At 42.8% G+C, this 144,179-nt stretch overlaps 1 protein-coding gene and 1 pseudogene across 1 annotated transcript; both read left to right on the top strand.

The window, feature by feature from the left end:
* Positions 1-24,529: 24,529 nt before the first annotated feature.
* Positions 24,530-25,608, top strand: LOC147448271 (uncharacterized; annotated as a pseudogene).
* A 3,145-nt stretch (positions 25,609-28,753) lies between these two features.
* LOC147448270 (heat shock 70 kDa protein 14-like) lies at positions 28,754-112,541 on the top strand. Its single transcript, XM_086524123.1, has 10 exons — positions 28,754-29,097; positions 29,203-30,377; positions 30,455-30,691; positions 30,912-31,007; positions 31,084-31,272; positions 31,340-31,537; positions 73,402-73,548; positions 73,664-73,813; positions 73,896-74,026; positions 112,087-112,541. The coding sequence occupies exons 2-10, from the start codon at positions 29,208-29,210 to the stop codon at positions 112,277-112,279; spliced, it is 2,511 nt and encodes an 836-aa protein (XP_086380249.1). The 5' UTR covers positions 28,754-29,097; positions 29,203-29,207; the 3' UTR covers positions 112,280-112,541.
* The last annotated feature ends 31,638 nt before the right edge of the window (positions 112,542-144,179 follow it).

The raw sequence follows: 144,179 nt of genomic DNA, 5'->3' as shown, positions 1-144,179 counted from the left end.
TTGGAGTATAATAAGTAGAGTTTCCGCTATATCCTGTGAGCTTTAAATAGATAATAAAAATGGTAGTAGTAGATTGGGAATTCTCGAGAAGAGAAGAGAATAGAGATATAGAAGTGAATTGATTCAACAAATTTACATTACCGGATTGTGCCTAGGAGTTTTTGATCACTCAAGGCCTTGTAGAAGTTTCACCAACGAGTAGCCACAACAGCAGCAGCAGAGTCTCCCTATCTCCAATGTGTGTTCAAGTGTGTGTAAAACTAAGTGGGAATACCCTTTATATAGAGTTTGGAGGTTCCTTGTTTCCCAAATCAGTCACATACCTCCCCTACTCACCCCCTCTTGCTAAAAGCATGTGTAGAGTCACAAGCTCCCACTTAGTCATTAGAGGTGTCCCACTTTACCCTTTTGGGTGATACACCTCATGTATTTACCCATGCTTATAGTCAACCATACCATAAGAGATGGGTCCATGGCTATGGGTCGTTTATGGGCATCCATGGACATACATTCACATGCACATGCATATACATACATACCTTAGACTTTAGGAATTAATTTATTAACACTAGGATGAAATTGAATTGTCTAGAGTGAGCTTAGCTTATCAGATTAATTCTGAAATTTGCTATTAAAAGACAAGATTGAGGATGACAAGATAAGGTGTCAGATGCACACACTTACTATATTCAGTAGTTTTCGAAACAAGTAGTTATTTTTATGGAAATTTAGGACGGGTGGATTTGGACGAGACGGTCACGTCTAGGTGGGTGCAAGCACCTCAAAACTTACTATATTTGGACAAAGGTGACAAAAAAGTAAGATTTTAATTTTTGAAAAGCTTACATCAATATATTCATCATTAGTACATCAAAGGTGGAAAATTTACCAAAAATAGAAAGTTTCTATTTATGACCAAAATGGCATGATATTAATCGTTTATATGGGAATCCCCTTTGCAAGGGTGCCAGAGACCTTACAATATAGATGGTAGAGAAGATGAGTATGCCATTGAAGCTTGATCTTGGTTGGATTTGCATTCCATAGCCAAGAGGTGTTGGTGTAGGCTCTCTGCTTCTCAAGCTTGGAGAAGGAGATGAAGTTCTTGCTCAACACTGAGAGAATGTGTGAGAGAGTGTGTGAGAATGAGCAAAAAGTAGGTATCTTCATTGCCTAGGTCGACCCTCTCTCTCTTTACTCTAGCTTGATCCCTATTGGCCCTTGCCAAGCTTGGCCAATCACAAGTTATGGTCTTTTCAAGCAATACGGATAGCATTTGGGCAAGTGTCCTTCTTTCCCCCTTTGAGAGAGAGAGAGCTTAATTAATTAATTACATGCATCTAAAATCTCACTGGACCTCCCAAAAGGCCATCCATTAGGATTCAGGCACACCATGAGGGCAGCCTGGATAGGTGCTTGACATTTGTCCTTTATGCCTCTAGAGCCTTGGCTTGCCTTGAGTGTGTGTGCCTACCTTCAGGGCTCGCCCCCTCCTTTGTAGGGATGATCTTTGACTTGCACACCACAAGCACCTTGGTTATCAAGCATGACAAGCACCTCAAGAACCTTGGTCATCAAGCACGACAAGCACCTTAGTCATCAAGCACCTCGAGCACCTTAGTCAGCTCAAGCACGACAAGCACCTCAAACACAAGGCTTGCCTAAGGTCTAAAGTACCCAAAGGTCCTAGTTATAAGTACTTTTAACACTAACCTTTGGAGTTCTTTAATGAAGCTAACCCTAAGGTCCTTTAAGATCCATTATCTGCTCATTGCTCTTTGGTAGACCATCTCCTTTTTGGACCCTTAATGAGATGTAGACTTCTCCCCTTTTGGTCCCGTGCTGAGATAGGTCTAAAAGCACATATCTATATTCTAACTCTGTTCCCATTCATTTTCCCACATTAAATGATCGTTTCAATATGAGAAAATCTTTTGGGATAGGTAGATATTAGATTTTATGACATTACCTCTCTCTTGAAACCATAGTCATCCTCGACTGTGTGGTAGAGAAGATAAAGCCTTAGTCATTAGTCTAAATTTGTTAGCGGGTAGAGGATCCCTTTTTACACTACGACTGGTCCATTTGGTGCTTGGGAGACTTAGCTGCAGCAAGCATGTTTTCTCTTTAGTCCATATCATATTCCCAAAGTAGAGTGATAAATTCTACTTGGTCTTTGGGAAATATCATCATCACAAACATGATTCTAAGCATGAATACTACTTAAATTTGTGCACAATAAAACAAGAACTAGTCTTATAAGACAAAAACATTGTTCATTTAAAAAGCATTTACATTTGCTTATTCTAGTGTAGCATTGTAAGCATTGACAAGGTTCATACTATCCTTAAGCTGTGTTCCTTGCATCCATCTAGCATCTTCAAAAGGATAATTTTTGAACTTAATAAGATATCGTCGGATAATCTTACCATATCTTAGTACCTTGTCTTCATGTCGAAGGATAGATTTGGGTTGGAACACCTCTTCTTGATCTTTGATCTTGAGCGGGTCCTCAGTTATTGGTTCTCTTGGTGGATCTCCTTTGTAAGGCTTAAGTTTACTCACATGAAAAGCATTGTGTATGAACCAATTATTGGGAAACTTTAGTTGATAAGCCATCTCATTGATTGCTTTTAAGATTTGAAAAGGACCATAGTATCTTTTTGATAGCTTAACATAATGCTTTTGGTGGCCCGTAGGATTTTTGCCTATATTTTTTCCTCAATTGAGCCTTGGGAAACGTTAGTAGGACCCAATCTTTTCGTTGAAAGTTAAGGCCCTTGTGTGCTTGTTAGTAGCAGCTTTTTGCCTTTGTTGTGAGATGGATATAGACTCCTTAATATTTTGAAAAGATTCTTGTAGGTCTCGGCTATACTCATCAGCAGCGAAGACTTCCCATGTACCTTAAGTAGCAAGGGACTTTTAGGTCTTCCCTCAATGATCTCGAAAGGTGCCTTCTCTGTAGTAGTATGGACAGTGTTATTGTACGCATACTCTACAAGGGATAGGTACTTCTCCCATTGTGAGCGTTGATCTACTTTCGTAACATAGGTCTTGAGTAGATCTAAAATCATAAGGTTAGCTATTTTACTTTGGCCATCCGTCTGTGGGTGATAGGCCGAGGAGAAATTTAGCCTTATACCTAAATTCTCAAAGAGACCCTTCTAGAAATTACTGATCATTTGAGGATCTCTATCTGACACTATTGATGTTGGCAAGCCATGGTACTTGAAAATCTGAGATACCTTAATAGTCTTTTTGACAGGTATAAAATGTGATTGTTTGTTAAACCTGTGGACTATTGTCTATATTCCCATCTTCCCATGGATAGACTTGGGTAATCCAAAGATAAAATCCATGGATATACTCTCCCATGGGGAATTGTCAATGACTAGAGTAATCCAGGTTGATTCCCTCTATCATACTTTGTCTTTTGGCATACCATGCATTTTGAAACATAATCTTGTATGTCTACTTTCATGGTAGGCCAATAGAAATATGTTTCCACTCCTTGAAGAGTAGATTGAATTCCTCTATGCCCCGCATGGGAAGGAACATGGGATTCATACATTAATTCCTCACAAAGGGAGCTAGTAACACATAGCCTATTGCCATGGAGAAGATAACCATCTTGCAAGGTGAACGGTTCTTCTTTATTCCCTAAGGCAAGGGCTAAAATTATATCCTTGAAATCGGGATCAATAGCATACTCATCTATCATAGAATATAGGTCATTGTGAGTTGCTATAGACACTGCATTTACTCTTGGCCGTCGTGATAATGCATCAGCCACTTCATTGTGCTTGCTAGCAATATGAGCAATATGAAAATTAAATCGCGAAATAAAAATCTCCCACCTTATTTGTTTGTCGAAAAGCTTGGTTTGCATCATGAAGTACTTAAGACTTTGGTGATCTATTCGTAGGTTCAATGGAGTCCCCAAAAGATAATGGTTCCATGTGCGAAGGGGATGTAGAATACCTAGTAGCTCCTTTTTGTATATGCCCAACACTCGCTCATCGGAGTTGAGTCTTTGACTCTTGTATGCTATGGCATGCCCTTCTTGAAGCAAGACTACTCTAAGGAAATCTCCACAAGCATCACATTGGACCTCAAATGGTTTTGAGAGATCTAGTAAAGTAAGAACAGGCTGAGAGGTAAGCTTTTCTTTGAGCTTGTCAAAAGCATTTTGTCTTTTGTAGTCCATGTACTTAACATTCTTCTTCGTCGAGTCATGTAATGGTCCTGCTATTTGCGAGAATTTTTCTACTACGAAGCGTTTATAGTATGTACACATACCAACAAAGCTTTGTAGCTCAAGTAGATTCCTTGGGCTAGGGCATCCTTTTAATACCTCTAGCTTTGTTGGATCAATATGGATACCATCTTGAGAGATAATGTGACCTAAGTATTGAATCTCTTGAAGGGAAAATTCACTCTTCTTTTGATTTATGAACAATTTATTTTCCATCAAAGCTTGAAAGATTACCTGGAGATGTTGCTTATGCTCCTTGAGAGAATTGGATTAGATGATCATATCATCAAAGAATGATGGATCTACTCTAGTGGTGCTGGGTTAGAAATTTTTATTTGCATTTCACTAGGAAGTGCACTACAAACTAGGAGTGTAATCATCTTTGTAACAACTAGATAGTCACACTTTTGTTGCTTACATATAGAATTTTGATAAGTAGCGTTCTTCCTGCAGTATAAGTGAAATGTTATTTTAAAAAAGTACCCAAAAAACTTATCAACATGAAGCATAGCTAACATGACTATAAGAAGAAAATTTTTGCCGCCTTCGTAGGCCCTTCAACAGTCTAAAGACAACATTAGTGTGTATTATCCTTTCATGTGCTGCATCAAGCTTGAAAGTAGAATTCATACAGGCCCTGTGCAATCCTCAAACCCACCTACATAACTAACAACTTCACCAAGCCTACAACAAAGATCTTCGGCATCTCTCTTGGCCACATGAGAGAGAGAGAGAGAGAGAGAGTAAGCTTGCTTTTAAGAAATGTTTTCATATTCTGACACCATTAAAAAAAAAAGGGGTATGACCCTTAAGCCATTCTTCTCTCGTGCATCCTTTGCACATTGGAAATCATTACTTTTGCAATGGCTGGCATGAGAGTAGGAAGCTATGAGAATACACACATCTGGAAGCCCTATGATATCATACAGAAGCAAAAAATATAATGTTGTGTTAGGTGCTTGTGCTGGCATGTATACAAAATGTGGTGTGCAACAAGCTTCTATTCATAAAATGGTCTCTTCGAATACAAGATATGGATAAGCAAGGCAGGTGAGTAGGCTTCGGGCTTATACAAATGAACATGAAGGGAGGGCATCTCTCGCTAAATGCAATCAACTATGCTTATGTCTTGCAATATTCAAGAAGTTGACAAGTTCATAGAGAATGTGGTAGACAATGGACCATAGGAAAAAAGTTTTTACTTCACATTTGGCAATACAGAACAATATCATGCAAGCTTGTTATATATTAGCATTGTTATATATTAGCATTGTTATATATTAGCAAGGGAGATGAATGCAAGACTTACCATGAAATTCTTAGGAATATCACTGTCATAAAATCTAATATCTAACCAACCCAAATGATTTTCTCATATTAAATTGATTATTTAATGTGGGAGAATAAACAGGAACAAGGGTTAGAATATAGACATGTGCTTATGGATCTGTCTCAACACGGGGCCAAGGTTAAAGGGTTCCAGATGAGAGATGGTCTTACAGAGCAATGCTACCCAATGGAGCTTAAATCCCTTAGGGTTAGCTTCATTAAAGACCTCCAAAGGTTAGTGTTAAAAGTCCTTAGACCTTAGGCAAGCTAGGGTTGTGCTTGAGGTGGGAACCCAGCCCAAGCTTGAGGTGCTTGTCATGCTTGCTGACTAAGGTGCTTGAGGTGCTTCATGACTAAGGTGCTAGAGGGGATAAAGTGTTCCAAAAAGTCAAGCTTGAGCCTACAAAGGAGGGGGCGAGCCCCAAGAGTGGGGGGGGTGTTGACTAACTTCTTCTTCACCCAAGGGATACCCCTTGCTCAAAGAGGCAAATAGGGACACATGTTAAGCCCCTAGCTAGGTTGAGCGAATTTTCCCTTCAAGAGATTCAACACTTAGGTCATATTATCTATCAAGATGGTATCCGTATGGATCCATCAAAGTTGGAGGTAATAAAAGCGTGGTCTAATCCGAGGAATCTACATGAGCTAAGAATCTTTACTGGTATGTGTTCATACTATAGACGCTTCATAGCCAAATTCTCTCAAATAGCGGGACCATAGCATGACTTAAGAGAGAAGAATGTTAAGTACTCATGGACTGCTAAGGAGCCAAATGCTTTTGACAAGCTCAAAGAGAAGCTTACCTCCCAACCAATCCTTATGCTTCCAGATCTCTCAAAGCCATTTGAGGTCCAATGTGATGCTTGTGGTGATTGCCTTGGAGTAGTTTAGCTTCAAGAAGGGCATGCCATACATATGCGATCCAAAGGCTCAATGTCGATGAACGAGCCTTGGGCATATACGAAAGAGACTTCCAAAAGAAGACTCTCTCTGGTGAGAGAAGAGGACAAATCCCATAAAGAAAGAAGTGAATCTCCAAGTGTTTCGAAAGATATGGCTCCACAAAGACGATGGTCTCGACAATCCCCAACTCCTTCCAAGAGGAAAAGATCGTCATATAGTCCTTCTCCTTGTCATTCTGAAAAAGAAGAGAGGAATCAAAAGAAGAAAACGGAGAAAAAGAGGTCGCCCTCTTCTCCATCATCGTCTTCCTCCTCTTTTTGACGAAAACAGTGGTTTTTCTCCTAGAGAGTACAAGAGCAGAGGACATCGCAAATCCTATGCTACTTGGAAAAGTTTCTACAAGCTTAAGAAGTTCAAGGGGGAGGAAAGAGCATCTCGTTTCTCACCTATGATGGCACCTTTGGTGCTATGGACAAAGTTTTGGCCTTATCCAACAATTTGATTGATTTCTGGAGGGTCTTCAATAATTGGTTTACTTGGTGGCTCTCCTTTGTAGTGCTTAAGTAGGCTTACATGAAAAGCATTGTGTATGAGCTAATGGTTGGGCAGCTTGAGTTGATAAGCCATTTCATTGATTGGCTTTAAGATTTGAAAAGGACCATAGTATCTTTTTGCTAGTTTAGCATAATACTTTTGATGGCCCCCGTAGGATTTTTGCTCGTCGTTTGCCTCAATCGAGCCTTGGGAAACTTAAGTAAGACCCAATCATTTTCTTTGAACGTTAAGGCCCTTTTGTGCTTGTCAGCAATAGCTTTTTACCTTTGTTGAGAGATGGATATAGCCTCCTTAATCTTTTGAAAATATTCTTGTAGTTCACGGCTATACTCATCGCCATCGAAGATCTTCCCATATACTTTAAGTAGCAAGGGACTTTTAGGTCTTTCCTCTATGATTTCAAAAGGTGCTTTTCCCGTAGAAGTATGGACAATAGTATTGTATGCATACTCTACAAGGGGTAAGTACTTCTCCCATTGTGAGCATCGATCTACTTTTGTAACATAAGTCTTTGAGTATCGTAAGATTGGCTATCTCACTTTGGCCATCCGTTTGCGATAGGCCGAAGAGAAATTCAATCTTGTACCTAGATTTTTAAAGAGAAATTACTGGTCATTCTAAGATCTTTATTTGACACGATGGATGTTGGCGATCCATGGTGTTTGAGAATCTAAGATATGAAGAGAGTTGCCATTTGGTGTGCCTTAATAGTCGTTTTGACAAGAATAAAGTGTGCTTGCTTGCTAAACCTGTCGACTTTTGTCCATATTCTCGTATTCCCATGGATAGACTTGGGTAATCCAAAGATAAAATCCATGGATATACTCTCCCATGGTGAATTAGGGATTGGCAATGGCTGGAGCAATCCAAGTTGTTTACCTCTATCATAATTAGTCTTTTGGCATACCACACATTTTGAAACATACTCTTGTATGTCCACTTTCATGGTAGGCCAATAGAAGTACATCTCTACTCCTCAAAGAGTAGGTTGAATGTCTCTATGCCCCGCATAGGGAGGAGCATGGGATTCGTACATGACTTTCTCATGAAGGGAGTGGGTAACACATAGCCTATTGCCATGGATAAGATAACCATCCTGCAAGGTGAATGGTTCTTATTTCTTCCCCCGTGCAAGGGATGACATTATGTCTTTAAAGTCAGGGTCACTAGCATACTCATCTATCATAGAAGATAGATCATTGTGAGTTGCTATAGACACCGCATTAACTCTTGGTTGTTGTGAAAGTGCATCGGCCACTTGATTGTGCTTACTAGCAATGTGAGCAAAATGAAAATAAAATTATGAAATAAAAATTTCCCACCTTATTTGTTTGTCGGAAAGCTTGGTTCGTGAAGTACTTGAAACTTTGGTGGTCTGTTTGCAAAATAAATGGAGTCCCCAATAGATAGTGCTTCCATGTGTCTAGGGCATGTAGAACAACTAAAAGATCAAGGCTTCCTAAACTCTCTCTTCTTGGGGAGTTTGGAGAATCCCATGAGTGTAAAGTTGTTGGTTAACTTTGGCTTGGAAGGCGGGATTGCCCATAGCTTGTTGCAACCTAGTAACAAGATAGTTCACAAACATGGGGGCATCATTAGTAGCACCTTTACGTGCAAAATCAAAATTGTCAATACTCATTCTACTCTCTTTATTATTGTCATCCATGCTAACTAAATTTATATATATGCTACTTTGTGCTTTGGCGACTTCAAAACTTTAGTTGCTACTCTTCTTAACTTTTAAAAATTAGGTCTCAAATAGCCACGCCCATGGTTTAGAGACTGTTGATTGCAAAGAGAAGTGGAGAGGGTCTAGCAGTGCTACATTGATTATGGTTCCTATTGAGCTTGCTAGTAGCTCAATAATGGTTAAGCCAAAGCCAAGCCCCGAAAGACTCCATTATTAAGTTTATAGTTCCCAACGGTGTACCTCGAACTTAGTTCATTCCAACTGGGATAATAAATCCCTCTCCCAAGTGACCCTCTTGTGATGAACATGTCCAACCTTTCATGAACAGCTTAAGGACCTCTCTTGTTAAGCAAGAAAAGAGAAACCAATAGCTCTAATACCAATGTAATGGAATATGCTTAATAACATTGATCATAGCGGAATAAAAGTAACAATAGTGGCCATTTCCTTAAGAGGATTTTCAATGAACATAGGGAAAGCACTTGAATGAAGGTAGCAAATAAACAATATACCTAGTTAGCTTGGCATGAACAATACTTGCAAAAGAGAGAGAGAATTAGAGAAATTGACAACAATTGAGGACCGGATTTACTTGGAGCCACTCCCCCCCTCAAAAAGGCTTTTGTATTTGTTTGAGGACAAACCAAACGGATGCCCACCTGGCCGGACACATAGCCGGACACCACATTTGTACTCTATTAGTTTTCCGAGCTAGTGTAGTAATACTCTGTGTAAATCCTAATTCCAGAGTAGCAGTCAATTCCCTGAGTTGTAATTCTCTCATGACAATTGTAAAGGTCCGTGTGAGCCGACCACTGGCCATTTAGAAATCCCTAGGTATAAAGGTTAATGACCTTAATGTGAAGAGGGGCTTATCTTTAGAAGAAGAAGGGAGCTCCAAAAACGTACGCTCAAGCTACGAGTTGCTCCAAACTTGTAATCATCGCAGCTAATGATTTGGTAATTCATTTTTGATTCAAAAACTTGCATTGTGTTCCTCTCTCTTTGCTCTTTAATTCAAGTGTAAGCATTTTCAGTTTTGTTGTGGTTCGCGACTACGCGTCTGTGAGCTGTAATTGTAAATTTGAGTGCTTAAATCATTGTTTATAGCCATTTTGACCATAGGAGAGTGTTCCTAGACCATAGGGCGACCTTTCTGGTATGTTATGTTGTAGTTTTCAGGACCTTTTTCATGATAATTCGTGATTTTGGTACTTTGTCGGATTGCGACCAGACTTGCTAGGATAGTGTCCCTAGGTGTCCTAGACCTCCTCCTAAAGTTTCGTTGCATTTCGAGTCCGTTCGAGTGCCAAAATGGCGTGATGACCTAGAGCTGTGAGAAAGAACATAGGCAGATTTCCCTAATCATTGAGTGTTGGTTTGCTTGTAGAGTTATTGTGTTTGCTTGTTAAGGTTCACTTCTTGAGATTGACGATCTCATAGAGTCTCCGTGCCCCATCCGAGTCACTTTCCCTGAGTATTGACATTATGTTAGTGCCAGAAAGCTATGTTGCAGATGTCCGTCACACGGCGATCCGCTAACATTGGTGCCGCTGTCGGGGATATGATCCTTAGATGGTGAGTGACCTAGTGTGTATTTAGAGCGTTCTTTTTCTAAGATTTGTCTCTCCATTCCATTTACACTTTAGCAATGAAGCAGCTAGACACGAGGTTTAATGCTTGATAGAGTCTAGAAGTCGAGGACTTGCTATATCTATTCTTGAGAAGTAAAGAGGGTTGTGAGTGAGATAGTCAAAAGCATTTTATTCTCCAATTTTCTCTATGCTTTCAGAGTGATGTTCCGTTAGCAGTTTCGACTTTATTTTGTACCATTCTATTTGTTTTTGTTTCATGTTTCATTCGTACTTAGGAGTAGGGTAAGCAGAAACTACCACCATCAAATTTGGGCTAAAAGATCAAGGAAAAAAGAGTGAAAACCATATTTTGGCAAAATTGACCATAACTTTGAAATTATGAAAATTTGATGGTAGAGACCTTAAAAGTGATCCAAATTCAAAAATTTATGGATCAAGGGCATTAGTAGACTCTCAAGAAGCAATCTAGAAAGTTTGACCAGAATTTGTAGAGGAACATGGCTCGCGATCCATGTACCCCAAAAAACCAAATTTGCAAAAAAGTGACCAATTACAGTGTACATCATTGGGAAACTGCTCCGATCAAGTTTTCTTGAAAGAAAAAATCAAAAATCACATCAGAATTGACTGTTACGGCAAAAACAGCAAACCAAGCATTTCAAACACAAAATTGGGCAAATCTTGAGATTTTGGGAACCAAATTCAAAAAGGGGTGAGATTTGGCTTCTACAAGGCATAGAGAACTTGCATAACAAAATTCATGAAAAAATGATGTCAAACATGGATCGCGATCCATGTACTTTTTGACATTTGGGAATGATATTTGACGAGTGCATCCCTGATATCATTTGGAACAACTTTGCCAAAAGGGGCCATGTCAAAAAATTGAAAAAAGTTGGTCAAAATAGCCAAATACAAAAACTAGTCAAAAATCGCAGGACAGACAAAAAAACTCACTTTTGACTAGGAAAAATTTGTCCAAATTTAAAAAGATTTGGGGAAGAGTATCACCATAACATGAACTTCAAGCTGACCAAGTTTCATGTCAAAATGTGGTCAAACATGGATCGCGATCCATGTACCTCATTAAATTTTTTTGGCTGAGATTTGGGCAGTAGGCAGCTGAGATATAGACAAACATTTTCCCAAAAGAACCAAATGCAAAAAAGTTACAAAAAGTGGTCAAAAGAGCAAAAAACAGCTCATTGTCAAAACTGTCGCAACTGACTGTAGAAGTAAGTTTTGGTTGAGTAAAACTGATTCAAATTCAAAAAGATTTGGGGAGCAAGCTACAAACATCATAAGCTATCAGCACACCAAAAATTCAGATCCAAAAGTGAAGGAACATGGATCGCAATCCATGTACCTCTGAGAATTTTTTGGAAAAAAACTTTTCAAGCATGTAGCAGAGACCATTGTGAACAAAAGTCCCCAAATAATTTTTGTCAAAAAAGTCCAAAAAAGTCATCAAAAGAGTCAAAAACTGTTCAAATAGGAAAACCCTAAAACAGACCTGTGAATTGACTTTTTCCTGGCCTAAACAAGTCCAAATCACACAAAAACCACATAGCCAGCATCAGGAGACCAAGGGGAAGTTGTGTGCCAAGTTTCAGTACCTTCTGACACATAGGTACACGAATCGCGATCCATGTTCTTTTATCACAGACTGATACAATATTTGCACCATAGCTAGAGCACATCACAAGGAGTTTAGTGGTCTTTCAAAAGTGAATTTCAATACCAAAAACCATACCAAAAGCCCAGAACTGCCAAGTACTCTATGTAAGTGCCAGAACTGACCTTACTTCCAATCCAGAGGTCAATTTTCAAAAAAATTGATACCATAGGACCTCCTAATCATGTTGAATATGATGGTACTAAGAAAAGTTAATTTGGGCTCCAAACATGGATTGCTATCCATGTACCCTAGTGACAGCTTAACCTGAAAATTTCCAGGTCAGTATTGCCTACACAAGGAAACATATCCCCAAGTCCAGTTTTGGAAAAAATTGAGCAAATTTGGGTCAAAAGGGAGAAAAACAGATGACTGACAGAAAACTGCAATACATACCTAGTGATGGCCATTTGACCTATGAAACCAAGTCTAAATCCAAAAAGATTTGAGATTTAGCTTGTGGACATAGTCAGGAACAAGCTGCCAAGAGATCAAGTCCAAATGTGGCTGGAGCATGGATCGCGATCCATGTACCTCAACCTCAGAATTTGCTGAAAATTGGTATATCGCTTGCATATGACCTTTTCTACACACAGTCAAAATCTGGGAAAATTTGGAGAAAAAAAATTGACAGGGAACATGGATCGCGATCCATGTACCTCTCAGCATAGTGGGGGTATCTTACTTGGTGATCTTATAGACATACTTGAGTACATCCGAATTCTCAAGTTTGAGCTAAAAATACCTTCTAGAGACCAAGAAACAAGCCAAAGTTTCTGTTTTCAGGTCCTGAGATTGTTTTGAGTGTTGTTTCAAGTACAGTTCACTAAAAGTGCTCTAACTTTTGATAGACAACTCCAAATTGAGTCAGGTATAGCTAGGAAGAAAGCTTGTGGGCAATAGCAAACTTTTAGGGTACCCCAAGACCAGTTTCCAGAGACCAAAAAGTCAAAAATTCCTAACTTTTGAGAGACCTCATCAAGGGCAAAAGGGGATAGGTTGCACTAAGCCAAAGTGGGATTGTCAAGGACTATCTTGAGACTTTTGAGTGAGCCTTAACCATGACAAATCATCCACCACCAGGGTTCTCTACTCCACTCGAAGACATGAAAAACGCAAGAAACGTTGCAATGCCTTTTACAGAGGGATTGAGAGAATACATAGAGGAGGGGCATACCTCTGATCAACAAACCGAACGTGAGATTTATCAAAGCCAATGAATCCATGAGAGTGACTACACTCATGAGGGCTTGTATAGATTCACAAACGGGGATCCATATATCTTTTACAAGTTTGTAGAACCCAATGTTAGGGAGTTGACCACCCATAAGAACCTCTATGCATTCGCGTATACATATGCCAATGGAGTGCAAGTTTTGATGGTAGATAAGTATGGAAGAGAGTACAAAATTGTCAATCCAATTGACCTAGACAGATACACATACAAGGGTACTCCGATCTCTACTTACTTCCAGCCAAATACGATGCTAGATTACACATCAGAGAGGATTCCACCAGGATTTTCTCCAAGACGAGAGGAGAGCATGAGAGACGTTTTTTCAAGAGACCACGAATTGGTTAGATTGGTGACCGAACCCCAACGATTAAGACCATATCAAGTGTCTCAATGTGTCAAAACAAATTACAATGGGACATGGGACCCATATGCTCATGTCTCACTCTTCAAACAAGTTTTGAGAGCTAAACAGATTGCAGATTTTCATACTCAGTATGAGGGATTTGGGTTGACATTAGAAGGAACAGCCTTGAGTTGGTTCCAACCATTGAATAGAGATGATTTCCCAACATAGCACAACTCTTACAAGAATTTGTAGAGGAGTTCTCGAAAAGGGGGATCAAACACAACACATTGTCCCAAATCTACACTTTCAAACAAAAAGCGGCTGAAAGAGTGAAGGAAGCTTTGCTTCGCTTCAAGCAATACATAGACAGATGTCCTGTGAGAGAGCTATCGCAAGATGAGAGGTTATCAGTTCTCTTTATAGAGGGCTTGAAGAATGAAACTCTAAAAAAGGACCTACATTTGAAAGGATGCACAACGTTTGAGCAAGTCACTAGAGAAGCTCTATATCTAGTTGACAATTGCAAGGCCTACGGAGAGGTGAGTGAAGATATAGACAACGCGACTAGTAGTACCTCATCTCCGAAGAGCGAACAACAACAAAGACAGATGTTCAAACTCCTTGGGAACCAATCATTAACCAAGTGTTCGAGGGGGTGATTAGAAGAATAAACCAAGGCTACCAACAAAACCTAGATGTACGACAGCCTCAATTGAGGATATGTAATACTTGTGGAGGGGATCATCCCACTCCATGGTGTAGCACTCAACCAAAGCCACAACATGTGCTAGGGCAACAACCGCATCTTTTGAACGATGGGAGAGTAGTATTTAACTACACTCAACCAACGTATGTTCCACAACCCATGAGAAATCAATACTCCATGGATATAAATACTCTCATGTTCATATCCAATCATCAGGAGTATGGTTCAAAGAACATCCTCACAAGGCAAGAACAACCATCGGCTGGATCACCAGCTATGAAACAAGAAGGTCCATGCTACGAGTGTGGAGGTGATCATTGGGCACGAAGTTGTCCAAACAAGGGTCCACAAATAGAAATATTTGTGTTCTGTGACGGTTGTGGTATAGACCATCTACGCCAACACTGTGCTAAAAATCCAGACTACAAAGGAAAAGCAACAATGAATGTTGTAAGCGTGATGCCTTCTTCAAGCGGATCCGAGGTAGAACCCACCATTCCTTTAAACATGATGACTCGAGCTCGAGCTCAAGAAGCTTCCAAAAACAAACCAGCTGAAAAAGCCACATTGCCTGTTCAAACAGAATTTGAGAACAAATCGGTGAGAACCTTCGAAAGAAGATCATGGAAAGGCAGGCGAGACAAAATGAAATTGAAGAGGCTGAAGGAGAAAGCGGCTTTGGAAACTAAACTGAATCAAACAAGAGAGCAGCTTAGACAAGAGCAAGAAAGGAACAACAACGCAAAGGGACCTAAAGAGTCAAATACTAACTCGGGAGGTTTAGTCTTGGTCGACAAAGTCTTTGAACCTTTGGATGCGACCTTGAAAGCTTATGATGCTAGGTTAAAGAACAACCAAACCCAAGAGGATAGATGGCTGACGTATCCTCATCCGGGGTATGAAAAAGAGAGGTTGCAAATGTGCAAGGAGCTCTTCCAAAAGGCCCAAGCTCTTATGGAACCAGTTCCAGATGCTCCCAAAATGGAGGTGCTAATCAATGAAAAAGTTCAGGAAATGGAAAGTCGTGGTATTGTAAACAAAGAGGAAGAGCCAGCAGTTGAGGCACCTTTAGATACAAGGGAAGTAGCCAATACCACAGATGGGGTGGGCTCAAGCAGTGATGCCTATTCCGGAGGTAGAAGAACCGTGGCCACAATCCTTGTGGGAATCAATCAGAAACCAAAAAGATGGTAGTGCTACTTTACAGTCAACACCTGTCCTTGAGATAAACATGGGTCACGAATTCTTCCCAAGGGATATACGATCTCTATACGGGATGTTGGGTCTGTCGCATCTAAAGAGAGTAAACCACGCTCTCTAAAGACTTTGCCATCTTTCATAGGAGAACTCGAAACAAAATCGCATGTTAAAATGGTACCTTCTCAGTGGAAAGCCACACCAAAAATGATGGATACCAAGAGCTTGCATGAATTGACGTCTCAAACACTTGGAAAAGATGGGGTTGAAAATCCCTTCACATGAACAACTTGCATATGAAAACATGGATGACACCTTGCCTAAGAAACCACAGACAAAGCCAGTACCAGTAAATAAGGTGGGTGACTACTTTGAAGGAGAAGAAGGAAACACCACCTTACCACTTGAGTACAAAGGCATAAAGACGGTTGCTATATTAGATAGTGGGGCAATAATTTCCATTGCAACCAAAGAGATATGGAAAAAATGGGGAAAGCCTGCTCTTAGGAAAACTCGAATGAAACTGCAATTAGCGGATGGATACACGGAGAAACCGATTGGAATATTAGAACAAATCATTGTATCCTCGTGTGGCATAGAGTATGAGCACACCTTTGCCATAATGAATTTTGACAGGAGCAGCAACTTTGACATCATATTGGGCAGACCATTCATGCGTCAGCTCAAAATGGTACAAGACTGGGGCTATGACTATATCTACTTGAGACACAAGGATGTCACTACGAAGATCAATGTCACGAATCATAGTTATAGAGATGTAGTATGAACCCCGGGGGAGGACTTAAACTCCACAACTGATTTGGAAAGCAAAGCGCATATTTGGACGTACGGAGCTCCTGAGAGTGGAAGTCTTAGAACGCAAGATTTCATCCTAAAGCGTTCAATACAAGATGAGGCATATGTACCAGAACCATTTCCAGAGGAGTTATTTGAACCCTTTGGATGGGATCAAATACTGGCGACTCTTGATGTTTGCATGAATGAGGTGACCCTGACTAAATCTTGCGATGAAGATGGATATGATATAAGTCCCTTATTTACAATAAAGGTGTTAAAGGAAGCTAACGAAGTTTGTGAGTGTGAAAGCATAAAAGTTAAAACACATAGCTACGTCATGGACCATGATGCCAAAGTGCAAATGAAGGAAGTAGAGCAACCACAAGAATATGTCATCATTGACAAACCTGAAGAATCGGCAAAAGCTGTTTCAAAGAAGCCGACTCCAAAAAAAGTGCAAATGAAAGTAGATGAACAAGGAAAGCTTCCAAGTTCAACGGCAAATCTTCAACAAACGCAAGATCAAAAGAAGAACAGGGATAAGGACGAAGATCGATTGTCTCCTACCATGATCAAATTCAGCATAAGCGGGGAAACAAGACTCAAAATCGCATGTTCAGTTGTGATAGATCAAAAAGCAACAAAGAATCTAATGACATATGGAACTTGGATCATGAGGGGAAAGCCGCCAATCACAGAGCTAGAGGAGATCGTGTACACATGTTCAAAAGTGCCGATTCCTAGCTTTGGCATGGCAGAAGCTGTACTCAAGTTGAGTACCGGGGAGTATAAAGATACTTTCCACATAATCGACTCCCATCATATCAAAGAGAGTCTGATCCTAACAGAAAGCTAGAGGAACATCTTCTTTTGACAGCAATCAAAAGCTTCAACAACGACAACGGTAAGACTCCATGAAGCTTCTCAAATCCATGCGAAGCTTCTCAAATCCATGCGGAGAAGAAATCACCAACCATTACATAAAAAGGTAAAGCAAAGGTAAACACTGAAGTATATCAACCTCGCAAGACAACTTTACCTTCAACGAGCCTCCATAAAAACTCCCACGAAGCCTCTACATCAAGACCCAAACCATCAACAATGCAATGGAAACCAAAGCAAAAAGTCTACCAACCAAAGTTTTCATCACAAAAAAGCATCAAAAAGAAGCCAAAGAAGGTCAACCAAGTGTTGGTATCCAAAGAGCACATCAAAGTCAAAGACCCAGTTTGGATACATGAAGCACAAGTTCAACCACAACAACAAAAGGTGACAGGGTGGGTAGCATCAAATGAATCAATCACTGCTCAGGGCTACTTCCAAGGAAACGCTAATGTTTGGGAAAAAAAGCCTAAAGTAATAGCCTGGACCTACCCACCTCAACCAACATGTTCTACATAGAACAAGATGCGCTATAAACGCAAGACAAACAACTCAAATAGGAGAAAGAAAAACTACAAAAGGCAGAAGAAAAGACCTTCCAAGCAAAAAATGCGAGAAGTTTGGGTTCTAAAGTTAGACTTCAACAAAGCTACCCAACACAAACAAATGAATCAGTGGATGATTCCAGTAAAGCTACTCGAAGCATAAGGATTTTATGGAGGTAACACTCAAATATGGTTACCAAAATTTGCAGCTCAATCTGGAACAACCAAGGCAAACCAGGAAACACAAGCTTCCATCCAAAGGTAAGCAATGATAACCAACAGCCAACAGAAGCCAAATGAAACCAAGGCTCAAGTCCAAAATCAAGGCTTCTACAAAGGAAATCATCAGATCTGGCTACGGAAGCCTAGTGAACATCAAGTCATCGAGCAAAAGGAGAAAATGCCAAAGATGGTCACACACAGACCAAAAACAAGATGGGTTCCAAAATCGCTGGCAAAAACTCAATCACAGAGAGCCCACACATCTTGACAACCACTTCTCATGGAAGATAAAGCAAAAGCTTCATCAGTCTCTACAACAACTGAAGAACTTGTTTCACAAAGTAGTGACAACATACGAGAAGCAAGTCAAGAGGAGCCAAAGTATGCCAACCTACTCGACAAAATGGTGGCATCCAAAGACCAACACAATGGAAGAGGCCTAAATTTCCAGAACTTTTGGAAGTGGGTTTTTGGCCTTGAACAGGTAAGCCCAAGTCGCCAATAAAAATACATGGCATAAAAGTCAGAGTCGGGCAGCTAAGCCACTAAATGAGCGAGGTGTTAGTCCCAAAGCTTCATGTAATATTCTATGTGGTCTAAGCGTCTTAGTTATTCTAGGTACTGCTCAAACTGGAAGAGTTTAGTATAATTACGTTGTGTTGCTCATGTTGGTATAGGTGAGCATAAGAGTCGAAGTCATTGTAGTATAGTGGTAAGTGAAGGAGGAAGTCCAAAAGACACTCACGCACTCAACACAGTGAGAGAAGCTTCTGCATTGAAAACCCTTCTTGGAAACGTGGAAGCTATTGAAATGTCCTTTGATGTCATATGTGCTACATCTGTTCCTTGAAGCACCCATCAACTCCATCTCTTACACTGCATGTTTTTGTTTGAAAATTTTCATATGCATATAGAGTGTCCCATAATTGGCACTTGCATTAGGCACTCTTCCTTTGTTTCTCCCAAGCACTCACCTTGCATGACAGGTACTTCAAGTCCAAATGCTCAACTCCAATAAGAACGTATACCAAAGGCACTTTTTTCCCACCGGGTTTTTTCCCTTTGGTCATTCAGGTTTTAAGACCTTAATCTAGAAACCCTCATCATCAACTTCTTGTATATATTTCTTCTACATCAACAATAAGGAAGTAGCTACCCAAATCAATCGACAACGACTTGGATCAAACACACCAGGTCTCCATATGCTTATCAAGAGCATCTTTTATCTTCAAGGATGACAACAAAGCTTTATCAAACAATGACAAGTCAAAGAATGGCCTACAACGACGAGCAATGAAAAATTCAGCAAGCGAGCTATCCACAGCAACCATACGTAGCTCACACAACGCTTCAACATTGGCTACCTATTGTGGAAAACTCAAATTACAGTGGACCTTGAAAGAAATTCCATCATAAAGTCCACGCAACAAAGAGGATCAATTCTACAAGCTCAGACACATCAACTTCCATCTCTACGGCGACTCAAATTGGCAACGAAGCAACGAATGCGCAACAAGAAGAAAAGTGGCCGCAACAATCAAGCTCAAATCACGAATCAACAACACAACAAATATGAATCACTCAAGGAAGGGGGGAGCGTCATTTACGACAAAGAACTTCCCAAGTTGAAGTCCAACCTTGAAGACAAAGCTGAAGACAACCCTATGACAAGACTGCACAAGGCCGTGTCGAGGGACGACACGAATTAGGAAGGGGAGAATGTTTGAAAACAAACCGAACGGATGCCCACTTGGCCGGACACGTAGCCGGACACCACATTTGTACTTTATTAGTTTTCCGAGCCAGTGCAATAATACTCTATGTAAATCCTAATTCCAAAGTAGCAGTCAATTCCCCGAGTTGTAATTATGTCATGATAATTGTGAAGGTCCGTGTGAGCCGGCACCCACTGGCCATTTTAAAATCCTTAGGTATAAAGGTCAATGACCTTAATGTGAAGAGGGGCTTATCTTTAGAAGAAGAAGGGAGCTCAAAAAACGTACGCTCAAGCTACGAGTTGCTCCAAACTTGTAATCATCGCAACTAATGATTTGGTAATCCGTTTTTGATTCAGAAACTTGCATTGTGTTCCTCTCTCTTTTGCTCTTAAATTCAAGTGTAAGCATTGTCAGTTTTTTGTGGTTTGCGACTACGCGTCTGTGAGCTGTAATTGCAAATTTGAGTGCTTAAATCATAGTCGTTTTACCATAAGAGAGTATTCCTAGACCATAGGGGGACCTTTTTGGTATGTTCTGTTGCAGTTTTTAGGACCTTTTTCATGATGGATCGTGATTTTGGTACCTTGTCGGATTGCGACCAGACTTGTTAGGATAGTGCCCTTAGGTGTCCTAGACTTCCTCCTAAAGTTTTGTTGCATTTCGAGTTCGTTCGAGTGCCGAAATAGCGTGATGACGTGGAGCTGTGAGAAAGGACATAAGCAGATTTCCCTGATCATTGAGTGTTGGTTTGCTTGTAGAGTTGTTGTGTTTGCTTGTTAAGGTTCACTTCTTGAGATTGATGATCTCATAGAGTCTCCGTGCCCCATCCGAGTCACTTTCCCTGAGTATTGACATTATGTTAGTGCCAGAAAGCTATGCTGCAGACGTCTGTCGCGGCGCAAATGTTAGCGGGTCGCCACGATAGACGTCTGCAGCATAGCTTTCTGGCACTAACATAATGTCAATACTCAAGGAAAGTGACTCGGATGGGGCACGGAGACTCTATGAGATCGTCAATCTCAAGAAGTGAACCTTAACAAGCAAACACAAAAACTCTACAAGCAAACCAACACTTAATGATCAGGGAAATTTGCCTATGTCCTTTCTCACAGCTCTAGGTCATCACGCCATTTCGGCACTCAAACGGACTCGAAATGCAACAAAACTTTAGGAGGAAGTCTAGGACACCTAAGGGCACTATCCTAGCAAGTCTGGTCGCAATCCGACAAGGTACCAAAATCACGATCCATCATGAAAACTGCAACAGAACATACCAGAAAGGTCGCCCTATGGTCTAGGAACACTCTCCTATGGTCAAAATGGATATAAACAATGATTTAAGCACTCAAATTTACAATTACAGCTCACAGACGCGTTGTCGCGAATCACAACAAAACTGACAATGCTTACACTTGAATTAAAGAGCAAAGAGAGAGGAACACAATGCAAGTTTTTTAATCAAAAATGGATTACTAAATCATTAGCTGCGATGATTATAAGTTTGGAGCAGCTTGTAGCTTGAGCGTATGTTTTTTAAGCTCCCTTCTTCTTCTAAAGATAAGCCCCTCTTCACATTAAGGTCATTGACCTTTATACCTAGGGATTTCTAAATGGCCAGTGGGGCCGGCTCACACGGACCTTTACAATTGTCATGACAGAATTACAACTCAGGGAATTGACTGCTTCTCTGGAATTAGGATTTACACAGAGTATTACTACACTAGCTTCGAAAACTAATAGAGTACAAATGTGGTGTCCGGCTAGGTGGGCGTTCGTTCGGTTTGTCCTCAAACAATATTATAGATTCTTTCTTGAAGAGAGACTTGGTACAATACATACTTTGTGTTCCTTGAGACCTTGTTGATGCCATGAATATGATAAGCTTCATGCACCAATATTATGCCCGTAATTAACTTGCAAAAGCATTAACTTATCCCCGGCCTCATTCCCAAGACCTCAAACGCCTTCAAAGGTGGAGAGAGCTAGAAGGGAGTGAGGGAAGGGAAGAGGAAGAAGAAGTAGCATACGAGAAAGAAGTACTTTCCTTACCATAGATTACTCTCGGAGCTTAGCTTAGCAAAGTAATATAGAAGATAAAGAAGATGAGCATGCCATTGAAGCTTGACTCTTGGTTGGATTTGCATTCCATAGTCAATAGGTGTTGGTGTACGCTCTCTACTTCTCAAGCTTGGAGAAGGAGAAGTTCTTGCTTAACACAATGAGAGAATGTGTGTGAGAATGAGCAAAAAGGAGGTCTCTTCCTTGCCTAGGTCGACCCCTCTCTCTCTTTACTCTAGCTTGATCCCTATTGGCCCTTGCCAAGCTTTGCCAGTCACAAGTTATGGTCACTTCAAGCAATAAGGGCAGCATTTGGACAAGTGTCCTTCTTTCCCCCTTTGAGAGAGAGAGAGGGAGAGCTTAATTAATTACATGCATCTAAAATCTCATTGGACCTCCCTAAAGGCCATCCAATAGGATTCAGGCACACCATGAGGGCAACATGGGTAGGTGCTTGCCATATGCCCTTTATGCCTCTTGAGCCTTGGCTTGCCTTGAGAGTGTGTGTGTTCTCTCTCATGCCCCTACCTTTAGGGCTCGCCCCCTCCTTTGTAGGGATGATCTTCAACTTGCACATCACAAGCACCTTGGTCATCAAACATGACAAGCAACTCGAGCACCTTCGTCATGAAGCATGACAAGAACCTCAAGCACCTTAGTCAGCTTAAGCACGACAAGCACCTCAAGCACATGCCTAGCTTGCCTAAGGTTTAAAGTACCTAAAGGTCCTAAGTATAAAGACTTTTAACACTAACCTTTGGAGGTCTTTAATGAAAGCTAACCCTAAGGTCTTTTAAGCTCCATTATCTGCTTATTGCTCTTTGGTAGAACATCTTCTTTTTGCACCCTTAATGAGATGTTGACTTCTCCCCTTTTGGTCCCGTGCTGAGATAGGTCTAAAAGCACATATCTATAATCTAACTCTTGTTCCCATTCATTTTCCCACATTAAATGATCACTTCAATATGAGAAAATCATTTGGGCTAGGTAGATATTAGATTTTATGACATATAATTTTACATATTAGCAAGTTGATGTAATAACTTCATCAGGACGAGAACATAGGCTCTGAAGCAAGCCCCACTTCCATGTGATAACTAGGTGAAGATAACATAGGCATGTTAAGACATATTAGCTTTCAAAAAGTCTCCATTAACTTACAGCTCTTCCGTTTAAAATTTCAAAAACTCTACATCTAAGAGTTGTGTCCCAGCATTGGAAGTGCCAAGTTGTGGTCTTGCTACATCTCATTCTTGTAGCAAATGTTGAACACAAACATGTGTTACATGCCTACTGAAAGGCATTTTACCTTAAAGAAATCATGATCGTTGTTGCATAAGGGGAAAGGATGGACATCATTAAAAAATGACTACATTACGTAAGCATGGATGATGACATCAAGCGGTTTTCCCTTAATGTTATGGTCTATGTTTTGTGTCATTTTCTCATGTCATGATGAAAAGTTTAGACACCTTCTTGCTTGATAGGTACTTTCATTTGTGCATTTTGATATCACTTGCTTTAACCTACTTTAAACATATGTTTTGTTCAATAGTAAATATTTGATGTCAAGATTTATATATGTTTGATAGAGACATATGTTTTTGCTACCTCTAATAACAATCTAACATTCCTAGTGTGGCCGGCGGCCTTCGACCGCCTCTCCCTCTTTCTGCATGCTGTCTCGCTGAGAGCGCAGGGTTGCAAGGCGACAATGCACACTGCCAGAACCAACCGGGGAAGGAGCTCTCGCCATGTGTCAAGGGGCAGGGGGGAGATCAGGGCTCGGGAAAAGATAGGTTCGCTTTATCCAAAGCCTGTTGAAAAATGGCCGGCTCAAGTTTGGGCAAGAAGGTTCTTAGGCCGGCTCATGGAACTTTTAGTTATAATATTAGATTTTTAGTGTGATTATATCCCTCTCAAATTTAGAGTTAGCCTGTTCATATGCGTGTGAAAAGGTTCCAAAGCCGGGTCCACAAAAAATGTTTCTCGAGCCCTGGGGGAGATCCCTCCCCCTTTATAATAGTACAGATAGATATAGATAAACAAACAATCCTATGACAAGACCAACCAAACATGACTAGTTGTCCCCTTGAGAGAAATTTTTTGAGAGTTATAGTTTTTTCTTTGTAATTTAATTATTCATTTAGCAGGTCTTTGTGAGTTCCTTTTACGTTGTTGGTAAATGCATTTTTTACTTCGTTAGCATGGGAGCCAATTTCACGTCCCTGGCACCTCAGTAAACCACGTGGCGATACTTTTTAACGAGAACTATTAAAAAAGCGTGTAGCAAAATAGTTCTCGTTAAGCTTCAAGTTAAGCTCGGAAAACTCTTGCTCTACCAAATGATTGGTGGGCAGAGGCTGCTTGTGGGTGAGTAAAGCGCTACTCGTACAATGTCTGGCGGGAAAATGGTGCACATACCAAAGCTTTCGCATTGACTAATTTGCAGTCGTTGCCCGGACACTGAAGTGTGCAGGAACAATGAGAGAGAAGTTGCGAGAAGAGATTTCATCCTCTCCACCCGACCATGCACTTTCGGACCAGGGCTTTGTTTAGGCGCCCTACAGGGCCACAGGCTCGTCCTTGAGTCGCTTGTTCGAATCCTGTAGTGACATTTAGTGTTTCTTTTGAACAGCAATATCGTGGGATCATTAAAGAGCTCATCATCAACTCGAGCGGGAGCGCCTCCTGACTATTTGTGACACTCCCTTGTCTGGTGGGATCGACGTTCTATAATCTTTGAATGATGTGGGCCGTCCATTTATTCCCAGCAAACGCTTTGCATATAGAATGCCAGTCCTCTGTGTGTGCATCGATGGTGTACTCCAGCAATGCCGACGACGACGAATTCTATTGCGATAAGTGTGGATGAAGCTTTGTGTCGGAGAAGGCGCTACAGGCTCACCTCACGCACTCATCGCGCCACGGCCAGTACTGCAATAAGTGCGAATGACGCTTTGTATCCGAGCAGGCGTTGCAGGCACATCCCACGCACTCATTGCACCACCACTATATTGGCGACGAGAACTTCAGCTGCGCTAAGTGCAAACGAAGCTTTGTATCCAAGCAGGTGCTGCAGGCTCACCTCACGCACTCATCGCGCCACAAGTACGCCTTCTACTGCGGTAAGTGCGAACGAAGCTTTGTGTGCGAGCAGTCTCTGCGGGCTCATCTCACGAACTTATCACACCACCACTACTGTGCTGACTGCGAGCGTGATTTTACCAACAACAACGACTTGCGCCATCACCGTGCTTCCAAACGGCACTGGGCCCCTATATCTCCTGCCCTCACTGTAAAGCTCGCTTTGTCTCTGCCCTCACCAAGCACGTACGCTCTTATTCAATTGTACTCTTCATGCGTTATTCTTTACAAGCTCGCAATCTCATAAGACATCTCTCAACTAGTTTCGGGCTGAAATGGGTAGCTGTTACAACATAAGCAACCAATAGATGTTGCACCTTGCTCGACAGCTTGAGGTAGACTATGGTGTCCCCAAGCTCTTGACAACACACCACAAATAGCTGGATCGCAAGACTGGTAAAGATTTTGTTCCTTGTGCATTGCTTTACTGTCTGAGTTTGATATCTCGTTTGCATGATCCGCAGGGATGATGCTAATGACTCTTGCGATAAATCAACGGTTTATGCTACTGAAGCTTCTTATAACGGCAACTGCTATGTGTGCCCAATTTGTGACAGAGGTTTTGAAAGACTAATGAACCTAAATCAGCATCTTAACTCCAATACTCATGAGCTGCAACAAATTTATAAGTCTGTAATTGGAAACACTCTCTTGTGCTCACAAATTCTTGTTCTTATTCCGATCCTCACTATGGCTGGCATGGATATGCTTGTAGTACATATTTGGGCTATGATTACTTCGTTAGCGTAGGAGCCAATTTCAAATCCCTGGCCTCTCAGTAACCCACATGGTAGAGCTTTAAAATGCCTGTCTCCTTTATTTATTATCACGCGACTTTTTAAATTGCAGTGACTCTCAGCGCAAATTTATATAGCAATTGTTGCGATTCTCCATGCACTCGCAGATTCAAACAACGATTGCGATAATCAATAGCAGTTTCACCTCAGCTCTCCACTCCTATGAGCAGATGTTAAGTGATGGCGTCTTTGCTGATGCCGTTACTTACTCTTTGCATCTTGAAGGCCTGCACCATCACCCAAAATCTTGACATCGACACACAAATTCATGATGAGATTTTCAGCCCCTAGGGCTATTGAGAGGAGTTATTGTGCTTGGCAGTTTTTTGGTCGCATGCCAAATGTAGTGCGGTTGAGAAAGCACAAAAACTGCTTGAGGAGCTTCCTGCTTGAAATTTTGCCTCTTGGAATGTAGTGATTTCAGGATGCTCTAGATTGTTCTCAGCAGACGCAATCACCTGCGGATGCATCTTGAAGGCATGTGGCTCTACGCACAATGAGAGCAGGGCTAGAAAGATTCCGTGCTTGGCACTACCTTGGTCGATATGTATGCCCAATGTGGCGCACTTGAGAAAGCACAAAAACTACTTGAGGAGCTTCTTGTTTGAAATGTCGCCTCTTGGAATGCATTGAATGTGGGATGTGCATCACAAGAGCAGAGCCATAAAGCTCTAGGCTATTTTCAGTGAATGCAAATGCTTGGAATGCATTGGTCGTGGGATACACACTACAGAAGCAGGGCTAGAAAGCTCTAGTCTATTTTCAACTTCCTGTCCGGAATGTCACCTCTTGAAATGCACTTATTGCGGGATGTGCGCAACAAGAGCAGCGTCAAAAATCTCTAGGCTGTTTTCAGCGGATGCAAAAGCAAGTGTATCTTTCAAAATACAGTCACCTATACTTTTGTCTTGAATGCTACGCCATCTTAAAGGCATGTGGCTCTACGCAAGTGCTCGAGGAGATTCCTATCTGGAGTGTGGACTCTTGGAATGCACTAATTGCAAGATTTGTCCCATGTGGGCAGGGGCAAAAAGCTCTAGTTTTTTTTCAGCAGATGCAAAGTGAGGGCCTCTCTACAGATGTAATCACCTATGCATGCATCTTGAAGGCATGTGGCTCTAAGCAAGATGCTGACATGGGCACAAAAATTCACAATTGTATTGTTAGTCAAAGGCTGTTGAGAAAAGATGTCGTGCTTGGCACTGTCTTGGTCGATAAGTATGCAAAGCGAGGGTCTCTCTCCATATGCAATTACCTTTGCACGTACCTTGAAGGCATGTGGCTCTACACAAGATGCTCATATGGGCACAAAAACTCAGAAGTAAATTGTGAGTCAGAGGCTATTGAAGAAAGATGTCGTGCTTGGCAGTATTGTCTTGGTCGATATGTATGTCAAATGTGGTACGCTTGAGAAAGCACAAAATGTGTTTGAGGAGCTTCCTATCTGGAATGTCATCTCTTGGAATGCACTGATTCGAGATGTGCGCAACAAGAGCAGGGCCAGAAAGCCCTAGATTGTTTCTAGCGGATGCAAAGCAAGAATCCACGTGGCATCGACCATCCAACAGTAAGTGCTTGCTCGCTTTTTTTTATGGCCTTCATTAGTCGACTTGTCAAGACATGCAGCTATTCCTGCTCTAAACTACAGTTTCGGCCCTCTGACGTCTTTCTCATCGCAAATAGAGAAATCGTCAGAAATACAACCTTTCAATGAAAACAGGAGATCAGCTTCCTTTGTTCTTTCTTGGTACCTTCACAGAAAAACCACAAGATGGGTAGTCACTTCGAATCGATGCAGGATGTTGGCAAGGAAGCTCGTCAAGGTTGTTCTAACGGAAGGCCTTTCTCCAATGCAATCATCTATGGAAGCAAGCACCTATCCTAGCATCTTGAAAGACTTTGTAATATGCTGACATGGGTGAGAGAATTTATGATGAGATTGCTAGTCAGTCACAAGCTATTTAGAAACAGGTTGTTCTTAGTAGGGATTTTCTTTATATGTACGGCAAATGTGGTGCCCTTACAACGTCCATAGAAAGGCAAGAAATCCACTAACAACTCTAGGTAAGAAGCAATACTCATGAAACACATCAAGCAGACTCACAAAAGCTCGAGAAGTTCTCATGTCCGAACTGTCATCACTATTACAGATAAGCCCAACGTGGCTGTTTCAACGAAGTACTTTGTTGTTCTCATGGGATAGCGAAGGCCTCTTTCCAATTTTCCCAATGCAATCACTTACGCTTGCACATTGAAGGTGTGTAGTCTTATGAAAGACGTTGACATGGGTGAGAGAATTAATGATGAGATTACTAGTCATAAGCTGTTGCAAAAAATTATCGTGCTTCCTGTGATCTGGAGTGTGGACGTATGATTTGTCCCACAGGGGCAGGGCCAGAAAGCTCTAATTTGTTTTCAACAAATGCGAAGCGAGGACCTCTCTCCAGATGCAATCACCTATGCACGCATCTTGAAGGCATGTGGCTCTACGCAAGATGCCCAATGTCATTGATGCAAGGAAGTGCATCAATGAGAGACATTCAACTCCGCGGTAGGCATTATCATTTTTTTATTTTTGACACTAAGAATGCAATTAATGAATGCACTGAAAATTGCACGCTGTCGTGGAAATGGCACGTTCTCTCGTATTATAAAAATTGGGGAGGACTGTGCAAACTCCTCCATGTAAGGAAACTTGCATGTTTTATTTTTGTTATTGAAACATGAAAATGAAACAACAAACAATTAATAACATTGACATCTTGTATGATCACGAACAATGAGCTTGACAAAATTCTAACTCTCCTTGTGGTTTTTTGCGAGGTACCCCTTTCAAGCACTACGATCGATATCCCATTATCTCTCTCCATGCTTCTTTTTCTCTCAAAAAAAAAAATCAAACACCCTTTGATGAACTCTCTCTCTCTCTCTCTCTCTCCTCTTCATTTTGAAGTCTCTCCTCCCATTTAATAAATATCTTAGACATAAATTAATAACATAAAATTCAAGATTTTTTTTTTCATTTGAGAAGTGTTAAAATGGCATATATAGTTTCCAATATTTTGCTTAATGTTAATTCGATACGAACGCAGATAACGAAGCACTCTAGTTTTTTCGAAGAGTTTTAAATTAAAAGAGAGCGCATTTCTTTCTTGAGCAGGAGGTGAACACGTCGTTTTTAGTGTATGTACTTGTGCCGTGCGATGAGCCAACTGCTCGAAAACCCACAACCCTAGAGCTGTCGGTGGAGTGCAGAGGCATCCACTCTCCCGCTTTTTACGCCGGAGGAGGTCCTGATCGCAGTCTTTGACCCTTTTCCCGGAGATCGCCATCGCCTTGGACTCCGTTGTCAGGAGATCGCCATCGCCTTCGGGCTGGAGGGAAGCGACAGGTCTCTACTGAGCTCTGTCTTTGGGTGTAGGATTCTTGGCTTCCCATTCAGGTATCTGTCTCTGCATCGGCACTGACACACTCTTTCCATGTCTTCTCTTTAGTCCTGCATCACCGCATCAAAGCTCACCTTTGCTCTCTTCTCACGTTATAACAGCAATCATGAGCGTGGTTGGGCTTGATGTTGGCAATGACAATTGCATTGTGGCTGTGGCTCGGCAACGTGGCATCGATGTGGTTCTCAACGACGAGTCCAAGCGGGAGACTCCTGCCCTTGTCGCCTTTAATGAGAAACAGCGCTTCATTGGGACAGCAGCATCGGCATCGATCACCATGAATCCCAAGAACACAATTGCCCAGATCAAGCGACTGATCGGCCGCCACTTCCAGGATCCTGATGTGCAGCAAGATATGAGTCTTCTCCCCTTTCATGTTACGGAGGCACCAGAAGGTCACCCCCTTGTTCACGTTCAGTACCTTGGTGAAAACAGATGCTTTACCCCTACTCAAGTTCTTGGCATGATTCTTTCCAATTTGAAGAGCATTGCTGAGAAGAACTTGCAAACTCACGTTTCGGATTGTGTAATTGGCATACCGATCTTCTTTAGCGAGATCCAGCGACGGGCTGTTTTGAATGCTGCTGCTGTTGCTGGCCTCCATCCTCTTAGACTGATGCATGAAACCACAGCGACTGCCCTTGCATATGGTATTTACAAGACAGACTTGCCAGAAAATGATCCAATCAATGTAGTATTTGTGGATGTAGGGCATGCATCCATGCAGGTTTGTGTAGTTGCCTTCAAGAAGGGTCAGTTGAAGGTTTTGGCGCATGCTTTTGACAGGTCACTGGGGGGCAGAGATTTCGATGAGATCCTCTTTGAGTATTTTTGTGGGAAATTCAAGGAAGATTATAGAATGGATGTGAAGTCCAATCACAGGGCATGTCAGCGTCTCCGAGCAGCTTGTGAGAAGCTTAAAAAGGTGCTAAGTGCTAACCCGGAGGCTCCACTAAACATTGAGTGTTTGATGGATGAAAAGGATGTGAGAGGCCATATGAAACGGGAGGATCTTGAGAAGCTTGCACAACCTATTTTTGACCGGGTAATGCAGCTCTGTCAGAGAGCTTTGTCTGAGGCTAACATTCTGACCGACAAGATTTATTCCGTTGAGGTGGTTGGGTCTGGCTCGCGGGTTCCTGCAATTCTCAAAATTCTCACAGCTGTGTTCAAAAAAGAACCGAGCAGGACTATGAATGCTAGTGAATGCATTGCTCGTGGCTGTACATTGCAATGTGCCATGTTGAGCCCAACTTTTAGGGTCCGAGAATTTGAGGTAGCCATAGCTACTATTTGGTATTGGTACCGTGCTATTTTGTTTGTACTTTTTAACACCTGTTTTGGTTCACACAGGTCCAAGATGCTTTTCCATTCTCTATCTCATTAGCATGGAAGGGTTCTGCACCAGAGTCAGAGGAGGGAGCAACTACAGAAACTCAATCTTCTAGTGTGGTCTTTCCAAAAGGCAATTCTGTTCCCAGTACAAAGATGCTGACTTTTTATAGAGCAAACACCTTCACGATAGATGTTCTCTATACAGATATGCATGATCTACCTCCGGGAACTTCTCAGAAACTAAACACTTTTACGGTATGCACCTTTGGTATTGTTCTTGGACAACGATAGGCCGCTTCATCTCACATGATGAACTTTGTCAAATAACTCAGGCTACTAATCGAGTCACGTGTAAGATCGTGGCTAGAACTAGTCTTGTCTGAAAGTTTGCCATTGTGTATGGAAGAAGCTGCAATTCTGTGTTGTCTTTTGCTATATTATTGGTTGCTCATTTAAACAACTGAATATCATGCAGATTGGCCCATTCCAGCCCTCTACTGCAGAAAAAGCGAAGATCAAAGTTAAAATTCGTTTAAACCTACATGGGATTGTGTCAGTGGAATTGGCAACTGTGAGTTTGTTATACATGCTACTACTTTTAAGCTGGCTTGGTCTCCAGGGCTAACAAACTTGCATGTGATACTCAGATGATTGAAGAGGAGGAAACAGATGTTCCAGTCACTGCATCGAAAGATGTTGAATCTGCAATGGAGACTGATAAAGGACCTATTGCTGATGGGATGGGTGATGGTGGTGATGTAAATACATCTGTTGAGGCTAATAATGAGCCTTCTACTGAACAGAAGTCAACCGAAATGGATGTCGATCCGCCGAAGGTTTGCATGACGAGATTTTGGTGGTTTGTACTCTTGATTAGTTTATTAACGTTGTGCATCCTTGCAGAAGGATGCTGCAAAGAAGAAGAAGAGCAAGAGAAAAGACATTCCTGTAAGCGAGAATGTTGTGGGAGGAATCTCGCAAGGTGACTTGCAAAAGGCAATCGAGAAAGAGTATGAAATGGCTTTGCAGGACCGGGTTATGGAAGAAACAAAAGATAAGAAGAATGCTGTAGAGGCGTATGTGTATGATATGAGAAACAAGGTATCATGAATGGTACTTTATCTGTCTTTAATATGTGGTCCTTGTATTCAAACAAAAAGTGCAAGTCTCAAGGTGTGCTAAGTAAATTGGTGCTGCTCATGTAGGGGCTGCCTTTCTTGTGATTCCCTTGTTAACTTTTAAATGAATAGTGCATTAATTAATATACTCAAACAGCCTTGTTGCATTTTCCTCTCTGACTAAAACTTATTATACTTTTTGGAACTCAATCTTTATGGCTTAAACCAGCAGCTCTATGGGCTGAAGTCAGCGCTCTCTTTTCAAAATTAAATCCTTATGGCTTAAATTAATAGCTATATGGGCTAAGTTACCTTGCTTGCTAATATCAGCGAAAATTTGCTTTTGCTTACTTATTTCAGCCTTAACTTCATACACACCGAGGATAGTCTTACCCTTATGGCATGAGTTATATTGAACATACACTTCTACAGCCTCTTTGTTCTTCGACCTTCAGTTCTTTTTTTTGCCATGATACCTACTGCAAGGTATCAAGGTGGTATGTTTCCAGACATCGACAAGGGCAGCGTCAACAACAGCAAGTGGAGGCAAGTGTGACTTAGTCCTCTAAATAGGACTCGAGTGTTATTTGTGAGCATTCTTATGTCATCCCCACCCTTTACGCTTGGACTTTAGACCCTAGGCAGCTCTACCAACGCAATTGTTGTCCCTTGAAGATCTGATTTACACCACATGACACTATAGTGGACACAAGCAGTACTCACAAATAAAAACTAGGATATGTGTAATCAGTTCTGGCAAGGGATCGGACGGAATACACAGAGATAACTGCGATCTACACAACTTGGTAACACTTATCACTTCAAAAACAACTTGAATAACTATAAGAGAGTCCACGCGAGAGACGAAGTGGCCCTAGAGGCTCTGGCCCCAAACTCTGGTGCCCCTTTCGGCATTTCGTTAAATTGCTTCAACAAGATACAACTCAAAGTGGCTTTGAAGTTTGCTCTGCTTCTCCACGCGGTAGAATGCCAAAGAGAGCCCACACCTCTAATTTAAAGGCCCTTGGCCTACCAAAGCAGTTACATGAAAAGCATAGCTTCTAAAAGGTTCAAGTCCAAAAGCATGCATCCATAGGGTTGTCCATACAACCCTACCACGTCGTCAGCATCTTCCGTGATTCATGAAAGTGTTCGTACAACGTTGCCACATCATTAATTTTCTACGCAAGGCGTAGTGAGGCCCCTTGGCCAAGGTCTTGTAAGTTGTTGGGGTTAGGACTTTTAATCCTAATCCATTTAATTTTTAGGCCACTCGGCCGATGTTCTATAAGTGATAAATCTGCTATTTTCTTCTTTTTTTGCTAGGGTTTAGGCCTAGGTTGAGTCTGCAAAACTCAATCAAGTTCGAAGGTCACTCAGATGTTTCCAGTGCGCCACAGATGGTTACCAATGCGATTTCAAATTTGGCATGGACCATATTTATAGGGGGAGAGTCTGTGACTGGTCAAACAAACGCAGTGATCATATGCGACCATGACCTCAATGCAAAAACCCTAACCCTGAAATCCGTCACATACCGCCTTCTAAAATCGAAGTAACAGTCCTTGATTGCAGGATAAAGTAGAAAACGAAAGGACTAAAAGAATGTGCATACTTTTAATATTTAGACAATTGAGATTGTTGCTAAATTGACTATTTTCTTATTTTTCTTTGAGTAATTTCTATTTAATGAAATTAGGATATTTTGGGGTGACCCTCCCCCTACCTGTGGGTCCATGTAACTTTTTTTCTTACTATCGTTACTTCAAAGTTTTACCTTCTTTAAAAAAAAGAAATTAGGATATTTAAATGTGTGCACTTAAATTGTTAAGTTAGGAACTGTAGATCTACAAGAACTAATAAAGAGCCATCAAGAAGGGACATCTCTGATGATTCATATGATGGGTGACATTAAGCATCGCAAGAGAGTTGTTTTGTAAGTTCGGTGCGAGAGACCGGGAAATGGATATTCCTGATGCGTCACTGGATGGGCGACGAGAGTTTTGGATAGGGAATATTTTGTCAGTATAGGAGGAAATCCGAACTAGGTAAGAATTATGTGTAAAGAAGGAAATCTATGTCTGCATCGCATCTGTGCATGAGGTTGCATCCAAGGATGCTTGGGGAGTGCTGTGTAAGCATTAGGTTTCAGCTCACAAGTTTCTACCGAGTTTTTGAATAGGTCCACACTTACTAAGTGGACAACCACTTATTGAGAAAAAGCAAAATACAAAGGAGGTGCCCCCTTGCTAGCCAAAAACAGTTCAGCGATCTCTCTCCTCTCTCTAGAACTGGTCGTCAATGTTTTCTTTCTCCTCTTCCTGTTTTAGCCGCCCCTTTCACTTGCTATTGTTGAGAGAAAAGCAGCAGCAATATTGCCATTCTTGCCACCTCCCAGGGCCTATAAAAGCAGTAGGTCTCCTCCCACTCGCAGGAGTTGAGCCAATGCTACAACAAGAAGACTTTGTCATGACGGAACCGCAAGTGATCGCGACGAGTTGGCATACGGAGGCTGCTTTTCCGTGCTAGGAGCGACATGTATTGGTTATGCATAAGATCTACGGTTCTTTGCCATTGTGTTTGTGCTTTTTTGTAGGTACTCCATCATGGAAGGAGCAAAGAGGCTTCGACCTACGCTCGGGGATTTCGGAAATGTAGTTCGGGACGGTTTGCAAAGCTTCAATTCTCGAAGTACAATCTGGAAGGAATTTAAGTTGAGAGCTAGTCTCTCAGGCTCCCTCACGAGAAGAAAACGACTGAGATCTAGAACGGAGGAGTTTACTCCGGTTCTCCTTATAATAAAGATTCTCTTTAGGGGGGGGGGGGGGACCAGCCTATGCCCCTAATATTGTGTCTCTCCCTCTGTCAAGTTCTATTTATTTTCAGCTTATTAATTGTACGTGTGGGCTTGCGTTTGTGACAGTGGTATTAGAGCTCGGTCGCCTCTCGTCAAGGTTGTTTCCACACGTATGTATAGATCGATTCCGTACCGTACAGATTTTTTATATGGATCCGAACCGTATGGATCGATCGACGGTGCTTTAAAAAAAAAAAGGCCTAATTGGGCGTGGTCGAGGGTTTCGCTTTATATAGGCGAGCGATTTTTGGGCGATTACATTTAGATGTTTGAACACCTGCACTAGAGACTAGTTACTGTAGAGAAATAGCAGGTTGCAGAAATCCTTGCGCATGTAAATTCTCTCTCCTCTGAGTTCCTCCTGCAGTCTCTCTCTCTCTCTCTCTCTCACGTGTTTGTCTTGCTGCTTGCAACAGAATCATCATGCCTAAGCCATGCAACCCGTACTGGAAGGAGCATACCAATGTCATCCGCACGGCTGTGTAACGCACAACATGGTTTTTCTCATCAAGTAGCCTTCCCGAATGGAGTATCCTGCTAATGTCTCCCCATCCCGTATCCGTGTGAAAATATCTGCAAAATCTATATCTGTGGCATACTGGTCGACCATATCCTCGAAGCTCCTATGATGTATCGCGGAAATAGCGAGAACCAATGGCTTCTGAGACAAAGCATCTGCCACCACATTCTTCTGTCCCTGCGCATGGACAATCTGGAAGTGAAACTGTGACAAGATGTTGGCCCACCGCATCTGCTTTTCCGAAAGCTGCTTCTGTGACAAGAAGTAGCTCAAACTCTAATGGTCTGTAAAGATAGTAAAATCCGCTCCGAGTAGGTAATGCCGCCACTGAGTAAGAGCATGGATAACCGCCAAAAGTCTCTCATATATCTGTGCTATCATCTCTGGCCTAGAGAAGGATTGGCTCTTGTAAGCAATGACATGGCCTTCTTGCATCAAGACGCACCCAGACTACGACCACAAGCATCACAATATACTTCAAATGACTTCTGTAAGTTCGGCAAACTCAAAACTGGTCCCGTAGTCAATTTCTCTTTCAATGTCTGAAAGGCAGTCACCTCTGTGGATCCCCACGAGAAAGGGACTCCTTTCTGTGTCAAGATATACAAAGGGGAAGCAACCTCTGCAAACTTTCGTATGAAACGCCTGTAGTACGAACATAGTCCGAGAAGCTTCTAACTTCATGGACATTCTTCAAATTGGGCCAATCACGGATAGTCTCTATCTTGGTCCATTTGCACTCTTGCTCCATAGACTGTGTGTCCACTTGCACTCCTGCTGCATAGACAATGTGTCCCAAAAAGTGTATCTTTGGTAGGAAAAATTCACTTTTCTTTGCATTAATCACTAACTTGTGATCTCGTAATGTCTGAAAGACCTGAAGCAGATGATCTCTATTGGAGAAAACAATGATGAAACCAGCCTGTTCAATCCAAAAAGGGCGGTAGACTTTAAACCTAAACCTTATTTTCTTTCACCCATTTAATTTGTCATCCACTTTACCTGTACTTTCAAGACACAACAAAGGGGAGGGGGATACAGGTTGCTAGATTGCACCTGTATGAGTAGACCGACACCAGATTGGCCCCTAACTTAGGCGCCCCTTTCGGTATTTCTTTATTGTTCAAAAGAGGGAATAAACGTTGTGGTTCCGTACAAGCTGTCCCGCTCTAACTTGGCTGAATTTCAATTGTTCCGGCCCGATTTCGGCAGCATAACTATACTAGGACCCTTCACAATCAGTATTCCCACGCATTGACTGACTTTCCCGACGCAGACGGGGGCACTTTGCAAAACCTGGCGAGAATCTGCAGCACGCTGAATTCTCTGTTTTCAGCCCCGAAAATGCGCCAGATCACCTGTACAACGGTCCCCTCGCGTCCCCAAACCTCTTGGGGGTATTAGGGACCGTTTAGGGCCAAAACCCTAAACCTGCAAAAATACACAGCAGGCTGTAATTTACTGTTTCGGGCTCCGTTTCGCGTGCCGGTCGCATCCGTAGCAAGTCCTCGAGCTCCCGCACCTGTAGGGCTACTTGCCCTTTTAAATCGGACGAGATTTCTGGCGTGAAACCTCTCCAAATTCACCTGTACCTGCGGGGGATTAGCCGCTAGCTAATCCAATACCTGTGCAAGAGGCGCTTGCCTCGGCAATCGTGCATGAACCCACACAACTGTACGTTGGTCAAATGAAAAGCCCACTAGAGGGGCATAACATACTGCCATAGGGGAGAGAGAGGGCAGTGCGTAGCGTGCAAGGCATCACTCTTGGCATCGCACTGTACATAGGAGGGAAAGCAAGCACTCCATAGCTCTTAACCTGTGACAAAATCTGAAAATGAGCCTCTCCCAGCTTAAAATTCAGCGCCACCTTCTCTTGCATGAGGAAAGTGCACCAGAATGTGCCACTTGGCGCATTTACAAGCATTTTCCCGTTTCGGGGTTGCCGCCTAAAGATCTCCAAACCGGTCGCCCAGTTGACTTCACGGCAGAGTAAGAAAATGTTCTCCTTGTCATTCCGGAGGTAATGACGCAAACACATTTTCAGGTCCCAAAATAGCAGTTCCCTAAATTTTAGGAGATGCTGCCATTGTATCTTTCTAGGTCATCCGACCCTCTTTGTACACTACAGCCACACCTAGAACTGAAATGTACCCTCTGTAGCGAAGGATTCCACTTTGGCTAGTCAATGACCCCACTTTGGCTAACCATAGTCCTTGTCCAACCTTAGTGCTCTCTTGCCCTCAGGCCTGGACTCCCTCTGGACAGTTCCACACTAGCTATGCAATGCAGGGCAGTTAGATTTCCCGAGGGGTGTTTCCAAAAAGTGAAAGTAAATAAATAATAAGAAAGAAATCAACAAAAAGGATAGATAGTAGTCACATGTTGGTGACATACCCCCCTCTTGAAATCTCAAACGTCCTCGTTTGCATCTATGTCGTACATGCTCACAGTCAACACTGATGTATTCAACACATGTCGACACATGTACGACACATACATGCTCATTGTCAACCCTGGTGTATTCAACACCTTGTTGCACATGTATTGCCTGCGTGTGAACCCTGCAAATCGAAGGCTTCAAGGTAAAGTGATAACACAGTTGGTGACTCTGCAAGTTCACCTTCTTCCATCCACTTAGCATCCATTGGTGGATAGTTTCTGAACTTTACCAAGTAACGCCTAGCAACCTTGCCTTTCACTTTCCTTTCTTTGTGTGCCAAAATCTGTTCGGGGACCAAGATCTCGTCAAGTTCCTCGACTTCCGGCTGATCTTCAGCTGGCATATCCTCTGGCACATCACCCACATAGGGTCTGAGGAGACTCACATGAAACGCATTGTGAATCTTCCAACTGTCAGGCAATTTCAGCCTATATGCAACATCACTGATTATGTCGCACACTTGAAAAGGCCCATAGTAACGCATGCTGAGCTTTGGAAACAGTCTTTCCTTGCCCTTCATCTTCTTTAACCTTGCCTTTTCAAAGCGTAAAAGCACCCAATCACCAAGTGAATATACCACTTCAGGACGGTAACAATCAGCTGCTTTCTTTTGCTTTGCCCGAGTCTTTTCTAAGGCCACTTTGACCTTCTTGTACATTTCATCCATGTCCTGAACATACTTATTTGCTTTAAATATCTTGTCCTTTGTATGCAGTATGGGAGGAACTTTCTTGCCACCTTCAACTATCTCAAAAGGTGCCTTGCCAGTTGATGAATGCACTATATTATTGTATGGATACTCCACGAATGGCAAATATTGCTCCCACTTTCCTTTATGCTTTGACACATAGCACTTCAGCAGATCTAGGACAATAGAATTTGCCTCTTCTGACTGCCCGTCTGTTTGAGGATGAAATGACGAAGAGAATTTGAGCGTTGTGCCCATATTCTCAAACAAGCCTCTCCAGAACAAACTTGTCATGCGCGGATCACGGTCGCTACCAATCAACTGTGGCATGCCATGATACTTGAAAATATTGCTCATAAACAAGCGTGCCATCTGATCTGGCTTTATCTTCTTCCTGACAGGAATAAAATGAGCCTGTTTGCTGAATCTGCAAATAATGGTCCAAATACCATCATTTCGTGTCTGCGTTCTGGGAAGATCAAAGATAAAATCCATAGCAATACTTTCCCATGGTTTGTCTGGAATAGGTAGTGGTTGCAATAGCCCTGGTGCCTTTTGCTGTCAAACTTGACCTTCTGGCAAATTAGGCATTCTCGCACAAAGGCATCCACATCCCTTCTCAATGTAGGCCAATAGAAGAATGTCTCAACCGCTTTAATTGTAGCATCGATACCACGATGCCCTGCATATGGTGGGACATGACTCTCTTCCATAACTTTGCGTCGCAATGGCTTTGTGACACAATCTGCCATGCATCATCATGAACCCATCTTTGAGAAGATAGTGTTCATGACGTTGTCCATCCATTAGCTGCTCGAAGACCCTTGCAAAATCTTCATCATTTGCATACTGTTCTCTCATATCATCAAGGTCATGATGATAAGGAATCGACACAGCTGAAATTTGTGGCTTCCTTGACAAGGCATCAGCCACAACGTTCTTCTTGCCTTCCACATGCACAATCTGAAAATGGAACATGGACAAGATATTTGCCCATCGCATATGCTTCTCAGATAACTTTGTCTGTGTCAAGAAGTATCGCAAGGTCTGATGGTCCGTTTGGATAACGAAATCTGCACCTAGCAGGTATTGTTTCCAACTTAAGAGCGCATGAATCACAGCCAGTAACTCTTTCTCATAGACCTGCATGGTCATCTCTGGCCCTTGCAAAATTCTGCTCTCATAGGCTACTACCTTGCAATCTTGCATTAGCACTGCACCAATGCTACTACCACAGACGTCACACTGGACCACAAATGACTTCCTAAGATCTAGCAACACAATGATTGGATCTGAAATCATCTTTTCCTTTAAGAGATTAAAAGCTGAAATCTCTTTCTGTGTCCATCTAAAGGTGACTGCCTTCTTTTGAAGAGCATGTAAAGGTGAAGCAATCTCAACGAAATTTCGGATAAACCTTCTGTAATAGGAGCATAGTCCCAAGAAACTTCGGACATCGTGCACCGTCTTCAAATGTGGCCATGACTTGATCGCTTCAACTATTGCAGGATCCATTCTGACACCATCCTTTGAGACAATGTGTCCCAGAAAGTGGATCTCTTCAAAAAAAAAATCACTTTTCTTTGCATTGATGAGCAACCTATGACTGCGTAGCTCTTCGAACACAATGGCCAAGTGATGCCTATGCTTCTCTTCATTCTTTGAGTAGACTATCATGTCATCAAAGAATGTACCAACAAACTGCTGGTGTGGACGGAAAATTCTGTCCATCATCCTATTGAACGTAGCAAGAGCATTTGTGAGACCAAAGGGCATCACTAAAAATTCGTAAAGGCAAAACGTCGTTCTAAAAGCAGTCTTGTGTACATCCTTTGATCTAATGCGGATCTGATGGTACCCACTCTTTAGATCTATCCTGCTAAACACTAGGTATAGGGAACCTATTCTTGATGGTATTCTTGTTCAGTGCACGGTAGTCAATGCACATTCGCCATGAGCCATCCTTTTTTTGCACCAACAACACTGGAGAACAGAATGGAGATGAACTGAGTTGAATCAGCCCCTTTTCTAACAGCTCCTATACTTGGCCCATTATCTCTTTCTGCTGAGCCGCACTAACCCTGTATGGAGGCTTATTTGGTGGGCTAGTGCCTGGCACCAAATCTATCGCATGGTCCTCGGGTCTCTCTGGCGGTAAATGAGACGGTAATGAATCGGAAAACAGTCACTATACGGTTGTAAAAACATTGACCTTTCTTTATCTAGCACAGATAAATTTGATTCATCACAATCTGACACTTCACGTGCAAAAACCAAGTACGCAGAAAGATGCTTTTTCATTACAGAAGTAATAGCAGAAGCTGATACAGTGGGAGTCTAAGCTTTACATCTAGAATGTGAGTCTTTCCCCTGCTCTGTACAGTGATCTTTTTGTTGTAGGTATCCATGATTCCCTGTACACGAAATAACCAAGGAATACCTAACAACACATCACATCCGTCCAGTGGCATGATGTAAAATTCTTCAGCATCTACATAGGACTAGATATGTAGACGCAACTTTCCAATGATGGGTGTCACAGTCTCTGTATGGCCAGGACATGCCAAACGTGCCTTTGCTGTATACCCCATTTCTTCAGGTCTGATTCCCAACTTTGAAGCCAATTCTGGGGAAATGAAGTTGGCTTTGGCACCTGGATCAAAGAAGATAAGCACTGTTTGATCCCTGACCTTTTCCTATGCTCTGCAAAGCTCACTTGCATCTGAATTTGGCTTGTCGCCCACCATATCTGGCACTAGACCAGCCATGGGCTTCTTTCCTTTCCTGTCCTCCTTGTCTTTAGAATCAGCTGGCCTTTTCTTTGTAGGACAGTTGTAAGCAATATGGCCAGGCTGCTCACAGATAAAGCATTTGTTCTCTCACCTCAGGACCTTCTTTTGCTCTTCTGACTTGCGAGGAAAACGTCTTTTCCATTTCTTCGCTGGTCCCTTTTCTGATTCAGCCGTAGCTTTGTCTTTCCCTGCTTTGGCTGGCTCCTGAGTCACTTTAGGAACCTCCTTGGGAACATACTTCTTCGCTGAATTTTTCTTGGCTGATCCTTCCTTGACGCCAGTATTGAATTCACAATCTTCTCCCTTGAGCAAACCATTGCCAGTGTTTGCTACCTCGATGAGCTGCGTCAAAGTAGTGACTTTGGTCTTCGTGCAGTACTTTCTCAATCCTTTGGGTAGGCCACAACAATATTTTTCAATCTGTTCTGTCAATGGCACAAACCTATAGGAAGTTACTGGAAGTAGAGCTTTCCAAAACTTCCGATTGTAGTCATCCAGATTCTTGCAAGTGGCAGCATTAAGCTGGTGCCATTCTGTCATGACATCTGCTTCAAAGTCATCAGATAACCATGCTACTGCAAAAATCTGCTTGAAGTAAATCCATGTGGACGGAGCTTGCCCTTGAAGCAATAAAGTTGTCCACCATTGTCCCGCATTCCCTGTCAAGAAAGTGGCTGCCTTGCGGACCTTTGAAGCCTCTGTAAAGTTTCCCCCTGCATACGCCTTGTCAAACTGCTAGAGGAATGAGAGAGCCTTCTTCTTGTCATCAAACCCTGTAAAGGTCGTGAAAGTCACACCTTTGCCACCTTTGTACGGAGTTGGCCTCTCCAGCGGCGTTAAATTGTCATATGGAAGTGACTGAAACATGGGAACACTGTTAGGGTTCATTTGTGTTCCCTGACTGCAATTAAGTTGACCTGGAAATGCCATATTTGGCTGCTGATTTGTAATTCCAGCCATACCAAAATTTGCCTGTGGCATCCCAAATTGGCCCTGAGTGCTTTGAAACCCTGGTAGCATGCCTGTGACACCATACATGGGGTTAGGCATCATCGTTTGAGTACCCCTGAACATTGTTCCTGGCGTGTAAAACTGATTTCCAGGTGCATGACCAGCCATGCTTTGGAATACCGATCCACCTCCAAAATAGCCAGGGTATACTGAAGGTGGTGGGAAGACTTGTTGCATAGTCTATAGGTTGCTTCCCTGCCCATTAGAACCAGCTATAGGCTGCTGAAAGGTGGCGGGTTGAACTGGTACAACTTGAAAGACTGGCATTTGAGCCACCTGTTCTTGCACCTTAGGCACATGTTGTAGAGACTGCATGTTCTCCGTCAAGTGTACAGGTGTTTCCATTGACTCTGCAGTATGAATCACCTGTGCTTGAGCCTTAACAGGCTTTTGAATATGATCCAGTGACCCAACTTGCTGAGACGGAACAGGAGGTTGCAGAAAGGCTAAAACCTTTGGCTTTTGCATTACTTGTGTGAACATAGCCACAACAGTAGCCAACTGGGTCCTGAATATATCATCATCCGTCTGTGGTGGTCTCGAAGACTCACCCACTTCATGCGTCTGTTGATCTCGCGAAGAGGAAACCTCTTCAGTCACATCATATGGTCTGTCAGCCATAATTGCAATTCTCTGGGTCTGGTCTATGATCCCCTGTGTCTTCAAGCCCAAACTAACCAAGGCTCACTTCCATGGGAAAAAGTGATTTAATCCCGTCGATGGAACCATGAAACCGGCCTGTTCAATCCAAAAAGGGCGGTAGACTTTAAACCTAAACCTTATTTGCTTTCACCCATTTAATTTGTCGTCCACTTTACCTGTACTTTCAAGACACAACAAAGGGGGGAGGGATACAGGTTGCTAGATTGCACCTGTATGAGTAGACCGACACCAGATTGGCCCCTAACTTAGGCGCCCCTTTCGGTATTTCTTTATTGTTCAAAAGAGGGAATAAACGTTGTGGTTCTGCCCCGCACAAACTTGGCTGAATTTCAACTGTTCCGGCCCGATTTCTGCAGCATAATTGTACTAGGACCCTTCACAGTCAGTATTCCCACGCATTGACTGACTTTCCCGACGCATACGGGCACTTTGCAAAACCTGGCGAGAATCTGCAGCACGCTGAATTCTCTGTTTTCAGCCCTGAAAATGCGCCAGATCACCTGTACAACGGTCCCCTCGCGTCCCCGAACCTCCTGGGGGTATTAGGGACCGTTTAGGGCCAAAACCCTAAACCTGCAAAAATACACAGCGGGCTGTAATTTACTGTTTCGGGCTCCGTTTCACGTGCCGGTCGCATCCGTAGCAAGTCCTCGAGCTCCCGCACCTATAGGGCTACTTGCCCTTTTAAATCACACGAGATTTCTGGCGTGAAACCTCTCCAAATTCACCTGTACCTGCGGGGGATTAGCCGCTAGCTAATCCAGTACCTGTGCAAGAGGCTCTTGCCTCGGCAATCGCGCATGAACCCACACAACTATACATTGGTCAAATGAAAAGCCCACTAGAGGGGCATAACATACTGCCATATGGGAGAGAGGGGGCAATGCGTAGCGTGCAAGGCATCACTCCTGGCACCGCACTGTACATAGGAGGGAAAGCAAGCACTCCATAGCTCTTAACCTGTGACAAAATCTGAAAATGAGCCTCTCCCAGCTTAAAATTCAGCGCCACCTTCTCTTGCATGAGGAAAGTGCACCAGAATGTGCCACTTGGCGCATTTACAAGCATTTTCCCGTTTCGGGATTGCCGCCTAAAAATCTCCCAACCGGTCACCCAGTTGACTTCACAGCAGAGTTAGAAAATGTTCTCCTTGTCATTCCGGAGGTAATGACGCAAACACATTTTCAGGTCCCACAATAGCAGTTCCCTAAATTTTAGGAGATGCTGCCATTGTATCTTTCTAGGTCATCCGACCCTCTTTGTACACTACAGCCACACCCAGAACTGAAATGTAGCCTCTGTAGCAAAGGATTCTACTTTGGCTAGTCAATGACCCCACTTTGGCTAACCATAGTCCTTGTCCAACCTTAGTGCTCTCTTGCCCTCAGGCCTGGACTCCCTCTGGACAGTTCCACACTAGCTATGCAATGCAGGGCAGTTAGATTTCCCGAGGGGTGTTTCCAAAAAGTGAAAGTAAATAAATAATAAGAAAGAAATCAACAAAAAGGATAGATAGTAGTCACACTTTGTGAATGTCGTCGAAGAAAGTGCCAACAAATAGCCTGTACTGTTGAAAAATCTTGTCCATCGTCCGGTTAAATGTCGCGGGAGCATTGGTTAAGCGAAAAGGCATCACCAAAAACTCAAGTAGTCCGAAAGGCCGTCTCGTAGACGTCTCCCAGCGCGATTCGGATCTGATGATATCCACTCTTCAAGTGAATCCTTCTAAAGCACGAGGATCCCTGTAACCTGTCGAGTATATCATCGATCCTAGGAATCGGAAATCTGTTCTTGATGGTGATTTTGTTGAGAGCTCTATAATCGATGCACATCCTCCAAGATCCGTCTTTCTTCAAAATCAACAACACTAGAGAGCAATACGGTGAAGTACTAGGCTGGACAAGACCCTTTTCCAAGAGGTCTTTCACTTGGTTCATAATCTCTTCATGCAGTGCTCGGCTCACACGGTAAGGTGGCCGGTTCGGTGGTGTGCTTCCAGGTATCAGATCAATGGTATGATCTTCAGGACGAGCAGGTGGTAACTCTCCTGGTAGGCCCTCTGAGAAGCAATCGGCATGAGAGTGGAGAAAATCTTGGCGTTCTTTATCAAGTATAGACATATTTGTCCTATCCTTATCGCTCAATTCTTTCATAAAGATCGAGTAAACAAACAGACTGGATTTCATTAATTTTGAAATGGCCGAAGCCGATACGATAGGGACATACTCGCTCTTTAGTTTAATATCAAGTACAATCGTTTTGTCCTTTTCTGTAGTCAAAGTCGCTTTTCTCGCCCGATAATCGACCACGGCGTTGTTCTTGTGGTACCAGGAAATCCCTAAGAGAACACACAACCCTCCAAAGGCATTATGAAGAAGTCCTCGTGCCCCAAATATCCCTGACAATGCAACCGAAGTTTGCCAATGACAGGTGTAATGGCTACTTCCCTGCCGGGTGCCGCTAGAACTGCCTCTGCAAGTGGTCCCATCCGATCGGGAGTAATCTCGAGCCGCGCCGCCAATTCCGGTGAAATGAAGTTGGCCTTGGCTCCTCTATCAAAGAAGATCAGGGCCTCTTGATCTTTCACTTTGCCCCAAGCTCGACAAAGTTCTGTACTCTCGTTCATGGTGTCGGGATCGGTATCCACACAATCTGGAACTAGTCCTGTTTTCATCTTGCCTTTTCGTCCACGTTCCTCAGCTGCTCTCGAACTCTCGAGCCTGTCGTCGTCCTTATCATTCTGTTCTTTCTGTGCCTTTCTAGGGCACTTCGCAGAGATGTGTCCATGTTCCCCGCATCCAAAGCACTTCCTCTCCTTTATGAATCGAGCTCGCTTCGAAAAGTAAGCTTGGGTCATGCCCTTTTTCTCTGGGTTGCTCTTTTTCTTTCTACTTTCAGTCACAGAAATCTATTCCATAGTTACAGGGGACGGGGGGGACGGGCCCTAGGGCCGGGGACGCTATGGGACGGTTGGAATTTTGGCCGGCCGGACGGGTTGCAGGCTGCCGAACCGTGGACGGTTAGAACGGATCGGGGACGGCCTTTTTCAGGCGGGCAAAAAAAATTCAGTTTTTGAAAAAACTGACCGTTTTAAACGGCCAGTTTGCAACCAACGATTACATTTTGGGGGGGGGGGGGGGGGGGGGGGTTTGGCACTTGGGAGGCTATAAAAGCCCCCTTGGGCCTCTTATTCCCTCAAGCTCTCCTCTCTACTCAAGGCTCAAGCTCCATGACTACGCGTCGTGGCCCGTACGCTCTACGGTCTACCTTCTAGAGGCTTATAAGCCTTCTCCACTCTAGTGACTCTACACTCTACCCTTGAGTCTCCACTCTCTCCCTCTTCTACCCACTTTGAAGCTCTCCTCTCCCTCTTCTACCCACTTTGAAGCTCTCCTCTACTCTCTCTCCACACAAGCTCTCCTCTAACTCCACTAACACTTAAGCTCTACTCTCTCGAGAGTCTCCACCATCATGTCATCTCAAGCCAACTCCACTTCTCAAGCCGGTTCTTCTCGAAGGAGGCTTGCCGTGCAAACGTGGTCGTGGTGGGATGAAGTCGACTTTAGCACGCGTGGCAAAGGTGGCGGTGCAAGACCATGGACATGCAAGCTATGCCCATACAAGAGAATGGGTGGTTCAAACAAAGTACGAGCCCATCTTCTTCATGAATTCGGTCACGAGGTGAAGTTTTGCCCTCGAGTAACTCCCGAGAAGAGGTTGGATCTTCTTGAGAAGCTCACGGTGTATGAGGTCGCGGAAGTGGCCAAGAGGGGCCGTTTTGTTGCCGTTGATCCCTCTGCCACGGCGACACCGCGAGAGCAAAGGGAAGCCAACCTTGACGACATCTCTCGAGGCTTCAAGAGCCATGCATCTACACCGTCCTCTTCCGTTCCGCATCGCCAAAGCACCGTCAACGAAAATTGGAACCCTAAATTGAAGGAAGAGGTGGATAGGTCGGTTGCCCGATTCTTCTTCCACGACCACATTGCCTTCCATGCTTCGCGGTGAGTTTTCCTTGGCATATGCACATTGCAATCTTCCATTTTGTATTCATAATGGGTTCTAACACAACATGCTCTATTTTGTGTGGACAGGTCTCCATACTTTCGAACCATGGTTATAAAAATAGGGGAATATGGCTCCTCTTATGTGCCACCTTTGTCGGAGAGGCTTCGCACCACCCTCCTTGACAAAGAGAAGCTTGCCGTGGAGCCAACGGCCCAAGCAACAAAGGATTTGTGGGAGACCAATGGCGTCTCTCTCTTTGTAGATGGATGGAGCGACACCCGCAAGCGGTCCATCCACGGGGTGGTGGCCTACTCTCGGGGGGAGATGTACTTTCTGGAGTCACATGATGCATCGATAGTGGCAAGGCTGCGGAGATGCTTGCTGCGGAGTGGACAAGCATCATAGAGATCACCGGCCCGGAGAATGTTCTTTGTATGGTTGCAGATGGAGAGGCGTCAAATAGGGCATCCGGGGCTATCATTGAGGGCATGTATCCCAGCATCCATGTCACTTTTTGCATGGCGCATTGTCTCAATAACCTCCTCAAGGACATAGGGAACTTGTCATGGATTTCACCCACCATTGGTGACGCCTCTCGAATTGTCTCCTTTGTGCTCAACCATCAAAAAGTGCGCCATGAATTCTCAAAGAGGAGCCACTTGTCCTTGCTCAAATATTCAGAGACAAGATTTGCATTCAATTGGCTTATGCTAGGCTGCTTGACTACATGTGGCGGAGCCTTAAGGGGCCTCTTTCTCAGTGATGAGTTCTAGGCCATGCCGGAGTCTACATCAACAGAGGATTGAAATGCCGAGAATGGGCCGACGACGCCGCTTGGTGGGAGGAGGTGAAGACTCTTGATGCCATGGTCAAGCCTATTCTACACCTACTTCGAGTTGTGGATGGCTTGCAGCCATGCATTGGCAAAGTTTATGAAGCCATGGATCGGATGATAGAGGCACTTGAGAAGCTTGTGCCTGACCTTGTTCAATATGCGGTGATTCATGGCTTGTGTGAGTAGAGGTGGAATGGATACTACTCTCCACTTCATGCAACAGCTTATGTGCTTGACCCTGAGTTTCAGGGAAGGCGTCAAGAGACCGACAAGGAGGTGAGCAAAGGATGGCGGCTTGCATTGGAGCGCCTTGAGCCTAGCAGTGACACTAGGCGCAAGATTAGAGACGAGCTACTCAACTACAGGCAAAAGAAGGGCTCCTATGGATGTGTAGATGCACAGCTTGATCGCAACAAGATTGGCTTGGTTTTGTGGTGGGAGGACTATGAAGGAGATGGCCCACATTTGCAGCGCTTGGCTGTTCGTGTCCTTAGCCAAGCATGTACCACTAGTTGCTTGGAGCAACTATGGAATGTGTACAACCACATTGCCTCTAAGAAGAGGAACTACCTTGGAGTCGAGAGAGCCAATGATTCGGTGTTTGTGAGCGCTAACTTGCGCATGCTTGCCAAGAGCGTCACACACAAGGCAGATCCCTTCACTGAGTGGGAGATGGCACAAGAGAATCCATCTATGGCCGATACACTTTTGGAGGAGCTAGAGGAGGACTTCGAGCCTCAATGCGAGCCTCCCGAGCTCTCATATGTCGCTGCCGACCTCGACTACGACGACGATATGGAGATTCAGCAGGCGAGCACTTCTTGAGTTTGATGATCATTGATCACTCGACTCTCGAGTCTAGACTCTTGAGTCTACGACTCTACCTACTACATAGCTCTTTGTACTTTTTGTTATCCTTGAGGCCTCAGGCTTGTCCTAAGTCCTTTAGGCTTTTTGACTCTTGAGCCCTTGTGGCATGCACTTCTCATTTTGTATCCATCAATCATCGATGTTTTATTAGCACATTTCCGCCTATATGACTCGTGTTCTTTGGTCTATTTAGTATAAATTTGTGGTCAAAGTGATGCTCTATGTGTGTGGCATGTGTGTAGGTCAAAAAATGCCAAAAAAACTCTCCTTTTTTTTTGCCGTTCCGAACCCCGTCCCCGTTTCCTGACTTTTGCTGTCTAGTCCCCGTTCCTGACCCCGTTCCTGACCTCGCTTTGCATGACTCATCAACTCATGAATAGAAGCTGACTTTTGCTCCAAGCTTTGATCTAGACCTAAGGTGAAGCGCTCAATCTGTTCTCTGAACGAGATCTTCTTGAATGAAGAGGCGGGTAGAAAAGAGCTTCAGAATCTTTCACAGTAAGCATTGATTGTGTCTTTCTTGGTCATCCGAAGATGGTTCCAAGCAGCTCGTATATCTGGTTCATATTCTTGCGTCAACCAAGAAGAAATAAAAAGCTTCTTAAATTTCAGTCATTTAACTGGCGCAGTCTTGTTTAAAAGAAGCGTGGACCACCAAGTACGAGCATTCCCCTTAAAAGTAAGAGGCAGCTCTCCGAATCTTGGAGTGCTCTAAATAGTGTCCTCCCGCGAAAGCGATGTCAAACTGCTGTATAAAAGACAAATCCTTCGAAGCATCTGAGTATCCTGAAAAAGTATCAAACTTGATTGGTGGCCACCTTCCTGAAACTCTCGACTTTCTTGCTTTTATCTTCGAGAAAGTCATACTGGTTGGCTTTGTAAAAATTCTTCTTGTTCGCATAAAAGTTTCCGTCATCGGAATCTGAGCTGTCTGTAGACGAGTCCTCAGTTGAACTGTCAGTCTCTAGGCGAGATTTAGCCTGCTTTGCCTTTTTCTTGCCCTTTCCGAAGCTTTGTTTCTTGCTTCGCTTTTTACCTTTTCTATCTTCTTCGCTCGAATCTGAAGAGCTAGAGGAACTGTCAGAAGAAGAAGAAGAAGAACTGGGTACTCCTTCAAATCGAACATGCTTCTTCCGTTTCTTTGCCTTGTCAAATGTCGACGGACGATTCAAATATCTCGGGAAGTCAGTGCCTTTCTTTTGCTTTTTGCCGTGCTTTTTGGCTTTCTTTTGCGCGTCAAAAAGCTGAGCAATCCGTGCATCAACCACCTCTTGTAATTCCTTCTCTGACTGTTTTTGATCAGAAGGTTTCTTGAGAGCGTGTTTTAGGGGTGGTGTAGTGGTTTTCTGCCACTGCGCATGCACTTCCTGAAAAGAAGTCTCGCTCATATATTTGCCAATTTCGGATCCTTCGCAAAATTCAGCATCATCTTTGTTGCATCGCCGATCAATTGACGACGCTTCATCTCTCTTTGCTCCGCTTGAGTAGGCCGAGGTGGGCCATACTCTCTATCGGAATCCTCGTTGTGATCCCTGCCCGCATCTCCAGATGCACAGGGAGTCGACTGATCCTTGCGTGAAGCCGTGGGTGCCGCGGAAAAAAAAATTGGGGATCGGATTTCCCGTAGAAGAGAAATCGGCCGTGCTCTGATACCACTGTAACAGACTTGGACACTCCAAGTCAACATCTTTACTTTTTGGGAGGCTTCTGCCTTAGCGCGGCTCTGTGGTGAGGATCTGGTGATTCTTCTTCTCGATTTTGAGAAGGCCTATGAGACAGAGTTGACTGGGACTTTCTGGAGAGCACTCTACGCAGGATGGGCTTCTTGGATACTTGGATCAGAGGGGTGTCAGCTTTGTACAGACGGGCACACAGTCAGGTACTCTTGCCAGGAGGTAGAGGTGATTGTTTCATGCTCACACATTCGGTCAGACAGGGCTGCCCTCTTGCCCCCTTCCTCTTTCTATTTTATGCTGAGGTGATGAGCAGGTAAGAATCAATCGCGACAGCACCAAATAACCACTTCAAAACAATTCACAGATCACAATAGATTTTCACTGGCCCGACGGAGTTCCGTGCCTAGAGATATTGGCCCCAAAGACTGGTGCCCCTTTTGGTATTTCTTTATGTATTATATCAATGTCAAAGTACAAGAGCGGTTAGGGTTTCACTCTTAGACTCTGCGTCCAGATGCTTTGAGAAGTGAGGCCCTCACCGTGAATAAAAAGATTACAAGGGATGTCCAAAAGCAGAGCCCCAAAAGCTCAGAGTCAAAAGCAGTTTCTCTCTCTCTCTCTCTCTCTCAATGAGAGTAAAATAATAAAGCAAATCAACCCTTTCTCTCTCTCCAATTTCTTGCGTAGCCAAAAGCAGGCAGAATGCGTTGCTAGGAGCTGTTTTTTTTCCAGCTTGTGTGATTTCCGGAATCCAGACATTGTTGCCACGTGGCAATAGCGCCAACTTTTAGGGTTTTTCAGCCACTTAGGGTTTCAGCCAGCAGTTAGGGTTATGGTTTCCAAAAATTAAGGTTTTTGCAAAATTAGGGTTTTGGCAAGAATTAGGGTTAGCAGGGTTTTAGGGTTTTTGGGAGAAATTAGGGTTTCTGCTATCGGTAGCCACGTCATCACTTTGTGAGACAGGACAAGCTTGTGCTACAGTCTAGCGTCAGTCATAGTTTAGTTTAGGACCTAGCTTGGCACTTTGTGAGCCTCTAGTAGAAAAAGTTACTGGAACGGTCGGAAAACCCCCCCTCCTCCGAAAAGCGGAACGCGAACGGGGGCCAGAACGGTAAGCTTAAAATATGCTTAAATTAGGTTGGATTTGACCTATATGTTAGGAGAGAGCCATACACACCCATTAGTGCCAAGTAGAATCCTATTTAGGCATGCTTTGCAATGATTCTTTAGTCTTAAGGCTTACACGCGATTGCGCATTACACACAACACATGAATTGGGATCATCCTTTACAAAAGCATCTTGATTCTTCATAGAAAGAACATCAACTCAAAGTTGAATAGAGTCCAGACTCCACACAAAAGCTTGGAGCAAAAAGATGATAGATTATAAAGATGGCTTACAAGGCCAGCCTGCCAGCCAAGGCACTACAAAAAGAATGTAGAGGCTAGAGACTAGAGCGCTAAATAACAACTGTAAGAGTCACTAAGTGACATGTCAAGACTCAAATGACTCATGTGGTAGTGCAATACAAAAGGGGGCAAAGCTGACTGCCACAAAGGAAACAAATATCAAAATCCAATCAGCAATGAGTCATGACTTATGCGTGATGTTCACCTCTGGGTAGGGGCAGAAGAGCATCCCACCTCCCAATCTGTAGTGGAGTTGTGGCCTTCATGAATATCATCCCAATCCTCTTGCATAGGCTTATCCTCATGCGTATATCCTCCTGCCTCTCCAAGCACCTCTGTCTCTGCCTCCATCTCCCACTGTAGAAAATGATCTGTCACTTTGGATGCCGACCTGCAAAGCATTCCCAACTGACAAAACAAGGTCATTGCTTTCTCCACTTCAAGTCGGTTTCTCTTTCTAGATGCAATGTGGCTATATACACTCCATAATTGCTCCAAGCAAGAGGAGCTAACCGCTTGGTTGAGAATGTGGATGGCAAGTCGCTGAAGATTGGGACCATTTGAACCATGTTCTTGCCACCACAAGATGGATGAAATCTTGGTGCGATCAATTTGGGCATCGGCTATCCCAAATGATCCTCGCATATCCCTGTAAAATGCAAGCCGATCCTTGATTTTGCGTTGCATGTCACGATCAGGGTGAAGCTTCTTTAAGATGGTGTTCCAATGTGTGTTCACCTCCGAATCATGCTCCTGCTCTGCACCCGCACCTTGGAACTCTGGGTCCAACACAAAAGCTGCACTATGAAGAGGTGAACTATAGGCATTCCACTTGCTACTGTAAAGGTCTTCGATATCTTCGTGCCTATCTGGGTCTTTCTCAAGATCTGCAAGTGCCTCGACCATGCGATCCATTGCTTCATGGACCTTGCCAATGCAAGGTTGCATACCATCCATCACTCTAAGCAAGTGGATCACTAGTTTCACCATTTTATCAATAGTCTTCAGACTTCCAGAACTCAGGATTCTCTACCTTCCTTGTATAAATGATCCCTGCGGCGACTGTACTTGCATGGGAAGTCTCAGCAAACTCTATACTGATGAAGAGCTGCCGCATTGCACTTTGACACTCTACAAAGCTGCTCACCATTAGATAGTTGTAGGCGAAGCGGGTCTCACAATACTTTAGAAGCACTTTGCCACCCCGATCGCTTCAAGAACTCGGATTGAAGTATGTTGTGGTTGTTGATGAAAGCACCACCTTGGACGTGGATGCAATGAGAGGCTCTATCCAAGGTGGTTTGCTGAAATCCTTCAAGAGGTTGCTAAGGCAATGTGCCATGCAAAAAGACATCGTGATGTTAGGATAAGCACCTCCCAAAATAGCTCCGGCTGCCCTGTTTGATGCCTCCCCATCAGTGACTAGACCTATCACAAGGTCCGACCCAATGGTCTCTACGATGGAGGCCCACTCACCTGCAAGGACATCTGTTAATTTTCTCGTCTCCGTGGCGTCATGGGAGTGGGCAAAATACATGTCCCCTTTGGAATAGGCAACAATGCCATGGATGGACCTCCTCCTAGTGTCGCTCCATCCCATCCGCAATGAGGGTCACGCCATACTTCGTCCATCGCCTCTTCATGTTGAGGGTTGCCATCTCCACAACGGCCTTCTCTCTATTGAGTAGAGTAGTGCGGAGTGCCTCGGAAGAGGGTCCATACTCTCCAATCCTCATGCACATGGTCTTAACGTACTCCGACCTACACAATGCACACAAGAGGGATTAGGATTTACTATTTAGATGAGAATCGAGATGATTGATTGTGAGAAAATGATAGTAAGTCTTACCGAGCCTTTATGAAGGGGATGTGATCATGATAGAAAAAGCGGGCAACACTTGCATCCACATCCTTCTTCCTTTTTGGATCCCAAGTGGTATGTAGAGTGCGTTGGTGAGATTTGGGATTAGAGACCGGAGTAGTATTAGGCATTGAAAATGCTGATTGAAATGATGTCGCCGCCGTCTCCGTCGTTGCCGCATTGCTATCACTACCAACCGATGAAGAAGGTGTAGAAGAGGGAAAAACCAAGTCGTTGGGATCGATTGCGGGACACTTCGGCCTTGCCACATCTTTCTCTTCTTTGTTGGCTTTGATGGCGGCATCCTTGGCTTCAAATGCCTTCAACAATTGCTCGTTGACCGCCTTGCATATTGCTACTTGTTGTCCCTCTAGCTTAAGGAGGTAAGCAGGGACTTTGGTTGTGCCTGATTGCTGTTCAAAGCCACATAGTTTGCACTTCCATACACGTGCACCACCGGTCAAAAAATACTAACTGTCGTTTCGGATAGTCTTGGCGTGCAAGTCATAGTTGCATACCCTCGCATGCCCAAGCAAGTCATAGTTGCATACCCTCTCTTGCACAGTACAATCATTTCTGCATTTAGGTATGTGAGCGCGTGAACAGCCTCTTATAAGTCATTAAATTAATAAGTGACCTTGTGTTAGGTGCAACGGAATGATTGTTTGCGCTTTGCTCAAGATGAGTGCTCCGAACTGTGCTCAAGGTTCCTTTTGTTCTTATGGCAAGTAGAGCCTTCCGTTCTTAGTGAGAGAAAGCTATGATCACAAACAAAGTGAATGGACACTGTGCGTGCAAGTGTATGAGACTGAGAGATAGAGAGAGAAGAGAGATACGACACCAGAGACGTTGTAAAACCCTCCTCCGAAGGCCCCACTCTCGTCGGCGAGAGTGGTCTACTATTGATTGCACAAAGTGGTACAATGACGATGCAATGGACTGATGCAACCTGGAACTATGTCGGTGACGACGACGGTGATGACGACGACGACTTTAGGGCTGAAATCTGCGGTCTTTCTACTGCTGTCCAAAAACGCTATGGGCTGAAATCTGCAAATCTTGTATCTGCTGAATTCTGACTCTATGTCGGTGGCGATGTCAATGACGACGATGCGACGACGATGCGCTGAAAACGCAGATGCTGAAATCTGCGTTTTCCGGGCTGAAACTGTAAACCTTGCGGAAATTGAGCGTGCGGCGAGGAACTGCTGCGGGAAGGTGAGATCTGCGAGGTTCTGGACTTGATCTGCGGGTACTAACTGCTGAAAACTGAAAACGCTGGTCCTAGGGCTGATCCTGTCGCGATAGATCTGCAAAACGTTGAGGTTGCTAGCAGATGCAAAAACGCTAGGGCTGGAAATCTGCTATTGTTGCTGGATGTTCTGCAAATGCAAAACGCTAGGCTGATCTGCTGTAGTCGCCAGGGCTGATCTGCTATGCAAAAGCGCCATGGGTGGTTCTTCATGCAAAAATGCTAGGTTGATAGATGCAGAAAAACGCAAGGCTGACTGCTCCAAAAATGCTAGGTCTCTTGAGGGGTTCTGTTTAGAAGGTGCATGTTGAGCGTGTGCTCCTGCTGCCTCTTCTGCCATTGAGTGCTAACTTGGGTTTGCTTATATACAAACTTAGTAAAATTGCCGTACCTACTTTTGTTGGAAAGTCACTTAAAAATAATAAGTGAAAAATACAAAAAATAGGGAAAATAGGCTAAATGCACTGGAAATTTCCCTGGACTGAATCTGATGGATTCTGAAGAAAATACTGATGATCATGTTGTGTGCAACCAAAGGATATGCATCTATGCTAAGTGACTGGACATGCACGGTCTACGAATAGACTCACAAAAGTGCCAGGTCACTGCTAATCTAGACTGAATGGACTGACTGAACCCTGATCATGCTGTAGCTTGTCCACAGATACATAGGGTTGGATGTGTCACGTGACATCCCCTCCTTTTCAAAGTGAGGTACTGGTACCGAACTGTATGGCGTCAAGGGAGATCGCCAACAGCATTCGGAATCCTGGAAGGGACTCTTCGCCAGCCCACTTTGTTGTGTGGGTCGTGCGGTACTTGAACTTCATAAAGGTTTGCAACGCTTGCTTCTTTGGGCCGTGCCGAAAGTGACACAAAGTCTTCTGTGGCTCCTTCGATGCTTCAACTTCGTCTTTAGTCATGCTTCTTTCTTCTTCAAGAATGTCCGAGGCTGAAAATTCCTGAAACCATTTCCAACACAAAACCATGAACATACTCATTCCATGTAAAGTGAGTGGAAAAAATCTTGTCTTCTTCAAAGACTGTGCATGTAATATGGATGAACAAAGAGACGGAGTGCCAAACCGTTCATCAAACATATGCAAACAATGAGATCGAATCTTTCTCTTATGATCTAGAGCAATCAACTTTGGCAAATCACAATGGAAATGTCCACGCTTGGTGCTCATACTTTCATGTGCTCGTTCGGAAACTGTGTCATGCCAAGGAAGAGACATGCAATGTGACTTCTTGACATACATACTTTTCAGCTTTTCACGAAAAATCCGCATACATTCGTGCTCATCCATGAGTGAAACGTGCTCAACATACAATATGTCATGCCTACGAAAAGGGATCACATAAAGATGCTGACTAAAATACAGGAAACGATCACGAATGAAACATTCGAACAATGCGTGAGTAGCAATCATGCGAACACATAATACTTCTTGTGATGGTTCTTTGGACCTAGGCTCGAGAGCCAAGATCGCTTCTTCCTGAGGGATCGCATCGTCCTGTGGGGGTTCTTTGGACCTCGACTCGAAAGCCAAGATCGGTTCTTCGTGATTGATCGAATCTACAACGAGGTTAGCTTCGCTAGAAAAAGAATCCACTAACACATCATCCTTGTGAATAATCACATCATCTTCATGCAACTCATCATGCTTGTGAGAAATCACATCTTGATCATGCAAATCATCATGCTCGTGAGAAATCACATCTTGATCATGCAAATCATCATGCTTGTCATTGGCATCCAAATCATCATGCTTAGCAATATCATTCAAATCATCATGCTTATCTTTGTTATCCAAATGATCATGCTGATCAATGTCAATCAAATCATCATGCTTATCATCATCATGCAAATCCTGTGTGTCATGCTTTGGAGAAGAAGAGACTGTGAGAGTCTCCTTTTCCCGATCCTGTTGAATCTGTGCCTGCATTTGAGAAAAGAGTCGCAACATCTCTCGCATTCTTGCTTTGGTCTCGCGGTCATATTTTGCTTGTCTTGCTTTGGCTTCCAAGCGGGCTTGCTCGCTCGTACGCGCTATGGTTGCCATTCTTTCTTGGTACTGGCACTCTATGGCTGCTATTCTTTCTTTGTGTTCACGCTCTATTTCTGCTTTTCGTTCTGCATCTCTTGCTTTGTCTTCTAACTCCTTGTCCATCATCCTCTTGTCGAAAGTCTCCATAGGAGTTAGTGCAATCCTTGTCGTAGATGGAAAAGGGGGAGGGTCAGAAAAACCTCCTGGTGGGGAAAATTCTTCTTCGCCTCTCTCATGCTCATGACCTCCAAGCGAAGTATCCATTCCGCTTCGAGTGATGATCATTCTGAAGTCGTGGGTTCTTGGGTTCTTAAGTCCATGAGGAACTTGGGTTCTTGGGGGTCTTGGGTTCTTAAGTTCACGAGGAACTTGGGTTCTTGCGGGTCTTGGTTCTTGAGGTTTTCTTTCGTTTGCAATCTGTGTTTGAGAAGGATCTTCTCTTCACCCGAGTTCTACTCCTTTCTGCAGGCGCACCCCTTGGCGGCCTTGCACTCACACCAAGGTTGCTTTTTCCCACCTCATGTCGATTGGCCGGCCGCTAACTGCACGGTCCGCTCTCAATGAGTGAAAAGAGACACAAGGGGAGGCTAGACAAGCCCTTCTTTCTTGGGATTCTTGTCACTCTTCAACAAAACACGATTAGGAATCGACACGCCCAAGCGAACTTGAGTTCGTGTGACCTCAACAAGCAAAAAAATTCATGTGGTTCTTTCCTTGAGTGATACAGAACATTGCCAAAGCTCTGATACCAATGTTGTTTGCGCTTTGCTCAAGATGAGTGCTCCAAACTGTGCTCAAGGTTCCTTTTGTTCTTATGGAAGGTAGAGCCTGCCGTTCTTAGTGAGAGAAAGCTATGATTACAAACAAAGTGAATGGACACTGTGCGTACAAGTGTATGAGACTGAGAGATAGAGAGAGAAGAGAGATACGACACCAGAGACGTTGTAAAACCCTCCTCCGAAGGCCCCACTCTCGTCGGCGAGAGTGGTCTACTATTGATTGCACAAAGTGGTACAATGAAACGATGCAATGGACTGATGCAACCTGGAACTATGTCGGTGACGACGACGGTGATGACGACGACGACTTTAGGGCTGAAATCTGCGGTCTTTCTACTGCTGTCCAAAAACGCTATGGGCTGAAATCTGCAAATCTTGTATCTGTTGAATTCTGACTCTATGTCGGTGACGATGTCGATGACGACGATGCGACGACGACGCGCTGAAAACGCAGATGCTGAAATCTGCGTTTTCCGGGCTGAAACTGTAAACCTTGCGGAAACTGAGCGTGCGGCGAGGAACTGCTGTGGGAAGGTGAGATGTGCGAGGTTTGGGACTTGATCTGCGGGTACTAACTGCTGAAAACTGAAAACGCTGGTCCTGGGGCTGATCCTGTCGCGATAGATCCGCAAAACGCTGAGGTTGCTGGCAGATGCAAAAATGCTAGGGCTGAAAATCTGCTATTGTCGCCGGATGTTCTGCAAATGCAAAACGCTAGGCTGATCTGCTGTAGTCGCCTGGGCTGATCTGTTGTGCAAAAGCGCCATGGCTGGTTCTTCATGCAAAAACGCTAGGTTGATGGATGCAGAAAAACGCAAGGCTGACTGCTCCAAAAACGCTAGGTCTCTTGAGGGGTTTTGTTGAGAAGGTGCCTGTTGAGCGTGTGCTCTTGCTGCCTCTTCTGCCATTGAGTGCTAACTTGGGTTTGCTTATATGCAAACTTAGCAAAATTGCCCTACCTACTTTTGTTGGAAAGTCACTTAAAAATAATAAGTGAAAAATACCAAAAATAGGGAAAATAGGCTAAATGCACTGGAAAATTCCCTTGACTGAATCTGATGGATTCTGAAGGGAATATTGATGATCATGCTGTGTGCAACCAGAGGATATGCATCTATGCTAAGTGACTGGGCATGCACGGTCTACGAATAGACTCACAAAAATGCCAGATCATTGCTAATCTAGACTGAATGGAGTGACTGAACCCTGATCATGCTGTAGCTTGTCCACGACACAGGGTTGGATGTGTCACTTGACACCTTGAGCATTTTTTAGCAATCGTTGGCTGATTCAATGGCTACTCGACCCATCAGCGTGGACCTATAGAGGCAGCCTTGGCGCTTGAGGAAGAGGCAGAAGAACCGACGAGGAAGGTCAGTCCCGCAGTATCAGCTTCTAGCCAGCGTTTTTCTCAAGCATCCTCAACGTTTTTGGATCAGCCCATCAGTGTTTTGGGACGCAGACATCAGCATTTTCAGCACTCAGCTCGTTACAAATCCTCGTCACAACACCACCAGCTTTTTCAGATTTCACCATAGCAGAGCAGCGTTTTTCAGTTTTCAGCCTTAGCCTTGTCATCATCATCGTTGTCGTCGCAGTACCTAGCATCTCCAACAGTACCCATTAGTACCTCAGTAGCACCGTAACACAAGTACCCTCATTGTTGTCGTCGACGCAGTACCCCATCATCTAGCACCCCTTGCATTTTAGCTTGGCTCCTGCCTAGCTCAACGTAGGGATCATTAGGGCCCTCGTGTCCTTAGCATCCAAGTACCTTACAATACCAAGTACCCGCATTACCAAGCACCAACAATACCCGGCAGTTCCTGCAATATCAAGCACCAAGTATCCGCAGTACCCCGTCCTTAGCCTCACAGTACCACAACACCTCGTTAGTACCCAACATCAGTCGCATCAAGTAACCATTAGCATCTCATCAGTTAGCATCATTGCATCCCCATTTTGTGTAAGTAATAAAGCAAGTACTTGCTTTGGCAACAGAGCAAGGGGGCCCTTGAGGGTGGTTGGTGTTGGGGTATAAAGCCCAATGTGGTCGCCAAGGTCAGTGGGCGGGCCGCTAGGTATGTACACATATTCTTTTGTAAAAACCTAATAAGAACTCACTATGCTCTAAACATTACAGTAGCGCGAGTTCACCATATCGTCGTGCTCTTCTTCTCGCACTCTCTCTCGCGTCGCACTTCCGCTCGTACTCCTTCAACTGGTATCAGAGCTCAGATCGAGGCTCGGGGCAGCACTGCAGGAGGCTAGAGTCACCAGCTCAGATTGGAGTGAAATTCGACACGCGAAGACACGGCCCCAAATCCTGTGGGGGCTTTGTGATGTCAGAATTTCATTCTGAGGTCATCTCGGTCACCGTTCAGCTTCGACAAAGGTCTGCGCAGGCCATTTTCGACTACGTGGTCTCGACGGGTGCAGATCCGACTCTGCAAATTTGGGGTTTTTCGGCCTACGACTGCAGGTGCTGAGGATATCGACACTCCCAGAGTGTTGATTTGTGGTTGTCTACACATCGAAGGACGGCTCGCACTTCTTGGAGGCGTGTCACATACGACACGGGCGCATCTACACAGACTGTAGGCGACATCGACTAGTTCATCAGGTAGCTTGTGTTTGCTGCTTGATATTCCAGATTTCATCCTGACATTGCAGGTACTTCCACATGGGATGTATTGTCAGAGATGATGTATGTCTGTTGAGGGTTTGCTGGCTGTGAGTCACGCAGCAAACAACCGCCGCAGCGGTTACAGCATACAGTGGGAAATTTGTGGATGTATGACTTTGTGGGAAGTCTATGTACTGTCAGATTTACTGCAGCCTTTGTTGAGGGTCGAGTGAGGTTTTATTGAGCTAGGGGATTCTCGAATGTTGAGATCCTTTCGGTGATACAGGTCTTGGAGCGATCCCTCGAGCACCCTTAGATAGGCAGCTAGGATGTATTGACTGTGAGTTAGACAGTTGGGATTGCATCTTTGCTTTACTGCCGTTGAGGCATTGTCGCAGTCTATGCTTACAGGACAGTGACAGGACAGTCAGAGACAGTACAGGTGCAGCACAGGTTTACCTACAGCTTACAGTGTCAGAGAGACAGTGTTTTTCGAGCTGTTTTTTGGTCTATTTTTAGTACACCAGAGCCATTTTACAAAGGAGACTCTGCCGAAATTTATGCAAAATCTGAAGCTTTCTTGGTTCATTTGACAGGTTGATATTGGTTGAGAGGTCAGTTTACAGGGGAAACTCTGTCGAATTTTTCCAGGAAAGTAAACTACTGTGAAGCGTAGCTATGGCTGGATCACAGGACATTGCTCTTTACAATATCAAGAAGCTGGATGGAACCAATTTCCCATTGTGGAAGAAGCAGATTTGGCACGTGTTGGTACAAAAGAAGCAGATAAAACCTATGAAGCTCAAGGGGATAAAACCAGAAGATATGGACGAAGATGAATGGAGCGAAATGGATGAATTGACACTTTCTACCATTATGCTGACTTTGGCAGAAAGCGTTTACTTCAATGTAGCAGACGAGATGTCGGCTTATCTAGCATGGTTAAAGCTGAGTAATCTTTATGAGAAGCAGAGTGCAGCTTCACAGGTATATTGGCTTAAGAAGCTTGTTGACTTGAAGATGAAAGAAGGGACACCTATGTCCAATCATCTGAAAGAATTCAACACAATCTATAGTCAATTGTCAGCTCAAGGTGTCAAGTTTGATGAACCTGTTAGAGCTATGTTCCTGTTGATCACATTGCCGGAAAGTTGGGACACTTTTCGCACAGCTTTGAGTAATTCTGCACCTCCAGATGGTTTGAACATAGCAGGTGTAGAAGGAAGTCTGCTTACTGAAGAAACCAATAGAAAGACAATGGACAAAGGCAAAGGAACAGCCTTAGTTGTCAGGGAAAGGACCAAAGAAAAGTACAAAGGTGAAAAGAGGAATCAGTCTCGTAGCAAGTTCCGCAGTGCTAAAGGCAAGAGTGACATAGAATGCTACCATTGTGGCAAGAAGGGTCACATGAAAAGAGACTGCAGAGAATGGAAAGCAGAAAAAGACAAAGAGAAAGCTGAAGACCATGGTGAGAAGAACAAGTCCTCAGTGAAGATGTAAGAAATAAATGTGACAAACACTGTTGCAGAGGATGACTGTCTAGTGTCAGGAGACTTCTACTTCTTGAAGAATACAATGGACTCAGCTCTTCTTACAGCATCTGATGGAAATGCACTGAGTGACTGGATTATAGACTCAGGGGCATCACTTCATGTGTCTCCAAACAAGGAGTGGTTTACCTCTTATGTGACCACTAAAGATCATGTTCGGCTAGGCAATGGGCAGACATGTGAGATCTTAGGTGTTGGAGATGTTCAATTGAAGTTTCAGAATGGCTCTTCTTTCACCCTGAAGAATGTGAGACATGTTCCCGCAATTACAAAGAGCTTGATCAGCACAGGTTTACTTGATGATGCTGGCTACGTCACCACTTTTGGACAGAACATGTGGAAGATATCCAAGGGTTCTATGACAGTAAGACATGGAGTAAAGTCTAGAGGACTTTACATTATGTATGTATCAAATGTCTCTAAAAATGTAATCAATGTAACCGAGTAGCCGAACGTTTCTTTGTGGCATAGCCGGTTAGGACATATGTCCAAGAAGGGAATGGAAATCTTGTCTCGTTCTGGTTATTTGCCTGGCGTTTCATTTAATGATTTTGAATTCTGTGAACATTGTCTGTATGGTAAGCAAACACAGTAGCCACATAAGCATAGAAGGAGTAGAAGGGATACACAATTGGCACTTGTTCATAGTGATTTGTGTGGACCTATTTCTAACCTATCTCTAGGGGGAGCTTCTTACTTTATGACATTTATAGATGATTACTCGAGGAAAGTATGGGTTTACTTTCTCAAGCACAAGGATGAAGCGTTTAGTGTTTTCAAAACGTTTGTGACACTTGTGGAGAATCAGAGTGGCAAGAAGCTTAAATGCTTATGCACTGACAATGGTGGAGAGTATGTTTCAATGGCCTTTCAGAACTTTTGTGAGTCAAAAGGTATAAAACGTGAACTTACTGCTCCTTACAATCCTTCTCAAAATGGTGTTGCTGAGAGGATGAATAGGACCATACAAGAAAAGGTCAGAAGTATGTTGTCTAATGCACAGTTGCCAAATGGGTTTTGGGCTGAAGCTGTATCAACAGTTGTTCATCTTGTAAATAGATCTCCTAGCAAGGTTTTGCAGAAGGATTCAGTGGCAGAGATGGTATGGTCAGGCAAAATGCCCTCATACAAGCATCTCAGAGTCTTTGGTTGTGAGGCATATACTCACGTTCCAAAGGAATTTAGGAACAAACTTGAGCCAAAGAGTAGAAAGTGCATCTTTCTAGGCTATGGTAATTCTGGTGAGATGGGGTACAGACTTTGGGATCCCGAATCCAGAAAGGTTGTCCGCAGCAATGATGTTCACTTTAATGAATCCAAATATCATTCTAAACCAGAGAGGGTTAAGGAGATTAGAAGAGTTGTCTTCCAAGAAGATGGACCTGTACGTGCAAGACAAAATGTCAGGGCTCAAGAGGAGCAAGGACAGGATAGAGTGGAACCACAGGTTGTGGCTGAGCCTGAGCCACCTATTGTGCGTAGATCTGGACGTGTCACGCGACCTCCTGCTAGGTTTGTTCCATTTGTAACAAACTTGGACACTCCAAGTTAAGAATCAACCGCGACAGCACCAAGTAACCACTTCAAAACAATTCACAGATCACAATAGATTTGCACTGGCCCGGCGGAGTTCCGTGCCTAGAGATATTGGCCCCAAAGACTGGCGCCCCTTTCGGTATTTCTTTTTGTATTAATCAATCATCAAAGTACAAGAGAGCGGTTAGGGTTTCACTCTCAGACTCTGCGTCCAGATGCCCTGAGAAGTGAGGCCCTCACCACTAATTTAAAGGTTACAAGGGATGCCCAAAAGTAGAGCCCCAAAAGCTTTTAAAATCAAAAGCATCAGTTCTCTCTCTCTCTTAGAGAGTCTTTTCTCTTTTTTTTTAATAAAAAAAAAGCAAAAGCAAAATTCGCGTCGCTCATCATTTTCCAAAATAATTTTAAAAAAATAAAAATAAAAAAAAATAATCCGCCTCCGCGATTTCCGGAATTTAGGGTTTTTGGCAAAAATTAGGGTTTGCAGGAATTTTAGGGTTTCTGGCAGAAATTAGGGTTTTTGCTGTCCGCCACGTCATCACTTTGTGACACCATCTATGAACTATGTCATGTTGATTGATCGCAATGAGCCTTCATGTTACAAGGAAGCAGTGCAAATGAAGGATTCCGGGAATTGGCAATTGGCCATGCAGTCAGAGATGACAGCTCTGCATAAAAACAGGACATGGAAGCTAGTTAAATTACCACAGGGCAAAAAGGCTCTACCTTGTAAATGGGTTTACAGGTATAAGATCACCGCTCATGATAGCCAAAGTACAAAGCAAGGCTTGTTGCCAAGGGCTTTAAGCAAGAACAAGGCATTGACTTTGATGAAGTCTTCTCTCGAGTGGTCAAGATGACTACATTGAGATGCTTTCTTGCATTGGTTGCCATATTAGATTTGGTGTTGCACCAAATGGATGTCAAGACAGCGTTCTTGCATGGTGATTTAGATGTGGAAATTTACATGCAGCAGCTAGAAGGGTTTGTTGAGAAAGGCAAGGAAGATTGGGTATGCCAGTTGTTAAAGAGTTTATCATTTCCTGTACTCACAAGAAGTCAAGAACAAATCAGTATCATAATCAGGAATTCCATTTCATAAAGTCATCCAGCAGAATACTGTCAGCTCTCAGTATCCCTGAAGCTCAAAGAGACATCAGTGACTTTAGTATCAAAATCGAGGCATCTGTTGACAAAGGAGTGGAGTAACTCCCCTCTTGTGCATCCCACTGCACCAGATCTTCGGCCAAGCTGAATTCTGGGTTCCATTTGGAGTAGACTATGCTAAACCAAAAGCATCGAGGTAAAGTTTCACAATCTGAGGAGTATCTGCTAGGTCCTCCTCCTCCATCCACTTCGCATCAAGTGCAGGATAATTCTTGAACTTAACCAAGAACCGCCTTCGAACTTTACCCTTATTCTTCGTATCCTTATGTGCCAAAATCTGTTCAGGAACAAGGATCTCCTCGTTTTCTTCCACTTCGGGTTGCTCATCAGGCTCCCCATCATCAGGCACATCACCTCTAAAAGGTTTCAAGAGATTCACATGAAATGCATTGTGAATCCTCCAAGTATCTGGCAGTTTCAATCGGAAGGAGACTTCATTTATCTTTTCAGTAATCTGGAAAGGGCCGTAGTATCGCATACTAAGCTTTGGAAAAAGCCTCTCCTTTCCCTTGTTCTTTCGTAGGCGTGCCTTCTCAAAACGTAAGAGCACCCAATCATCCTCCTTCAATTTCATGTCGCGACGACGGCGATCTGCTGCCTTTTTCTGTCGTTCTTGAGACTTCTGCAAAGTCTCGCGAACCTTGGCAAAAGCCGTATCCAGATCTCGCGTATATTTATCCGCTTCAAAGATCTTATCTTTCGTGCTCAAGAAGGGTGGAACCTTCGCAGCACCTTCAACAATCTCAAATGGCGCCTTACCCGTCGACGAGTGTATCGTGTTATTGTAGGCAAATTCCACCAGAGGTAAATATCTTTCCCATTGAGTCTTCTGATCTGAGATATAAGACTTCAATAAATCTAGAACCACTGAATTGGCAATCTCGGATTGCCCATCAGTCTGCGGGTGGAACGATGACGAGAACTGTAACCGCGTGCCAATGTTCTCCCAAATTGCCTTCCAAAACAAACTCGTAAATCTGGGGTCTCTGTCGGAGACAATTGTCTCAGGCATGCCATGTAATCTGAAAATCTGGGCCACAAACAGTCTCGCTAAGTGATCCGGCTTGACTGTTTTCTTCACTGGAATGAAATGAGCCTGTTTGCTAAATCTGTCAATAACAGTCCAGATACCATCGTGACCACTCTGTGTTCTCGGGAGATCAAAAATGAAATCCATCGCTATACTTTCGCAGGGGCGGGTGGGTATGGGTAAAGGCTGTAACAATCCCTGTGCTTTATGCCTATTAAACTTAACCTTCTGGCATACCAAGCCACTGCGCACAAACTCTTCCACGTCTTTCTTGAGTCTCGGCCAAAAGAAATATCTCTCTACCCCTTTCATGGTGGTAGCAATGCCGCGGTGACCCGTAAAAGGTGGACAATGGCATTCAGTCATAACCTTTTCCCTCAACGGCTGTGTAACGCACAACATAGTCTTTTTCATCAAGTAGCCTTCCCGAAGGGAGTATCCAGCTACTATCTCCCCCTCCCGTATCCGTGTGAAAATATCTGCAAAATCTGTATCTGTGGCATACTGATCGACCATATCCTCGAAGCTCCTATGATGTATCGCGGAAATAGCCAGAACCAACGGTTTCCGAGACAAAGCATCTGCCACCACATTCTTCTGTCCCTGCACATGGACAATCTGGAAGTGGAACTGTGACAAGATGTTCGCCCACCGCATCTGTTTTTCCGAAAGCTACTTCTGTGACAAGAAGTAGCGCAAACTCTGATGGTCTGTAAAGACAGTAAAATCCGCTCCGAGTAGGTAATGCCGCCACTGAGTAAGAGCATGGATAACCGCCAAAAGCTCTTTCTCATAGATCTGTGCTGTCATCTCCGGCCTAGAGAACAAACGGCTCTCGTAAGCTATGACATGGCCTTCTTGCATCAAGACCGCACCTAGACTACGACCACAAGTATCACAATATACTTCAAATGACTTCTGCAAGTCCGGCAAAGTCAAATCTGGTCCCGTAGTCAATTTCTCTTTCAATGTCCTGAAAGGCAGTCACCTCTGTGGGTCCCCACGAAAAAGGTACTCCTTTCTGTGTCAAGATATGCAAAGGGGAAGCAACCTCTGCAAACTTTCGTATGAACCGCCTGTAGTACGAACATAGTCCCAAGCAGCTTCTAACTTCATGGACATTCTTCAAGTCGGGCCAATCACGGATAGTCTCTATCTTGGCCGGGTCCATTCGCACTCCTGCTTCTGACACAATGTGTCCCAAAAAGTGTATCTCTGGTAGGAAAAATTCACTTTTCTTTGCATTGATCACTAACTTGTGATCTCGTAATGCCTGAAAGACTTGAAGCAGATGATCTCTGTGTTCTGCCTCATTCTTGGAGAAAACAATGATGTCGTCAAAGAAAGTGCCAACAAATAGCCTGTACTCTCGAAAAATCCTGTCCATCATCCGGTTAAATGTTGCAGGAGCATTGGTTAAGCCAAAAGGCATCACCAAAAACTCAAATAACCCAAAAGCCGTCCGAAAAGCTGTCTTGTAAACATCTCCTGGTGCTATCTTGATCTGATGATATCCACTCTTCAAGTCAATCCTGCTAAAGCACGAGGATCCCTGTAACCTGTCGAGTATATCATCGATCCTAGGAATCGGAAATCTGTTCTTGATGGTGATTTCGTTGAGAGTGCTATAATCGATACACATTCTCCAAGATCCGTCTTTCTTCAAAACCAACAACACTGGAGAGCAATACGGTGAAGTACTAGGCTGGACAAGACCCTTTTCCAAGAGGTCTTTCACTGAGTTCATAATCTTTTCATTCTGTACTCGGCTCACACGATAAGGTGGCCGATTCGGTGGCGTGCTTCCAGATATCAGATCAATGGTATGATCTTCAAGCCCTCTCAAAAGCAATCGGCATGAGCATGGAGAAAAAAATCTTGGCGTTCTTTTCTTCAGGTCAAAACATATTCAACTTTTATCCATCGTTCAGTTCTCCCAAAAGAATGAGTAAGAAAACTGAAGTTCATCAAGTACAATCTCTAAGCCCTTCATTTATCAAAGTCGCTTTCTCGGCCCGGTAGTCAACCACGGCGTAGTTCTTGTGGTACCAAGGGATCCCGAGTAGAACGTCACTCACGTGCCCTGAACACCCCTGTCATTGCAAACGAAGTTTGCCAATGCTCGGTGTAATGGCAACATCCCATCCGGGTACCAGTCGAACTACCTCTGCCTATGGCGTCAGTCTGTCGGGCGTAGTTCCAAATCGAGCCGCCAATTCCAAGTGAAAAGAAGTTGGCCTTGGCTCCTTCAAAAGAGCTTCCTGATCCTTCACTTTGCCCCAAAAAAAAAGCGGCAAAGTTTGTACTTTCATTCATTTGATTCGGTGCAAGTCCCACGCCATGTGGTACCAGTTCTGCTTTTCTATCTGCCTTTTCTGCCACATTCCTCAGCTGCTCTCAAACTCTCAGACCTGTCGTCGTCTTTATCATTCTGTTCTTTCTGTGCCTTATCAGGGCACTTTGCGGAAATATATCCTTGTTCCCCGCATCCAAAGCACTTCCCCTCTCTGATGAAGCGAGCTGTCTCCTCAGGAGTAAGCTTGGGTCGTGCATCCTTTTTTTTTCCTCTGGGTTGCTCTTTTTCATTCTACTTTCATTCCCAAAAGTCTGTTCGGCTCGTTGTGTCATGGCCTCATCTCTGGGGTAGGTCAGACTGCCAGAGTGAATGGCAAAGCCCCGCTTCGCATGACTCATCAACTCCTGAATAGAAGCTGACTTCTGTTCCAAGCAGTGATCTCGGATCTCTGTAGGTAGACCCAAGGTAAACCGCTCAATCTGTTCTCTGAATGAGATCTTCTTGAATGAAGAGGCGGGTAGAAAAGAGCTCCAGAATCTTTCACAATAAGAATTCATTGTATCGCTCTTGGTCATCCGGAGATGGTTCCAAGGAGCTCGTATATCTCGCTCAAACTCTTGAGTAAACCAAGAAGACATAAAAAGCCTCTTGAATTTCAGCCATGTAACTGGCACAGTCTTGCTTAATAGAAGCGTGGACTACCAAGTACGAGCATTCCCCTTAAAGTAAGAGGCAGCTCTCCGAATCTTGGAGTGCTCTGAATAGCGTCCTCTGGCGAAAGCGATGTCAAAGACACAGCCTTCGAAGCATCTGAGTCTCCTGAAAAGTATCAAACTTGATCGAGTGGCCACCTTCCTTAAACTCTCGGACTTTCTTGCTTTTATCTTCGAGAAAGTCATACTGGTTGGCTTTGTAAAAATTCTTCTTGTTCGCATAAAACTTTCCGTCATCGGAACCTGAGCTGTCTGTAGACGAGTCCTCAGTAGAACTGTGAGTCTCTGGGCGAGATTTAGCCTTCTTTGCCTTTCTCTTGCCCTTTCCAAAGCGTTGCTTCTTGCTTCGCTTTTTACCTTTTCTGTCTTCTTCGCTCGAATCCGAGGAGCTAGAAGAACTGTCAGAAGAAGAAGAAGAAGAACTGGGTAGGTCTTCAAACTTGACGCGCTTCTTCAATTTCTTTGCCTTGTCAAATGTCGACCGACGACCTAAATATCCCGGGAAGTCAAGTGCCTTTCTTCTGCTTTTTGCCGTGCTTTTTGGCTTTCTTTTGCGTGTCAAAAAGCTGAGCAATCCGTGCATCAACCACGTTCTCCAGTTCCTTCTCCGTATATTTCTTGGAGGCAGAAGGTTTCTTGAGAGCGGGTCTCGGGAACCACAGGTTGTGGCTGAGCCTGAGCCACCTATTGTGCGTAGATCTGGACGTGTCACGCGACCTCCTGCTAGGTTTGTTCCATTTGTAACAAACTTGGACACTCCAAGTTAAGAATCAACCGCGACAGCACCAAGTAACCACTTCAAAACAATTCACAGATCACAATAGATTTGCACTGGCCCGGCGGAGTTCCGTGCCTAGAGATATTGGCCCCAAAGACTGGCGCCCCTTTCGGTATTTCTTTTTGTATTAATCAATCATCAAAGTACAAGAGAGCGGTTAGGGTTTCACTCTCAGACTCTGCGTCCAGATGCCCTGAGAAGTGAGGCCCTCACCACTAATTTAAAGGTTACAAGGGATGCCCAAAAGCAGAGCCCCAAAAGCTTTTAAAATCAAAAGCATCAGTTCTCTCTCTCTCTTAGAGAGTCTTTTCTCTTTTTTTTTAATAAAAAAAAAGCAAAAGCAAAATTCGCGTCGCTCATCATTTTCCAAAAAAAAAAAATAATTTTAAAAAAATAAAAATAAAAAAAAATCCGCCTCCGCGATTTCCGGAATTTAGGGTTTTTGGCAAAAATTAGGGTTTGCAGGAATTTTAGGGTTTCTGGCAGAAATTAGGGTTTTTGCTGTCCGCCACGTCATCACTTTGTGACACCATCTATGAACTATGTCATGTTGATTGATCGCAATGAGCCTTCATGTTACAAGGAAGCAGTGCAAATGAAGGACTCCGGGAATTGGCAATTGGCCATGCAGTCAGAGATGACAGCTCTGCATAAAAACAGGACATGGAAGCTAGTTAAATTACCACAGGGCAAAAAGGCTCTACCTTGTAAATGGGTTTACAGGTATAAGATCACCGCTCATGATAGCCAAAGTACAAAGCAAGGCTTGTTGCCAAGGGCTTTAAGCAAGAACAAGGCATTGACTTTGATGAAGTCTTCTCTCGAGTGGTCAAGATGACTACATTGAGATGCTTTCTTGCATTGGTTGCCATATTAGATTTGGTGTTGCACCAAATGGATGTCAAGACAGCGTTCTTGCATGGTGATTTAGATGTGGAAATTTACATGCAGCAGCTAGAAGGGTTTGTTGAGAAAGGCAAGGAAGATTGGGTATGCCAGTTGTTAAAGAGTCTTTATGGCTTAAAACAATCACCGAGGGCATGGTGCCATAAATTCCACAAGTTTATGCTTTCTCAAGGCTACAAACGTAGTGAGTTCGATCACTGTCTATATACAAAGAAGGCTAAGGATGGCAGTTGGCTGATCCTTATTTTGTATGTGGATGACATGTTGATTGTTGGCAAGCACTTGGAAGAAATTTCAGCTTTGAAGTCAAAGATGGCAAAATCGTTTGATATGAAAGACATTGGTGAGGCAAGTCATATACTTGGTATGCGCATTGAGAGAGACAGATCAAAGAAGTTGATTTGGTTATCTCAAACAGAGTATATTGACAAGGTTTTGCAACGTTTCAATATGGAGAAGGGAAAGGCACTGAGTGTTCCATTGCCACCATATGTGAAACTTAGCAAACAAGATTGTCCCGTGTCTGAGGAAGAACAGGCTGAAATGGATAAGATTCCATATGCGTCTGCAGTGGGTAGTTTGATGTATGCAATGATTGCTACTCGCCCAGACATTGCATTTGCAGTGGGAGTAGTAAGTCGATACATGTCAAACCCAGGCAAGAAACATTGGGAGGCAGTGAAAGGAATATTGAGATACCTGAGAGCTACAAAGAGTATGCGTATATGCTATGGGAGTTAGGAGCTAAGTGTAAAGGGTTTTACAGACTCAGATTATGCAGGTGACTTAGACAACCGAAGGTCTACGTTAGGGTATGTCTTTACATTGGCTGGTGGAGCAGTATCATGGCGTTCTAGATTACAAGATTGTGTTACTCAGTCTACTACAGAGGCTGAATATGTTGCAGCATCAAAGGCATGCAAAGAATCAATTTGGCTTAATCGACTAGTAACAGATTTGGGAATCAAAGAAGAGATGCCTGTGTTATATTGTGATAGTCAAAGTGCTATACAATTGGCTCGCAATCCAGTTTATCACTCAAAGACAAAGCATGTGGATGTGAAGTATCATTTTATCAGGGAAATGCTCGAGGATAAGCAACTTCAGCTTGTCAAAGTTTACACCACAGAAAATCGTGCTGATCTACTTACAAAAGGACTTCCCTTAGAGAGATTTGTGCATTTTCGCAAGCAGTTAGGTGTAGGGTAGTACACCACTTCTCTACATCTCTTGTATATTAGCTTGTATAGTAGCTTCTCTCACACTTAAAGTACCACATTGGAGTTTAAGTGGGAGGTTGTTGGGGTATAAAGCCCAATGTGGTCGCCCAGGTGAGTGGGCGGTCCGCTAGGTATGTACACATATTCTTTTGTAAAAACCTAATAAGAACTCTCTATGCTCTACACATTACAGTAGAGTGAGTTCACCATATCGTCGTGCTCTTCTTCTCGCACTCTCTCTCGCGTCGCACTTCCGCTCGTACTCCTTGAGTTGGGACCCGACATGGCGTGTTGTCTCTCTTTTCTCTCTCTCACTCTCTGCGTCTCTCTCATTCATTGTCTTCAGTTTTAATTTCTCTTTCAAGTGAAGTAAAGTAACCCTTGTGTTTTTAAGTCTTATTTTAATGTTACGAGGATTTGACCCCTTTCATATTGACCCGGCCACTTTGAAAAGGTTTATAATCCTTAAACTTTAAAAGTAAATGTTTAGACGTGAGTTTCTGCCCATTCTGTAGCAAGTTTGCCATGTTGTTTTCCATGCTACTTTGGGCTCAGCATGCCAGCTTTCGTCCGGACGCATTTTCACTTTGTCCGGCCGGTCACTTTTTCGGGCTGCCATCGTAAAAATATTAAACTACAACTTTTTTGAGCGAATTGGGGACCTTGTTTCGAACTATTCTGCACTACGTCCAGCGATTGTTCTACTTATCATGCTATCCAAACACGGATAAATTTCTAGATGACACATTGCACTGAAAAATTGACCTGCTCATTTAAATTATTAATTGGTATCAATAAGGTCATAAAATATTTTGTGCACACAAAAATCAATTTCATTTATCTGTAGTCGTGGCTAAAAATATTATATACCTCTGGCTTCTAAGGAGTTGTTCTCAACTGTAGGGCTTCATGATACTTATGCAAGATGTCTGAAAATCGTTCAATTGTGATTCTGTCATCCTCTAAGAATCTAGAGGGGAGTAATTCTTGAACTTTATTAAGTACTTACGATAAGACCTTCCAAACTTTAGTTGGCGCTCGTGATGGTGGATAATCTGTTTAGGAAGAAGTATTTCTTCAGTTCCATCTACCTTAATGGGATCTTTTGTAATTGGTTCTGCAGGAGGTTTGCCAACGAAGGGTCGTAGAAGAATCATGTGAAAAGGATTATGGATTTTCCAAGTCTGTGGAAGATCCAATCTAAATGCGACTTCATTTATCTGTTCTGTAATCTTAAACGGGCCACTGTATGTGTTGGGAAGTTACACAACTCTCTTTTTGATCGGACTGTTTCTTAAGTCCCGCTTATATATATATATACACGCCGTACACTAACCTGGAACTAACACTGACCATTCATTCTACATAGAACAATAAGGACTCATAACCCTAAACACTATTGTGTTTGGAGTCTACCGTACACTAACCGGGAACTAACACTGACCATTCATTCTACATAGAACAATAAGGACTATATATATACCGTACACTAACCGGGAATCAACACTGACCATTCATTCTACATAGAACAATAAGGACTCATAACCCTAAACACTATTGTGTTTGGAGTCTACCACAACCTGTGTCTTCTCTCTTCTTCTTTCTTCTCCATTGCTGCACACACACACACACACACACATGCTCTCACTCGCGCACTTCACCAACCAACCCCCTCGAGGGACCCCCACTTCGTTACCTGAGTGGTATGTGCTTTATTGCATAAACAAATCATACAAGATGGTGGTGGAGTGTCAGGTGTACCTTGGAGGACAACTTGCAAGGTTTTTTATGGGGTGCTTGTGTCCATTTTGTCTTTAACCTCAAGCAACCTTGTATATGTGGGTATTTTCAAATAGCTATAATAAGTATTCTTAGTTTGTAGACAAAAGATTCATTAGTAAGAGTTCAGATCCATCAATTTTAGTGTTTGTTGTAGAGCATTGCCAAGGAAATATTACCAAGTCTGCAGAATGGGCTCAATAATTGTTGCATACTAGAACAAGCACATGAATTAAGATGGGGGCCTTAAGACCGCAGAACAGATCGAAATTCATCGTATTTTTCTATGATGTCCATGGAACAAGAAGCCCATTGGAAAACCCTGTGTGTGCTATCATGTTTTCGTCCAATTTCTAAATTGCCTTATCTTTTTGGGGTGTTATCTTTGACATCTTGTTTGCAAGACACTTACATTCTTGCTCGCAGTAGTTACCAGTTATGTCTCAGTAATATTTTTTGGCATCGCTAGGGTCTTTGGGATGTTTCTCCTTCATAGTTTTGCACCTTTTGATTTTTTCTTTGATGCAACAGCTGTATGAGAAGTATCATGAGTATGCGACAGATCCAGAAAGAGAAGATTTGGCTGCAAAGCTTCAGGAGACAGAAGATTGGCTTTATGATGAAGGGGAAGATGAGACAAAGGGTGTCTATGTTGCAAAGCTAGCTGAGCTAAAGAAGGTCATTAATTGGAGACAGCTCTCTTTACTTTTTTATATAAAATGTACAACCTCGTAGCTTATATCGCCAAGTCAAACTCAGTGTAATATTTTGTTTTTTTCATGGGAATCCACAGCTTGGAGATCCAATCGAGGAACGGTTTAAGGAAGAAGAGTCCCGTGGGCCTTGTTTAGAGCAGTTGATTTATTGTTTAAATAGCTTCCGGGAAGCTGCAAGATCCAAAGATCCCAAATTTGATCATATTGATGCTGCGGACAAAGAAAAGGCAAGGGCTAAGTTTATGGAGGGGCTAACATTGATGCATGGTTCTGGTAATAAGTTTTTGACAACTCTGCTGTATGGTGCAGGTCATTATGGAATGCAACAAGGCAGAAGACTGGTTAAGAGAGAAGAAACAGCAACAAGATCATTTACCTAGGTCTGCAAACCCAGTTCTTCTGTGCGCAGAGGTTAAAAAGAAGACAGAAACTCTTGACAGGTATGCACTTTATATGTTATCTGCTTGCTATGTTTATGTGGGACATATCTGTGTACTTACTTATGTATGGGCATAGATTGGCCCTGTACGCACCTGAAGGCAGAGGGTTTTGAAAATGTCTGCTAGTTTGAACGAAGTGGGTGGGATTAGACAGGAGCACCGATAATTTTTTTGAGAGAGAGTGGGCTTGAGACCTTTATATCATTTCCAATATGTGTGAGCAGCGAAGGCAATGCTCTCTCTCTCTGTGACTCTCTCCCCCCCATTACTAAAACAGGGTATGAGGCCTGAAGGTAGATTACAACGAGCCTGTAGGTATCATCGAGCGAACCCCTGGAGTATTTTCAAATACAAACCATAGGGGAAAACCAGATATCATGATTGAATCACTAATGGAAAACCTCAAAACGAGGAAAACCCATAGGAAACATTACATGCGGAAATTCAGAAACAGTCAAAGTAGAGCTCGTAATGAAGGGAAGAAAGCTCATCCAAGTCATGGGCAAATTTAAGAGACCGTCGAAGGGATGTTTTGAAGAAGCATGCATAATCCACTTGAGCCTGCTGAAACATGAGAAAATTACGTCCTCTCCAAACTGTTCAAAGCACCCAGAATTTAACCCAGTCGAAATAGCATGCATACAGCCGGAGTTGAGGCGGTAGCACTCCAAAAAGGCAGAAATATTTGGCCAAAAGTTATGTCAGGAAATTGAGTGTGAAGACCTGTAGAGATGTGATCCACAGACTGTTGCGTAAGAGAACAAACCACAATAAATGTGGAATAATCTTAGTGCCGGCACCACAAGGAACACGTCCTGAGGAAGCCAGTCTTCTAGAAGGAAGAAATTTGCCAGTTGGAAGAACGCCCATGATACATCTCCACATAAATAATCGCTCTTTCAAAGGAAGCTTAGTATGCCACAACTCTCATGACTTTGTTACGCCACCATGCAATACCCTTATGCATATTCCATACTTTATTACAGTGTTCTTGTATCCAAGCAAATGACTGCAAATTACAATAAACCCTTTTTTGTAGATACAAAGAGGATCGAAATCCTTGAATGTCTGCCACATATGTCTATAATGCAGTCCTGACCAAAAGTAAGTCGAATTTGTCGAAATGAAAACACATGGCCATCAGCATTAACAACATCTGATATCCCGTCAATGCCTTTCGGGGAGAGAAAGTATGCCTGTTTGGGAGATCACACTGGACCAAAGTTTGATCAAACACTAGACTAGCCTGAGTAAATTGCCACTCGCATCATATCGACCATTCCATGACAACTCCATCGTTGTGAGAGTGCATGTGTGCGGAAAAAGAGAGAGAGAGAGAGAGAGAGAGAGAGAGAGAGAGAGAGAGAGAGAGAGAGAGAGAGAGAGAGAGAGAGAGAGAGGATTGATATGTCCATAGAGAAAGTAGACCACGTTACGCATTCTGAGACCAAAGCCGAATCCTGTCATTATCTGTGCAATGAAGTCCCAATGAACAATATCAAATGCCTTCTCTATATCAACCTGCATGATAAGTACATCTTGTCTACTATGTTTCGCATACTCAATGCTGATGAAAGCATTAGCAATATCCATAATTTGTCAGCGAGGAATGAATCCATATTGAGCGACATGTATGCTGGAGAACAAATGTTCTTTAATTCGTGTAGCAATCATTTGTGACATTTATTTATAAATGACTGATATAAGCATAATAGGGCGTTAATGAGAAAAAGATTCATAGAGTGCTTGCTTAGGCAATAATTTCACCAGGCCTTCTTTCCACGTTTGCGGCAAAGATCGTGTAGTCCATGATTCGTTATGAAAAGTTGAGGTTGTTGTAGGGACTTCCAAAAACGAAGGAAAAACTCAACCGTTAAACAATCTCATCCCGGAGATTTCCAACGACCAAGGTGTAACAAGCCTCTATGCAGCTCAGCTTTAGTAAAGTCAGCCTCAAGTGTATTTGCGTCATCCAGTGTCAATATAGGATGTACATATGACAACAATAGTTGTTTTGCAATACTTCGTGTGAGGTGGCCTCAGGAGCTGCAAAACCTGTTGAAAATGATTCACCATGGAATTTGCTAATTAAACTTTATTGGTAGTTCATTGTCGAGAATCATCCTCAACCCTTTTAATGGCCGTAGATTGCCGTGAATAACGCAAATGCTTTAAGAATTGTTTCGACGAACAACCTTTATCCATGAGAGCATATTGTCTGATTCTGACCTTCCAGTTTTCCATTTCCTCTTTTTTATTATGCATCAAAGAGACTTTAGCTGTAGATAATGCCTCTTGTTTAGGAATAGTAACCAGTATAGAATCCGCAAGACTTTCTAACTCTTGACAGGTGGCCTTATCTGCTTGCACCTTTCCTCTTTGTTGATGCATATACTACGTGCCATAATTCTGTATGACTGCTTGTATACGCATAGAAAAATGATACCAAGCCACATCCACATCAATAAACATACGAGAGACAAGAGGAGGAATCACTGCTTCAACCAACTTTTGGAATGCTTGGTATGAAAGATATGCATTATTGATCTGCAATAACTGCTTGCGGGGAAGAGGAAAATCTTCAAGAGATGCATCAAAATAAACCAGCAGCCAAAGAGGAAAATGGTCAGATAGGGTAAAAGAACGATCAACAGTCATCGTACATGCAAACATCTCATATTGGTGAGTACCCAATAAATACCTCCGATCCTATCTTGTGTAACGAACTTGGACACTCCAAATCAAGATTCTACCGCGACATAACAGGAATTCACTTCAAGACAGTTCACAGTTCACAATTGATTTGATACGGTCTGACGGGTTCTGTGCCTAGAGATATTGGTCCCAAAGATTGGCACCCCTTTCGGTATTTCTTTTTGTATTAATCTGTTGCACAAAGTACACAGAAGTGGTTGGGTCTCACTTTCAGACTCTGCGTCCTGATGCTCTGAGAAGTGGGAGCCCAACTACACTTATAAAGGTTTTACAAGGGATGCCAAAACCAGAGTCCCAAAAGTTTCAAAATCAGAAGGTTTCACTCTCAAGCCTTATTGAGTAAAATAAAGCTTTTCAATAAAGTTCTCTCTCTCTCTCTCTCTCTCTGTCTCTCTAAATTGCGTAGATAAAAGCAGGTCCAAAAGCTACGTACAGCACGCCATGCCACGTAAGCAAATCTGTCTCAAATCACGGATCTGTACAGTGTTGCCACGTCATCATTTCAGCGGACGGATGTGTGTACATCCATCCACGTCACTAGTTTGTGTTATACCCCCTTCTTGGAAGCATTGTCATCGCCCTTGATTACACTTGCAAAACAAACAGAAGCCATAAACTATCTTAGCACACACTGACTGTTAGTACTGACGCACTAGGAACACACATCTAGCACATGTACCAATTGACAATTACATCACAAGACATACAGGACATCATAGGACAAATCACATTCAACATTCATTCGGATCTCAGACCATGATTTTTCATTTAGCAATCACATCTAGATCCACTCAGGACCTCACAGATGCCCGATTGACTAATCCTTATTGCAACCATGTCTATCGAGATTATTGAGACCAAAATGCTGCAGTCATTTCGTCTATCAGGTCCTGTACTTAAAGAAGTCAAGAACAAATCAGTATCATACTATCGGGGATTCCAGTTCATAAAGTCATACAACAGATTACTGTCAGCTCACAGTATCCTTGAACTCAAAGAGACATCAATGACTTTAATATAAAAAATTGAGGCAATCTGTTGACAAAGGAGTGCAGCAACTCCTCTCTTGTGCATACCCGCTGCACCAGATTCCGCCCAAGCTAAGTTGGGGGTTCCATTTAGAATAGACTATGCTAATTCAAACGCTTCAAGGTAAAGATTCACGATCTCAAGAGTATCTGCTAGGTCCTCCTCCTCCATCCACTTCGCATCCAAAGCAGGATAGTTCTTGAATTTAACCAAGAACCGCCTTATCACTTTACCCTTAAATCTTTTTGTTTTTATGTGCCAATATCTGTTCTGGAACAAGGATCTCCTCGTTTTCTTCCGCTTCAGGTTGCTCATGAGACTCCCCATCTTCGGACACATCGCCTTTAAAAGGCTTCAAAAATCAAGAGACTCACATGAAAAGCATTGTGAATTTTCCAAGTATCGGGCAGCTTCAGTCCAAAGGAGACATCATTTATCTTTTTCGAAATCTGGAAAGGTTTGTAGTATCACATACTAACCTTTGGAAAAAGTCTGTCCTTTCCCTTTTTCTTTCTCAGGTGTGCCTTCTCAAAATGTAAGAGCACCCAATCATTCTCCTTCAATTTCAAATCGCGACGATGGCGATCTGCTGCCTTTTTCTCTCTTTCTTGAGATTTCTGCAAAGCCTCGCGGACCTTGGCAAAAGCCGTGTAAGTCACGCATGTACTCATCGCCTTCAAAAATATTATCTTTCGTGCTTAGGAAGGGTGGAACCTTCGTAGCACCTTCAATAATCTCAAATGGCGCCTTCCCGGTCGAAGAGTGTTTCGTGTTATTGTAGGCAAATTCCACCAAAGGTAAATACTTTTCACATTGAGTCTTTTGATCCGAGATGTAAGACTTAAATAAATCTAGTACCATTGAATTGGCAATCTTTGATCGCCTGTCAGTCTGCGGGTGGAAAGATGACAAGAAGTGCAACCGCGTGCCAATGTTCACCCAAATAGCCTTCCAAAACAAACTCGTGAATCTGGGGTCCTTGTCGAAGACAATCGTCTTAGGCATGCCATGTAATTTGAAGATCTGGGCCACAAACAATCTCGCTAAGTGATTGCGGCTTGACTGTTTTCTTCACTGGAAAGAAATGAGCTTGCTTGCTAAATCTATCAATAATAGTCCATATACCATCGTGACCACTGTGTGTTCTCGGGAGATCAAAGATGACATCCATTGCAATACTTTCCCAAGGGCGGGTGGGTATGGGCAAAGGCTTTAACAATCCTTGTGCTTTATTATGCCTGTCAAACTTTACCTTGTGGCATACCAAGCAACTGCGTACAAAATCGTCCATATTCTTCTTTTGTTCGGGCCAAAAGAAGTATCTCTACACACCTTTCAAGGTGGTAGCTATGTCGCGGCGACCCGTTAAAGGTGGACAGTGGCATTCGGTTAAACCTTTTCCCTCAACGGCTGTGTAACGCACAACATGGTTTTCCTCATCAAGTAGCCATCGCGAATGGAATATACCGCTACTTTCCTTCCATTCCGTATCCGAGTGAAAATATCTGCAAAATCTGTATCTGTGGCATACTGATCGACCATATCCTTGAAGCTCCTATGATGTATCGTGGAAATAGCCAGAACCAATGGCGTCCGAGACAAAGCATCTGCCACCAAATTCTTCTGTCCCTGTACATGGACAATCTAGAAGTGAAACTGTGACAAGATGTTCGCCCACCGTATCTGCTTTTCCAATAGTTGCTTCTGTGACAAGAAGTAGCGTAAACTCTGATGGTCTGTGAAGACAGTAAAATCCGCTCCGAGTAGGTAATGTTGCCACTGAGTAAGAGCATGGATAACCGCCAAAAGCTCTTTCTCATAAATTTGTGCTATCAATTCCGGCCTTGAGAACAGTCGGCTCTGGTAGGCAATGACATGGCCTTCTTGCATTAAGACCCAGACTACGACCACAAGCATCACAATATACTTCAAATGACTTCTGCAAGTCCAGCAAAGTCAGAACGGGTTCTATAGTCAATTTCTCTTTGAGTGTCTGAAAGGCACTCACCTGTGTGGGTCCCTACGAGAAAGGGACTCCTTTCTGTGTCAAAATATGCAAAGGGGAAGCAACCTTTGCAAACTTTTTAATGAATGGCATGTAGTACGAACACAAGCCAAAGAAGCTTCTAACTTCATGGACATTCTTCAAATCGGGCCAATCACGGATAGTCTCTATCTTGGCCGGGTCCATCTGAACTCCTGCTGCTGAGACAATGTGTCCCAAAAAGTGTATCTCGGGTAGAAAAAATTCACTTTTCTTTGCATTAATCACCAACTTGTGATCTCGTAATGCCTGGAAGACCTGTAGTAGATGTTCTCTATGTTCTGCCTTATCGTTGGAGAAAACAATGATGTCGTCAAAGAAAGTGCCAACAAATAGTTGCTCTCGAAAAATCCTGTCTATCATTCGATTAAATGTCGCAGAAGCATTGGTTAGGCCAAAACGCATTACCAAAAACTCAAATAACCCAAAAGTTGTCCGAAAAGCTTTCTTGTAGACATCTCTCGACGCGATTTGGATTTGATGATGTTCACTCTTCAAGTTGATCCTGCTAAAACACGAGGATCCCTGTAGTCGATCAAGAATATCGTCGATCCTAGGAATTGGAAATCTGTTCTTGATGGTGATTTTGTTGAGAGCTCTATAATCGATGCACATCCTCCAAGATCTGTCTTTCTTCAAAACCATTAACACTATAGAGCAATACGGTGAAGTACTAGGCTGGACAAGACCCTTTTCCAGGAGGTCTTTCACTTGGTTCATAATCTCTTCATTCTGGACTTGGCTCACACGCTAAGGTGGCCGGTTCGGTGGTGTGCTTCCATGTATTAGATCAATGGTACGATCTTCAAGACGAGCGAGTGGTAACTCGCCTGGTAGGCCCTCTGAAAAGCAATCGGCATGAGTGTGGAGCAAATCTTGGCGTTCTTTATTAAGTTCAGACATATTTGTCGTATTCTCATCATTCAACTCTTTCAAAAAGATCGAGTAAACAAACAGACTGGATTTCATTAATTTTGAAACGGCCAAAGCCGATATAATAGGGACAGACTCACCCTTAAGTTTTACATCAAGTACAATAGTTCGGTCCTTCTCTCTAGTCAAAGTCGCTTTTTTTTCGCCCGATAGTTGACCACGGCTAGAAGAACTGTTAGAAGAAGAAGAAGAAGAAGAATTGGGTACTCCATCAAATCGCACATGCTTCTTCTGCTTTCTTGCTGAGGCAAATGTAGATTGACGACCCAAATAACCCGGGAAGTCAGTGCCTTTTTTCTGCTTTTTGTCGTGCTTTTCGGCTTTGTTCTTCGCGTGAGAAATTCGTGTATCAATCACCTCTTCTAATTCTTGCTTTGTAAACATCCTTGGAATAGGAGGTTTCTTGAGTGCTGGTTTGAGGGGTGGTTCTGTGGTTTGCCGCCCGTGTGAGTGCACCTCATCGAAGGAGGTTTGGTGATAAATTTTGCAAGATTTCGGGTCCTTCACAAAATTTAGCATCATCTTTGTTGCATCGTCAATCAATCGTTGACGTTCCATCTCTTCAAGCTCCGCGTGAGTAGGTCATCTCTTCAAAATTCGTGTCCTTCGCAAAATTTAGCATCATCTTTGTTGCATCGTCAATCAATCGTTGACGCTCCATCTCTTCAAACTCCGCCTGAGTAGGCCGAGGCGGGCCGTAATCCTCGCGTGAATCTTCTTCGTGATCTCTTCGCGCATCTTCGGATGCAGAGGAAGTCGACTCTGTCGGAATCCATAAGTGCCACGTAAAAAGGACCGGATTTTGCGGTAGAAGAGAAATCGGCCGCGCTCTGATACCAGTGTAACGAACTTGGACACCCCAAGTCATGATTCTACCGCGACATAATAGGAATTCACTTCAAAACAGATCACAATTCACAAATGATTTGACACTGCCCGGCGGAGTTCCGTGCCTAGAGATATTGGCCCCAAAGACTGGCACCCCTTTCGGTATTTCTTTTTGTATTGATTTGTTGCACAAAGTGAACAGGAGTGGTTGGGTCTCACTCTCAGATTCTGCGTCGAGATGCTCTGGAAGTGGAAGCCCAACTACACTTACAAAGGTTTTACAAGGGATACTAAAAGCAGAGCCTAAAAGCTTCAAAATCAAAAGCTTTCACTCTCGAGCCTTATTAAGTAAAAATAAAGCTTTTTAATAAAGTTCTCTCTCTCTCTCTCTCTCTCTCTCTCTAAATTGCATAGATAAAAGCAGGTCCAAAAGCTGCTATAGCTGCAACAAAACGCGGATCCGTACGGGCCATGCCCCGTCAGCAAATCTGTTGCAAATCACGGATCCGTATAGTGCTGCCACGTCATCATTTCAGCGGGCAGATGTGTGTATAGCCATCCATGTTACCAGTTTGTGACATCTTGCTCTATATCTTGAGTGTGCATCATGAGTAAAGATATAACTCCTCTTTGAAGGATGGGTAAATGCCCACAAATCCAAACTACATACATTACTCACCATACTATCCCTAGAAGAACGCTCATAGCTTAGCATATGTTAGTGACCAGATGTATTGACTGAGTTCGCAGGTGAAATGAACGCACGGAGTGGATCTCTCGGCTACACGGACCACCTACAGACACGCGTGGGACGAACCATCCGACCATAGCCACCATTCGGCAGCTCCCTCGTGTTGGGGCCAGCGTCCAAGGACGTAGGCGTGCACTTGTAAGATCGAGCGTCCCATACCACCCGGCCTCACCTCCTCGAGGTGATCTCGCGCACTGGTAGCCTCGCGGGCTAACCATTGGCACTCTGCTAGTGGGGTTCTATAACTACAAATGAGGCCTTGGCCTCCCTTTTGGCCGAGTTCACACTACGTCCGCCTGGACAGTGGATGCCCATTCCGACGGTGTCTAGGCTAGATCCCCTCATGTAAGTGGGACATAACATACTTCCCCCCATTGATGTCCTCATCAATGAATTGTGGATACTAAGCTTTCAAAGCTCTAACCGATTCCAAAGTGGCGAACTTTTCAGCTTTACCCTTCCATTTAATCTTTCGGTGCAAATGACGGGTACCATGATCTCAAAGTGCCTCTGGTTCTCGAGGAATATACTCAGTTTACATATCTTGCCATACATTTTCCTTGATAAGCACAACAACGTCGGCTTGGCCCAATTTTACTATAAGGCGGCTGACTTGAAACACTGAATGTACACTAACATCTGAAGGAAGAGCCAATTTATAGGCAACTTAGCCAATTTTCTTTGTAATCAAGAATAAACCACAATATCTAGCTGAAAGCACATAATGCTTTCCCGTTCGCATAGTCTTGGAATCCTTGGGTATCCTCAAATAGACACATTGTCTCACCTCTAGAGTCCTGGGAGATCTCTCTTGATTAGCATAAGTAGTGACTCGATCACGAGCTTTTCTTATATTATCCTTAGCCAATTCGAGCATTTCTTGCATGTCATACAAGAAATCACGAGCTTGGCTGTCACAATTCTGTGACGTGGCTGCCCAGTACACACACACACCATCTTGCAAAGGACCCCCCGGCTGGCTTGCTGACGTGGTTGCCTGTACGACAACCCCCCAAAAAATGCGCCCTGGCTGACACGTGGCAGGCTGTACGGACACCCGCGTTTTGCGGCGGAATTTGCGGTAGCAGGAAAAGCAGGTGTCACGGGGACGTGGCAACTGTTAACTATGTCACGAGGACGTGGCAACTGCTAACTTTAGTTGTTGGTTTCTTTCCAATGGGTTTTGTTTTATTTTTGAGACCCTCTTCTTGAAGTAGCAGACGGTCGGACATTGCATGGCCAATGTGAACGGTAGTTCACCCGCAGATGGGTAATGGTCGGCATTGGAATTCGTATGGTAAGAGGATGTCTAGGCTCAGAGCAAGATCATATAGGTCCCCCCGTCGCACTTAGCAAGTTGGTGGATACTAGGAAGTGAACTCAATAAAGGCCTAAAGTCAAGGTGTGACTGCCAACAGAAAGTATCCGACAGTTGGGCCACATTGCACTTTTGGATGCGGTCCCAATGAGGATAGATGGTCAGATGACCACAGGGAGCCCAACGGAATCATTTCCTAAAATTTAGGGAACTGCTATTTTGGGCCATGAAATGTGTTCGCGTCATTACCTCCGGTATGACTAGGGGAACATTTCACAACTCTGTCTCGAAGTCAACTGGGCGACCAGTCGGAGATTTTTAAGCGGCGAACCCGAAACGGGAAAATGCTTGTAAATGCGCCAAGTGGCACAGTTTGGTACACTTTCCTCGTGCAAGAAGAGTTGGCGCTGAATTTGATGCTGGGAGAGGCCTCATTTGCTCTGTGTCACAGGTTAAGAGCTATGGAGCACTGCCTTCCCCCCTTATGTACAGTGCGGTGCCAGGAGTGATGCCTTGCACGCTGCGCATTGCTCTCTCTCTCTCTCTCTCTCTCTCTCTCTCTCTCTCTCTCTCTCTCTCCCCCCTACGAGCAGTATGTTATGCCCCACTAGTGGGCTTTTCATTTGACCAATGTACAGTTATGTGGGTTCATGCGCAATTGCCGAGGCAAGAGCCTCTTGCATAGGTACTGGATTAGCTAGCGGCTAATCCCCCGCAGGTACAGGTGAATTCGGAGAGGTTTCACGTCAGAAATCTCGTCCGATTCTAAGGGCAAGTAGCCCTACAAGTGCGGGAGCTCAAGGTCTTGCTAGAGATGCGACCGGCACGTGAAACGGAGCCCAAAACAGGGAATTACAGCCTGCTGTGTACTTTTGCAGGTTTAGGGTTTCGGCCCTAAACGGACCCTAATACCCCCAAGAGGTTCGGGGACGCGAGGGGACCGTTGTACAGGTGAACTGGCGCATTTTCGGGGCAGAAAACAGAGAATTCAGCGTGCTGCAGATTCTCGCCAGGTTTTGCAAAGTGTCTGTATGCGTCGGGAAAGTCACCTATTGGGTGGGGATACTAACTTTGAAGTGTCCTAGTATAGCTATGTTGCCGAAATCGGGCTAGAACAGGTGTTGCTTAGCCTAGATTGTGCAGAGCAGCTTGGCTATCAAATGAATTGAAGCCGACGTCATGAGAGATTGGCACCAGCTTACTTCAGCTTCGTGCAAGAGCTTGCTGGAGCACAATAGGAGGTTTTGTAAAGCGTTACTCTCACTGACCTCCTACAGATTTGTGCCATTGACAGAGCAGATAAAGAAGTACTGTTGTGGGCTGCCTAAAGGGCTTCGTGATTACTATACAAAGAACAGAGTGGCTACCCTCACTCAGCTTATGGAAGTTGCGAACACTGGTCTTGCCTTGTTGAAAGGAGAGCACAGTGGATTTCCAAGCAGCGACAAAGGAGGGTAGCAAAAGAAAAATTCAGCGAAGAAGCCCTTTGTGAAAACGGCTCCTGATGCGTCACAGGGCTCAGAAAAGGCCACCAAAGACAAGGATTCAGCCGGGACTTCTGGAGCGTAGGCAAAGAAACATAAAAGGAAGCCTTTTGTGCGCAAGTTGCTCGAGGAAAAGAAGGTCCTAATGGTTGAGAACTGTCACAAACGGGAGCGCATAACAATATAAAATATACTCAGATAAATAGAATTTATCTCTTATTATTGAAGCCAAAGGATAGAGAGAGAGAGAGAGAGAGAGAGAGAGAGAGAGAGAGAGAGAGAGAGAGAGAGAGAGAGAGAGAGAGAGAGAGAGAGAGAGAGAGAGAGAAGATCGACACAGTACTGGGAACCAGAAGATGGGCTGGTCCCCCCCCTTAAAGAGAATTCTTTATTAGGGAGAATCTTTTTACAAGCACAAGAATCGGAGAAAACCCCTCCGTTCTAAATCTCTGACTCGATGGTCGTTCCTTCCCGTAAGGGAAATCCGAGAGACAAGCTCTCAATCCTTTTTCCGTCTGTAGTCGGAGTTGAGACTCTGCAGACAATTTCCGAATTCCGTTTCCGGAATTCCGAAGCGTAGGCCGAAGCCTTCTGGCTTCTCCTTCGCGATGAAGTACTTGCAAACACACACACAAACACACGACAACAATTCGTATGGCGAATCCACAATAGGTACCTGTCGCTCTTGCGCGAGAAAAGCGACTTCCGTGCTTCGTAGTCTCGCGATCTCTCGCGTCTTCTGGCGGCAGAGTCTTCTCTTGTTGGCGCTGGCAACCTCCCTTCGATGAGGGCACGTGGTGCTTTTATAGCTCCTTCACCACGGCACGAATAGCTGTTCGCGGGGAGATCGCGGCCGTTTTTTTTTTTTTGGTAATTTTTTTTCGTTTTTTTTTTTCTTTTCTACCCGAAATAGGGAGAGAGAATTCGCTGGTTGGTTTTGTTGCTTTATTTTCTAAGTGGCTGTCCACTTATTAAGTGGACGGCCGGCATATTTTTAAAATTGGTTTGAACCTGTCCAAAAACTCAATAAAACCTTATAAGTTAAAATCCATGCTTTCACTAGGTACCTGTCGCTCTTGCGCGAGAAAAGCGACTTCCGTGCTTCGTAGTCTCGCGATCTCTCGCGTCTTCTTGCGGCAGAGTCTTCTCTTGCTGGCGCTGGCAACCTTCCTTCGATGAGGGCATGTGGTGCTTTTATAGCTCCTTCACCACGGTACGAATAGCTGCTCGCGGGGAGATCGCGCCGTTTTTTTTTTCTTCCAATTTTTTTTTTCGTTTTTTTTTCTTTTCTACCCGAAATAGGGAGAGAGAATTCGCTGGTTGGTTTTGTTGCTTTATTTTCTAAGTGGCTGTCCACTTATTAAGTGGACGGCCGGCATATTTTTAAAATTGGTTTGAACCTGCCCAAAAACTCAATAAAACCTTATAAGTTAAAATCAATGCTTTCACAGCACTTCCCAGGCGTCCTTGGATGCAACCACATGCACGAATGCAATGTAAACATAGATTCCTCGCGGGAAAGCGTTTGCTCTTCCCGGAAAACTCGTTCAAATTTTCCGCTTTTTAAGAAAAGCTTCTCAGAACCCATCTTTATTCTTGTGCTTGCGTCTTTACGCGTATTCCTCTTTCCAGTTCGGATTTCCTCTCGACTATGGATATCCCCTTTCCGATGCACCCGTTACCCACCTTGTGACGCATCAGGAATACCCATCACCCAGTCCTTTCCTACCGAATTTACGGTACAATCCCCTTCACGATGCTCTATGTCACCCATCCTATGACGCATCAGAGATGTCCGTTCCCGGATGGTCGGATACTTCTTCCCGATGCTCCCTGTCACCCATCCGATGTGACGCATCATAATTACCCGTTCCTGGTGGTCTTACAGATATTCTCGTTCACAGTGCTATCGTCATTACTTTGAATGACGCACTCGGAATACTCTGTACTCGAATGTCTCCAGTGAGAAAAACCCTCACTTAAAATTCCAATAATTCATTTAGAATTATTTTTCCTTGATGTTCCAAGTGAGAAAACCCTCTCACTTATAAATCCAATAATTCATTTAGAATTATTTTTCTGTCAGATAAAGCTTTATATGCGAGTAGCCTGGTCACTTTTCTATCAATTGTCCACAAAGGAAAAGACCAGCTGACTCTGAGGATAAAGAAGACCAGAAAGGCAAGAACCCTAAACCCACGGCAGGTTTAGTGCCAGACATAGTGGGTGACAGGCCCAACACAGATGCCAGTGATGCAGGGCATGGGGTAAAGTTAGGTATCAGACGACACTCATCTTCTGTGATCCAGGTGCCAAAGCCAACTTTATCTCACCAGAGTTAGCTATGAAGCTGGGCATGAGAGCTGAAGAGATGGGGTACAAAGCAGAGGTAGGGTTGGCATGTCCTGGCCACTCAGAGTGTGTTACTCCCATCATTGGAAAACTGCGTCTGCATATTTAGTCGTATGTGGAAACAGAAGAGTTTTACATCATGCCGCTGGAAGGTTGTGACGCCTTGTCGGGGATCCCGTGGATGTTCCGAGTGCATGGAGTCTTGGATGCCTACAACAAAAAGATCACTGTACAGCATAGGGGCAAAACTCACATCTTGGATGTAAAGCTTAAAGGAGAGTCAGTCCCTATTGTATCTTCTTCTGCTATCACTTCTATAATAAAGAATCATGTTTCTGTGAACTTGATTTTTGCACGTGATGTCTCAGATAGTGATCAATCAAATTTATCTGTGCTAGATAAAGAAAGGTCAGCATTTTTGCAAAAGTTTAGTGACTGTTTTTTTGATTCATTACTGCCACAATTGCCGCCAGAGAGACTTGAGAACCATCGGATAGATTTGGTGCCACGGTGTAGCCCACCAAATAGACCTCCCTATAGGGTTAGTGCGGTGCAACAGAAAGAGATTATGGGCCAGGTTGAGGAGTTATTAGAGAAGGGGCTGATTTAGCCTAGTTCTTCACCCTTTTGCTCCCCAGTGCTCCTAGTGCAGAAGAAGGATGGCTCATATGTATTGATTACCGTGCATTGAATAAGAATACCATCAAGAATAGGTTTCCTATTCCTAGAATTGATGATATTCTCGATCGTCTAGAGGGTGCTGCAATTTTCAGCAGGATAGACCTTAAGAGTGGGTACCATCAGATTCGTATAAGGCCAGAGGATGTGCACAAGACTGCGTTTAGAACGACATTTGGTCTTTATGTGTGGCAGTAGGATCGGAGCAGTGCTAATGCAAGATGGACTGGTAGTAGCTTATGAAAGCCGAATTTTGCAAGGACTAGAGAGGTCTATGCAAGTCTATGAGAAAGAGCTCTTGGCCGTGATTCATGCGCTTTCTAGTTGGAAGCACTACCTTTTAGGTGCTGATTTTGTTGTCCAAACAGATCATTAGACCTTGCGATACTTCTTGACACAGTCAAAGTTATCCGAAAAGCATATGCGATGGGCAAACATTCTTTCCATGTTCCACTTCTAGATTATGCATGTGGAAGGCAAGAAGAATGTTGTGGCTGATGCGTTATCAAGAAAGCCACAAATTTCAGTTGTGTCAATTCCTTATCATCATGAGTTAGATGACATGAAGAAACAGTATACTGCTGATGAAGATTTTGCAAGGATCTTTGAACAGTTACAAGAGGGGCAACATCACGAGCACTACCTCCTCAGAGATGGTTTTATGATGATGCATGGTAGATTGTGTCACTAGGCCACTGCGAGATAAGGTCATGGAAGAGAGTCATGTCCCATCGTATGGAAGGCATCGTGGCATTGATGCAACAGTTGAAGCGGTAGAGACATTCTTCTATTGGCCTACCTTGAGGAGAGATGTGGATGCCTTTGTGCGAGCATGCATGGTTTGCCAAAAGGTCAAGTTTGACAGGCAAAAGGCACCAGGGTTGTTACAACCACTGTCGATTCCGGATAAGCCATGGGAAAGCATTGCTATGGACTTTATCTTTGATCTTCGAAGGATGCCAACAGGGAATGATGGTATATGGACTATTATCTGCAGGTTCAGCAAGCAGGCCCATTTTATCCGTGTCAGGAAGAAGATAAAATCTGATCAGATGGCACGCTTGTTCATGTACAATGTGTGATGGCACGCGTGTTCATGTACAATGTGTTTAAGTACCATGGTATGCCACAATCGATTATCAGTGATCGTGATCCTCGCATGACCAGTTTGTTCTGGAGAGGATTGTTCGAGAACATGGGCACTACGATCAAGTTCTTGTCTTCGTTTCATCCACAAATTGATGGATAGTCATAAGAGGCTAATTCTACTCTCTTAGATCTACTGAAATGCTATGTGTCAGATAATAAGGGCAAGTGGGAACAATATTTGCCTATGCTTGAGTATGTGTGCAATAATACGGTGCATTCGTCTATTGGCAAAGCACCTTTTGAGATTGTTGAAGGCGGCAAAAAGGTTCCTCCCATTCTGCATACAAAGGACAAGATCTTTGAGGCAGATCGATATGTTGAGAACATGGATGAGATGTATAAGAAGATTAAAGTTGCCTTGGAGAAGACTCAGGCAAAGCAGAAAAAGGTTGGTGATCCTCACCGTCGTGAATTGCTGTTATCACCTGGTGATTGGGTTCTGTTAAGGTTGGAAAAGGCAAGGTTTAAGAAGATGAAGGGCAAGGAACGACTGTTTCCTAAGCTCAGCATGCGTTGCTATGGGCCTTTTCAAGTGCTTGACAAGATCAGCGATGTGGCTTACAGGCTGAAATTGCGTGATGCGTGGAAGATTCATAATGCATTTAACGTGAGTCTTCTAAGACCCTTCGTGGGTTATGTGCCAGAAGATATGCCAGATGAGGATCAGCAAGAAGTTGAGGAACTTGATGAGATCTTGGTACCTCAGCAAGTTTTGGCACATAAGGACAAAAAAGTTAAAGGACAAGTTGCAAGACGCTATTTGGTGAAGTTCAAGAACTATCTGCCTATGGATGCAAAGTGGATGGAAGAGCATGAACTGTACGAGTCACCAAATGTATTGGAGCTTTACCTTGAAGCCTTTGGGTTACAGGCTACTTATGCCCCAACCCAACGTGTGGAAAGGAGGGGTAATGATAGAGTTAGTACATCAAATGTATATATGAATTCAGTGTAATAGATGGAAATGACAAAAGTACGAAGGCCTCATTAAGTCGTTTGTATCTATGTGTTATGACCTTTCTTGCGGATACATGCGATGATAAAAGAGTGTTAATAGCACAAGATCATCAGTGGCGTGTATTTATGGTATGCAATCGAGGACGTTTGCGATTTCAAGAGAGGGGTATGTCACGGGGACGTGGCAACTGTTAACTATGTCACGAGGACGTGGCAACTTCTAACTTTAGTTGTTGGTTTCTTGCCAAGGGGTTTTGCTTTATTTTTGAGACCCTCTTCTTGAAGTAGCAAATGGTCGGACATTGCATGGCCAATGTGAACGGTAGTTCACCCGCAGATGGGTAGTGGTCAACACTGGAATTCGTATGGTAAGAGGATGTCTAGGCTCAGAGCAAGATCATATAGGTCCCCCCGTCGCACTTAGCAAGTTGGTGGATACTAGGAAGTGAACTCAATAAAGGCCTAAAGTCAAGGTGTGACTGCCAACAGAAAGTATCCGACAGTTGGGCCACATTGCACTTTTGGATGCGGTCCCAATGAGGATAGATGGTCAGATGACCACAGGGAGCCCAACGGAATCATTTCCTAAAATTTAGGGAAATGCTATTTTGAGCCATGAATTGTGTTCGCGTCATTACCTCCGGTATGACTAGGGGAACATTTTACAACTCTGCCGCGAAGTCAACTGAGCGACCAGTCGGGAGATTTTTAAGCGGCGAACCCGAAACGGAAAAATGCTTGTAAATGCGCCAAGTGGCACACTTTGGTGCACTTTCCTCATGCAAGAAGAGTTGGCGCTGAATTTGATGCTGGGAGAGGCCTCATTTGCTCTCTGTCACACAGGTTAAGAGCTATGGAGTGCTTCCTTCCCGCCTTATGTACAATACGGTGCCAGGAGTGATGCCCTGCACGCTACGCACTGCTCTCTCTCTCCCCTACGAGTAGTATGTTATGCCCCACTAGTGGGATTTTCATTTGACCAATGTACATTTATGTGGGTTCATGCGCAATTGCTGAGGCAAGAGCCTCTTGCACAAGTACTGGATTAGCTAGTGGCTAATCCCCCGCAGGTACATATGAATTCGGAGAGCTTTCATGTCAGAAATCTCGTCCGATTCAAAGGGCTCTATTGTAAGCAATGGCATGGCCTTCTTGCATCAAGACGCACCCAGACTACGACCACAAGCATCACAATATACTTCAAATGACTTCTGTAAGTCCGACAAAGTCAAAACTGGTCCCGTAGTCAATTTCTCTTTCAATGTCTGAAAGGCAGTCACCTCTGTGGATCCCCACGAGAAAGGGGCTCCTTTCTGTGTCAAGTTATGCAAAGGGAAAGCAACCTCTGCAAACTTTCGTATGAACCGCCTGTAGTACGAACACAGTCCCAAGAAGCTTCTAACTTCATGGACATTCTTCAAATTGGGCCAATCACGGATAGTCTCTATCTTGGCCGGGTCCATTTGCACTCCTGTTGCGTAGACAATGTGTCCCAGAAAGTGTATCTTTGGTAGGAAAAATTCACTTTTCTTTGCATTACTCACTAACTTGTGATCTCGTAATGTTTGAAAGACCTGAAGCAGATGATCTCTATGTTCTGCCTCATTCTTGGAGAAAACAATGATGTCGTCAAAGAAAGTGCCAACAAATAGCGTGTACTCTCGAAAAATCCTGTCCATCATCCGGTTAAATGTCGCGGGAGCATTGGTTAAGCCAAAAGACATCACCAAAAACTCAAATAACCCAAAAGTAGTCCAAAAGGTTGTCTAGTAGACGTCTCCCGGCGCGATTCGGATATGATGATATCCACTCTTCAAGTGAATCCTTCTAAAGCACGAGGATCCCTGTAATTTGTCGAGTATATCATCGATTCTAGGAATCGGAAATCTGTTCTTGATGGTGATTTTGTTGAGAGCTCTATAATTGATGCACATCCTCCAAGATCCGTCTTTCTTCAAAGTCGACAACACTGAAGAGCAATACGGTGAAGTACTAGGCTTGACAAGACCCTTTTCTAAGAGTCTTTCACTTAGTTCATGATCTCTTCGTTCTGGGCTCGGTTCACACGATAAGGTACCCGGTTCAATGATGTGCTTCCAAGGATCAGATCAATGGTATGATCTTCAAGACGAGCGGGTGGTAGCTCGCTTGGCAAGCCCTCTGAGAAGCAATCAGCATGAGAGTGGAGAAAATCTTGGCGTTCTTTATCAAGTTTAGACATATTTGTCCTATCCTCATCTCTCAACTCTTTCATAAAGATCGAGTAAACAAACAGACTGGATCTTATTAATTTAGAAATGGCCGAAGCCGATACAATAGAGACAGACTCGCCCTTAAGTTTTATAACAAGTACAATGGTTGTGCCCTTCTCTATAGTCAATGTCGCTTTCCTCGCCCGATAGTCGACCACGGCGTTGTTCTGTGGTACCAGGGAATTCCCAAGAGAACATCGCAATCTTCCAAAGGTATTATGTAAAAGTCCTCATGCCCCAAATACCCTTGAGAATGCAACCAAAGTTTGCCAATCACAGGTGTAATGGCTACGTCCATGTCGGGTGCCGCTAGAATAGCCTCCACAAATGGTCCCATGCGATGGAGAGTGATCTCGAGCCGCGCCGCCAATTTCGGTGAAATAAAGTTTGCCTTGGCTCCTCCATCAAAGAAGATCAGGGCTTCTTGGTCTTTCACTTTGCCCCAAGCTCGGTAAAGTTCTGTACTCTCGTCCATCGTGTTGGGATCGGTACCCACACAATCTGGAACTAGTCTTGTTTTCATCTTGCCTTTTCTTCCACGTTCAGCTGCTCTCAAACTTTCACGCCTTTCATCGTCCTTGTCGTTCTGTCCTTTCGGTGCCTTATTAGGGCACTTCACGGAGATATGTCCAGTTTCTCCGCATCCAAAGCACTTCCCCTCCTTGATGTAGAGAGCTCTCTCTCTAGGAGAGAGTTTGGGTCGTGCATCCTTTTCTTTCTTTTTTGGATTGCTCTCTTTCTTTCTACTTCCATTTGTCGAAGTGTGTTCGGCCCTTTGTGTCATGATATCATCTGTGGGGTAGGTCAAACTGCCTGAGTGAATGGCAAAACCCCGTTTCGCATGAATCATCAACTCCTGAATATAAGCTGACTTTTGTTCCAAGCAGTGATCTCGAATCTCTGTAGGAAGACCCAAGGTAAACCGTTCAATCTGTTCCTTGAACGAGATCTTCTTAAAGAGAAGAGGTGGGTAGAAAAGAGCTCAAGAATCTCTCGCAATAAGCGTCCAGTGTATCCTTCTTGGTCATCCGAAGATGGTTCCAAGCAGTTCATATATCGCATTCATACTCTCGAGTCAGCCAAGAAGAAATAAAAAGCCTCTTGAATTTCAGCCATTTAGCTGGCGCAGTCTTGTTTAATAGAAGCGTGGACCACCAAGTTCGAGCATTCCCCTTGAAGTAAGAGGCAGCTCCTCGAATCTTAGAGTGCTCTGAGTAACGCCCTCCCACAAAAGCGATGTCAAACTGTTGTACAGAAGACAAAGCCTTCGAAGCATCTCTATAACCAAAAAATGTGTCAAATTTAATTGATTGTCCACCTACCTTAAACTGTCGGACTTTCTTGCTTTTGTCTTCAACAAAGTCATACTGGTTGGCTTTATAAAATTTCTTCTTCTTTGCGTAAAAGCTGTTGTCGTCAGACTCTGAACTATCTGAGCACGAGTCCTCTGTAGAATTGTCAACCATGGGGCGAGGTTTAGGCTTCTTTGCCTTTTTCTTGCCCTTTCCGAAGCTTTTCTTTTTGCTTCGCTTTTTGGCGTTTTTGTCTTCAAAAGTATGAAGGAAGACCCAAAATAATTCGGGAAGTCAGTGCCTTTCTTCAGTTTTTTGTCGTGCTTTTTAGCTTTGTTGTGCGTCAAAAAGCTGAGCAATTCGTGCATCAACCACCTCTTCTAATTCTTGCTCTGTGTACATCCTGGGAGTAGGAGGTTTCTTGAGAGCCGGTTTGAGGAGTGGTTCTGTGGTCTGACGCCATTGTGTGTGCATCTCATCGAAAAAAGTCTGGCTCATATATTTTGCAAATTTCGGGTCCTTCGCAAAATTAAGCATCATCTTTGTTGCGTCGCCCGATCAATCGTCGACGCTCCACCTCTTCGAGCTCCACTTGAGTAGGTCGAGGCGGGCCATACTCCTCGCGTGAATCTTCGTTGTGATTTCTTCTTGCATCTCCGGATGCAGAGGAAGTCAACCGATCTCTGCTTGAAGCCATAAATGCCGCGTAAAAAGGATCGGATTTCTCGTAGCAGAGAAATCGGCCGTGCTCTGATACCACTGTAACAGGCTTGGACACTCCAAGTCGAGATTCTACCGCAACACCACAAATAATCACTTTAAAACAGTTCACTGTTCATAAGTGAGTCGACACTGGCCCGGCAGAGTTCCGTGCCTAGAGATATTGGCCCCAAAGACTGGCGCCCCTTTTGGTGTTTCTTTTTGTATTAATCTGGAACTCATGATACAAGCGAGTAGCCGGGACTCACTCTCAGACTCTGCGTCCAGATGCTCTGAGAAGTGAGCCCAAACTACTAATTTAAAGAGTTTACAAGGGATGCTAAAAGCAGAGCCCCAAAAGCTGAAAATCAAAAGCCTTGGCAAAAATAAAGCAATAGCTTTTCTGTTTTCTCACAACCTCTCTCTCTCTCTTGAGGAAATAAAGCAGAAAGCAAAGGAGCTCTCTCTCTCTCTCTCTCTCTCTCTCTCCCCCCCCCCCCCCCCCCCCCCCCAATTTGCGTAGATAAAGCAAAGCAAAAAACTGCCACCTGTTGAAACCAGCCCGTGGAGCGGTAGGCGTTGGCTTTCACCCGAAATTCTTTACTTTAGACACACACAGAGTACTTTGCAAAGGTAACCTGTAACACGGCTCGGAAACGAGAATGCTCCGAGAAGACGCCGACAACCTGTAGGCCCCAAAATTGGCGCCCCTTTCGGTATTTCTTTATTCTTTAACAGAGGGAATAAAACCTGTGATCTCCTACAAGTTGCCCCGCACAATCTAGGCTAAGAAACACCTGTTCTGGCCCGATTTCGGTAACATAACTGTACTAGGACGCTTCACAGTTAGTATCCCCACGCAATAGGTGACTTTCCCGATGGATACTCACACTTTGCAAAACCTGGCGAGAATCTGCAGCACGCTGAATTCTCTGTTTTCTGCCCCGAAAATGCGCCAGTTCACCTGTACAGCGGTCCCCTCGCATCCCCGAACCCCCTGGGGGTATTAGGGTCCGTTTAGGGCCGAAACCCTAAACCTGCAATAGTACACAGCAGGCTGTAATTCCCTGTTTTGGGCTCCGTTTCGCGTGCCGGTGGCATTTGTAGCAAGGCCTTGAGCTCCCGCACCTGTAGGGCTATTGTTCTCTAGGCCGGAGATGACAACACAGATATATGAGAAAGAGCTTTTGGCGGTTATCCATGCTCTTACTTAGTGGCGGCATTACCTACTCGGAGCGGATTTTACCGTCTTCACAGACCATCAGAGTTTGCGCTACTTCTTGTCATAGAAGCAGCTTTCGGAAAAGCAGACACGGTGGGCCAACATCTTGTCACAGTTTCACTTCTAGATTGTCCATGGGTAGGGACAGAAGAATGTGGTGGCAGATGCTTTGTCTCGGAAACCATTGGTTCTGGCTATTTCTGCGATACATCAGAGGAGCTTCGAGGATATGGTCGATCAATATGCCACAGATAGAGAGTTTGCAGACAGTTTTATACGTATACGGGATGGGGAGACAATAGCGAGGTATTCCATTTGGGATGGCTACTTGATGAGGAAAACCATGTTGTGCGTTACACAGCCGTTGAGGTAAAAGGTTATGAACGAATGCCACTGTCCGCCTTTTATGGGTCACCGTGGCATTGCTACCACCTTGAAATGGGTAGACAAATGCTTCTTTTGGCCGAGACTCAAGAAGGATGTGGACGAGTTTGTGCGCAGCTGCTTGGTATGCAAGAAGGTCAAGTTTGACAGGCATAAAGCACAGGGATTGTTACAGCCTTTGCCCATACCCACCCGCCCCTGGGAAAGTATTGCAATGGATTTCATTTTTGATCACCCGAGAACACAGAGTGGTCACGATGGTATCTGGATTGTTATTGACAGATTTAGCAAGCAGGCTCATTTCATTCCAGCGAAGAAAACAGTCAAGCCGGATCGCTTAGCGAGACTGTTTGTGGCCCAGATCTTCAGATTACATGGCATGCCCGAGACGATTATCTCCGATAGGGATCCCAGATTCACGAGTTTGTTTCAGAAGGCAATTTGGGAGAACATTTGCACGTGGTTGCAGCTCTCGTCATCTTTCCACCCGCAGACTGACGGGCAATCTGAGATTGCCAATTCAGTGGTTTTAGATTTATTGAAGTCTTATATCTCGGATCATAAGACTCAATGGGAAAATTATCTACCTTTGGTGGAATTTGCCTACAACAACACGATACACTCTTCGACGGGGAAGGCGCCATTTGAGATTATTGAAGGTGCTGCGAAGGTTCCACCCTTCTTAAGCACGAAAGATAAGATTTTTGAAGCTGACGAGTACACACACGACTTGGACACGGCTTTTGCCAATGTCCGTGAAGCTTTGCAGAAATCTCAGGAAAGATAGAAAAAGGCAGCGGATTGCCATTGTCGCGATTTGAAATTGGAGGAGAATGATTGGGTGCCTTTACGTTTTGAGAAGGCACGCCTGAGAAAGAAGAAGGGAAAGGAGAGGAAGCTATACTACGGACCTTTCCAGATCTCCGAAAAGATAAATTATATCTCCTTCTGATTGAATCTGCATGACACTTGGAGGATTTACAATGCATTTCATGTGAGTCTCTTGAAACCTTTTAAGGGTGATGTGTCCGAAGATGGGGAGCTTGATGAGTAACCCGAAGTGGAAGAAAATGAGAAGATCCTTGTACCTGAAGAGATATTGGCAGATAAGGACGCAAAGAATAAGGGTAAAGTGAGAAGGCGGTTCTTGGTTAAATTCAAGAACTATCCTACTTTAGAATTGAAGTGGATGGAGGAGAAGGACCTAGCAGATACTCCTCAGATTCTAAAACTTTACCTTGAAGCTTTTGGTTTAGCATAGTCTACTGCAAATGGAACCCCGAATTCAGCTTGGCTGGAGATATGGTGCAGTGGGTTTGCACAAGAGGGGAGTTACTCTGCTCCTTTGTCAACATATGCCTCGATTTTTGAATACTAGAGTCACTAATGTCTCTTTGAGCTTCAAGGATACTGAGAGCTGACAATATTCTGATGTATGACTTTATGAAATGGAATTTCGGAAAAAATGAAACTGATTTGTTATTGGCTTGTTTAAGTGCAGGAACTGATAGACGAAATGACTGCAGCATTTTGCGCTGAATGATCTTGATAGACATTGTTGCAATAGTAGGGATTAGTCAACCGGGCATGTATGAGGTCCTGAGTGGATCTAGATGCAATTGCTAATTGCATTGCCGATAAATCATGGTCTGAGATCCGAATGAATGTTGAATGTGATTTGTCATGTGATGTCGTGTGATGTGACTGCTGATTGGTACATGTGCTAGATGTGTGTTCCTAGTACGTCGATACTAACAGTCAGTGTCTGCTAAGACAACTTATGGCTTGTGTCTGTTTTGCAGGCGTAATCGAAGGCGATTACAATGCTTTGAAAAAGGGGGTATGTCACAACTTTGTGACGTGGCTGCCCAATACACACACACACCCTATTGCAAAAGACCCCCCGGTTGGCTTGTTGATGTGGCTGGCTGTTCGGCAGCCCCGAAAAATGCGCTTTGACTGACACGTGGCAAGCTGTATGGACGCCCGTGTTTTGCTACGGAATTTGGGGCAGCAGGAAAAGCAAGTGGCAGTTTTTGGTTTGCTTTATGTATCCAAATTGGAGAGAGAGAGAGAGAGAGAGAGAGAGAGAGAGAGAGAGAGAGAGAGAGAGAGAGAGAGCTCCTTTGCTTTCTGCTTTATTTTCTCAAGAGAGAGAGAGAGAGCTTGTGAGAAAACAGAAAAGCTATTGCTTTATTTTTGGCGAGGCTTTTGATGTTCAGCTTTTGGGGCTCTGCTTTTAGCATCCCTTGTAAACTCTTTAAATTAGTATTTTGGGCTCTCACTTCTCACAGCATCTGGACGCAGAGTCTGAGAGTGAGTCCCGGCTACTCGCTTGTACTTTGAGTTGCAGATTAATACAAAAAGAAATTCCGAAAGGGGCGCCAGCCTTTGGGGCCAATATCTCTAGGTACAGAATTGTCCCGGAACTGTCCCGGGCCAATGTTGAATCAATTTTGAACACCGAATTGTTTTGACGTGATTATTTGTGGTGTTGTAGTAGATTCTCGACTTGGAGTGTCCAAGCTTGTTACATTGGCGTTCCTTGACTTTCTCTAAGCGAATAGCAATCATAGATTTAGGCTCGAATCCATACATCAGCATGAATGGGCTAAATCTAGTGGTAGAATGCTTGCTACTATTGTAGGCAAAGTGATACCTTTCCCAATCAGGTTGCCTGAGAGCATAAGCCCTCAACATGTCCTCTAACGTGTGATTTATCCTCTCAGTTTGTCCATCGGACTCGCGATGGTCAGAAGACGACATACGCAATTTCGTCTGAAGATGAGCAAACACATCTCGCCAAAATTGCCTAGTGAACTTAGTATCTCGATCACTGATGATATCCTCTGGCAGACCATACAACTTATAAAGCTGATCGACAAATAAAACCGCCAACTCATGGCTTTTTACAGTCGACTTCGTTGGAATAAATTTCGCCATTTTTGGAAGTGTATCGACCACAACCCAAATGGTGTCATTGGCACGACTAGGAATCGGCAAACCAACGATAAAGTCCATGGAAATACTTTTTCAATTGGCATGTGGGATTTCCAATGGATGTAGCAGGCCAGCAGTCTTAAGGCGCTCTTCCTTGACTTGACACTGAGTGCATCTCTTCACATAGCTCTCTATGTTAGGACGCATCCTTGGCTAATAGAAATATCGCTTGACCAAAGCCAAAGTTCTTTGGATGCCTGGGTGCCCAGCGCTAGGAACATCGTGGCATTCGAACAAAATCCTTTGTTGAACCTCATCGATTTCCGACACGAAGACTTTTCCATTTTTGAACAATAGTCTATCTCTAATGGAATTGTGTCGCTGTCTCGTCTCTCCAGCATGACTTACTTGGGTCTCCAGACCACCCAAGGCTGTACACGAGTCATGCCCTGCTTCTTCGATCCGTTCCATATCTTGTCAAAATAGCTATCGGAACGACATAGCCCTCGGAGAGAGAGATAGAAATCCGTCGAGATTTCAGCCGTAGACAATGCGTTAACCTTAGGAATCTTGTTGAGTGCAATGGAAACTCGATTGTTGGATCCTTTTCTATAACGGATCTCAAAGTCAAACTCTTGCATAAGCTCAATCCATCTAGCCTTCCGGCCTCTGAGATCACCCTGATCACAGACATAGTGCCAAGAGTGATGGTCTGTCCATGCAACAAACGTAGAGCCATACAAGTAGTACCACCATTTCCTCAAGGCATGGACTACGGCGTAAAGCTCCTTCTCATGCGTCGAATAACGCATCTCAGTGTTAGAAAGTTTCTTACTTTCAAATGCAACAGGATGTCCATCCTCGTATAACGCCGCACCAATGGCGTAGTCACTAGCATCTGTTTTAACCACAAACGGTTTGCTAGGATCCACAATGTGCAATATTGGTGTAGTAGTCACCATTTCTCGTCGAGATGTTCATTTCAGACCATAGGGGGGTTATCTTTACGGTGAGGACCCAAAGTCTTTGGCGCTTCACCCCTCCTTTTAAAAGTCGCGTAAGCGAAGCAGCAACTTTAGAGTAATCCTTGATAAATTTGCAAAAGAATCATATAAAGCCTAAAAAGGACTTTAGTTAGCGTATATTCTTTAGAATGAGCCAATTTTGCACTTAATCCAACTTTTCAGGGTCAACGTGAATTCCATCGCGAGTAATGATATGATTCAAGTACAGAAGCTCTTTCTTAAAGAATTCACACTTAGAAGCCTTAGCATAAAGCTTCTGAGTTCTCAGTACCTCAAGAACAGTGTGTATGCGCTAAATGCTCTGACAAACTTCGGCTGTAGATCAAGATGTCATCGAGAAATACAACGAAGTTGCCTAGAAACGGTCTCAGTAGATCATTCATCATCTGCTGAAACGTAGCTGGAGCATTGGTCAAACCAAAAGGCAAGACCAAAAACTCATAGTGACCATAACGCGTATGAAAACCAGTCTTGGGAACATCTTCCAGTTTGATCCGTATCTGGTGATAGCTTGATCGTAGGTCTATCTTCGTAAAATACAACGCTCCATGGAGCTGATCTATCAGATCGTCCATGCGTTGGAGCGGATACTTATTCTTGACAGTGAGCTTATTCAACCCCTTGTAATCCGTGCAGAAGCGCATAGTGTTATCCTTCCTTCGAGAAAGCAACAGAGGCGCTCCCCGCGGGGATTTACTTGGCCGCTGAATCTCGTCCTCCTCCGTTTTACTAAACTGATAGGGATGCTTTGAGAAGGGGTGACTATCAGCCACCAACTCAATACCATGATCTACTCCTCTCGAAGGCGGCAAGCCAAGATGTAGATCATGAGGAAAAACATCCTTGAAATTAGTCATGATTTCTCGGATAAGGTTGGATTCATCGGAATCCCCAAGTTTAACAGAAGAACATGAAACATTTTTACAAAATTCAATGATAGAAGTACCAAGCACTAAGGAATCAAACCAAGCAGATGGTACACATTGATACAAGTCAACATCAGGAGACTTTGAGTCTTTGTACATTTCCAAAGGAGTAACAATTGGTATTGCAAAATCATTATTTTCAGAAATCTGATTACAAAGCGATACAGATACATGAGGCATGTCCTGTTTAACAAAAACAAGCGAGTGATGTACATAGTCCGGACTCTATATACAATGAGTCTTGTTTGTCATAAAACCATGGAATTTCTAAAATAACATCTACTCTATCCAAGCGCATGATGTGGAAATCCAGGTTCTCTATGTAATCAGCTAGCTCGAGCGACAAATCTAGAACCATTTGATTCCATACATCAGTATCCTCACTACGAGCCATCTTCACGCGATACTCATTGTCACTGTCCCGCGTCTGCAGGCTCCGTTCTGCACCAATTTTGCATCCACAAAATTGTGTGAGCTTCCATTGTCAAGAAGTACGGTCACGTCGTGACCATTGATCTTCTCGGGAAACAGAGAAGATCGTGCTTATCAAACACTTTGGTGCTAAAAGTACAATTAGTGCATGAGCTGCGCACTAATTGATGGATTTCAACTTGAATGACATTAGAGGTACTTGAGATCTCGTGAATTTAAACCGAAGGATGACCTTGCAGTTTCTTTGTCTTCTTCTTGGGGCAATCCTTGATTTAATGACCTATCTGGCCACATCCGAAGGAAGCTCCCTTCTTCAGTGCATCAACAACTGAAGCATTTTTGGCTTTTTTCTTCTCTTGAGAAGGTCTGGAAGGTGATTTGAACCTTTTGATGGAATCGGGGTCTGAACTTCTTATCTTCTCGTAATTCGCTCCATTTATTAAATGGAATGTCCTGGCTTTTGCCACAACATACTCGATGTCATTCAGGGCTTTGCCCTTGATTAAGCCCCAACGGTAATCTTCATGTAATCCAAACAAGTACACGTGAACATCGTGCGTAGAATTTACCTTACAAAAGGTGAATGCTTCTTTGAAAGCCGTTGTGTATTTATTAAAAGACATAGCTTTCATCGAAAGACTCTACAGTTTGGTGTAAGCTTTCAAAGGATCTATTTTGGCGAAATCCTTCTTGAGTTTCGCACAAAAGGCAGCCCACCTCGTAGGCTTCTCTGTCATGTCGTGCCACCAGGTAAGCGCCTGACTGCGCAGATAAAGAGGAATCGTTTGAATCCTCTGTTCATCATGCTCCCCATGGAGGTCAAAGTGCACGGTCCACTGGTGAAGCCAGTTATTTATGGCCAGTTTTGTAGATTCTTTCTCTTCTCATGAGAAATTTGTGGAATCGTGGCAGTTGGACCACCTTGTGAAAGCCCAAAAGCAGCAACTTGCGTTTGCAGTTGCTAGAGATGGGTTTCGCCCTTGGAAATGCGCGTAGTCGTCGATTGAGGTGTATTTTCCAGACGGTAAGCCGGGAATTAAACCCCTGCACGGCCCCTTCGAGAGAGGTCAAGTGAATGTTTGTCTGGACGTTCTCGTTTTCCAGAGTGGACATATGTTGGTCGAAGCTTTGGAAAGTAATTGTGATCCATGTGTATAGAGCATGCGTGAACGGAATTTGAATGTTACTTGGCGCATCGTCATGCTGCACATCCAAGCTAGAGGAATCCATGGCGAGTTCGTGAAAATCTGGAAGTTTCACCGAAACCGGGCCCTTTTCTGCATTTTTTATCGCCAAAAGTTGTACTGTGAAGAGCTCTACGCGTTGGCGTGAGCACTTGAAGGCGAGCAGGCGATGGCGGGAGCGCGAGAGTGTAAGCAGGTGAGAGAGAGGAGCGGTGGGAGAGAAGCAGAGGGCTGAAAACTGAGCTTTTCTGCAAAAACTCTCTCTGTAAGAGTTTTTTAATGAGTTACAGGTTCCACACTGACCGGGTTCACACTGAGTTCACCCGGACATTGGACGCCCATCCCGACGGCGTCTAGCCTAGATCCCCTCTCGTGCAAGCGGGACATAACAGCAGGTGCATTATTAAAATCCCCACACCAAAATGCATGCGAACGACCGGGGTATCTAGCTAAACCTTGCCAAAAGTGACTTCTTTGGGCCGAAACAGTATACGCATATATACCAACAAATTCCAAAATGTTTCCCTTGATAAGGCATGAACAACCATCCATCGCCCCTTAGGGTCATTATGAGCCAAAACTGGCTGATGCTCTTGTAATACTACAATGTCTGCCCTATGCGTATGTACATAATGCAAGGTTAGCTTCCACTTGTCATAGTTGCACAACCCTCGCACGTTATATGTGAAACATCTAAATGGAGAATGCATCTGTTCAATATTTACATGAGAATCACAGGAAAAGAAAATCAAGAAGTAGTGCCTATAAGCACATTTGCCTCCATACCATCAACCATCAAAGTAGAATCCACATGCGTTTCTTTTGAGGAAGGGTGGTGCATAAGGAATGATGTAGATGTAGAACCAAGCAAAGCATCTTTGTAAGGATGAACCACTCTATCCCATGCTTCCGTTAGCGATTTGTGATCATGCCACCACTTTTGCCATGAAGCAGACACATAATTTCTGGATATAGGTGGAAAACGAGGTTAGCCATCATCTTTGGAGTTTCCCAACCATCAACCACTTTGCCTTCACCTTTTGTGTCGGTCTTCACACTAGACTGTACATTGGCCAAAGGCTGATTTTTATTTTTATCCTGTTGAGACTGCACATTTCTATTTAAATCTCCTGTCTTTGTGTTCATAGACGAAGAAGAGGGAGAGACAACATGATCTCAGATGTAGGAACAACAGAATGCGGCGGTTTCAACAGTGGCTCAAGGCTTTTATATTGCATATGGCCAAATATTCCACAACTAAAACATGCACCTGCAAATTTCCCCCATTTGAGTTTAAACGGCTTTTTGCCTACCATTGGATCACTGGAATTAACCATGGTTCCTGGAGGCATCGGGTTATGTGTATCCCAAAACACACAGAATCCATTGGAATTGGTATCGAGGTTTGGGGGACATATCACTTTACCCAACTGAGTAGCTAAAAGAGGTAAAAAATGCTTCCATGTGTGTGGAAATCCCACTATTTCCACCTAAACTGGACACCTGTGTCGGATCAAGCTCTGATAATCTTTACAAGTGCCCATGACAATACATGTGTCATTTGCATATTGAAAAGCAAAGGAGTCATTTCCAACAATTGCGAATGAGCATCCATGTCTGCCAACAAGACTCCCTAAAAGCCTCGCGCGCCAAAATATACCCCTTTGATAGCTTATCTTTTTAAGCAAAAAAATCAACCCATTGACCTACATCATGTGCAGAGGGCATTTTGTCTCGAAAAAAAAAGATAACGACATTCAAAGCATATTGGGCTATCGGATCCCTGAGTTTTTGAACCGGAATAAGCACTCGTGGCCTTCCCAGGCATTCCGAGCATTCGCAAAATCCTCGGACAGACATTCTTTTTTGATATTTGCCGCATCCATAGAGGAGAAATCCACCCGTTTCTTGTGTTTGTAAACCGCTTCTTCTGCCATAGTAAAAGCATACCACTACTCCTATTTTTACGACCCTAAGGAAAATGTACAGGAAGAGAAAAAGCCACACTGATCACCTATTGCATCTTTCTCACTAAAAACTCGGCATAAGCTTACTAAAGCAGGGAACAAGGCATCACTCACCTACGCACACACACACCCTCCCACCAAAGCAACCAGGAGCTAAGGCCAAAACGTGAAAAGCAAAGCACTCAAAAGGTGGAAAACAAAATAACACTGAATGGCCCGCAGGGGTGCAAAAAACCCAAAAGCAACTAATGCACTCTCCCAGCGGAGCATGCCACTTAGGGAACATCGACGAGGGTCGTGCAGGAGCACTCAGATGCAGGGAATACAACGATGAGGGTCTCCCAGGAGCACTCAGATGGAAGATAACCAGACGCGAGCCTCTCTCTCCACCACACACCACTCTCTCTCCACACACACACACACACACACACACACACACACACACACACACACACACACACACACACACACACACCTTTTTAGCAGGCAGACAAGGAGTTGCAAACACACAAACCAAGCGTACGAAGACACACACTAGAACGGACAGACCAGATGATTGGAAAAAAATGCTGGCTGACTAAAGCAAAGAGACAAGCAACAACGTCTCCAAGAGAAATTTGGATATGATGATAACCACTCTTCGGATCAATTTGGCTAAAGTAAGTAGAACCCTTAAGTCTTTCGAGTTTATCATCGATTCTTGGAAATCTGTTCCGGTTCATTAATTCTTCATTGGGCTCGGCTAACTCTGTAAGGTCACCGGTTTGGGGATGTACTGAGAGTTACTTGGAACGGGAATGGCGACAGGCCTCCCTACGGAATGGGGGAACGGCAAGGGGTCCAGAACGAGAACGACGTGTAACGAGAGGCATAGAAAACACCCAAATGATGCAGATTTTAGTGTTATGTGTTTGAATATAAGTGGTACTAGAGTCCTTTGACTCTAATACCCACAAAAAACACGATCTGAAGACCATTCAACCTTATTATGACTTGATTGTTATATGCGACGCCGCGGTCATAGTACATACAATGTATCTGTTGTGTACATACAATGCACACAGTTGTGTACATACAATGCACACAACAGACACAATGTCCATACACAATAGCACATGCAAGTACTGATTAGAGCTCTCAAATAATTGCAAGGGGTAGAAGTTTAGAGACGAGACTTGAAAGTCGAGCCTTGACATTGAGCAAAATATAGTTTTCGCTTAATTTTGGCTAACAAGGCCTGCCAAGGCGCTATAAAAAAACCAAAGGTGACATATACCATAATGAGACACCATAATGAGACTATAGGGGCAAACCACATTATCAAAAACCAAAGGTGACAAATACCATAAAGATGCTACAAAGGGGGCAAGCCGCAATACAGAAAGTTATGGATAATGGAAGTCCTAAAGTCTCAAGAGTCAAGACTCAAGACTCAAGAGCCACTAGCATGAGAAACCTCCCAATTAGTAGTAGTCGGTTGTATGTCATGCACATTTTCCCATGCCTTATCATCGAGCTCCAGGCTCGGCTCGACCTCGACCTCGACCATGGAGGAAGTACCTAGTATTGGTGCCTCTGTATCTCCACCTACCTGAGGAGCCTCTTGCTCCATCTCCCATTGTGTAAAAGGATCTGTCTGTTTACTTGTACTCTTGCAAAGCATTTTCAAATTTGTGCTGACAAAGACAAGATCATTTGCCTTCTCTAGCCCAAGCCCATTCCTCTTCTTAGCAGCAATGTGGCTAAAGGTACTCCACAATTGCTTCAAGCATGAGGTATTAACTGACTAGTTGAGAATACGGATCGTCAATCTTTGAAGCTCAGGGCCATCATAGCCATAGTCCTCTCACCATAGCACTTGACCTATCTTCTTTCGATTAATTTGCGCATGTGGACTGCCAAATGACCCCCGCATCTCTTTGTGCTGTCTCAACTGATCTGTGACAATGCGTCACCCATCTCTGTCTAGAACCATCTTGTTTAAGATCTCTGGAAATTGATTCATGACTTCTTTATCTGTCTCTTGCCCTGCACCTTGGAACTCTAGATCCACCATGTATGCTGCCCCGTGTAAAGGAGAGGCATATGAATTCCACCTCGAGCTACAAAGCGCATGGATCTCATCATATCGCTCTGCATCCGGCTTAAGCTGCTCGATCATGCGGTCCATTGCCTTATAAACCTTGCGAATGCAAGGGTCCATGCAAATGAATCACCGAAGCAAATGAATCACCGGTTTTACTTGTGCGTCTAGACTCAAGATCCTCTACCTTCTCCTTGCACAAAATCCTTGCAATAGTCTTTGCATAGGTAGAGGTGGTGAACTTATCACTGATGAAGACCCGTCGGACCGCATTTTGACATTCAGACAACCTGCGCACAAGGAGAAAGTTGAATGCGAAGTGGGTGTCTGAATACTTTAGAAGCACTTTGCCGCCCGACCTCTTGAAGTACTCACACTGAATGAAGTTGTGATTGTTGATGAAATTAACAATCTTCACTGCATGTGTAATGATTGGTGTGATCCATTATAGCTTGCGGAGGTCTTTTAAAAGGTTGTTAAGTAGTGTGCCATGCAAAAGCGCATTGTCACATGTGGATAGTGGCCATCTACAAGAGCTGCTGTTGCCCTGTTTGATGCCCCCCCTTCTATGACAAAGGACGTCACATGTTGCTCACCGATCGTTTGTATGGTTGCTGTCCACTCTGTAGCGAGGACAGTCGGAGGAGTTGCCACTCTCGGTGGTATCATGAGAGTGCACAAAGTAGATCTCTCCACTCGAGTATGCGACGAGGCCATGGACTCTTCCTTGTCTTGCTGCACCCGTCGGCAATGAGGGAAACGCTGTGTTTTGCCCAAAGCCGTTGAATATTGAGCGTTGCTTGCTCCACGATCGCCTTCTCTTGATCGAGCAAAGTGGTTCGGAGAGCCTTTGAAGATGGCGGCACATAGACGGTGCCATACTCTCCTATCCGCTGCATCATAGCTTTCCAATACTTCGACCTATTTCAATCACACATAGAAGAGGTTAGTATCATTATTCATAGTTTAAACTTTAGAGATCATAGTGGCGGAAACAACGATAACGGAAGAAATGAGAGAAAAAATCGATAAAGCTTACTGAGTCGCGACAAATGGGAATGGTCGTGATGAAAGAATCGGGCCACAGCGGCATCCACCTCTTCCTTCCCATTTGGGTCCCAAGAGGTGACAAGGGTCCTTTGGCGACGAATCGGACTCGATCAAGATTCACCGCCACTGGCAATGGGTTGAGAAGAAGGGAAAATGAGAGTCTTTGGGTCGATACCTTTCCGTGCGGGCTTGGATTTATGGTTGAATTGTCGATCCTTTTCCTCAAGCTCCTTCCTCTTCTCGACGCGTACATTGGTGCAAAATCTCACTTCCATGTCCCGACACTCAAAGAAAGTGTGTCCTCACTCTGTCATGCCCCCCTTTACGAAGTCACTTCATCCCACTATGACCATTCCTTTGTCTTTTGAGTGTTGCTTGCATGAACGGAGGGGGTTGTAAGAGAAGAGGCCATGGATTATTTGAGAAAGAGAGAGAGCTTGATCCGTGAGGGTTTGAGAGAGAGAGCTTGAGAGAGGGTCTGGACTCCTTGAGAGCTTGAGAGAGAGGCTTCACTTCTTGAGACTCAGGGAGACAGAGCTTGAGGGTAGAGCTTGAGAGCAAGGGAGAGATAGAGCCTTGAGGCTTGTTGCAATTGTGAAGGAAAGGGGTGAGGGGGGAGCATTTTATAAGGGCTGCCAAGAAAGAAAACCCCCTAGAATCTGCCCGTTTGTGACCGTTGGAGCTTGGAGGAAATCTGCACGTTTTCTGAAGTTCCGGCCGTTCCATCCTGTTCCGGTCCATTCGGGTCCAAACGTTCCGATACTAGCCTGTCATCCGAAACGGATGGCATGCGAAACGCCATCCGTTTCGGGACGTTCCTTGTAACTTTGACTGATTGGAACGTTGTTTCGGCGTTCTTGACCCGTGGGAATGCGTTCCCTGGTATCTTTTGGATGTACTATCGAGAATCAAATCAATCGTGTGATCTTCAGACGTGAAGGAGGCAACTCGCTTGGTAAGCCCTCAAAGAAACAATCAGCCTGAGCTTTGACCGGCCAGAACGCTGTTCCGGCATCCTAGACCCGTGGGAACGCGTTCCCTGGTAACTTTAGATGTACTATCCGGAATCAAATCAATTGTGTGATCTTCAGGACGTGAATGAGGCAACTCGCTTGGTAAGCCCTCAGAAACAATCAGCTTGACCTTGCAAAAAATCTTGTCGTTCTTTTTTCAAGGTTTGACATATTCGACCTTAATCATCCTTCAACTCTTTCAAGAAAATCGAATAAACAAAAAGACTGGATTTCATGAAGTGGGATAGATTCGCCTTTCAGTTTTACATCAAGTACAATCTCTTTGTCCTTCTCATTCTTCAAGATGTCCTTCCTCGCCCTATAATTACATCAAGTACAATCTCTTTGCCCTTCTCATTCTTCAAGATGTCCTTCCTCGCCCTATAATCGACCACAACACTGTACACCCTTCCAAAGGCATGATGTAAAAGTCGTCCTACCCTAAATACCCATGACAATGCAAACGTATTTTGCCAATGACAGGTGTAATGGCAACATCCTGTTCGGGTGCCTCTAGAACAGCCTCTGCCGGTGGCCCCATTTCCTCGAGCGTAATTCCAAGTCAAGCCAACAATTCGGTTGAAATGAAGTTGGCCTTGGCTTCTCCATCAAAGAAGATAAGGGCTTCTTGGTTTGGCACTTTGCTTCATGCTTTGCAAAGTTTAGTACTTTCGTTCAATTGGTCAGGGTTGGCGGTCCCCTTCAAAATCTGGTACTAGTCTTGTTTTGGTCTTTCCTTTTCTTCCACGCATGGTTGCTGCTTTGTAACTCGTTGGCGTATCTTCTGGTGGTCCTCTGGTTCATCTTCTTTTCAAGAGTTTTGTCCAGCTCTTTCTGCGAGTACCTGATCCGCTTTTTTTTTGGGCACTCGTCTGTCCTTTTAGCTGCCATCTCAAGTAAGTGTCATCAATCAGGTAATTCTTCAGATATTTTGCAAATCTCGGGTCTTTGGAGTACTTGATCAATCTTTTCGCACATGTATCAACCTGTAGTTGACGTTTGTACTCCGCTTTGACAAACTTTTCCGCCAAGAGTTTGTCATTCTTTTCTTCCGTTCCCGCTCTAGATTTTAACTTTTCTTTGCCTGCCCATCGAGAGGTGTTATCTCTGTCAGATTCTCTGCAAAAACACATGTGTAATACAGGGTTCTTTATGGTTTAAGCCTTGTAAGACACAGCGATGAAGACGGGAGCGCGCCCGATGTAGGATAAAGTAAGGGTGGGGGTGACAATTGACTAATAAGTCCGGTGTCGCGGCACGAAGATTCTCTCACAAAAACTGCGTGTGCTTCAAAAAGGATCGGATCCTCCATAAAAGAAGAATCTTTCTGAGCTCTGATACCATTGTAACAAGCTTGGACACTCCAAGCGAGAAATCAATAGCAACACACGAACAAAAACTTTAAAGTCACTGAGCTTTAATAGAGAGAGTATCATTAATCATTGCAAAGTACAACTCTCGAGGGACCTCTGTTCTCAGACTTTGCGTCCAGATACTCTGCAGAGTGAGGCCCCAAGGGTATGTGGGATGCCCAAGAGTAGAGCCCCAAAAGCAATCAGTTCGAAAGCACTCGCACCCAAAATCTCTGGTTCCCAAAAGCTAGCGCTGGAGGCTCTTATAAACAATACGTGGGATGCCCAAAAGCAGAGCCCCAAAAGCAATCAGTTCAAAAGCACTTTCACCCAAAAGCTCTGGTCCCCAAAAGCTAGCGTTGGAGTTTCCCAAAAGCAGCCAGCATAATTTTCGGGAATCCGTACAGCTTGCCCTGTGGCACTTGCCACGCAAATCGTGGAAATTTTGTACGGCCTTGCCACGTCCGCATCCATACGATCTCAGCATGCCAACATTTTACGGAAATCCCTTTCAAGGTTTGAGCTTCTGTCTTTTAGGGTTTCGGGCCCCACGCCCGGTGCTTCATAAGTTCTTCAAGTTAGTCTGTTCAGTTTCTCTTGTCCACTTGGCCATTTCTCTGCCAGATGGTCATGCGATGTCATCACTTTGTGACATTATCAATCTCTTGGATCTCCTAACATGTACATTTACATCCACGTCCAAGAAGTGGAGGTCTCCTCATACTGTGCTTGAGCACAGCGAGAGGAATACCATTTATGTCAGGCTCAGGAAAAAAACAGGAGGTATCTATGCTGAAGAAGAAGACGCCTGAAGTGGTGGATCTTGTGGAGTGTCCGTATGCTAGTATAGCCATTGATGTGGAGGCATCTTTGTCTGCCTCTGTTGCCGACGCCTCCTCTTCTTGGCTTATTTCCTCTTGGCTCTCTCAAGTCTCAGCGTCTGATCTTCTAGATCCCAACTTTGCCCGTCTCCCTCATGCTGTGTATGTTGTCTGTGTTGGAGACACTATTATACTAGTGTATCCAGCTGCCATATGACCTGCTCTGCCACATACAAAACAAACCCCTCCATGCAGGGTAGGAAGAGAGATGAGGCAAGGAGGATTCTACGTGAGAGATTGGTGAAGAATCAATCTAAGGGTGGGGATGTATGCACCACTCACTCAAAACAACACCCAAACTACTATTCCAAATATGCGGTTGAAACTCTGGTTTGGGGGGGGGGGGGATACACGGAACGGGATTGGCGACGGGATCACGGCGGAACGGGGGGAACAGCAGAGGGGTCCGGAATAGGAATGGCGCGGAATGGGAGGCGTCAAAAACATCCAAATGATGCAATTTCAGTCTGTGTGATTAAATATAATACTCGTAGAAAACTTGATTTGAAGACCATTCAACCTTACTATGGCAAACGTGTGTCGTCATCGTGTAGACTTTGAGAGAGAGAGAGAGAGAGAGAGAGAGAGAGAGAGAGAGAGCTCTTGTACTATGTAGCCTTGTAGAGTTGAGAGCTTGAAAGAGGCTAGAGCTTGAGAGTCGAGACTCGAGAGGGTTGGCCCTTGAAAGCTTGTGTGCATTGTGAAGGTAAGGGGTGAGGGGAGGGGCATTTTATAAGGGGGAGGCTCACAGGATAGAAAAACTAAAATCTGAAAATCTGGCTGGTTTTGGTTTCACCTGCTTGTCCGCCGAGTCGTTCCAGAGATTGCCACATGCTTGGAACGCCGTTCCGGCGTTACCCCTCCAAATAGGCGTTCCCCGGTAACACAAAGAGGGGGGGGGGGGGGGGGGGGTTAGTCCTAGGGCTAGGGTTTTCTTCTCAGCAGGCTTTGATGCCTTGGGTCGTTGTACCAGGGCTCTCTCTCTCTCTCTCTCTCTCTCTCTCTCTCTCTCTCTCTCTCTCTTTTTGACATGCCATTTTACACTAGAAGTTATCAATGTTTGCAATTTATTTAGCTGCAGTGCTCAATTTTTCTTCTTCTGCTTATTTCCCCTTTGCAGGATTTGCAAGCCTGTGATGATGAAGCCACGACCACCTCCTCCAAAACCTGCCCCTTCATCTCCGGAACCCAAATCAACAGCAGGCAAGGATGGGGAAAAAAGTGCTGCAGATGGAGCCGGGACGGAGAGTACCGGGTCTGGGGAGCCAATGGAAGCCGATAATGTAGATCCAGGAGAAGCGATGGAGGTCTAGGTCTTCTGAGTGCGCCCACTGCCCTATGCCACAGATTCTGTCACTACCAATTTATATCTAAATTTAATCAATGGCATCCATTTTTTAGGGAGGTTTTTCCGCACACAGTCTTCCTCAGTGTGAGGGACTGGTTATTATTCAGAGCTGCATTTCATTAGTGGGATTTATCCTGCTTCCATTTTTTTTAATGAGTGCAGATAAAAGGTCACAAGTCCAATACCTTATCCGATCTATTATTTAAATTATATGTTTTGTTGTGGCACCTTGGTTGTACGATCGGTTCCCACTGTTTTGCCATGTGGGAGCTTTCAGAAGAGCGTGAATTTGGGTGTGAAAAGGGCATGCTTTTCTCAAGTCGTGTCATGTGGGTGAAAAGAAAATAGTAAGAGCTCCCCCCCTGCAAGAAGGCAGTAGATTTCTTGTTACTGAAATCTTCATCACGGAGAGACTTACTTATGTGAACTCCTAGTCTCTGTGGGTGTGTTTTGGGGGACATTACTAAAAAAAAAGTGTGTTTTAGAGAAGGGAAGAGGGGGGGGGGGGGGGGGGGTTCGCTTTGTGCATTGGTGTGTTGGCTTCTACTCGTTAGTGACAAACCAAATCACATTATTTTACTTGAGTCTCGTTTTGAAAGAAGAAGAAATATCTTTTTGGGTTGGATTTGTGAATGATAAGACTTGTATGCTTCAGCTTACATACCTCACTAAAGGTCTACATTTGCCCGATGGTGGAATCTCGGCTTAGTACATCCGACATGCATAGACAAGCAATATTACATACCATTCCATGTATTTTGTTACTTGTTGAACCAAAGCTCCTTTTTTCAAATAAGGCCAGGGGATTGAGCCATTTGGCTCAGTCTTGACCATAGATCCCCAATCAATAATGGCTCAATTGTGACCATAGATCCCCAACAATCAATAAGAAGAAAACAAAAACAGTGAGCTTTTGATCACACTCTGCAGCTATATATAATCTGCTCTGTTGCTATAAACTAGTTGTAAGCCAAGCCAGTCGCAGTCGCTATATTAAAAAATGCCCAAGTAGTCTCTGCCCACTATTGTTTCTTGCAGATGTGCGTGTGGATGTTGTTGGCATTGTTGTGTTTGTGTCTGACTGAAGTCTGTTGTCGTCTACATTGCATGCTCTTCTTGAGATCATCTTCATTATCCACACGACGTCGGTTCTACATCCTCCAGCATCGTCATTACTGGCATAATAATGCTCTTCTAGCAACAATCTCGCTGCCATCATATCATCATCAGTGTTACTCTGAATATCAAGCACAAAAGGGGAGAGAAGGCCAAGGTGAGGATGAGGAAGAGGTGAGAGAGCGAGAGGCTAAAGAGCGAGGGAGAGGTGAGGGAGAAGTAGAGGTGAGGGCGTGAGTTGTAGGTGGATGAGGGTGGAGGCGTGTCCTCAACAAATTAAAAAAAACCAAGTAAACAACATTGTCAAATATAGTTGCGCATGTGTGCTGAAAGCTTTTGAAGGTCTGCATAGAGCTAGGAGCCAGCATCCGTTGTTCTCATAGTCTTAGCAGAGTTCAACATCGGTGTCGTAGCCAAGAGCAATGAGAAGTTGGAAACGTTGCAAGTAAAGAGGCACTAAGTGTCGTGCGGTGCCGGAGGTGATCAATATGGGTGCATAAGATTTGCAGTAGAAGTCTTGTAGAAGGTGGGAGTCTAGTGGCAACTGAGAAGACTAGTTGAGCAACTAGCCAGCCAGACACCAAAAGCAGAAGCGAGCAGCATGCAAGCAACCTTGTGGAAGCGAGAGAAGCTAGAGATGGCAGCCAGTAGCATCAAGTAGTAGACATTGGCAATTGCATGTAGTAGATGTTGGCAAGAAGAGCGTGGGCTATGAAATAGCAACCTCGAGCCCTTTAACTGTGAAGTTGCTCAAAATATGTAAAAAGATTACAACTTGGTTGGAGAACCTATTTTGGTTTGATGGCTTAAGCCAATTTCCCCTAATCAAATTTTAATTGAATGCAAATATGGTTTGCAAGATGCTTCATCCATCAACATGTATAAAAACAACCATAACTCCTTTTGCAATGGACGGGAAGGTCGTCGAACTTGGCATTAGTAGCACAATTTTGTGAAAGATAACTTCCAATTCTTTGAGCTTTCTTTTCGAAAATTGCAGAGGTAGGTAGTTGATGTGGTTGCTAGTCATCACAGTATAATCGGATGTCAACGGCTTTGTGTTGGACATCACCTCCAGTAATGCCTGGTCAATGACTTGAAATTGCAACACCACAGCCTTTTCCGCCTCCATCATCTTGCCTCTCACGTCTTTAACTTCACCAACTAGCCCCTCATCCTCTCTTTCTCCGGGGAGAGGGGGGCGTATCTCAGTGCTTAACGACAGATGATTAGGGAAAACACGCGAGACAAACAACTTCTACATGAAAGCGTTGGCTACAACAATTTAGAGTATTGGGGCGCTCAATAAGATGTATACCACTCTTTTGTAAGTATTTATAATTCAAAGAGTCGATTAATAGGTTGTCATACAAATACAAAAGATACAAGATATTGATTAAACTTAAAGAGAAGCAGAGCTTTTTTTATGTTCTACGTTATACACAGTGTAGGGTTTATTGTAAACATGAGTTCTCAATTCGAAAGCCCTAGTGGAACCTAGTGAAGCACGGTGCTACCACGAATCATCATGTAAACTCCTATGATTTTGCCTAGTAGTTACTTGCGAGGAAACTATGCATCCGCCCCACAACCCTCCCATGTCTTTCTTTTTCCAACATTTTTGTTACCGTCTAGTTTCTAGCTAGCTACCCTTGGCAAGATTTCTTTTTAGTCTATCATCGGTAACACGTCCAGGATAGATGGTTTCCCTTACACTTTACAAGTCTCGCGTTTCAGGTGATGACGTTGTACGCTCCTTGATGCATGAGAGGACTGGTGAAAAAGACATCTGACGCCGAGGTGATGGAGGCGGAAAAGATTGTGGCATTGCAATTTCAAGCCATCGATTGGGCATTGGTGGAGGCGATGTCCAACACTAAGCGATAGACGTCCGTCTTAACTCCTTTTTGTGTCTGACAGAGAGGACATATATTCACAACAGTGGACGTTTCGACTGCACAAACACGACTCTTGCTTGACGACATTGCAATGTCCGTTATCTGCATCCAATTCCCTATGCCTATGCGTTTGCTTGGCCCAACACATAAATCCTACCGGGCAAGGCACGACTTTCGTTTCTTTGATTTCTAGAGAGAGAACAATGCCAACCCTCCACCATACTTTTGTATGACACTTCTGCATGACATACACTGTATACTTAGTTTTTCAGCTTGTAATGCGTCATTGCAAGATGAAATGTTTAACTATTCACATTGCTTTTCTGTAGCTTGAATCAAAGATCGGCCTATAGCTTGGATAATCAAAATACACCTATAGAACATTGCTAGGTTAGTAAAGCATTTCATTTCTTATTGCAATCGATTGATGCTTTATCCATTTTTCTTCTCTTAGAATTTTGCATAGTGCTTCCTTTGGTTTGCTTTACCTACATAATGTTTTTAGAAGTATACACTTGATGTCGATCAACATCTGCACATATTAATTAGACACGCATATCTTTACATACGGTAGCCCAATGCAGGTAGTTCATTATAGTAGTGAATGTACCTTGTGTATCTTTACTTTAGTCCTAAATAATTGATGCAATACTATATACATCCTCGTCTCTCCCATACTAGGTCTCAATATGAGGTTCTCAAGACCTACAAGACTACAATCCAAGCGTCAAAAAGCTAGGGAGCGAGCTGCAATGAGATTGAAACTAGCTCACCGTCCATAGGCTAGGTCATGGTTTGAAATTATTGAAATTTATAAAGATTGGACCATGCAGTATGGCATTCTTTGTCATGATCTAGAAATATGTCCCTCCTCCGCAATAACATACCTCACATATAATGATAAACACAATCATTAGACAAATGAAATATATAGTCTTGCTGCACTCAATTCAGTATTATTGCTTGGCACTTTGCAACCCGTAGAAGTTAAACACTCATGGACGACTTGTACTTCTTGTAAAACATTCAATTCCCATCCAAGATATGTTGTCATCCATGCACCTGACTACATAAGTGCATGGCCAAACGACTACACAAAACAATAGGATTGTGCATATTGTCAGAAGAAGCTCTAGGAGAAATGATTTGTCACCATTTAGAGGTACAACTCTTTGACTTGATGGAATAAATCCAAAACGAAAGCAGTTTCTCGATTCTGGAAACATTGGCTCAGCTATGAAGACGACACGCATATACCACACCTGATACACATGAGTTTGTCTCCATACAGCTTCACAATGGATATGTACTTCTTAGCTGCAGTTCTTCCTTCATGTACGATGGCTTGCCAAGCAAGATGTCAAGACTTCAAAGACATCACAATAGAGTCGATTGTTTTTTTCGTTTTTATATTTGTATGGACATGGTCGGTACAATGGATATATTTTATTCAGTGTGACTAAATTGGAATGAGAATCCACTCCCTATTCTCTTTCAATACATTATACAAGCCATATCTCATGGTAGTGTACCAGTTGAAGCAGATGATATTGATCACAAACAACACAACAACTACCATTCTGCAGAGAGATATGACAAGTATAAAAGTGCACACATAAATGCAAGCAATATGGAAGCCATCGAAACATACTTTGCTTCAACCTTCCAGTTGACGATTGCTGGTAGTCTATCTTGGCACATACGTTCTTTGAAGGACTTGATCAGCATGGTTGATAAATAAATTTTACCAAACATATTTATTACATTCACACCTGATGAAGTGATTGCCAGAAAATGGAACGAGGTACGTACAATCGAGAACATAACTCTAGCATTCAACCCAAAGTTCTCTGATTGTCCAATTGAATGTGCGTTGCTCTTCCACAATCGATTAAAACAGTTCATGAATCACTACATCTTGTAGGGAAGTCAAATCCTAGGCCGCATTCATCACCACCTTGTGCGGTATGAGATCCAAAACAAGGGATAACTTCATGTCCATGTCATTTTGTGGGTGGATGAGAACGACATCAAGCAAACAACATCAAAGATTTTGGCTCATATTCCTGTTGCACTTGTCAATGACACGTATGCAAGGACACTTTGAGAGTTCATCCTTAAGAAGCAAATGTACGTGTGTCGTGGTACATGTCACGTGCACAACAACAATGGCAAGTACAAATATAGATTTCTGTATGATATCCAACCAAACCCCCATTTAACTTTAGATCCTCATTCATTGAAGCGGATGTACTATCGAACAACTTATGAAGATTGAAATGTGATTCCTTACCATGTAATTGTTCTTCTCCTTTGGGATGCTCATATAAATATCCAATGCGTCACAAAATCATCAATATCATATAATTTGTTCAAGTACACAATGAAGATTGAAACAATTAGAATATTAAACATATCTACAAAGACAGTCGCAAAATTGGGCTTGGAAGGACTCGACAAGATTAAACTACAATTGATAGCTGTTGCTCTTTGGACAAAGCTAATTTCTACCACACAAGCTGCTTTGAACTGCTTGCAAATTTAATTGTAACAAAATCGACAGTGTTTTCTACATAGATTCATCGCCTCCAGAACTTAGACAACATATTTTGTCCAAATCACACAATGTTGTGATGCACCCTATGTTGTGATGCACCCTGTTGATTTGTTTTGTCCCAGACCAACCGCCCTTGAAAGATTAACATTCTTCGAGTGCCATAAAAACCACATCGTTGAAAAATGATTATTACAGAATGCACAACCTGTACCTTTACTGGACAATGACGACAATGCCATCAAACATCATAAAGATTGGTTAGGTTCATTGAACACCACCCAAGACACCACACAAAGGCCTTCTTCTACAACATCTTGCTGCATCATGTATACTTCCAGAGAGAGGCCGAGCTCCTATTTTCGATAATATGATGGGCTCTTACTTTGTAGAGTGTTAGAGAAGGGATCTAATCCAAAGCAATGAGGACTTGGAGATGTACATTATAGAGTATATACAACAAACTATGCTAGTTATGAACAAATTGATCAGCTTGTCCATATGATACTTCAGAAGACTGCATTACGAACATCAAAATGAAACAATGATGTATTTGATAGACAATGACTCCACCATGGATCACCATCGATTGAAGTCATTGGACATATTAAAGGAATTCACTGCTGCCAGTAACTCATAACTCACAATGGAACAATTGAGCATATACAATAAACTGTTGACCGCCAGGAATGGTTAGCACATTGTGGCAGAGACACTGAGGAGCAGAAAAACGCATCTAATAAGATATTTGACATATGAATACGCTAGACAAAACATGAACGTTATACTTACTGCATCCGTTGGAGTGGCAACAACAAGACCTAGCAGCATTGCATCCACAATTTATTACCAGTTCAAGATACCTCCCCTCTCTATTCACGAGAGTGATGAGAGATATATGGACATAATAGAGGCGGATGTTATAATCATAGACGAGCTATCCAATGTGCTAACTCGAATGACTTTTTACCTTATCGTAACACAAATTGTCAACGTAACATGTGGTACATTGGCAAATACTTTCAATAACAAATGTGTTATTTTTCTTGGTGATCTTGCCCAACTACCCCCAGTTTGTAATCATGCATGGGTACTTTGTTACACATGCCATATCACAAGATCATTCCATTGGCTACATGCAACTTTCTACAAGATGTCATGCTCTGTAAGACATGTGATGGATCCTAAATTGCTTCACTTATTGACCATTATTCTCAAAAGAAAGCCAACTGTAGAAGAGATCGATTGTACCGAAGCGCATGTGCATGAATACATCAACTCCACTACGATGCTTTGTACTCATATATCAGACGTTCAACACTACAACAACCTTTCCTTGAATAAGTTATACAGTCAAACTGACATTACATAGGTTGAGATGAAGACAAATGAAGTAACATAAATGTACTTCAATAGTGGCTCCTATATCCTAAAATCAACGAGCTGGACTTGATTGCAATTGGTTTGCGCTGCATGATCAATGAAAACATCGACTTGATAATTGGTGCGACAAACGATGCAACATGCATGGTGAATGCGATAACATGGAACACAGAAGGTCAAGTCACATAGATCACTGTCCTCATTCATTGTAATGTGAAAAAGATGGCGCTTTGTCAAACGAAGCATAATTGAGCTTTGGTGAATGGAACATGTACCATAGATCCACATTCCTCTTGGCACTTGCATATGCCATGACTGGACATAAGGTACGTGGTGCAACAATTTCCTGCAAAGTTCTTCTGATCTTTAAAAACGCATTTACACCAGGCCTTGTTTATGTCATGTTGTTACGAATCACAAGCCGCTGAAATCTCAAAATTCTCAACCTACCAACCCCTGATATATTTCACCCTATTCTAGTTGAAATTGTGCACGATATTCACTAGAAACATTCAGTAGCTCAATATATATTCAAATAGTCTTCAAATTTCTCCATGACTTCGGTTTGGAATGACAACACTAATTCATGGATGAAGCAGCTGCGCAACAATATTGAATGACGTTCAGGCTCTTTAACACTAAACAAATGAGGATTTTTGTTTTTTTTGAATCAAATCATTTGCAGTGCTCCAGCCACCAAGTTTTGCCTCCGCCTCAGTCCGGGCCAACCCTTGTGTAAGCTGTCAAAACCAGTCCACACTGGTGCGGACTGGTTCCAACAAAATTTTTAAACAATACTATTTTTCATTCAGGCTCTTTAACACACTATACAAATGAGGTTTTTTGCATTTTTTTAATCAAGTCATTGTATTTGAAAATTCTCCAAACTCCGCCTCGGTGCGGACCAGTTCTAGCATGGGTCTGCACCATCTTTGACGACGGCGAATTCGAGTGCTAATGCTATTGCGAGGCCAGGCGCTACTGTGTTAAATCTCTCTCTCTCTCTCTCTCTCTCCTACCTAAAAATCGACACAAACTTGCTTTGCCAATCAAAGCAAGTGACATAGAGGAAACACCCCTAAACATAGCCTTAGGATGTGTCCATAGGACAACAAAGAAATAATTCTTCTCTCTCATTAGCTATAGTTGTCCTACCAGTGCCCCATGGACACATAGACTATTTGTGAGGCCTATTTTGTCCAAAAGCATCACACTTTGGCCCACCATTCCCTTATCCTTCCACAACCCATGATGACTTGCATCGGAATGGAACATTTGGTGTCCAAGAAGAGAAAATAAAGGCTGATTGATCAACGTCACCTTGCAAGAGCTATAAGCGAGGCAATGTATCTCTAGGATTATGTACCTTCAAGAGGACGAACATCAAGAGGACATGCTTCCAAGATTTGCACGAATGACCATCACAACACAAGCTCAGCTCTGTGATAAAATGGTAGCATCCACTAGCTTAAATCTATATGTTAGGGTGCTCATATAGGGGACCCAACAATTTTTTATATTACTAAGTAGAGAAGAAGATCACAATATTTTCAGTGCATACATGCGGACCACTCCCTCCACTTTACATTGCAAAGAGTGCACTCTTGTTTTGTGCACTAGGAATAACTCTTACACACACCACGATACGACATTACTTGCTAGATGCAACTCGAGCACTTATGGCCTCTAGAGTGGCATGGAGGGGACTGCACAAAGGAGCAATACCTTTATGGCTTTTTTTCTTGAGTTCTTATGTCATCCCAAGGGCTTGCGTCTTGAGTTTGGATGTGGGAGAGATCCCATTTTGTCAAATGTTTGGCCATTGGCCGTGTGCATGCTTCTTTGGATTTTGATGATGCACTAATTTCTACATTTCTACTTACTTAAAATTCTTGCTTCACCCCAAAAAGTGAGGAAGGGAGGAGACATTTGTGTCGACGAATGTGGTAGACAAGGGAGATAGACATATGGGTGGGAACCCTTTTGATAATTTGTGAGATTCGCACCATAGAATCACTATAAGACATTTCTATTTATTTTTTTTGCTTGAGTGGTGTGGTCTAGCATTTATTGTTAGTTATTTGCTTCTTGTGTTTTATGATATTCTATGATTCCATTAATGTCTATTGAATTCCATTAATATTGATATTCTATGATTCCATTAATGTCTATTGAATTATGTCTTTGTCATACTCTTCTACCATCTCTTTGTCATACTCTATTCACAGAAAAAATTATTGAGGGGCTCGCTCATTTTTTTCATCGCTCAAAAAAACTCACTCGCCATCTTGTAAGCCTTTGAATAGTCAAGTGGTAAATTCTCCAAAGTATGATTGTTCTCAATAGGATGAATAGAAACTTGCCCACTAGTGGCAAAATTTGAGAGACCAAAATCTTGAACCAGAGTGTGGATGCATCTAGGAGGATCCTTGGGTTTCACATGTGTAGTAGAAGTACCACCAATATCAATTGGCATAGAGGGCGTGGGAATCAACGAAATGGAGGGAGATGATGATGATGATGATGATGGAAAGGCTGAAGAGGAATTAGTTGAAATGCCAGTAGGAGGGGTCATGGTAATGACATGGATTGGAGGTACTAGGAGAGGTTGAACCATCACAACATGTGAGAAAATGTCAATACAAGCATAAGATGAAGAATATTCAATAGAGTGAAGACCGAATCTAGTCTCATTAAACCACACATCATGAAAGGGAACAATATCCTCTAAAGAAGGACCCAAAACCAAAATCCTTTGGAGTGAGAAACATAACCACAAAAGATCATCATCTCTTTGGATTCAAATTCCTCCTCTTCTTTAATGGAGAATGAACATGAGCAACGCAACCAAAAACACGAAGATGTGAGAAAATATGTTTAGGATCTGTGAATACCTCATGTGGTGTGATGCCATTCAACATTTTGTGAGAGAGCCGTTGATAATATTTACAGATGTAGCCACAGCTTCACCCCCAAATAAGGAATAGGGAAGCATGATGTAAGAGAGTGTATGAATCACCTTTACTATAATGTTCTTCCTCTCCATAGCACCATTTTGCTGAGGACTGTCAGTGTTGGATAAAGGGCCAATGTGCATGTTCGACCACCCTAGCTAACCTCACTAGCATAACTATGAAGACAAGGGGAGTGGCTTGCCATTATCCACCCAACCATGCCATAAGCCCCCTTTCCGAAGCCTATGGGCCCATAGCCCCTTTCTAGGCTCTTGCTAAGACCCTTGTCCTCACAATTCTTACTCACACTAATGTTCCTCCAAGTGGAACCATCTTCAGGTCTATCTTTCCACTTAACCAAAAGTTGATGGCATTCATGATGCCTTGTACGTAAAACATGAGAATCAAGAATCTATTTTTATGCAAACTTGGTGAATTGATAAAATTGACACATAGATCAATGAAAGCATTGCCAAGCACAACATGTTTCTTCAATACCTTTTGATCTCATCATGAATTCTCTTGCCCATGTGAAGGTCTTGCATATGGATACATGCCTTCAAGGTGCAAGCATAAAAAGGAAAAATCACAATGGCTAAAACCTTATGTCATAATCCAGCAAATCCATAATTTTGCATTCCATCTTATTACTAACAATAGGTAAATTTGCCGATATAAACCACAAACTTTCTATACTATATATATGCTATAAATGGGACCAACAAACCCCTATTGTTAACAACTAACAATAAGCCACTTAAGCCAAAGGAGCACCAAAGTATGAGATAGTCAAGATTAAGGTATCCATAGATGGCCTCAAGCCTAGGCTAGTAGCCCTTCCAAAGGGCCAAACATCACTTTCATAAACCAAATATCCTTACCATTAGAAAGCCAGTTCATAAATCCAACAAGGTTCAAACAAGAACAAGCTAGTATTATACTTCAAAGAATTCTTTCAGGCAATGAAAGAAATAGGATAGAAAATTTAAATCATGTTGCAAAGATGTCAACATTTTTAGTAAAGGGAAGGGCTAGTATTACGTAGAGAATGTCAAGGTGAAGAGCAAAAAGGTGACACCCCAAGTATGAGATCCAAAGGACAAGCCCACCCTTGTGATGTTTAAGGGAGGAGAGGAGGTAGAGGCATGCGCATTACCGTGCTGCAGGAGCGACAGAAAAAGGGAAGGATGAGGAGACCCTTAAGCCCATATCGTGACAAGGAAAATAGGGTGAAGAGAGACAAGGAGTAAAAAAAACCTTATAAATATCACTACCTCTTAATTGAAGGGAAGGATCCCACCATAATTGAAAATAGGGTGAAGAGAGACAAGGAGTAAAAAAAAACTATATATACCACTTAAGTCCCCAAGGATGCCAACCTCTTAATTGGAGGGAAGGATCCCACCATAATAATCTATGTTATATCAAGAGGGAAATCCCACCAATTTTGAAGTCGGTGCAAGAACTACATAAGGAGGTAGTGCACTCAGAAGAAGCATATAAATTTCCCAAGGAGAAAATCCCTCAACAGAGTGACCACGCGCATGCGTGCATGTGTGTGTGCGCACCCACCCTTTTTGAGGCACTATAATCAATGAGATAGTAGGCACATTGAGTATGGGCCCACTACCTCATCTATAAGATGAGCATTCAAAGCCTGATGTTGAGCTAGTGGTTATCTCTAATGATAGCCTTAGTGAGACTGTTGCTTAGTTTCTCATGGAACTTGTTCAAGAATTAGCAATGATACTGTAAACATTGTACTCCAATAGAAGTTTTAAGGATTTGTAAGCCAATATTAGACAATGTTTCTGAAAACTTCATACTCCAATAGGAATTTTAAGGCATTGTGAGTCAGTATAAGATAGTTTTTTGTAAATACTATAATGCTGTAGGTTTCCCATTTAAATGTAGTCTTTCCCTAAAAGAAGACATCAAGTTTAGAAAAAAAATTTAAATAGAAAGAGAGAAATTGGTAGTTCCTATCTCCTAAAACCAACCAAGACAAAGGAATACAATGATTGTGAATAGGCACCCCGTCAAGGATCTATGTTGAAGCCACCTAGAACTTGTCAACCTAGGCAAGAATTACTGGCAGTGGGTCTATTCAAAGATCTTAAACAAAGTGTAATCTGGCAAAGTGAGTGTCTCAACCCACCTAGTTACCTAGGAGGGCCTTATGTTAGACTATGTGTGTCTTGCTATTTTTGATAGACTACTTGGGCACAATAGGACACCGTGTTCAAAAGATATCTAGCTATAGACAACAAGAAAGTACATGCACAAAAACATCTATGTATTCAAAGCACATACATTTTACTCAAAATGAATGTTCATTCCAATTATCCTAGACACTCGCTTCATCTCAGGTGGAGTTCTTTTGCTTGGTGTGTAGATTTTTGAAGCTAATAGATATTTTCTTGATAAATGATAGTATGTTGTCATCTCTAAATGCATGTGGCTATGAGCCTATGGCATGGGTATGCCTGATGTGTTATTGGGCAACTCTGGTCTGCTGGTTATGTTTATCCGGATAAAGTGATTACGATGTTTGTAACTACTTTAAGGGGATGGAACCTATATTGGGCTGAAGATTACTTATTGGGACTTGGTTGGTGGATTGCTTGGTATGTATTTGGAAATAACATTTCATTGGTTTTTCTAAGGGCTATTTGATATCATGCATGAAGGATATGCGATGGGATTCCCTTGCTTCATGTACATAGTCTAGTCTGATCCGTTTTGCCAGAGTTGTTTCCATTCCGAATGTTACCTTGGGCTGGTATGATGTTGTATTCCACTATTTTGGCTTCCACTTTGGCTGGCATATGATTTACCTTAGACCCCTTTGCTCCATCTGAGATTCGGCCTAGTTTTAAAGAAAAGGTTCACTTAACCTTATTGTATATGCTACTAAAGGGTTGCTGTTCTTGGTTATTACTAATACCTTGGTTGTTATGCTTCTAATTTATGCAAAAATGGCTCAGCGTTAGTTTCTCTTATATGTTACTGTATAATTATAGCCTAAAAGGTTAAAAACGGCATGGCGAGCTTACCAGTATATAGTAAAAACTCTACTATCTTTGGCATTTTGACTAAAGAAATCCTTAGGTAGTGTATCCCGGGTACAATTATTGATCCTTGTGAATTGAACTAAGGTTACAGAGTTACATGCCTTTTTTTGGACCGAACGTGATTCTTAATACCGTAACCACTTCTGAAAATATTTAAATCATTGAATGAAGGCAAGGGTACAATGCCAAACACATTGAATCTTTGAAGAGTCATGCTCATTGCGAGACGAAGCCACTAGTTCATAAAGGGGCTGAAGTTGGTTTTAGAAGACGAGCATATTTAAATAATGAGTTGATAGTCAAGGGTTGGATGCCCATTACTAGTGTAATGGGTATATAGAGAAGGCTTGAAGTCTTGCATCACACCATCATAGGTTTTAGTTGATGTACATTGTTTGTCACTTCACAATATGAGAGCTATAATCCTTAATTGGGTGAGAATAGCTTTTATATATTGAATCAAATGCATAAGGGGCTCTACAATCCTTGATTGGGTAAAAGTACATTATTTGTCACTGCACAATATGAGAGTTATAATCCTTAATTGGGTGAGAATAGTTTTTATATATTGAATTGGATGCATAAGGGGATTACAATCCTTGATTGGGTGAAAGTAGTTCTCAATTGTTGAGAAAATTAAAAAACCCTAAACCTCTATATATATGAACAATGTGAAGTTTTTTGATGTATCTTATTGTTTGCAAATTGCAAAGGGTGTAGAACTAATCCTCATGTTTGTAATTATGTTGAAAAATTCATAGCTTTGTTGTATGCATAATGTCAGATAGAGAGTGCATTGCAATGTGTAAATTTTCTCACAACATATTGTCAAAGTCGACGATGCAAAAGCAAGGGGAGTGAGCACGAGAGAACGAGAGAGAGAGTCTCCTGAACCAATCAACCTTGGCAATGTATAACTGAAATGTGTATACAATGGAGGCAAGGGGTTGCTTCTATAGCAATCCCAATAAATTGCCCTACCCAAGACTTTGACAAACAAGTAAAATAAATACCTAAAAGCCAAACTAAATAATGCGATCACATTGGGCAATTCACTTGAGATGCCTAAACTTTAACACCCTCTCTAGACTCATAGTGGACATCAATAGTGAGACCAAGTCACTGAAGAAGCTACCATGGACACCCAATAGTGACCACCAATTGGATACACCTCGGTGTTGCTCTTCTCTACTTTGTACCTAAAAGTAAATCCATCTTGAGCAACTATTGCCTTTGTAGTCCACACAAGGTCCAATAATTCCCATTTGTGAACTATGAACATATTACGTCCAAAATATAAAACTCCAAGATAATGAAATGTTGGAACACATCCTGTCCATAATCTGACCAACAACAATGGATTGGCTAGCCCACACTACGTCTAATAATCCCCATTTGTGAACTATGAACATATCACGTCCAAAATATAAAACTCCAAGATAATGAACTGTTGGAGCACATCTTGTCCATAATATGACCAACAACAATGAATTGGCTAGCCCATCCATAGTGTTTTAGACGTTTGATTGGTTTCCTGCCAGATGCATGTGCATTGAACTCTGGCCTATGGGTCCAAACACCAATAACTTGAACTCCAACACAAGGGTCCAAATTGATTATAGGGAGTAGTGCTTGCCCCTCTCTGCCACTCTCTGGCTGAAGCTAGTGGTGACACATGTCATTTTGATTAGAAAGCCACTGTGGCCACCACCACGAGTGCCATGCCAATCTCCTCTGTCAAATCTTTATTACCGTAATCTCTATCCGTCTTGCCTTTATCCTTGTCTTCAAGTGAATTCTTGCTTTTGACTTTGGCTTCCAACTCTCGAGCTAAACAAAGCGTCAAATCACAATCATGACAACTCTGATCGTACCTTGTGGGTACCAAGGCAACTAACTGAGCATTGGAATTTTCATCCTTGTCCAACTGACCTTTACCACTGTCCTCTAGCAAACTCCTCCATTTGTTGGCAGTCCTTGTTGTCATCCCAGACGCTCATAGCACTGCCCAATCTATTGCGCACCCCAAAGGACTTCAAGGACCCAATGAACACCGTCGGTGGGGCATTTCACAATGTAGGTGGGAGCTCAGAGTTGAGCATGTCTGTGGGAGAAGTCCACCTCTACCTCTACCTCATAAATGAAGGCAATCACCAAGTCGTGGACCTTTCCTGCTATGCAGACCTGCTGTGATGATCTTCTACAATCGATGAATGAGCCTGGCTTGACGTCGTTGAAGTAGCTTGTTGTTGGTACCCTCTAGTAGAAAAATTGCCCGCTTGACTTCAAAACGCCAGCGGCACTAGAAATTGCCAAAGAATTGAGCGTTTTCCCTTTCACGATTGCAAATAGGCAAAAAAAAAAGTTTCACAGTTTAAAAACGCTCCACACTAAGGCTTTACTGTGAGTATTTTTGAACTCCATGCTCCTTGCCCTATTTCTCGATGAACTTAGAGCTCCTCCCTTCAACGAGTCCTCCTCCTCTTCACGCCGGTTCTCCTCCCTTGCGATCAACGAGCCTTGCGCTTTGATACCATGTCAAAGTTGATGATACAGAAGTGTAGAGACCAAGGGGAGTGAGCACAAGAGAGAAAGAGAGAACAAGAGAAAGAGAGTCTCCTAAACCAATCAACCTTGGAAATGAATAACTGAAATGTGTATACAATGGAGGCAAGGGGTTGCCTCTATAGCAATCCCAATAAATTGCCCTACCCAAGACTTTGATAAATAAGTAAAATAAATACCTAAAAGCCAAACTAAATAATGGGATCACATTGGGCAGTTCACTTGAGATGCCTAAACTTTAACACATATGTGGTCAATATGTGGATTGACAAGACTGCATTGCAAATTGCACAATGTGTAAATTGATTGCTTTCTTAAAGAAGATTTTCAATTTTAATATATATTGAAATGAAAAGTAGAGAATTGTTTTTAAAACCAAATATTTAGTTCTTTTGCCTTCAACATTAAATTCAAGCAATGGAGCAAACTATTGGCACACGTGGTACAAAGCCAAGAAAGGAAAAAGAAGCCCTCGACAAAGAGTGGGGGTCTGCTCACAACATATGCAATTGATATATGGAGTGGAAATGTAAATTTTGCTACAACACAAAATCAAGCGAGGCTCCATGTATTAGGAAACATTTTTCAAGTAGCCTTACAAAGAATTTTTGTAAATGGATCGTCCTCAAGTGCTTGCAATTGCAAAGCATTTGAGAGAAGAGCTCACAAAAAAGGGTGGCAAGAGACAACAGGTAGATAAATTTGTTATGGATGCATGTCAAGAGCAGCTAGGATTAAATACCAATCATGATAATCATATGGTGACACCAACCAATACTACACAATAACATGCATAAGGAGATGAAATGCCCAAGCAATGTTTCTTTTAAGCGCCACAATGAAGATGGGCTTGGACAAATGCATTAAAGATCATTGCATCAAAGCTTCCAAATGCAGACACTAGAAGAAGCACAAAATGCACTTGCAAAAGCAAATTTTTCAATGACAGTGCATTGTTCATGGTTGATAGCCATCATTGGAAACATGAATGGAAGAAAATCAACGAGTTTAGTCTTGGATTTTCAACCCCTTTGTATCACACGATACAAAATAATCTCTTGGTTAAATGTTACATCAAAGTAAAAGAGCGTGTTTCCAAAATAATCCTTGGGAATATATCGCTTTCATGATACACAATTGTCGGTGATGGTTAGTCTAACATTCAAAGAAGGCCATTGATGAATGTTATGTTGGTGGTTTGCCTAAGGGGAGAGACGTTCATAAAATCTCTTGATAGTTTCGGTGCTATTAAAAGTGACAAATATATTGCTGCAACCTTGATTAATGTATTTAAAGAAATAGGTGTTGAACATGTCGTTCAAGTAGTCATGGACAATGCAAAGAATTGTAAAAATATTGGTAATATAAAAAAAGCACTTTCCACACATTTACGCCAATGGTTGCAATATGCACATATTATACTCGGTGCTAAAAGATCGGTATACTAGTGAAGAAACTACATGGTTTACCAAAATAATTGACAGAGTGTGACAAGTTGTGAAGTTCATTTTGAAACTACAAAGAGTGCTTGATTTGTACAGGAGACACATGTAAGTTATGTTGAAATTTCCTGTAGATACTCCGATTTTCACTCACTATTACACATTGGAATCACTCCTACACAATAATTGCGCAGTGATTGACACTTTTTACTACATGGAGTCTGAAGAATGGCAGCTTGACCAATGTGAAAGAGTGAAAGAAAAAATTGCTTGTCTACGTGGATCCTTAAACAAGGCTGCTTGGTGGAGGAGTGTAATGGATGCATAACATGTAATGATGCCCGTTATGTTTGAAATTTGCAACCTTGAAAAGAAGGTGCCAAATATGGGCAAAGTGTGGATGACTTGGTGGAAAATCCAACAAATTTATAAAAATCTTGAGAAGTTAAAAGAATGTGTAGTAGAGAAGGAGTGGCAAATACCATTCCTGCAAAACAATGAAGAATTTTGTCTAAGTAATTTCATGCAAGGTGGAAGAGCTCTCATAGTCCACTCCCTGTGGCATACATGCTCGATCTAGAGTATTGGAATTTAAAAGATTCTGTAGTAGAGGAGTGGCAAATACCATTCTCTGCAAAACAACAAAGAATGGTGGAAGAGCACTCATAGTCCACTCCATAGTGTGTCTTACATGCTTGATCCACAATATTGAAATTTACACCTAATGCCAAATATAGAGCTGGTCAACAATTTCTATCAGGTAGTCAATATGTTCTACTCCAATGTTCAAGATCAAATTGATTGTATCAAAGAGGTATTGAGTGCATTCAGACTAAAAGAAGGATCTTTTGTGAATGATTTTGCATAGTCGATGGTAAATGAGCAACCTGCATGAAATTGGTGGATGATGAATGGTGGAAATTATTACTCGAGTCTACCTCCTCTTGCAATGAAAGTTTTGGTGCAATGTGCAACAAATTTGAGCTCTGAGAGAGATTGGAGTATGTACAAGTATGTTCACAGCATAGTTTGCAACATATTATTAGCAAGCAAAGCTGAAAAATTAGTTTACATGTTTTGCAATGAAAAGATATTGCATCACATCAAAAGTGCTGACTACAAGGAAGAAATGTCTAGCTGGGTGTGATTCCGAAATTACAAACGAAGATTGAGCGGCATTATGTACAAAATTGTTAGATACATGCTTAGCTAAGTTTGTAAGCATCATAACCCAATCAATAATACCAATGCACGGTTTATTTGAGTGGGTAAAATTTAGCATTACATTGTAGGGATGCAAATCACAATGCACTATGCCAGGAGAGTGAACGGCCGCGACGCCATCAATTAGAGCGTGTAAAATGGTTGGCATCTTCTCAATAATTGCTTTGAGGTGTGTAGTCTCTATCTCTGATAGTTATTGATTTATAGGTGGAAAATCCTTCCAGCCATACTGAAACTTGTGCATGCAACACCTAAACTGTCATAAAATCTAACATCCAACTAACCCAAACGATTTTCTCATATTAAACTAATTGGGACCAAAGGCAATGGGTCCAAATGGGAGATGGTCTAGCAAAGAGCAATGCCAGCTGATGGAGCTTAAAATACCTTAGGGTTAGCTTCATTAAAGACCTCCAAATGTTAGTGTTAAAAGTCCTTAGACCTAGGACCTTAGGCAAGCTAAGGCTGAGCCTGAGGTGGGAACCTGGCCAAAGCTTGAGGTGCTTGTCGTGCTTGCTGACTAAGGTGCTTGAGGTGCTTGTCATGCTTGTTGACTAAGGTCCTTGAGGTGTTTGTCATGATTATGGACAAGGTGATTGAGAAGCTCTAAGTCAAACCAAGGCCTACAATGAGGGGGGAGAGCCCTACAAGTAGGGGATGTGAGAGACTACCACTTGCACCCTCTCAAGGGTCACCCCTTCCACAAGAGGCAACATGGACACATGCCAATCTCCTCCTCATGTTTCCCTCATGCTGTTCTTGAATCCTATTGGCTAGGCTTTAAAGGGTCCAATGAGTATTTAGTTTAATTAAATAATTATCTAGGCATTATCAAGCCCTCTCTCTCAAAGGGGTAAGGAGGACACTTGTCCAAATGCTACCCTTGTTGCTTGATATGTGCTAAGCATGTGATTGGATAGGCTTGCAGGGGTCCAATCAAATTCAATCATGAGCTACAAGGAGGGGTCTACCAAGGCAAGTTGGGGGTGTGCTTGGGGGTATACTCCCTCTCACACACACTTACATGCTCTCATTCTCCATTTGTGAAAGTGCAAGAACTTCATCTCCTTCTCCAAGCTTGAGAAGTTGAGAGCCTACACCAACACTCTTGGATATTGAATTCAAATCCAAGCAAGAGCCATGATTCAATGCTATGCTTGCCATATTCTTCATCTCCATTACTATGCTACTATGCTATGCTAAGATCTATGAGTAATGGTATGAGAGGACAATACATCTTTCTTGTAAAAATACTTCTTCTTCCTCTTCCCTACTCTCATTCCCTATTAGCTCTCTCCACCTTTGAAGGTATTTGAGGTCTGGGGAATGAGACCAGGGACAAGTTAATGATTTCATTAGTTTAAGTTACGGGCATAATTGTGGTGCATGAAGCTTTCTATCTTCATTGCACCATCAAGGTCTCAAGGAACACATAATTTGTATTGTACCAAGTCTCTCTTTATGGGAGAAGCTATACTACAAAAGCCCTTTGGAGGGAGGAACCGGCTCGACATAAATCCGGTCCTCAACTGTTGTCAATTTCTCTAATTCTCTCTCTTGCAAAGTATTTTTCATGACAAGCTAATTAAGTATAATGGCTATGTAGCTATTCCTAATCAAGTTTTCTCCTTATGCTCTTAAAGAATTCTCATAAAAATGCTCACTAGAGTGTTCTTAATTCCGCTATTCTCAATGTTCATAGTCCATTTCCATAAAATTAGAGTTATGGTTTATCTTTTCTTGCTTAAGAAGAGAGGTCCTTAATTTGTCCATGAAAGGTTGGACCTGCTCATTGCAAGAGGGTAAGTGGGACAAGGATCTATTATCTTGGTTGAAGAGGACTTAGTTCAAGGTACAATGTTGGTAACTATAGACTTAATAATTTAGTCTTTCGAGGCTTGCCTTTGGCTTAACCATTATTGAGGTACTAGCAAGCTCATTAGAAACCATAATCAACCGGGAAATGTTAGACCCTCTCCACTACTCTTTGCAATCAATAGTCTCTAAACCACGGGTGTGGTTTCTTGAGAGCTAATTTTCAAAGGTAAAGAAGAGAAGCGACTAAGGTTTTTGAGGGTACCAAAGCACAAAGAAGCATATACATAAGTTTAATTAGCATGGCTGACAATAATAAAGAGAGTAGAATGAATATTGACAACTTTGATTTTGCACGTGAAGATGCTACTGATGACGCCCCAATGTTTGTGAACTATCTTGTTACTAGGTTGCAACAAGCTATGGGCAACCCTGCCTTGCAAAAGCCAAAGTTACTCAACAACTTTGTGCTTATGGGATTTTCGTACCTCTCCAAGAAGAGAGAGAGCTTAGGAAGCCTCTTGTTGAGACTTCCAAAAGATTACTCTCTCCAATAAGAGAGGAGGAGGAATCCAATGAATGAGAAATAAGTGAATCTCCAGTAATTTGATGCGGCCTTTGGAAACGAGGGCTTCACTGAATCCTCCAAGCTACGTCATGAAGCTATGCTTTTTTTAAAATGTGCTTGTCAATGGTGGGCTAGCCTTCGTGGCAACGACGAAGCTCCAAAGACATGGAAAACTCTATGAGTTTCCATCATGAAGAAATTCCTTGCAAGCGATGTCAAAGATAAAGTGCTCACCAAATCGTGCAGTTTAAAGTTACTCTCCAATGAGTCTATCCACAAATATGTAGACAAGTTTTGGGATTTACATCTCAAAAGAAACAATTTTGTGTAGGACTACCTGAAGAAATGGCCAAGTATATGAACTCACAATGGCATGGTTCTATCATCGAAGTCATCCACCACAATGTGGTTGCTTCTTATATTAATTTCCAACAAGGGGCCAAGAGGAATGCCAAGCCCATGGAAAACAAAGATCAAAATGATTCAAAGGGGAAGAACAATGCTCAAAGTTCTTCTCAAGGCAATTCCAACAACAACAACAATAACCACAACAAGAGCAAGGAGAAGGGAGTCTATAAAGGTAAAAAAAACTCTCTCTTGAAAATCTAGGGGATTTTTGCAAAGATCACAAATGCTTTAAGTGTGGGGAGAAAGGACATGGTTATCATTCTTGCCCCAAAAGAAATGCCTGCCAATGAGACTCCTAGAGCTTCCACGGTTGAAGCTCCAAAAGAGGATGCTCATTGCAAAGGGTCATCCTTTCCCTATGCTTGGGGAAAGGTGAGGGAGCATGATGCCTTCATCCTATTTGATCCTGGCTCTACTCACAAATTCATATCAACAAATTTGGCCACAAATCTGGGCATACAAGCTTTTGAGATGGGAGATATTGTAACTGCCGAAGCTTTCAAGGGACAACAAGCCTTCGTTACTCCCTTGATTGGAAAGTTGAGGCTTCTTGTCCAAAGCTACATCAACAAAGAAGACTTTTTCATCTCTCCTCTCCAACATGAGGATGTTATCCTAGGGGCACCATGGTTCAACCGCATGGTTGTCAACATGAAGTTCCCTGAAAGGAGAATTTATTTTACCTACAGGGAAAAGAACATGTATATAGATTCCAATGAGTCGGGTCGTACTATACCTCTTGTAAATTCACCTGTTTTGATAAGTCAATGAAACGCTCAATTTCCTCGTACATGATTTTTATCAAAGATTCTCTAAATGATATTAATGTTTTAACAAAACAAAGTGGTAGGAATCAAGTTTCCAAATAGATTGCAAGATGTATTTATTGATGAGATCCCTATGGAGTTACCTCCAAAACGAGGAGATGATGACCATAAAATAGAGCTGCTACCTAGGAGCTCACCTCCTTATAGAGTTTCTTAAAAATAGCCAACCTTATGATTCTAGATCTACTTAAGACCTATGTTACAAAAGTAGATTAACATTCACAATGAGAAAAGTATCTACCACTTGTAGAGTATGCTTACAATAACATTGTTCGTACTACTACGAGGAAAGCACCTTTCAAAATCATTGAAGGAAGACCTAAAAGTACCATGCTTACTTAAGGTACATGGGAAGATCTTTGGCACCGATGAGTATAGCCGTGAGCTACAACAATATTTCCAAAAGATTAAGGAGGCTATATCCATCTCGCAACAAAGGCAAAAGGTTGCGGCTAACAAGAACATAAGGGCCTTAGCTTGGGGTACACCATCCGCGGCATGCTCAAGATGCTCAGCCAATTATGACTCTCGTGCCAAGCTTGATACTAATTAATGGCATCACCCAATGAATACATGGCAACAATCAAAACTTTCTTGTTACTGGTTTTTGACGCATCCATCTTACCATCATACTTACTAAACATCAACTTCTCAGTAACTAGATTGTTGGAGTCGTCATCTCTACCTATGCTACGTGATGACTCACCAGCCTCCTTGAGTGGAAGGAAAATGATTGGGTCCTACTCAAATCTCCCAAGGCTCAATTGGGGCAGACTACGGGCAAAAATCCTACGGGCCACCAAATGTATTATGCTAAACTAACAAAAAGATACTATGGTCCTTTTCAAATCCTAAAACCAATCAATGAGATGGCCTATTAACTCAAGTTGCCCAACCATTGTCTCATTCACAGTGCTTTTCATGTGAGCCTATTTAAGCCTTACAAAGGAGAGCCACCACAAGAACCAATTATTGAGGACCCGCCCAAGATCAAAGATCAAGAAGAGGTGCTTGAGCCCGAATCGATCCTTTGACATGAAGACAAGGTACTAAGACATGGTAAGATTATCCAACGGTATCTTATTAAGTTCAAAAATTATCCTTTTGAAGATGCTAGATCGATGCAAGGAACATAGCTTAAGGATAGTATGAATATTGTCAATGCTTAATGCTTACAATGCTACATTAGAGTAAACAAATGTAAGTAGTTTTTAAATGATTTTTTTTTTTGGTCTTATAAGACTAGTTCTCTTTTTATTGTGCACAAATTTAAGTAGTATGCATGCTTAGAATCATGTTTGTGATGACGACGTCTCTCAAACACCAAAGAGAATTTGTCACTCTACTTTGGGAGTATAATATGGACTCAAGAGCAAACATGATTGCGGTAGCTAAGTCTCCCAAGCTCCAAATGGATTTGTCATCCATTTTGGAATGATGTTGTAGGGTAAAAGGGGGATCCTCTACCCGCTAAGAAAAATAGACTAATGACTAAGGCTTTATCTCCTCTACCTCATAGGTCGAGGACGACTATGATTTCAAGAGAGAGGTAATGTCATAAATCTAATAAATAACTAACCCAATTGATATTATCATATTAAACTATCATTTAATGTGGGAGAATAAACAAGAACAAGAGTTAGAATAGAGACATGTGCTTTTAGATTTATCTTAGCATGAGACCAAAGGCAATGGGTCCAAATGGGAGATGGTCTTGCAAAGAGCAATGCTAGCTAATGGAGATTAAAATACCTTAGGGTTAGCTTCATTAAATACCTCCAAAGGTTAGTATTAAAAGTCCTTACACCTAGGACCTTAGGCAAGCTAGGGCCGAGCTTGAGGTGGGAATCCGGCCCAAGCTTGAGGTGCTTGTGGTGCTTGTTGACTAAGGTGCTTGAGGTGCTTGTCATGCTTGCTAACTAAGGTGCTTGAGGTGATTGTCATGCTTATGGGACAAGTTTTTTGAGAAGATTGAAGTAAAACCAAGGCCTACAATGAGGGGGGCGAGCCCTACAAGTAGGGGATGTGAGAGACTACTACTTGCACCCTGTCAAGGGTCACCTCTTCCACAAGAGGCAACATGGACACATGTCAATCTCCTCCTCATGTTTCCCTCACGGTGTGCTTAAATCCTATTGGCTAGGATTTAAAGGGTTCCAAATGAGCATTTAGTTTATTTAAATAATTATCTAGGTATTATCAAGCCCTCTCTCTCAAAAGGGTAAGAAGGACACTTGTCCAAATGCTACCCTTGTTCCTTGATATGCACTAAGCATGTGATTGGCTAGGCTTGCAGGGATTTAATCAAATTCAATCATGATCTACAAGGAGGAGTCTATCAAGGCAAGTTGGGGGTGTGCTGGGGCGTATACTCCCTCTCACACACACTTACATGCTCTCATTCTCACTTTGTGAAAGTGCAAGAACTTCATCTCCTTCTCCAAGATTGAGAAGTTGAGAGCCTACACCAACACTCTTGGCTATGGAATGCAAATCCAACCAAGAGCCATGATTCAATGCTATGCTTGCCATCTTCTCCATCTCCATTGCTATGCTACTATGCTAAGCTAAGATCTATGAGTAATGGTATGAGAGGACACTACTTCTTTTTTGTAAGAATAGTTCTTCTTCCTCTTCCCTACCCTCATTCCTTGCTAGATCTCTTCACCTTTGAAGGTGTTTGAGGTCTTGGGATTGAGGCCAAGGACAAGTTAATGCTTTCATTAGTTTAAGTTACGGGCATGATTGTGGTGCATGATGCTTTCTATCTTCATTGCACCATCAAGGTCTCAAGGAACACAAAGCTTGTATTGTACCAAGTCTCTCTTTATGGGAGAAGCTATAATACAAAAGCCTTTTGGAGGGGGTAGCGGCTCCACATAAATCCGGTCCTCAACTGTTGTCAATTTCTCTAATTCTTTCTCTTGCAGAGTATTGTTCATGCCAAGCTGATTAGGTATAATGGTGATGTTCCTAATCAAGTTTTCTCCTTATTCTCTTGAAGAATTTTCATAAAAATGCTCACTATAGTTTTTTTAATTCTGCTATTGTCAATGTTCATAATCGAGTTCCATTACATAAATACACCTTGTGACCTTGACAGAATAACACACAACACATCACGTCTCCCAATGAGCCCCCTATTGTAGTATGGGAAGAGTGTGATCTAGGGAGCCTTTGTGGTAAATTTGATACATCTAACAATAGAGGGGTGTAGTGTTTGCATGCCTTGCACTGTATGAAAGCTATGAAACTTCGCTTTTACCCTTTCCTTCTAGAATTTTAGTATGTAAGTGATATGATTTGGAAATAAAGGTATGCTTTTGATAGTATATAATTTTACAACACCAAATGAGTCTGCTCTAATCCAGGTCTGCATGAGGGATACCTATCAGATGTGTGCACATGGCATTCAATGCTATACGCATGATTGCGTAGGTGCCTTTGACATCTGATTGGCCACCCATGGCCCCTTGCACATCTTGTGCCATCTTGATTTGCTTGGGTAAGGTGGATTGATCTTGGAATTTTATTCATTTTATCTTTATCTTTTGCTCCTCTCATTGTTTATCCCACAACTCTAATCTGGCTATATCACAACTGGGAGGGAGATCTTCTTTCAAATTTTTGCGGAATCATACCTTCATATTGACAAGCATCATTCTGATCTTGTGGTGGGGTTCAAATTCTTTGATCCCTATTGGCACCAAAAACTTGTATTGGCCTTCTCCATGCAATCTGCACTTTGTGTTCTCCCATATAGTGCTAATGAAATCTTTAATGAAGATGTCAGTCTCATTTATTTACTGAATGCACGCTTCTTCTCATAAGGATATTGATAGTATCCACTCCGTCCGAATAGCAGGCATGATGATTTTCCTCTTCTGGGTTGTCATTTTTGCATTTGACAATACAAAATAACAAATAAAATACGATTGCATATTGCACCAATGGTCTCACACTAGTTTGCACAAACCATGACCATAATCCTAAACACTTCAAAAAATTATGTTGATTGGATTAGTACGGGTTGATAACCATTTTCACTTCAAAAAATTGTGTTTGATTAGACAATATGGGTTAAAAATCCTAAACACTTAAGAAAATAGTGTTAGATCAAACAATACGGGTTAAAAACCCTATGCACTTTAGAAAATTGTGATAGACCATAAGACATGAGTTCACATTTTGAATGTTAACACTTCAAAAAAAAAGGTTACAATAGAAAACATGTGCATCATACTTATAGTTATGAGGTGAAAAACATAACTAAATTGATATTTTGAATCCTTAACCAAATTAGTATTATGAAGGCGGAAAAATCATAAACATTTGGTGCAATTTTAACAAAGAATTCATAGATTGAATATAGCTTCTCACATTCAAAAAAGATTTTACAGCGATATCAAGACAAAACTTAAGATTTGTAATGTATCTATCACCAACATCCATTAACAAAGTAATTTTTAAGGTTTCAAAGTCACAAACATCTCGTACTTTAAGCTCATTTAACAATATTTAGAGTGTATGATTTCTTGAAAAAAAAATTGCTATGAAAAATTAATGAAAGTGCGCATATAAATTTCCTAGTTGTGTCTATATAAGCTATTTGTAAACAAATATGTGAGATGAATGGAAAAATTCACAAGTGGAATAAAAATAATATTTGATAAATAAAAATACAACATTCATAGTTCGTGAAGTATGGCATAGATCAATAAATATGGCTTGCATAACCATAAATGGTATCACCTTATATAATTGAGTTGAAGAATTTGTATATATGTAACATAAGATATTGTAAATGTGGATGAATTAAATATTTCATATGGATGTTAAGTGAGGGAATGACAAAAAAATATATAAGTAGATACAATGCATTATTGCATGCATCTTTCTTGTTTATCTCTGATGCCAAAAAGGAATACACCAAATCTCAATTTCATTGGTGATAATGTTACCTTGAGGAAGTTGTATCTAACAAGCACATAGTGGCAAGACCATCCTCATCTTTACTATCTAGCCGAGAATTTGCATCTACTATATTTCTTTGATGGATACCCAAGACACTAGCAATTCTAGATTTATTGATGGATGTTACACTTGTGGTATTGTTCAAAATCACTGTCAAAGAGGTTCTCTTCACAAAAAGCTCACTTTCTAAGTGGGGATCTTAAGTCAAAGTATTCCATACACTTGAGACAACGATGTCTTTGACATTCTTGAAATTTGAATTTAGCAGCTTGGAAAATGTCTGATGTGGTAGCCTTTGAGTCTACTTGCGCCAACATCGTTTCACATATCCGAAAATTTTCTTTCTTAACTTGTATTTTGGTAATCAAAGTGAAAAAAAATAATGCCTTTCTTTGCTTCTCTGTTCTTGTTTCTTTGTAGCCCAATAATCATGAAGGAAAGCTTGGTTAGTGAGACTCGTGTCAATGGATCTAAGGATGGAATGGATTTGTCTTTGTTCATTGGTGCCCAAACTGCTTTCCATCGCACTAATAGAGAGTAGTTGTGCGTCAATTGAGCTATATTCTCCTGCAGTATTGCCCATTTGCGAGAGAGAGAGAGAGAGAGAGAGAGAGAGAGAGAGAGAGAGAGAGAGAGAGAGAGAGAGAGAGAGAGAGAGAGAGAGTACATCTCTCTATAGAAGCCCCCCTCCAACTTATTTTGGCCACGCCCCGCCCTGCCACGTGAGAATTTTCACCTTTGAAATGCAATTTCAATCAAAAACCTATTTCTACACACACAAACCACAAAGCCAAAGTGGTGTCAAGGATAATCCCTTTTGTATCATCAAAGCATGCTTTCAACCAAGTACGGAAAGAGGAACTAGAGTTTGGGATAAGTGCATTTGAAAGAAAAAATTTGCCAGTTCATGTCAACTCTTTCCTCTCTCTCTCTCTCTCTCTCTCTCTCTCTCTCTCGTTATAGTTTACTATAGTTTTTGTTCATTTTTCTTGCTTGATTGTCCAAGTCACTTACAAGTGATGAAGATATATAAGTAGGGTTGTTCAAGGCATAACATAATCTCATTGATGTCGAAGAAACTCAGAAAAACAAAGTCAATATCCTCATGGAGCATATTCGTGCTAATTATAAAGATCCACCTTATAGAATGCACATGAAGGTCAAATCGATGACTATAGTAATTAGACGGTGGGAAGGGGAAATTAGCCCTTAGCTAAAAGCAAATCAAAGGTAAAAGAAATAGCAACGTGAAGCAAAAAGATTGTTATTAGTAACCTCCTTCTGAATGGTCAACCTTGAAGAGGAGACGGAGAGATACTGTTGTGGGTTAGCTCTTGAGTTGTAGTGGTATTTCCTAAAGCAAAAAGGGGTTGATGGCACACCTTCAATAGAAAATGGAGTGATAATATCATGGGTTAGAGGTAACACTTGTTAACTGAGCCAACGTTTAACTAAGTTGATATTTGCGGGCAAAAGTCAGAACCAAGCGAAGGGAAGCATTGGGTAGTCACCAAGCCCCTTATTTTCCCTTGCTTGGTTGTGACCCCACTGCAAAACATTAACACAAAGGTCAGAACCAAGCGATGGGAGGTGTTGGGCAGCCACTAAGCCCCCTATTCGCCTAGTTTTGCCTCGCCTACATGACCTGTAATGACATCATCACATGGGTCTCTTGATATCAGTTAACAAAAGATGCTAAAGGCCTAAGCCTTACGAAGCACATCAAAGATGAATATGAAGAAGCAATGAAGATTGGAGATACACATTTTTCACATTTTCTAAAATGGCCATGTATTGTGAATTCCCGACCATTTCAAGTCATTTGATATTTGAATGTGTTACGGGCTCAATGGGAGCTCCAAGCTATAAAGAATAGGTGAGTTAGTGTGCCTAGATTGCAAATTAAGTAAGTTGTGGAGCCCTAAAGGCCTGAGGCGCCCGGACATTACATATTTTTACCCTAGGTCTATAAGGCAGTGTGTAAAGAAATTAGGGTTCTCAGCCTCATTTGTTGAGACCACTCTTTGGTGAGAGCTCATGAGGTGTGTGTCTATGAAGTCCTTGAGCTTCTCTTTACTCATGTGACTTGATTAACACTGATCAAGAATTAATTCTCTTTCACTCTGCCTCTCTCATAGTTCTTATGATTGTCAATGATGATTTGATTAGCTAGATCATAACTATTCTTTGTGTGTGCATGTAGGTTTGATTGGAGTGTGGATGCTCAATGGATCTATGTGTGTGTGTGCTTGTGTTAGTGTGTTGCACGATAGGATTAGTGATAGTGTATGTGATTGGGTTGATTTGAGGTGAAGAAAAGTGGATGTGGAGATTGATAATATTTGTGGCTTAGCTCCTTCATAGGCCGAGAAGCCCATTGCATAGAGTTGTTGTTTGTGTTGCCATGATTAGCTCACTAATCGGTGAGTGTTTCCATGCCCTAGCCGGGTAGCTCACCCCTCCGGATTGACAATTATTGTTGGTCATTGGAGCTATGCTACGATAGTACCCCCAACATTTAGTGCCGTTGCTGAGGAACGATGGCCTACGCTAGTGTAATTGCGGAATAATCGAATGGTTTCCTCACTAATTTCCTCACTAATTCTCCTTGTGTGTTTATGGTTTTGTGGATTTTGAATGTGTGTGCATGAAGCAATGAGTTTCATTTTTCCTAATGTGATATCATATGTTGCTAATTGTGTGCATACACACCTTGATTTCACACTAACCCCTTGCTAATTTCACTAATTTTTGCTAATTTCAACACTATTTTTCTACTAATTAGACGAATATTTTGTGCTTCTACTTTGATATTTGCCTAATTAGAGGCTTGGGCTGCATTCTAACATTGCCAATTTGTGCTAATTGCTTAACAATTTGTTGATTTTGGAATGCAAGATTAGGGCTTTGGAGCATTGACGGAATTGGCCTACACATGGTGTAATCGGCAATTGGATGGTGCTATTGAAGTTACAAACTGTGCGGTATGCCTAGCCATAGGCTGGATTGTGCTTTTGAACTTTTGGTTTGGCACGTTTGCATGCCGTTGTAATGCTAAATTTTTCTTGGAATTGTATGTGCAAATTGATGGTTTCATGTGCTAATTAGCATTGTGAATTTGCCTAATTGCATGCTTGGATGGTCAATTTCAATTATGTGCACTAAAATCAAGTGTGTGTGCATTCTAATTGAGTGTGTGTATGCTTAATTTCAAGTGTGTATGCACTATTTTGTCCTTGTGTGTGCACCTAAAAATCAATGTGTGCATAAAGATTCTGCTAATGTGATGATTGATTTGTGTTATGGTCATGCCCAATTAGAGATTTTTGAATTCAATTTGCAATTTTGACAAGATTAATCCTTGTGTGTGCGTACCTAAAAGTTGGTAAAAACTGTGTGTGTGTGTGTACCTAAAAAGTGATGATTGATTTGTGTTATGGTCATGCCCAATTAAAGATTTGTGAATTCAATTTGCAATTTTGACAAGATTAATCCTTGTGCGTGCGTACCTAAAAGTTGGTAAAAACTCTGTGTGTGTGTGTGTGTGTACCTAAAAAGTGCTTAATGTGCACGATTAATTTCATGTTTGTTTGCATATTTGAAGGGTGTAATGGTTAATTGCTGCGTTTTTGAGCTCAAAATAGGGATTTACACATTTGAAATGCGTCAATGTTTGACCTAAAATTGCCAATATAATTGCCTAATTTTGATTTTTATTGGTAAAATTAATTAGCAATTGAATCAAGGTGATTATTGGGATTTGGTTTGACTGCACTAATGCCCTATGTGTGGAGAATTTTTAAAAAAAAGGATATTTTTACAAAATTTTACTAATTTTTGGATTAATTTTGTAAAAATTTGATAATTTGTGATCTTGACGGGCTGTTTTGTATCCGTATTTACTACATCATTTTGAGCACATTTGTGATCTTGACAAGCTGTTTTGTATGCGTATTTACTACATCATTTTGAGCACATTTGTGCCCTCCTTGGCTTTGAGCGTTTTGCCATTTTCGGGAGTCAGGTTGATGATTTTGTTGTAATTGACATTTTTAACAAAACTACTATTTTTGGTGTGCTTATGCATGTTCAAAGTGTTTGATTGTGATTGATGATGATTTTTTGAGATTTCTAACAATTTCCGAGATTTTTTTGGATTTTTGGGTAATTTTCGGGCTAAATTTGACATTTTCAAGCATTTGAAAATTTAAAGCTGAAAAAATTTGCTTTGACATGAGTGCTGAATTTTTTTTAGGAGCCTCGAGTGTGTGATTAAACAAGACATCGGTGTTTGCGACAAGCGGCAATAAAATTTGGACCTCGACGAAAAATCAACTTTGATGGCTTGTTTAAGTGAGAACTACCCCTTGTGGTTATTAAGGGTTTAAATAATTCAAAGAAAAGAAAACCCTCCCCAACCTATCTTGGGCGCACTGAAGATGTTCTCTCTCATCCCCACCCCACTCTCTCTCTCTTCATCCTTGGTCTGCAAATGTTTTTTTTAAAATGAAACAAGTCAATCTCTCTCTCTCTCTCTCTCTCTCTCTCTCTCTCTCTCTCTCTCTCTCTCTCTCTCGTAGTCTACAACACTGAAGATAACCTTGGTCAACGCCTAAGATGACTTTCCTTCTTTTAATCTCTTTTTAGTTATAGCCGTTGGCTCTCTCTCTCTCTCTCTCTCTCTCTCTCTCTCTCTCTCCCCATGTGAAGGTTGCCGCCAACTTGCTCTCCCTCTTGTCATTTTTGCCCCAGTTCCTACGCGTCGATTACCAGTGTGAGGGCATATTCCCCTACTCTCTCTCTTTAGTCGTGAGCGTACACACTCTCTCTCTTTTCGTGACCAGAGCCTGATTGCGTTGACACTCTCTCTCTCTTTGCTGACTAGAGCCTGCCAGGGCCACCATACACACACACCCACTCTCTCTCTCTCTCTCTCTCTCTCTCTCTCTCTCTCTCTCTCTCTCTCTATCCCCTTCCCTTGTTGCATGCAGGGCTAGTGGACCCCCACTCTCACTCTCTCCCTGGGGTACACCAATATACCCTCTCTCTCTGCCCTGCTGTGT

The sequence above is a fragment of the Adiantum capillus-veneris genome, chromosome 11, assembly GCF_014529385.1.
Source record: "Adiantum capillus-veneris isolate H3 chromosome 11, ASM1452938v2, whole genome shotgun sequence".
Taxonomy (NCBI): domain Eukaryota; kingdom Viridiplantae; phylum Streptophyta; class Polypodiopsida; order Polypodiales; family Pteridaceae; genus Adiantum; species Adiantum capillus-veneris.
The sequence above is the reverse complement of the archived record's forward strand: the minus strand, read 5'-3'. Positions and strand labels throughout refer to the sequence as shown.

Bases quoted from the DNA above. Each gene is read 5' to 3' on its own strand.
- LOC147448270 (XM_086524123.1), top strand. From the start codon at position 29,208: ATGAGCGTGGTTGGGCTTGATGTTGGCAATGACAATTGCATTGTGGCT. The intron at 31,008-31,083 runs GTGAGTTTGTTA...TGTGATACTCAG, and splicing joins TGTCAGTGGAATTGGCAACT to ATGATTGAAGAGGAGGAAAC. The intron at 73,814-73,895 runs GCAAGGGCTAAG...TGTATGGTGCAG, and splicing joins ATGCTGCGGACAAAGAAAAG to GTCATTATGGAATGCAACAA.